Source organism: Glandiceps talaboti, chromosome 20, assembly GCF_964340395.1.
Source record: "Glandiceps talaboti chromosome 20, keGlaTala1.1, whole genome shotgun sequence".
Classification (NCBI taxonomy): domain Eukaryota; kingdom Metazoa; phylum Hemichordata; class Enteropneusta; family Spengelidae; genus Glandiceps; species Glandiceps talaboti.
This window is the reverse complement of record NC_135568.1, coordinates 18,825,925-18,970,103: the sequence shown is the minus strand read 5'-3', so window position 1 is coordinate 18,970,103 and position 144,179 is coordinate 18,825,925. Positions and strand designations below refer to the sequence as shown.

The 144,179-nt window shown below is 35.7% G+C and overlaps 1 protein-coding gene across 1 annotated transcript; it reads right to left on the bottom strand.

Annotated features, from left to right (window-relative positions):
- Positions 1 to 38,232: 38,232 nt before the first annotated feature.
- On the bottom strand, positions 38,233 to 93,267 carry LOC144450853 (spermatogenesis-associated serine-rich protein 2-like). The gene is made up of 12 exons (XM_078141594.1): positions 93,247 to 93,267; positions 79,677 to 79,759; positions 66,505 to 66,613; positions 60,325 to 60,377; positions 55,978 to 56,233; positions 53,834 to 54,115; positions 49,241 to 49,376; positions 46,103 to 46,161; positions 43,986 to 44,095; positions 41,337 to 41,417; positions 39,849 to 40,109; positions 38,233 to 39,240 (listed from the first exon to the last, which is right to left on the bottom strand). Exons 2-12 carry the CDS (start codon positions 79,716 to 79,718, stop codon positions 38,440 to 38,442), a joined length of 2,190 nt encoding a protein of 729 aa, XP_077997720.1. The 5' UTR covers positions 79,719 to 79,759; positions 93,247 to 93,267; the 3' UTR covers positions 38,233 to 38,439.
- Between the last annotated feature and the right edge of the window lie 50,912 nt (positions 93,268 to 144,179).

The following is a 144,179-nucleotide window of genomic DNA, read 5'->3' as shown; positions in this document are numbered from 1 at the left end:
CCAACGTTGACGCTTACTCATAGCTGGAAATAGTGTGGATATTTCCTGTGATTTAAAAAAAAAATATTTTATCCAAAAAATACCATTAAACAGTGTAGATCAATACCAAGAGAAATATTATATTGTTGGGTACACATAAGTGAAGTTTTGTTAAAAAATAACCATACTTTAGTAAAAAAAAAAATATGGTTCAACTTTTGCAACTCAAGAACCAATAATTTTTTTAAATCTTGATTCCTGCATTAAATTTGCTACATTTCAGCAAAATTAATATAAATCAATTGATACAGAAGATTTCAGTCTTCAAGAGGGTGAAGAGCGTGGGTGTGGCTTATTTTGTAGTTCGCAATGATTGGCTATTCATATTGTGACGTTTTACATCAATAATGTCGAGCTCCTTTTGAAGTAAACAATGCACATGCAGAATAGACATCCAAGGTGGCGGTTTTTTATGGTCTAGACTTTATGAATGTACACTAGACACTAGTACTGCATATAGACACTAGTACTGCATATAGACACTAGTACTGCATATAGACACTAGTACTGCATATAGACACTAGTGCTGCATATAGACACTAGTGCTGCATATAGACACTAGTGCTGCATATAGACACTAGTGCTGCATATAGACACTAGTGCTGCATATAGACACTAGTGCTGCATATAGACACTAGTACTGCATATAGACACTAGTTCTGCATATATACACTAGTGCTGCATATAGACACTAGTACTGCATATATACACTAGTACTGCATGTAGACACTAGTGCTGCATGTATACACTAGTACTGCATATAGACACTAGTACTGCATATAGACACTAGTGCTGCATATAGACACTAGTGCTGCATATAAACACTAGTACTGCATATAGACACTAGTACTGTATATAGACACTAGTACTGCATATAGACACTAGTGGTGGATATAGACACTAGTACTGCATATAGACACTAGTACTGCATATAGAGACTAGTGCTGCATATAGACACTAGTGCTGCATATAGACACTAGTGCTGCATATAGACACTAGTACTGCATATAGACACTAGTACTGTATATAGACACTAGTACTGCATATAGACACTAGTGGTGGATATAGACACTAGTGGTGGATATAGACACTAGTACTGCATATAGACACTAGTACTGCATATAGACACTAGTGGTGGATATAGACACTAGTACTGCATATAGACACTAGTGGTGGATATAGACACTAGTGGTGCATATAGACACTAGTACTGCATATAGACATTAGTACTGCATGTAGACACTAGTACTGCATGTAGACACTAGTACTGCATATATACACTAGTACTGCATATATACACTAGTACTGCATATAGACACTAGTACTGCATGTAGACACTAGTACTGCATGTAGACACTAGTACTGCATATAGACACTAGTACTGCATATAGACACTAGTACTGCATATATACACTAGTGCTGCATATAGACACTAGTACTGCATATAGACACTAGTACTGCATATAGACACTAGTGCTGCATATAGACACTAGTACTGCATATAGACACTAGTACTGCATATAGACACTAGTACTGCATGTAGACACTAGTGCTGCATATAGACACTAGTACTGCATATAGACACTAGTACTGCATATAGACACGACACTAGTACTGCATATAGACACTAGTACTGCATATAGACACTAGTACTGCATATAGACACTAGTACTGCATATAGACACTAGTGCTGCATATAGACACTAGTACTGCATATAGACACTAGTACTGCATATAGACACTAGTGCTGCATATAGACACTAGTACTGCATATAGACACTAGTACTGCATATAGACACTAGTACTGCATGTAGACACTAGTGCTGCATATAGACACTAGTACTGCATATAGACACTAGTACTGCATATAGACACGACACTAGTACTGCATATAGACACTAGTACTGCATATAGACACTAGTACTGCATATATACACTAGTGCTGCATATAGACACTAGTACTGCATATAGACACTAGTACTGCATATAGACACTAGTGCTGCATATAGACACTAGTACTGCATATAGACACTAGTACTGCATATAGACACTAGTACTGCATGTAGACACTAGTGCTGCATATAGACACTAGTACTGCATATAGACACTAGTACTGCATATAGACACTAGTACTGCATATAGACACTAGTACTGCATATAGACACTAGTAATGCATGTAGACACTAGTACTGCATATAGACACTAGTACTGCATATAGACACTAGTACTGCATATAGACACTAGTGCTGCATATAGACACTAGTACTGCATATAGACACTAGTACTGCATATAGACACTAGTGCTGCATATAGACACTAGTACTGCATATAGACACTAGTACTGCATATAGACACTAGTGCTGCATATAGACACTAGTACTGCATATAGACACTAGTACTGCATATAGACACTAGTACTGCATGTAGACACTAGTGCTGCATATAGACACTAGTACTGCATATAGACACGACACTAGTACTGCATATAGACACTAGTACTGCATATAGACACTAGTACTGCATATAGACACTAGTAATGCATGTAGACACTAGTACTGCATATAGACACTAGTACTGCATATAGACACTAGTACTGCATATAGACACTAGTACTGCATATAGACACTAGTACTGCATATAGACACTAGTGCTGCATATAGACACTAGTACTGCATATAGACACTAGTACTGCATATAGACACTAGTGCTGCATATAGACACTAGTACTGCATATAGACACTAGTACTGCATATAGACACTAGTACTGCAAGTAGACACTAGTACTGCATATAGACACTAGTAATGCATGTAGACACTAGTACTGCATATAGACACTAGTACTGCATATAGACACTAGTACTGCATATAGACACTAGTACTGCATATAGACACTAGTACTGCATATAGACACTAGTACTGCATATAGACACTAGTAATGCATGTAGACACTAGTACTGCATATAGACACTAGTACTGCATATAGACACGACACTAGTACTGCATATAGACACTAGTACTGCATATAGACACTAGTACTGCATATAGACACTAGTAATGCATGTAGACACTAGTACTGCATATAGACACTAGTACTGCATATAGACACTAGTACTGCATATAGACACTAGTAATGCATGTAGACACTAGTACTGCATATAGACACTAGTAATGCATATAGACACTAGTACTGCATATAGACACTAGTGGTGGATATAGACACTAGTACTGCATATAGACACTAGTACTGCATATAGACACTAGTACTGCATATAGACACTAGTAATGCATATCGACACTAGTACTGCATGTAGACACTAGTACTGCATGTAGACACTAGTACTGCATGTAGACACTAGTACTGCATATAGACACTAGTACTGCATGTAGACACTAGTACTGCATGTAGACACTAGTACTGCATGTAGACACTAGTACTGCATGTAGACACTAGTACTGCATATAGACACTAGTACTGCATGTAGACACTAGTACTGCATGTAGACACTAGTACTGCATATAGACACTAGTGCTGCATATAGACACTAGTACTGCATATAGACACTAGTGCTGCATATAGACACTAGTACTGCATGTAGACACTAGTGCTGCATGTGGACACTAGTACTGCATATAGACACTAGTGCTGCATATAGGCACTAGTACTGCATATAGACACTAGTACTGCATATAGACACTAGTGCTGCATATAGACACTAGTACTGCATATAGACACTAGTGCTGCATATAGACACTAGTACTGCATATAGACACTAGTACTGCATATAGGCACTAGTACTGCATGTAGACACTAGTACTGCATGTAGACACTAGTACTGCATATAGACACTAGTACTGCATATAGACACTAGTACTGCATATAGACACTAGTGCTGCATATAGACACTAGTACTGCATATAGACACTAGTGCTGCATATAGACACTAGTACTGCATATAGACACTAGTACTGCATATAGACACTAGTACTGCATATAGACACTAGTACTGCATATAGACACTAGTGCTGCATATAGACACTAGTACTGCATATAGACACTAGTGCTGCATATAGACACTAGTACTGCATATAGACACTAGTACTGCATATAGACACTAGTACTGCATATAGACACTAGTACTGCATATAGACACTAGTACTGCATATAGACACTAGTACTGCATATAGACACTAGTGCTGCATATAGACACTAGTACTGCATATAGACACTAGTACTGCATATAGACACTAGTACTGCATGTAGACACTAGTACTGCATGTAAACACTAGTTCTGAATATATACACTAGTACGGCATGTATTGACGTATATTATTACATTTAATTAAAGTATAGAGTAGAAACGTGTTCGTTCCAATCACAGGCACTTGTTTTCCCCAAGATACGTATAAGAATACAATAAGAAATATCAACAATATTGAGATACTTAGCAAATAATATATGAAAGGGGTAAAATAACACTACTTTCTGTGATAGCGTAAGTCCACACACCGCGAAATATATATTTATATTTCGCGATGTGATGACTTAGGCAATCCTAGAAATCCGTTGTACTCAGGAACATATATCGGGAAACAAGTGCCTGTTGTTCCAAAATAGTGAATATTTGAACATTCACCATCATGAATGTCCAATTGCAGCTGGATACAAAGAATTTTTTTGATATAAGTTATTGACCTGTCCAGTTTTTAGTGGCTATATCTTTGGTTATTTCATGAAAAAATGCCCCAGTTGCAGTTATGGAATATTTAAAGTGCTACAAACCCCAGATGAAAATACTTTCATAAAACGTCACTATTACACTATTCTAGTAATATATTAATGTCAATGTATGCCTTTTATGACGTTACAATTGTACTATTGTATTATTAGTACAGTTGATTGCAAGGTTGTATTTACTTTAGATCATGTTGATGTAGCTTTTAGTTTTAATGAATAATTTGCATAATTATTGATTTTCAGTAATTAGACTTATCTTAAGAAAGCAAACTTCAAATTTCATTTAACCTGGTACATCCATCAACCATAACAAATCATACATGTTTGATGTAGTTGTTTATGTCCTTTTTATGTGATCTGTAATTTGCATAAATAATCTTTTTAATAATTAGGCAATATCTTTAGAATACAGACTGTAAAAGTCAGATAATTTAGTAATTTAGTAGTAGCTTGTTCGTGTAGCTTATAATCATGATGGTTCATTTGCATAATAAAAGATTTTTCGAGGCAATATTATGTATGCTATTTCACATAGTTTGATGTAATTATTTCCAATTAAGGGGTACATGTATGATAGCTGTTGTTCAGAATTTTGCATTCAAATATATAAGGAACACATATGTGGTTTTGCCTGACAGGAGGAATTCAGTTTAAATCTGGTTTTAGAAAAGTTTATTAACAAAGACAAATAAAAATTGAGAAGTAAAGTAACGTAATAAGACTGACTAGAGGCAATAGAGACCGATCATCATCATCATCATCATCATCATCATCATCATCATCATCATCATCATTATCATTATCACATCATCATCATCATCATCATCATCATCATCATCATCATCATCATCATCATCATCATCATCATCAATATCACATCATCATCATCATCATCATCATCATCATCATCATCATCATCATCATCATCATTATCAGTATCATCATCATCATCATCATCATTATTATCATCATCATCTTTTTTTTTTTACAGGAATATTTATTCATGTTCAAACCTGGTACAAATAAAAACCCTTTTAAAAGCGTACATGGGTAATTCTCGCTACCTGCAATACAATTCTACACATCACTGTGGAGTCAAATGGAACGAGGTCGCGTGACAACGCGTTCTAATGTCGACAACTACACTTCCGGTCGGCTATGTTAATACACAGGAATATTTCTTTCCCATTTTCAGTTCTTGACATCTCTTGTAATTTTGCTCTGGAAAGATACTGTACATATTTAAATTTCCCACCTCCATAATTATATGAGCTTAAAACTTGCGTTTATCTTATTTGTCACAAATTAAACTGTTTGGAAGAAACATTCACGTGTATTGACATAGGCGACCAGAAGTGTAGGTGTCGACAAATGCAAGTGCGGTCGCGAGACTGCGTTCCATTTGACTCCTTAGTGATGCATAGAATTGTATTGCAGATAGCGAGAATAGGGTGAGGACACGATGCACTCAGTGATGCTATGAAAATGTTTTGTATAAAATGTAGAAAGATTCTGTAGAATCAGGTTTTGCATTGAGACTTACAAATTATGGTTATATTTGGTGAAAGAGAGTTGTTGTCAAAAAAACGGTGAAAAGGGCGATAAATGTGTTAATAATGTCTGCAAAATATCAAAAGTGAAAACAACGTATACAAAATTAGATGTCTCGGTCTAGTACCAGTAACTAGATTAGATGTGATGTCTAAATATTTATAATTGGGTGATTACAAATCTAATTGGAGTTGACCGTTGGTGACCTTGCAAATTGCATCGTTGGTAGCCCGTGTTGATAAAGATTATCATCATCATCACTACCACCACCACCACCACCACCACCACTTTAGTCCGGCAAAATTTGGCACACAAATATCGTATATCCCTAAATACGACATACATTAAAGTGTCAAAAATGAGATTTATAGTTGACCTGACAAAAATTACGACGTTTTTTATCAGCTGAATGTAAAAAGCTCAGAAAGTCAATCCATGCAGCAAACGTGAAAATATTGCATCCAAACTATCCAAAAAGCAATTCCATGTAGGTGTAGCAACAAATTACAACTCAGAACATAACTTTGCAAAGAAACTTGAGCAGCTCTCTCCTTAGCAGATATCTACTGTTGTGTGAGCAACATTGAGGGCGTCCTCACCATTTTAGAATTATGCGTGTATAGAAGCTTGCAACACATGAAGTCCGGCACGTACATACACCTCGGACAAAATAATGGAGCTTTACCCAAAATAGTTCTGGACTGAGTGTTCCAAGTTGAAGTGCAATCCTACTCGTATGTGAAAGGTCATGGGTAACTACGTCGCATACATCGTATGACTGTGGCCCTAAAGAATTAACAACAATCATGATTAAAGTCATCATCATCATCATCATCATCATCATCATCATCATCATCATCATCATCATCATCATCATCATCATCATCATCATCAATGCAAATATTGCAAGATTTCCATGCTAATTTTAACAAAAAATGGTGAGATTGCATCAAAGTTTTTTTATAGTGAGAAAATAGCATTCACTAAACACAAATGTAAAGATTAATAAATTTCACCATGACTCGGTAAACTGTGACTTATCCTCATCATAAAGTGTGCCACCAAACAACAATTCTAAATGTCTTACCGTAACTTTGATTTTAAAGTGGCCATTTACACTTCTTTTTGCTTGTACTCTTTTGATTGGTTTAACAGCCCCTGTCTCTGACACACTGATGTACCTACATGGATTGTGTACACATTCAAACGTCATGTATTCTCCACCAATCACACTGAACCGAAATCGACATGTGTTCTCACCACGGCCCTGGAAGAGAAATTATACTTAGTTGAATGTGAGCACTAATGAAATTGGCTCTCGGGGAGGGTCATGTTTTAGAAAATGGGATTAGGGGAGGGTCACATTTTACTTTGACTAATTGAGGTGTTTTGAAATATGTTTCCCGTCGCTACCATCTGTTCTATGCCATTGCTGCCACTTGCATGGGTTCAATTCCCATACCAATGAAATCACTGCTGACAACCATGTAGTCCGGTTGTCATATGAGGAGAGAGGTGCGTGTTTAACACAGAATGTAAAACGGGAACACTTGGGTTTATATAGGTGCTGGGGATAATGTTGTTGTGATGTTGACTTCGGTCCCAATGATATTGGGTGTGTGCCATTTCTAATCTTTGGGAAATAAGTTGCCTTCTGTTCAGCCAATGAGTTCCAAACACTGGTATTGATTTTATGCAGTACCTTCACATACTTGGTGGTAGTATTGGGAAATAACCAATGCCGTTAAAACTTTCAACATGGTGGCAGCGGTGGGATTAGGTCCTTATCATTGATTCTGGGACTCACATCTTTTTCCATTTCTGACAGATTTAAAACCCATGTTTTTAGAACTACTTTAACAGGAGGATCAAGGGATATGTTTTACAAAAACAAAGTTGAAGGAGGGCCAATTTCTAGCACAACAGAATTGAGGTCATACTTGACACATGAGCCCGGGCCGATTTATCCCCGGCCCTCCCCCTTTACTTGTATTACTGAAGACTCGCTCAGTGTGTATATAGGTGCAAATGATGTAGATAACACAGTACATACAAATTAGTCAAACTTTAGCGTTGACGCTTTGAATAACTACACTTTTATTCAATTGTATACCACTAGTATCTGACTAGTATAGTCTAAATCATTACAGCTGTATGTGCTGAATATTTGTCCGTACTTGGAAGATGTAAGCTGTTCAAAAAATCAAGTCAATTCATTGTTCCTACTTACACTTGAATAGATATGTCCACTTTTCAACGTTAGATAGTTGACAGGATTAGAAAAACATCTCAATGTGATAATATTGTCACCAGTATCTCCAACCTTCTGAACAATGAACTTTGCTACAAAATTAAATTGCAAAGATTTATATTAATGAATTATTGGTGCAAACAACTAAAGCAACAATAAAGTAAGAAAAACTATGGTTGTAAAGGCAGAAGAAGAAAAAACAAAATGTGAGTGCGTATTTAACCTGAGAAGTCAATATGGAAATGACGGTAGGTAGGTTGGTAGACAGACAGGCAGGCAGGCAGGCAGGCAGGCAGGCAGGCAGGCAGGCAGGCAGGCAGGCAGGCAGGCAGGCAGGTAGGTAGGTAGGTAGGTAGGTAGGTAGGTAGGTAGGTAGGTAGGTAAACAGGCAGGTATGCAGGCAGGTAGGTAGGTTGGTAAACAGGCAGGCAGGCAGGCAGGCAGGTAGGTTGGTAGGCAGATAGGTAGGTAGGTAGGTTGGTAGACAGGTAGGTAGGCAGGTAGGTAGGTAGGTAGGTTGGTAGACAGGCAGGTACGCAGGCAGGCTGGCAGGCAGGTAGGTAGGTAGGCAGGCAGGTTGGTAGACAGGCAGGCAGGCAGGCAGGCAGGTAGGTTGGTAGACAGGCAGGCAGGCAGGTAGGTAGGTAGGTTGGTAGGCAGGCAGGCAGGTAGGTTGGTAGACAGGCAGGCAGGCTGGCAGGTGGGTAGGTAGACAGGCAGGTAGGCAGGGAGGCTGGCAGGCAGGTAGGTAGGTAGGTAGGTTGGTAGACAGGCAGGCAGGCAGGCAGGTAGGTAGGTAGACAGGCAGGTAGGCAGGCAGGCTGGCAGGTAGGTAGGTTGGTAGACAGGCAGGCAGGCATGTAGGTAGGCAGGTTGGTAGGCAGGTAGGTAGGTAGGTTGGTAGGCAGGTAGGCAGGTAGGTAGGTAGGTTGGTAGGCAGGTAGGCAGGCTGGCAGACAAGTTGGTAGGCAGGTAGGCAGACAGGCAGGCAGACAGGCAGGTAGGCAGATAGGTTGGTAGGTACGTATGTATGCATGCACACATGTATATATGAAGTCTAGTTACTATACATGAAGTCGTTTTCTACGACCACTCTCTCACTCCATGTATAGTCAAACGAACAAATTCTACTACTGACTAGCTAAATTTCCTGCTGGCCAAAATATGAACAACGCATGTCAGTAATTATCCATCACATCACTTCCTTGTCTGTGATCACTCATTGACATGTGACTGTAATTGGTTACTTCATTCAGTTGACTACAAACACAATCTCCAGTTTGAAAGTAAGTCAGGATGCGATAACTTCATCACATTTATATCAAATGACAAAAAACATTAAACTAATGCTGTTGGTTTTAGAAGGGAATGCTGTGCTAGAAAAATCCATTTGACTATAGGGGGAGATGATCGTAGCTCGTACAGTAACTAGACTGTATGTACGTGTTTACGCATGTGAATGTATGTATGTATGTATATGTATGTATGTATGTATGTATGTATGTATGTATGTATGTATGTATGTATGTATGTATGTATGCATGTATGTAATCTATGTATGTATGTTTTTTGTTTGTGAAAGTTATAAATCAAATAGGGTATGTTGTTATAAACAAATGAATTCTTTACCTTGATCTCCAGGTGTCGCTGAGCTATCGATCTTGCCCGTCCTTGAATGTACTCTGACATATTTGCCATTAACCCGTGAAATCATTTGTATAATGTTTCCAGTTTCTAATGTTTTAGGCTATCAAAACAACCAGAACGTTGTTAGTCAGAATCTAAAGAAAAACACAGCTTGATCGTTCTCATTAGAGCTCACATGAACTAGCTTCTACATAAATGTGAAACAACTTGAAAACTAGGTTGATTATTCTTTTCTACAGTATAAAGCTTGTTGTGGGTGTTGAACCTACAATTTACCACAAAGGCTATGAGACCATTATCTTGTTTCTAATAGAGTACAATTCTCAACGTGTAATATATGTGACGTCACAGACTTCATATTTTGTTTCTAATAGAGTACAATTCTCAACGTGTAATATATGTGACGTCACAGACTTCATATTTTGTTTCTAATAGAGTACAATTCTCAACGTGTAATATATGTGACGTCACAGACTTCATATTTTGTTTCTAATAGAGTACAATTCTCAACGTGTAATATATGTGACGTCACAGACTTCATATTTTGTTTCTAATAGAGTACAATTCTCAACGTGTAATATATGTGACGTCACAGACTTCATATTTTGTTTCTAATAGAGTACAATTCTCAACATGTAATATATGTGACGTCACAGACATCCTTGTCTGTATACGTGGAACATGACAGAGATAGGGAAGGATCTCCGGGAAGGATCTCCGGGAAGGATCTCCGTGTTGTAATATCCTTTGAAGTAATTATTGAGTGATCTATCTTGAATTACAAAGTGGCAGCAGCACTAAGAACAACAACGACAACAATAACGACAACGAAGATGACAACAACAACAACAAAACAACAACAACAACAACAACAACAGCAACAACAACAACAACAACAACAATAAAACAGTAAAACTCGACCTACCGGTAAACCCTCCGTGTGACCCCTACACACATAGTTTTCGTGTTCATATGTGATACCCTGTAAATAAGAACACAGGAGAAGAAAATATACACCATCTTAAGATAAAACCAATCTGATATAGGAATATGGTTATTTCCTTTATTTAAATATGCCATCTTGAGAAAGCGCTCCAAGATTATACTCCATATAGTTTATACTACCTAAGTCCTAGCACTCACTAAATCATATCCATATTATTACACAGAAATGGTTAACAAAATACAGAGCTGGATTTATCTCAAATTATATATTAGAGTAAACTGTTTACGGCGCTTACGGTATATTCCGTGAGGAACTTAGAGATTAAACGGAATAATACAGGCTTAGATATAATCAATAAATTGGGAATATGAACTACTCCACTATATTGGAGTACTATATACCATTATTTAATAATAATCATTTTATTTCCTAAGAAAGCACCACTACACTGCGTCTCAGAGCTCGTTACAGTACTCGAAAATGAAGAAAATGGACAAAAATAACTCATGTGGTTGTTAAAAATGCAAAACACAACATTGCAAAGTAAACAAGGCTAAAGTGACAACAATAACTGGGAAATTACGTTCCTAAAATGATACAATTACATCAAAAATCACACCTGGTAATGTTGCTTAAAAAGATGAGTTTTAAGATTACGATTTAAAGATTCAATTGTACTATCCGATAAGGAGAATTGGAGTCGTAATTAAAAAAGCATGGAAACCATAATTTTTTTGAAGTATTAGTTGCATCATGGAAGAAAACAAGTCGAAGAAGCTGATAGGTGGAACTGATAGGTAAGTATTGTGCTGATAAAATGACTCATTTACTACACCTCTCCTGTTTTAAAGTTATTATCAGCAAAACGAGACTGTAAGATACGTCGTGTCACTCGCCCTCGATGTGTGAGGGCGCCCCGTCATGGAGTACCTCACAGACTACATCAAAACATGTGTTTTTAGTATCGCCTCAGACCACTATAAACTATAGTGGTCTGAGGTAAAGCAAAGGTTTGTACACCCATGCTATGTGCTTAGTAGGTTGCCATGACTGTCAATGACGTTAACTTATCCGCCATATTGAACAAAACCCACCATGTTTGACACAATTTTAACACTTTCTTGCTATCGTATTATTTATTGTCTGCTTCCTATATGCTTTGACAACTAAACATTCAGTTCAATAACTCCTCCATTTATGGTTCAGTTCAATAACTCCTCCATTTATGGTTCAGTTGATACATGATCTAACCTATTTAACTTTTTTCATTAGAAAAGCATGACAGACATGAACGGCATGATAAAATGACTGACTAACTCTTCATCATAGCATTGCCGAGGAATTCTAAACAAGCACTTCGTTCGCTGCTCCACTCACTTCTTCAAATTGTGGGAGTATTAACAACATGTGACTGCTCCACTTATTCTGTGAGTGTGAACAGGTACAGTTATTTTGGGAAAGTTTTTTCATGCTATGGGGCAGAAAATTAGAATTGCACTGTAGACCAAAAGACAGGCAAATAATCCTTTGAGATTCAACTTTATCGTGTTTTGTAAATTTTCTTATACTGCTTGGCAAGTGATATATCTACATCTGTCGATGTAAAAAAGAGACATTGGACTTTAGAGCATATAAGAACTATGTACAATCAATACAGAAAATTGAGTATAATATTGCAAATAGGAGGCATAAGCTCAACTCACACATAAAGAAATGGGGAAGTTATCTAAAGTACATTGTCCAAGACCCAGCATTAGGTAGGGAATAGAAAACTAAGTTTGAATTCTGTAAAGAAATCATTTTGTGTTTTATCCAGATACTGTAAAAACCTGCTATGTATAACTTCTTTTTTACTCCAATAAAAAAATCTTTTAAATACAAAAAAAAACCAACATGTGTCGATCATAATTTTGCCACCAACTTTTGCTGAACAGTTAGAAATATATTGATTCTTTTCTACTCTCTTGTTGCTGTAAATATTGATTGTTTTATTTAAATCGCGTTTTGAAAGTTTTTGAATTATGTACGGTAATCATTATTTGAATTCCGTAGGGTAAGCATTTTTTGAATTCCGTAGGGTAAGCATTTTTTGAATTATGTACGGTAAGCATTTTTTGAATTCCGTAGGGTAAGCATTTTTTGAATTGTGTAGGGACAGCATTTTTTGAATTGTGTATGGTAAGCAGTATTTGAATTGTGTACAGTAAGCATTTTTTGAATTTGCTGTGCCATTATAAACTCAATACTAAATGGTGGCAGCAGTACATAACTCTCACTTGGTAGCCATGGTGACAGCAGGACATAACTCTCACTTGGTAGCCATGGTAACAGCAGGACATAACTCTCACTTGGTAGCCATGGTAACAGCAGTGCATAGCTCTCACTTGGTAGCCATGGTGACAGCAGTGCATAGCTCTCACTTGGTAGCCATGGTGACAGCAGTACATAACTCTCACTTGGTAGCCATGGTGACAGCAGTACATAACTCTCACTTGGTAGCCATGGTGACACCAGTACATAGTTAGTTCTCACATTGGTAATCAAATTTACATTTGGTAAATATTGCAGTGATAGACATATTCAACCACATATTAAATAACATTTTCTAAAATGGTCTTGAGTTACAGCAAACAACAACACCAGCGCCAACAATAATAATAACAACAACAACAACAACAACAACAACAACAACAACATAGTGAACCAATCAAACAAAAAAGACAGTCAGTCATTTTTTCCCCAATCTTAGGGCCGGGCATTTATATACCGACAGGGGAGGGGGGAGGGGCGATGTTTTTGAGTTGAACATGGGTTTTCTCAAACTGACCCTCCTAGCTCCGATGGCCAAAGCCAAAGTGACCACCCCATTTTCCAAAATGACCTCCCCCATACAAACACACATACATCTTTATATTTTAACATCATGTCATAGGTCTTACGATGGGGTGTTACTATAATACTATATAAATATACTGAATATTTCTATTTATTAAGAGAACACCGAACACATTACTTTTGTACAATCTTTATTTTCTTTGTACATGTTTATCTAGAATCTATGGAACATGTAATTTCGTGAGGGTATCTCAGCATGAACCCATGGGAGACTATAATTATTTGCAATTAATACAACTCTTTCCATTAAAATTAGTCTTTACAAATGTAACAAATGTCGGCAGAAAGCAGCATAAAGTGATTCCTGATAATGCTAGCTATGGTATATATACATGTTTATGGTATTATACACTGCAGTATAACATGATGTAATAAAATACAACTCTCTGTACAGTGTATTCAATTGTACTTTATTTTCAATGTTTTATGGCTTCCGTTAATACATTCAGATATAGCCAATACCATGAAGCTACAATTTCATCCAGAACAAATTTTTATCTTGAGAATGACAAATTGATTGAAATACAAATGGCAAGTTCAATCACCAGTTAAAACTACCATCGGCTAACCCTAACCATATAATCTAATACATAACTAGCATCGGCTAACCCTAACCATATAATCTAATACATAACTAGCATCGGCTAACCCTAACCATATAATCGAATACATAACTACCATCGGCTAACCCTAACCATATAATCTAATACATAACTACCATCGGCTAAAACGTAGATGGGGGAGGGTGCGGAAGGGGTAGCCCCCTCCTGCCATAGGAAATTTTGACAAATTACAGTTGTTCAGGAGCCATTTCACGGCACCAAAATGACACTTATTTTGTCATTTTCCAATGTGACCCCCCACTTGTTATTGTTTTCAAAATAACCCCTCCCCCACCAAAATAACCACCCCTCCCCAGTCGGTTAAAATGCCGGGCCTCTTATAACATGCTGCTTTCATATATTTCTACACACAATACATTTATATGGTGATTTTACGAACTGAAAGTAATCAATGCAGTCGTCCATATATAATGCATTTTGATGGCACTACATTGTTGGTTGGTTTTGTTGTAACCATAGTAACAGATGAAATGATGTAATGAATGACATACTTTATTGATAGGCATGTGTTATCTGTAGTCACATACAACTTTACATCAATAAATTCCTAATGTTCATGGTTACAACCTGAGTTATCATCATTGCCATGGTTACAACCTGAGTTATCACCGTTCCCATGGTTACAACCTGAGTTATCATCGTTCTCAATGGTGATTCGGGACTGGAATGCTTGGGCAAGTATAAAGAAAGTTTTGTTTATATTCGTATTTATATTCTGACCTCTGGTATTTGTTCGTGTTCCTCTTTCTTTAGTTCACCTGGAGTGGCGCTCAAACGTAACTTCACATATACATATACATATACATGTATTATCTAACTCACAAGTTAGAGAACATGTCAATCGGCTGTTTCACGATCAATGACCAATATGCTTCACATATGTTGCACTCTGGGGCAAAAGTTGAAAGTTCCGTAATCGTAATCTTCCTAGATAGTTTATAAAAGAAGTTATTTTTAATCTCAATTGTTCTACTCTTCAGTATGAAGGGATCAATACACTTTATATACTGTCTATTTCGAACACTATATACTATTGATACTACAAATCACCACATCTCATCAGATTCAGTTTGTATTATACATAGTAGGTATGACCACCATAAGTTCTCTAACATACTAACTTTTTAAGGAACATATTTCAACCCTATTCATAAAGAATAGTTTCTACTACTTGATTGTGTTATCTTGTAAAGCTTGGAAGTTACTGCCTGAATGGGTCTTAAAAGCCTAAAAAATGGTTTTAAGAGTAAAAACCTCCAGAACTTCTAGGGGGAAACCCTGTAGGACCCCTCAGGTGCACATATCCTCATCTCAAATTCTTCCCCTTAGGCTACCTTTTACTGTGTAGATGCTTTTAATTTTAAAAAAATATTTCCACCCTATGCAGTTGCTTTTTACATGTTGGTGCTGTCATGTAAAGTTTGGAAATTATTGCCGAAAAGGGTCTGAATAACCAAAAAATTGGCTTAAGTGTCAAAAACACAGCCCTAGGACTACCCCCCTTGCCATGAGAGGTGGTGTACACATTCCAATCCCAAGCCTTACTGTCAAGATGCTATATATATTAAACTCCTTTGTGAATATATCTACGCTGTGTCGTCACTACTTTAGTATGTGTTATCTTATAAAAGAGACATAACCAAGCAGTCCACACTGAGTCACGACTAAATACCTTTCATGTAAATGGTGGGGTCATCATGTTTTAGAATTAAGTGATGGGGGATGAGCCTGTGACTTTTCGTACTAGGCCCGATAGAAAAATCCACCGACCCCCTCCGACCAGAGAAACTTCTCATGCACAGACTACAGGGTTGAAGTTTAATCAAAAAGAGGACATATCTGCCAGACTAAACATTTCTAAGTTAATCGGGATACTTGTAGCATTTTGTTCATAAACTGTTGAATTCGTTTTATTGTAATTTAATCCCGGCTGAAAGTCTACTCGTTGAAACTTTCCTTGTATCACATTGCTGATATTAAATGTGCCATTTAACAGTTGGTTTAAATTCCACTGATAAAATCTATGAAAAATCAAATAAGAGTGTACAAATGCACATCTTGCTTAGTGAATGTTGTCTTCGACAGAATTGAAGGAATTTGCATATATAGGTATGAACATGTGCAGAGTCCACTGTTGACTTTCAGTTGTACCTTTGTCTGCAAAGAAGAACCTATGTTTTTAAACTGATTTCTCTAATCAATGTCCTGTTCTTGTTTGAAATTTATTTGGAAAGTTTTCGTCCGGCAAAATCTGATTTTGCACAAACAGAGCAATTATGTCATAATATTGAAATATAACCAGCATATCATGCAGTTGGAATGGGAAAATACCCTTGGACAAAACTTCCGTTTAGTATTATATACATGGCATAACCACAACTCGAATATAGACTGTCAAATCGCTTCCTATGGGTAGCGCTTGACTATAGACTGTCAAATCACTTCCTATGAGTAGCGCTTGACTATAGACTGTCAAATCGCTTCCTATGAGTAGCGCTTGACTATAGACTGTCAAATCGCTTCCTATGAGTAGCGCTTGACTATAGACTGTCAAATCGCTTCCTATGAGTAGCGCTTGACTATAGACTGTCAAATCGCTTCCTATGAGTAGCGCTTGACTATAGACTGTCAAATCGCTTCCTATGAGTAGCGCTTGACTATAGACTGTCAAATCGCTTCCTATGAGTAGCGCTTGACAGGCATCACTGGCAGTGATAAATCCCACAAATTTCATGTTGAACTGTTTTGTGAACATAACTCCGCTAAGGTTTTTTTCTAATCCATTCAGCCGAATCGGAAAATACACCCGGACAAAACTCCCGCCTAGTATTACAAATGGATGGATGGATAGGTGGGTGGGTGGGTGGATGGGTGCAAAAATCTCAGTTTTGGTCAAAAAGTTATATCTCGAAAACTGCATGGGATTGAATGGGACTGAAATTTGGTGAGGATGTTTCTGGAGGTAATATTCTGCAGTTATTGTTGAAAACATTTTGAAAAACTGGCCCTAGCAACCATGACCATGCCCAAAGCAACAGTGAAATGATTTATATTACAAAGATAATAACAGGGATTTATAGGCAAGTGAATAAACATTAAAAAAAATGTATGGACATAAGCTAGCAACAAGACCACGTCCATAGCAACAACCAAATGATGGTGGTGTATATTGAAAAGATAACATGGATTAATGGACAAGAGGATAGATAATCCAAAACTGGACATATATATATATATATATATATATATATATATATATATATATATATATATATATATATATATATATATATATATATATATATATATATATATATATATATATATATACCTAATAACAAGACCATGTCCATTGTAACAGCCAAATGACAGTGTATATTGCAAAGATAAAAATAGAGATGGTTAGGCAAATGGATAAACTTTCAAGAAATTGACATAACTGACCCAACAACGAAGATACAGCCTATACCAACAGTGCAATTATAGTGTACACAAACATTTTCTTATCTAAATTAGAACTTTTGGAAAACCTTTGAGTTGAGTTTTGCTCAGACCATCCAACTCTCATTTGCATATGAAGTATATAGTTGTGCTACAATGCCAGGGCCAATATTTTCAGATGTAGTTTTGTGCTATCTGTACAGTACATGTACTGTACTGTATTAGTACAGCACTACACTACACTACACTACACTACACTGCACTACACTACACTACACTACACCACACTACACTACACTACACTACACTACACTACACTGCACTGCACTACACTACACTACACCACACTACACTACACTACACTACACCACACTACACTACACTACACTACACTGCACTACACTACACTGCACTACACTACACTACACTACACCACACTACACTACACTGCACCACACTACACTACACTACACTACACTACACTACACTACACCACACTACACCACACTACACTACACCACACTACACTATACTTTATACAACCATCAAAGAAAGAAAGAAACATATTTTCGATGGATACATGTATTGGACTGGGGTTGTCAGAAATGTGCTACATGGCGCAACATGACATGAAGAGATTCAACACGACTTGGATATGGCGTGATGTAAATACAAAGGTCAAATTAAAAATATATCCCAGATAATTACTTTACCTCATGTCGCTTTGGTTTCATCGGCGCTGGAACCCATCCATACAATGTTGACATATAAATCTGAAAATAAAGATGATGTTCAATGAGAAGGTCGTGGTTTTGTTTCAATTAATTTTTGTCTTCCTTAGTCGTCCTATACGAATAGTATTATATATATTTACAGGTAAGTACAACCTTACTATTACAGGTAAGTACAACCTTACTATTACAGGCAAGTACAGCCTTACCATTACAGGTAAGTACAGCCTTACTATTACAGGTAAGTACAACATTACTATTACAGGTAAGTACAGCCTTACCATTACAGGTAAGTACAACGTACCTTACTATGACAGGTAAGTACAGCCTTACCATTACAGGTAAGTACAACCTTACTATTACAGGTAAGTACAACCTTACTATCACAGGTAAGTACAGCCTTACTATTACAGGTAAGTACAGCCTTACCATTACAGGTAAGTACAGCCTTACTATTACAGGTAAGTACAGCCTTACTATTACAGGTAAGTACAGCCTTACCATTACAGGTAAGTACAACCTTACTATTACAGGTAAGTACAACCTTACTATTACAGGTAAGTACAGCCTTACTATTACAGGTAAGTACAAGGTCACTATTACAGGTAAGTACAAGGTCACTATTACAGGTAAGTACGACCTTACTATTACTGGTAAGTACAGCCTTACTATTACAGGTAAGTACAACCTTACTTTGGCAGGTAAGTACAACCTTACTATGACAGGTAAGTACAACCTCACTATTACAGGTAAGTACGACCTTACTATTACAGGTAAGTACAACCTTACTTTGGCAGGTAAGTACAACCTTACTATGACAGGTAAGTACAACCTCACTATTACAGGTAAGTACGACCTTACTATTACAGGTAAGTACAACCTTACTTTGGCAGGTAAGTACAACCTTACTATGACAGGTAAGTACAGCCTTACTATTACAGGTAAGTACGACCTTACTATTACAGGTAAGTACAACCTTACTATGACAGGTAAGTACAGCCTTACTATTACAGGTAAGTACAACCTTACTATTACAGGTAAGTACAACCTTACTATTACAGGTAAGTACAACCTTACTATTGCAGGTAAGTACAACCTTACTATTACAGGTAAGTACAACCTTACTATTACAGGTAAGTACAACCTTACTATTACAGGTAAGTACAACCTTACTATTACAGGTAAGTACAGCCTTACCATTACAGGTAATTACAACCTCACTATTACAGGTAAGTACAACCTTACTATTACAGGTATGTACAACCTTACTATTACAGGTAAGTACAACCTCACTATTACAGGTAAGTACAACCTTACTATTACAGGTAAGTACAGCCTTACCATTACAGGTAATTACAACCTCACTATTACAGGTAAGTACAACCTTACTATTACAGGTAAGTACAACCTCACTATTACAGGTAAGTACAAACTTACTATTACAGGTATGTACAACCTTACTATTACAGGTAAGTACAACCTTACCATTACAGGTAAGTACAACCTTACTTTGGCAGGTAAGTACAACCTTACTATGACAGGTAAGTACAACCTTACTATTACAGGTATGTACAACCTTACTATTACAGGTAAGTACAACCTTACCATTACAGGTAAGTACAACTTTACTATTGCGAACATCAAATAAATAAAAGAATCAAACAAAGGAATAAAACACGTAACGAAAACCTGCTTTACGTAAAACGGACATTCGTTGTCGTTGTCGTCGTTGATGTTGTTGTTGTTGTTGTTGTTGTTGTTGTAAAGTTTCGTTTAAGCAAGTTCTAGAAAAACAATTCATAAATACAAATGGACACACGAAGTGTTGTCGGCGATACAAAACTTTTAGTGCGACATTTGTCACACCGTTTTCATGTTTTTGATTTGTGCACGTGCTATAATTGTTAGACTTGGTTTGTATTGTATATGATAGTGATACACATATTTATATTTTAGTGAAGATGGGCTTGCTCAAGGATAAGCCAAATGTTCTAGTTTAATGTTTACAATAAAGTTAAACGGGGCGTGACGTAAGTTTCTTAAAAAAAAACTTGAGCCTTGGTTCGATTTATTTTTATTTATTTATTTATTTATTTTTTGGGGTGGGGGGGCAGTCTTCGTTTTCTATTTTGTACCATAGCGTCAGTTGCATTGTGGAAAGATTTCCATTCACTGTGGATCATTTTCTTCAAAGCCACTTTTCCCTGTGCGGTTTTCAATGACAAACATTGAATCCCACAGACCACCGATTCAGTCTACGTCCATTGTTAATAGAGGCGTCTATCGCTCTACCTAAATCCTATAGATTAGTTCTTTATAAGTAACGTGGAGTTACCTCAAGGGGATAAACGAGTGACAATAACAACACAATAGCCGTTAGACCTGTCACAAACCTAATGATAAACCATCGCTTATTAAACTCCCTCGATGTCTGTGTATTGACTGCTACTGTCGCCTGGCCATTGTACGATTTGTACACTTCAACTATTTGGGTCACTTTTAAATGGCAATAGCATTAATTTGAAGTCAGTCACATTACAGAATGACTTTAATACTGAAAAGTGTGAACTGTCGACGTCTTCATCTCACAATGATGAATTTTGGAACCATCACACCCTGGGTGGGTCATACTTTCATGATATATCAGACTTCAGATTTTGTGCGAGATTGAGTCTTTTCTTGTCTATAATTTGGTAAAATCAAAGCGACTATAGTTACAGGTCAACAGGTCTAAATTGTATTGTTGACAGATTAATCAACCTTCGTGTTTATACCCCCTCGTAGTCAGAGTGTGACCTACCGTGACTCTACAGTTCACGGCTCGGTGACCCCCAATGTCCAGCCTAATACATCAACAGGTGGATTTACGGCATTTCTCACGTAGCTGCGTAACAATGTCGGTATGTGAGTAACAAGTGTTACATACTCAAAGGGTAGTTTAATAGACCCGAGTCTACAAATAAAGTGTGTCAATTTTTATGTTGTATTCTTCTGAAAGGATTCAGTGCGATAAAATGCTTCAAGTTTTGGGTTAATAAAAGTGAATGTTTATACCATGCAGTGAACATTTGATGTGATAGTTTGAGTAGACACATTGGTCCTGGTTTGATTTAATATCAGGGGATTCAGGAGTTATGGCGGCTAAGATAATTAAACAGAGTAATTATACTTACATTGAAGTCCATGAAACTGTCTTTCACCACTGATTCCGGTTCCATTCAAGAAAACAAAAGAAAATACACTAATTTAGTGTCTTGGAATACGACATCGAACGCTAGAAGTTTTCTGTGTTGTGAACTGTGATATGGTAACTTAGCAGCGCTATAGGGCGGTCGCCGCCTCCGTTGGCGATATCTAATAGGTGCCGGCTCATTGCCATACTCTGGTTACTTTTTGACACCTAAACTCTGTGATATACGAGCTAAATCGACATAATGATACGCTGGTGGGTTAAATTTACAATGTGTACACGCGACTTTGTAAAGGTTACCTTTAATTAGCAAACAATTGTGTCGGCTTAACTTACTCAGTTGCACGCATTGCTTGTATTACGTAAAAAAAAAAACAGGAGAAATTAAAATACCAATTTTATTACTTTCAACGATTTACATTGTTTACCTTCAGAAGATTGCGTACCTACCATAGGATAAATAATCTGACCTAAATGTACAAATATTTGGTCTATAGGCTAAAGATCTAGAGTACCTGTTACACAGCAATTATTTACGCTTCTGTTTAACTAGACGATTTGTTGATGAATTGAAAGGGGTAAAGAAAACAAATGATGAAGAAGAAGAAGAAGAAGAAGAAGAAGAAGAAGAAGAAGAAGAAGAAGAAGAAGAAGAAGAAGAAGAAGAAGAAGAAGAAGAAGAAGAAGAAGAAGAAGAAGAAGAAGAAGATGATGATGATGATGATGATGATGATGATGATGATGATGATGATGATGATGATGATGATGATGATGATGATGATGATGATGAAATATCACGAACAAACACAAAAGGGCGAGGGAGAACTGAACAAATAGACCGGCGAGGGAGAACTGAACACAGCGAAAAAAAGAAGCACTATATATGTTCATGCTTGAATAATGAAGTAAATTGCATTTGTATCTATAGCACTGGTGGTTTAATATAGAAATCAGGTGGAGATACGAAATGAGAATCGATGTTGTCTATCACATTGAATAAACATTAGGACTTCAGAGTTCTATAGTGGTCTGAGTTGGGACTTCAGAGTTCTATAGTGGTCTGAGTTGGGACCTCAGAGTTCTATAGTGGTCTGAGTTGGGACTTCAGAGTTCTATAGTGGTCTGAGTTAGGACGGATATTGAGATTAATCAACTTTCACTTGAGGATATTTAGCCGTCCCAACTAAGAAATAACTGAAAATAATGGAAGACAAAAAGGTATAGTAAATACATACCAACAGCTACGAACCTGTAAACATATAACACCAGATCCAATGGATACAACTAGTAATCTATGTAAACATGCAGTCGTTTTGTACTCATGTATTGCAAATAGTAGTCGTTACTAATATAAAACTATTTCAGGTTCTCTTCATTTGTCCGACTGAAGTAGTGGTCGTTTCAAACCAAACTTCAACGTCTTGGACTATTGACTACACTCTGAAACATTACCCATCAAATTACACCCAATACTCCATAATGAACAATCGTAGTTGTTACAACGTTGCCATGGTTATTGTAACTAGAAACGATACACTATTTATAGAATGAGGTTTTGACCATGGAAAAGTTGATACAACTACAGTTTCGAGTGTGAACGAATGTTATTGTTACTTGTAGCTGCACGCAGTGTCTACTCGAGTCGTTATGGAGTAGTGGTAAATGTGGAACAACGACAGTCATCGATTGATAGATGGGTGATACTAGCAACGGCTTGTAAACCAACCCACTCAGTGCATGTAAAACAACGAAATATAAGACAAACCTTTTCCTAAAATTCAAAGTCGTCCTTGTAACTTCAAAGACATCCGCAAAATTAAATCGACTCAATAAAATATATGATTGTTTGAATATCGAGAGAGACTGGACAGTATCTATGGTACTCCGTAACTAACAAAGTGAGTATAGCAAACTAACGACAGAAAATATCAAACACAAATCGACGATCAAAGTCCATGGCATGATTTTTAATTTTTCCTTTCCCAAATAAAGAAAAAAAAAACAATTATTTAGGTAATAATCACCAGACATCAACATTAGTAACAGATAACTCACCGTCTGTGCAATATTTTTCCACACATTTGTTATTTTCCCATTTACTCTGCTTGGCGTAGGAGATCAATTTGGCAGGCATGTTGTACTTATCAATTTTGTACACCCAGTACCTCTCAGATAAATCCATCATTTCAGGCATCCCGTAGAACTCCCTTACGTCCTTCATATACCCCGCTAGTGCCGGTGAGGTGGGCGAAATCGCGCTGTTTATGTTCATTCTTGACATAACAAGGTGTTTATATACTCGTAACACTCAAATGCTAAAGAAACCGTCTTTGATCACCGTCACAGAGACTCTTGTTTACTAATCCAACTAATCGATAATCTTTTTTCTCTCCTTTGTTGGCATTAATTTTGAAGTAGTATTTGCACAAGCGTGCTACTATTCACCAGTCGTTTCAGGTCAAAGGTCAGACATAAATATTTTGGACTAGTTAAGAATCATGTACGGCATAATAGGTAGAAGGCACCCCTGGGGAAGACACTCTTCGTTTGTCTAAAAGCCTGCTTATCATAAGAAGAATTTTATGAATAGTAAGCTTATAAAATAAGATTTTAGGGATAAAAGGAACACAACTAAACACCATACTAGTTTATGAATAGTACTAAACACCACACTAGTTATTCTCGAAAACCAGAGCTGTTATTTCTTACACGAAATAAATGGAGGTGCGTCTTGGACGGTGCCGTCAAAGAGGCTGTAGTTTATGATATTGACCACTGTACTAGTGTATGATCAATCTTTAGTGCGTAACATCATGCTTTAGCGAGCATGGTAAAGCATACAAAAATAAGTAAATAAAATACAATCATTTAGCCAACTGCTATATTTTTTACATTAACAAGAAAGTTTCCAAGAGAAAGTTTATCATCTGCAGACAAATATGTAAAAATTTACTTTTGTTATCTAAGGAATGAAAATTGTAGTTACTTAATGAAAAAGAAGAAAAAAGTTTCTTTCTCTCATTTATGCAATGAGAACAAATAATTAAATGATGAAATTCATCTTCTACCATATTTTGACAAAATTTACAGAATCTTTCATCCGCAGGAATCTTAGGAGTACAACGCCTTCCTAATTCTATTTGAATGTTATAATCTGAAATTCTAAATTTAGTCACTAGTGTTCTATGAACAGGATTTTTAATATGAACAAGGTATTTCTCAAAAACAAAATCTGTTTTAAACAATCTATATTTTCTCAATTTGTTTTTATCAGTACTATTTCTTCTAATGTCATTATGTAATTCCCTGAACCAAGATTTACAAAATTCTTTACATAAATTATCATGAACTTTTTTGATTGTATTATTGAATTTGCAAAGATTTGACCAAATGCTGTTCTCACTATATTTATCAAGTAAATTAACATTTTGTTCCACTTCGAGGACTGTGAGAGAGTCTCTAAGTCCACCCCTAACCTCGTAGATAGAAACGTATATACATTTCAAACTGCACGTTATAGAATAGAGGAACAATCTATATATACCAATTGCATATTACCTTTTGAAAACAGAATACTCAAGAAACGAACACTAATTTAGTAGTAAAGAATTTTAAAGAACTTTTAATATAATTCGAAAAGACATATCGTTACAAACTCTGACACCTCAAGACTCATTCAGAAAAGTACATCAAAGTTAGGAGAGATGTAGTACCTACAAATAAACATTCAACCATCAAGTGGTCCAAATGACTTTAACATCCACAAACCACCTCCTCATCAAAGTGTAACTGATCCATATCTGTACATACGTGAATAAAGTATTCATACCGTAGTAAGCATTCAAGTAGTAAATACTGTCTTCTGTGTCTGTCTATATCAACCCACTCACATAACTACATACACATCCATCTAAACGACTTTACAATGTGGATACCAATATGTATATCATAGGGACACATATACACAGATTACTGTTATGGAATATTAAATACATGGTATGTGGGTATAGTATATCTTATTTGACATGAAATAATGTAAAAAAAACAAAAAAACATTATCTAGAGTCAAAAAACAACATATAGAAACAACAAAAACTAAAATAATAGATAATATTAATTTTCGATAATAATAAATCAGTAAACTACAGATACAAAGATAATAATAAATCAGTAAACTACAGATACAAAGATAATAATAAATCAGTAAACTACAGATACAAAGATAATAATAAATCAGTAAACTACAGATACAAAGATAATAATAAATCAGTAAACTACAGATACAAAGATAATAATAAATCAGTAAACTACAGATACAAAGATAATAATAAATCAGTAAACTACAGATACAAAGATAATAATAAATCAGTAAACTACAGATACAAAGATAATAATAAATCAGTAAACTACAGATACAATGATAATAAATGAATTAGAGAATTTTCCAAAGCTATTAGTGATAAAATTATAGTTGGAACTCATTATTCTTTTGAAAAATTCATTTTTGGTGTAATTCTGAAAAACTTCGATCATAAATTTCGATAGTTCATTGAAATTGGTTTCTAGTTTCAATTACAGATGTATTGCTGCAATCCATTATAGCATGGATCTCATCATCAATAGCTTTAGTATTACATAAATGACATAATTATTTCATCCGGGGGAATCCCTTGCAGGTATATCGTAGTCTTTCGATTCAATTTGGTAAATTGTGTGCTGAGATCCTGAGCTTTGTTATGCTGACTTTGTGCCAAACATTATTTACTTGTTCTTGATATAGTTCAAATTCATAATGTGTTTTAGATTTGTTATCGGTACGTAATTTGTTGTCAGTTTTTTGAATCGTTATTATCCAAATACTATCGATATCAATCTTTTTCAATTGACTACTAAGATTTGTTACATCAGCATCACCATTAAACCGTCTCGGGACACCCAAGTCTACATTTGATTCGTGTATGTGGAGCAGTTCACAGTTATCCACGTAACAGTTGTACAGAGTTTGGTTTGTCCGACGTCGTTTTTAGTACGGGTTGACTAAATTTGGAAAGAACTCTGTTTCTAGACACATTGTTTACTTAATTGTTGTTATATCTACGTTAACCAAGGTTTTTTTTTTTACAATGTCGTGTACGTTCAGCCTGGGACCAATGTCTTGTGTTGAAACCAGAGCCTCTTGTGAGCTAATATGGTGTAATCTATTCAAGTTTGATCATTATACAAAATAATGACGTTATTAGGTATGAATGTTGCAGAGCCGTTCGTGAAATTACGTCGTCCTAGAAACCGTCTTATTTTTATCCCTTTCATTCTGAAAAACTTATCTCGAGTCACAAGTGTGTCTGTTATGACGCCGCCAGCGACAGCAAGGAGAATTCAAGTATCAAATTAATAATTACTTTGAGTGTACATCTCACCACTACACTACACTACACTACACTACACTACACTACACTACACTACACTACACTACGCTACGCTACTCTACGCTACTCAACTCGTTCTGAATAAGCTAGTACGCGTACAGTGGCTTTGAATTTCTGACGTTTTCATTCCTGAATTTCTTGGTTGATTTTCAAAGTTCAAAACTGAACATGTGTAATATGCAAAATCAAAAAGAAACAAAGTGAAAAATGTTGATAATCCAAAATACTACAACTAAGCAAAGACGATAAAGCTGACATAGTGAACAAGGTAAACAAATGTATGTCATGATGAGAATATTGACTATCACACCTCTGAGTACATTAAAACACAATTTAGCTAAGCAGAATACCCAAATTGTAATTACTACCAAATTTAGCTAAGGTCAGAATACCCAAATTGTAGTTACTACCAAATTTAGCTAAGGTCAGAATACCTAAATTGTAGTTACTACCAAATTTAGCTAAGGTCAGAATACTTAAATTGTAGTTACTACCAAATTTAGCTAAGGTCAGAATACTTAAATTGTAGTTACTACCAAATTTAGCTAAGGTCAGAATACTTAAATTGTAGTTACTACCAAATTTAGCTAAGGTCAGAATACCCAAATTGTAGTTACTACCAAATTTAGCTAAGGTCAGAATACTTAAATTGTAGTTACTACCAAATTTAGCTAAGGTCAGACAACCCAAATTGTAGTTACTACCAAATTTAGCTAAGGTCAGAATACTTAAATTGTAGTTACTACCAAATTTAGCTAAGGTCAGAATACCCAAATTGTAGTTACTACCAAATTTAGCTAAAGTCAGAATACTTAAATTGTAGTTACTACCAAATTTAGCTAAGGTCAGACTACCCAAATTGTAGTTACTACCAAATTTAGGTAAGGTCAGAATACCCAAATTGTAGTTACTACCAAATTTAGCTATGGTCAGAATACCCAAATTGTAGTTACTACCAAATTTAGCTAAGGTCAGAATACCCAAATTGTAGTTACTACCAAATTTAGATAAGTTCAGAATACCCAAATTGTAGTTACTACCAAATTTAGCTAAGGTCAGAATACCCAAATTGTAGTTACTACCAAATTTAGCTAAGGTCAGAATACTTAAATTGTAGTTACTACCAAATTTAGCTAAGGTCAGAATACCCAAATTGTAGTTACTACCAAATTTAGCTAAGGTCAGAATACTTAAATTGTAGTTACTACCAAATTTAGCTAAGGTCAGAATACCCAAATTGTAGTTACTACCAAATTTAGCTAAGGTCAGAATACTTAAATTGTAGTTACTACCAAATTTAGCTAAGGTCAGAATACCCAAATTGTAGTTACTACCAAATTTAGCTAAGGTCAGAATACTTAAATTGTAGTTACTACCAAATTTAGCTAAGGTCAGAATACCCAAATTGTAGTTACTACCAAATTTAGCTAAGGTCAGAATACTTAAATTGTAGTTACTACCAAATTTATCTAAGGTCAGAATACTTAAATTGTAGTTACTACCAAATTTAGCTAAGGTCAGAATACCCAAATTGTAGTTACTACCAAATTTAGCTAAGGTCAGAATACTTAAATTGTAGTTACTACCAAATTTAGCTAAGGTCAGAATACCCAAATTGTAGTTACTACCAAATTTAGCTAAGGTCAGAATACTTAAATTGTAGTTACTACCAAATTTAGCTAAGGTCAGAATACCCAAATTGTAGTTACTACCAAATTTAGCTAAGGTCAGAATACCCAAATTGTAGTTACTACCAAATTTAGCTAAGGTCAGAATACTTAAATTGTAGTTACTACCAAATTTAGCTAAGGTCAGAATACCCAAATTGTAGTTACTACCAAATTTAGCTAAGGTCAGAATACTTAAATTGTAGTTACTACCAAATTTAGCTAAGGTCAGAATACCCAAATTGTAGTTACTACCAAATTTAGCTAAGGTCAGAATACTTAAATTGTAGTTACTACCAAATTTAGCTAAGGTCAGAATACCCAAATTGTAGTTACTACCAAATTTAGCTAAGGTCAGACTACCCAAATTGTAGTTACTACCAAATTTAGCTAAGGTCAGAATACCCAAATTGTAGTTACTACCAAATTTAGCTAAGGTCAGAATACCCAAATTGTAGTTACTACCAAATTTAGCTAAGGTCAGAATACCCAAATTGTAGTTACTACCAAATTTAGATAAGTTCAGAATACCCAAATTGTAGTTACTACCAAATTTAGCTAAGGTCAGAATACCCAAATTGTAGTTACTACCAAATTTAGCTAAGGTCAGAATACTTAAATTGTAGTTACTACCAAATTTAGCTAAGGTCAGAATACCCAAATTGTAGTTACTACCAAATTTAGCTAAGGTCAGAATACTTAAATTGTAGTTACTACCAAATTTAGCTAAGGTCAGACTACCCAAATTGTAGTTACTACCAAATTTAGCTAAGGTCAGAATACTTAAATTGTAGTTACTACCAAATTTAGCTAAGGTCAGACTACCCAAATTGTAGTTACTACCAAATTTAGCTAAGTTCAGAATACCCAAATTGTAGTTACTACCAAATTTAGCTAAGGTCAGAATACCCAAATTGTAGTTACTACCAAAATTTAGCTAAGGTCAGAATACTTAAATTGTAGTTACTACCAAATTTAGCTAAGGTCAGAATACCCAAATTGTAGTTACTACCAAATTTAACTAAGGTCAGAATACTTAAATTGTAGTTACTACCAAATTTAGCTAAGGTCAGAATACCCAAATTGTAGTTACTACCAAATTTAGCTAAGGTCAGAATACTTAAATTGTAGTTACTACCAAATTTAGCTAAGGTCAGAATACCCAAATTGTAGTTACTACCAAATTTAGCTAAGGTCAGAATACTTAAATTGTAGTTACTACCAAATTTAGCTAAGGTCAGAATACCCAAATTGTAGTTACTACCAAATTTAGCTAAGGTCAGAATACTTAAATTGTAGTTACTACCAAATTTAGCTAAGGTCAGAATACCCAAATTGTAGTTACTACCAAATTTAGCTAAGGTCAGAATACTTAAATTGTAGTTACTACCAAATTTAGCTAAGGTCAGAATACTTAAATTGTAGTTACTACCAAATTTAGCTAAGGTCAGAATACCCAAATTGTAGTTACTACCAAATTTAGCTAAGGTCAGAATACCCAAATTGTAGTTACTACCAAATTTAGCTAAGGTCAGAATACTTAAATTGTAGTTACTACCAAATTTAGCTAAGGTCAGAATACCCAAATTGTAGTTACTACCAAATTTAGCTAAGGTCAGAATACTTAAATTGTAGTTACTACCAAATTTAGCTAAGGTCAGAATACCCAAATTGTAGTTACTACCAAATTTAGCTAAGGTCAGAATACTTAAATTGTAGTTACTACCAAATTTAGCTAAGGTCAGAATACCCAAATTGTAGTTACTACCAAATTTAGCTAAGGTCAGAATACTTAAATTGTAGTTACTACCAAATTTAGCTAAGGTCAGAATACCCAAATTGTAGTTACTACCAAATATAGCTAAGGTCAGAATACTTAAATTGTAGTTACTACCAAATTTAGCTAAGGTCAGAATACCCAAATTGTAGTTACTACCAAATTTAGCTAAGGTCAGAATACTTAAATTGTAGTTACTACCAAATTTATCTAAGGTCAGAATACTTAAATTGTAGTTACTACCAAATTTAGCTAAGGTCAGAATACCCAAATTGTAGTTACTACCAAATTTAGCTAAGGTCAGAATACCCAAATTGTAGTTACTACCAAATTTAGCTAAGGTCAGAATACCCAAATTGTAGTTACTACCAAATTTAGCTAAGGTCAGAATACTTAAATTGTAGTTACTACCAAATTTAGCTAAGGTCAGAATACCCAAATTGTAGTTACTACCAAATTTAGCTAAGGTCAGAATACCCAAATTGTAGTTACTACCAAATTTAGCTAAGGTCAGAATACCCAAATTGTAGTTACTACCAAATTTAGCTAAGGTCAGAATACCCAAATTGTAGTTACTACCAAATTTAGCTAAGGTCAGAATACTTAAATTGTAGTTACTACCAAATTTAGCTAAGGTCAGAATACCCAAATTGTAGTTACTACCAAATTTAGCTAAGGTCAGAATATCCAAATTGTAGTTACTACCAAATTTAGCGAAGGTCAGAATACTTAAATTGTAGTTACTACCAAATTTAGCTAAGGTCAGAATACCCAAATTGTAGTTACTACCAAATTTAGCTAAGGTCAGAATACTTAAATTGTAGTTACTACCAAATTTAGCTAAGGTCAGAATACCCAAATTGTTGTTACTACCAAATTTAGCTAAGGTCAGAATACCCAAATTGTAGTTACTACCAAATTTAGCGAAGGTCAGAATACTTAAATTGTAGTTACTACCAAATTTAGCTAAGGTCAGAATACCCAAATTGTAGTTACTACCAAATTTAGCTAAGGTCAGAATACCCAAATTGTAGTTACTACCAAATTTAGCTAAGGTCAGAATACCCAAATTGTAGTTACTACCAAATTTAGCTAAGGTCAGAATACCCAAATTGTAGTTACTACCAAATTTAGCTAAGGTCAGAATACTTAAATTGTAGTTACTACCAAATTTAGCTAAGGTCAGAATACCCAAATTGTAGTTACTACCAAATTTAGCTAAGGTCAGAATATCCAAATTGTAGTTACTACCAAATTTAGCGAAGGTCAGAATACTTAAATTGTAGTTACTACCAAATTTAGCTAAGGTCAGAATACCCAAATTGTAGTTACTACCAAATTTAGCTAAGGTCAGAATACTTAAATTGTAGTTACTACCAAATTTAGCTAAGGTCAGAATACCCAAATTGTTGTTACTACCAAATTTAGCTAAGGTCAGACTACCCAAATTGTAGTTACTACCAAATTTAAAAGTACACAAATCACCTACACCTTGCTAAAAAAAACAGACCAATAATCAGTGGTTGCTCATGTCCATCAGTCTGGAAGAATTGTTGGAATATATTGACTATTTCCTTATACAAATAGTAAAAAAAAAACGATATATATTAGGGACTGGTCAGTTTCTTCGGGCTGGAGGGAGGTGGGAGCGGTGGATTGGTGTGTGTGTGTGTTGGGGGGGGGGGGTCACCCTGTTTTGAAAATTGTGGATGGGGGGGAGGGGTCATTGTGTTTTGGATTGTGATGGAATCAAACAAAATCCCTTTCTATAATGGTATATAGCCTTGTCTGAAATGTGGTACATGTAAATATTTGTTCTTGTACCTGTTTCTTACATCAAATCTTTCATATTACTTCATGTAACAGTTCAAACATACCTCTACTCAATACATATACATGTATTATCTAGGTACCACACTAGTTACAAAACATGTCATGTAAATGCTTGGCTGTTTCACAATCAGTGCTTCACTTATATTGCACTTTGGGCCAAAGGTGAACTTGAAGGTTTCGTAATGGTAATCTTCATAGTTACTTTATAAAAGAATTAATCTAAATTGTTCTACTCTTCAGTATGAACTTGTCAGAAGGGATTAATACACTTTCTATTTGGACAATACATGTTATTGACACTACAAATCACCACATCTCATCAGATTCCAGTTTCTATTATACACTAGGTATGACCACCTAAAGTTCTCTAACATACCAGTGACTTTACTATACATGCAATGTTAATGCCCCTATACCAATGTTACAGGCCCATTTTTATGTGACATGGGAAACTCATTTAAAACTTACATTTACGTTAGCTTTTCGAAGCTTGGCAATATTAGCTCAAAGGCTATGAATAACCTAAAGTTGCCTTAATAGAAGCAAAAAAACTCTAGATCTACCAGGGGAAAACCCCAAGGACTACCTCACCCCCAGAGGTCACTCATGCATTCAACCAATAATCAGATGCACCAACAACCTTTTTACTGTCATAATGGTATTAACTTTCCTTAAATATTTTCACCCTATGCTAATTTGAGATGATAGTGTCTTTGAAAGATGTGAAATGTTGCCAAGATAGTCTAAAATTGCCTTAAAACTCCAAATCTCCCCTACCAATGATACTTAGTAACCAGTAGATGTCCTGACATTTACTACATATAATGATGACATTTAACTTTTTATGAACATATTTCAACCCTATGTAAGTTATAAAGAATAGTTTCTGATACTTGATGGTGCTGTCTAGTAAAGCATGGATTGAGTTATTGCTTGAAAGGGTCTGAATAGCCTAAAATTGGCTTTAAGAGTAAACAAGTCATTGAAAAAAATGACATAGTCCCCGCTATAATTGGGTTACAACTTACAAGGAATTATCACTACTCTGATCACGCAACAACATTTGTGAACCTAAAACAAACAGACTTAGATATGTTGTGTGTGCTTGTTGGACATGGAATATGCCTCCAACAATAAAGGATTGGGTGGGTATGGGGGATCATATCACGATGAAAATGGAGTCTGAGTTATGGCTTTGGACATGGAAAATTCACAAACAAAATGGCTGCCAGGCAGCCATATTGGATCGTATCACGATGAAAATGGATATGCACATGTATGTCATAGAACGCTGTCCTAATACCAACTTTGAATGAGATCTGTTCAAGCATGTCTTAGTAATGGCTTTGGACATGGAAAATTCACAAACAAAATGGCTGCCAGGCAGCCATATTGGATCGTATCACGACGAAAATGGATATGCAGATGTATGTCATAGAACACTGTCCTAATACCAACTTTGAATGAGATCTGTTTAAGCATGTCTGAGTTATGGCTTTGGACATGGAAAATTCACAAACAAAATGGCTGCCAGGCAGCCATATTGGATCATATCACGACGAAAATGGATATGCACATGTATGTCATAGAAAACTGTCCTAATACCAACTTTGAATGAGATCTGTTCAAGCATGTCTGAGTTATGGCTTGGGACATGAAAATTCGCAAACAAAATGGCTACCAGGCAGCCATATTGGATCGTATCACAATGAAAATGGATATGCACATGTATGTCATAGAACACTGTCCTAATACCAACTTTGAATGAGATCTGTGCAAGCATATCTGAGTTATGGCTTTGGACATGAAAATTCACAAACAAAATGGCTGCTAGGCAGCCATATTGGATCGTATCATGACAACAATGAATATGCACATGTATGTCATAGAACACTGTCCTAATGCAAACTTTGAATGAGATCTGTTAAAGCATGTCTGAGTTATGGCTTTAGACAGGGAAAATTCGCAAACAAAATGGTTGCTAGGCGGCCATGTTGGATCGTATCATAAAACAAATTGACGTGCATATGTATGCCATAGTATGTTGCCCCTGTACCAAATTTTAAAAAAATCGGTCCAGGCATCTCCAAGAAACGGCTGCGGACGGACGGACGGACGGACGGACAGACGGAATCCAATCCATAAGTCCCCGTTTCGGACTTCGTCCGCGGGGACTAAAAACCTCCAGGGCTTATAGGGGAGACCCCATACGACCCCCCCCTCCACATGAGGTGGACACATCCCAGTCTCAAGCTGTTCCCCTACCTCTTACTGTGAAGATGCTATCAAACTATATTTTTAGTTCAAACCTCTGTAGTTGCTTTTTACATGTTGGTGCTGTCTTGTAAAGCTTGGAAATTATTGTCTGAAAATGTACTTTTTAGATGTTGGTGTTGTAAATATAGTAAAAATCCTTCAGGGCTTCTAGGGGGAGACCCCTAGGATTCCCCATGAGAGGTGTATATATTCCCTTCTCAAGCTTTCCCCCCACCCTTCACTGTCAAGATGTTATTAAACTCCTTTTGGAATATATTTACCCTGGTAGTCAATAATTATATGATAGTGCTATCCCAGGATCTTATGAAGTAAAACATCAGGGATTCACACACATGCACATGCACGTGCACGAGCACACACACACACACACACACACACACACACACACACACACACACACACACACACAGTATGAGACTCAATACACATACTTATAAATTGTCTCACTGACAACTTGCTATTTGTATGTTTATCTCTTGTGTGGAAATGACTTCAAATGAATTTCAATTCAATTTAATTTATTATTCATTTACTTGCAGAATATTATAATCTCTACATGTAAACCTGCATTAGCTACAACTCACACATTTTTTCATCAAATAACCAAACTATGACTAAAAATAGCGCCAATGGCATTGTAGCACAACTGTACAGTTTTTAAAAATGTTTATCCACATGCTAATCCATGCTAAGTATAGGTGTTCATTTGCTGAACGATTACCTATCCAACCTTGTTGTTATCTTTGCATTATACACGATCATTTGGCTATTGATATGGGCATGGTCATGTTGTTACACATATCTGCATACATTTTTTGAATATTCGTTCACTGTCTATGAATCCCTGATGTTACCTTTGCGATGTACATCATTATTTGCTGCTGTTGCTATGGGAGTGGTCTGTTGCTAGGGATATTTGCATGATTTTTTTGAATGTTTACTCACTTGCCTACAAAATATATTGGTATTTGGTTGTTGCTATTGGCGTGGTCATGGTTGCTAGGTCAATTGTGTCAAAAAATATTTAAACAACATATGTAGAATAACCTTTCTAGAAACATCTCATCAAAATTCAGCCCCATCGACCAAGTACTTTTTTTAGATACAAGGTTTAGACCAAAATCCATATTTTTACACCTAATTTGCATATTGCTGATAAGATCCATAGTTTACACCTAATTTGCATATTGCTGATAAGATCATTACATACTTAATAGTTCTATATCTACACATCTCCAAATGCATCCGCATTAACTTTTAGCCCAATCTGCTCTTTAGTTTTGGAATTTAAGATTTTTGACCAAAACGACACACATTTTAGCTCTAATTTGCATAGTATTTATGGAATCATGTCATGAACAAATCTTAACCTATATACCCATAAGAACGTTCCCACCAATCTGCCCAGTAGTTTTTGAGTTTTTTGACCAAAATTGACATTTTTTGACCCAAATCACACACCAGTGATGCGTTCACTTTGCTTTGAACAATTTTCTGACTAGACACCAAAGTACTGTTTGTTGAAATCAGTGGGTGTATGCCAGATATGAGGGTGAATGTGTATACAACAAAATATATGGCCTCCATTCAACCATATTGGATTTGGTTATAATACAAAGTGACATACATGTGGCTCACACAGTATGTTGTCATTGTACCAGGTGTGGTTGAAATCAGTTGGTGCATGCCAGAGAACAGACAGACAGACAGACAGACAGACAGACAGAAAGACAGACAGACAGAAAGACAAACAGACAGACAGAAGGATGGATGGATGGATGGATGGATGGACAGGTGCAAGGATAGAACCCAATGTAATACATGTAGCTCCCTTCGGGCAGTGCCCTTTGGGGGCTAGAAATTACCATACTTCGACATTGCACATGTTAGTCAGTGGTTCATCTTATCTGTAATTAGTGCAGTAACATATTGAAATTATGTAGTCGTTGAGGGCACCGATAGTTGGGTACAGACCCAAAATCAATTTGATTTGATTTATTCTTCTATATCATGTATACAGCTCCAAAAATATGTTCACTCACAGGCGATACAATACTATTCAGAGTTTACAATATTATGAGTAAGTTATTTTATCTACAAAATATTTTTATAAAATAGTGACAATGGCATTGTAGCACAACTGTATAGTTTATGCTAAAAATGTTAACATACAGTCACCATAATTTTACTGTTCATATAGGTAGTATACTTGCTGCTAGGTCAATCATGTCAAGTTTTTGAAAGTTTAACACTTGCCAAAACAATCTAGGTTCTTATTTTTTGCATTATACATTACCATTTCACTGTAACAGTTGTTATGGGCGTGGTCTTTTTGCTAGGCATATATGAATTCACTTTTTGGATAATTATTGACTTGCCTACCCATCCCTGGTGTTATCTTTGCAATATACATCATTTGGCTGTTGATGTGGGCATGGTCTTGTTACCAGGTGTATTTGCAGACATTATCAAAATCTTTCATTCACTTGCCTACCCATCCCTGGTGTTAGCTTTGCAATATCATGACTGTTGCTAAGGGCATGGTCATGGTTGCTAGGGCCAGTTGTGTCAATATGTTTTGAACAGTGTCTACAGAATAACACTTCCAGAAACATCCCCACCAAATTTCACCCCATTCACTTTGTAGTTTTCGAGATTGACCAAAATTGAGATTTGTAGACCTAATTTGCATATCACTTGGATGCAATCATTTTGCTTTGAATTTCTGCACTTGACATCAAAAGAAATGTTCCCACCAATTATCATGACAATTGTTAGAGCTGTTCTTGATTTTAAGCTGTTTACACACAGACAGACAGACAGACAGACAGACAGACAGACAGACAGACAGACAGACAGACAGACAGACAGACAGACAGATGCTTTACCATGCCTATAGAACTACTGAACCAAAGTCATTTCTACTAAAAATGTTTCAGTTAAAGCTGTATTAGGTATTCACCATATTTAGGCTCATTTAATCTTCTTGCATATGTGATAATACAAAACCAATCTGTCAAAGTTGATATACTACATATATTGCAATTCCCTTGCATAGGAATACTCTTAAATTGTTTTCCTTAATGTCAGAAAAATAGAAGAATTTATATCCATTCAAAAAGTCTGTCTTGGTAAATGTAAAAGACAGCTGTGTAAGTTATTCTACATTCTACTGAATAATGTTAATTATATATGAAGCCTCAATTTCAAAATATTTCAAAGGTTTAAGTCCACAAGTATCTCAGAGTTTGTAATATTTTGTGATACCTTAAAATAGATACAGGCCACTGAAAATATCTCTTTGTAATATTTAAGTATTCAAGTGCTGTCTATAGATTGGAACTTTCTATTTTAATCAGAAATGATATATGTTTCCATAAAGTACATTTATATATCAATAATGTTCTCTATTATATATGGGCAGTTTTGGTTTTGTCAACACTGTTGACAGCATCATGTGTTTGTTTTTTACGATGAGCTCGCTGCTGTGGTTTGCGTTGTGGTAAGGCATTGGTACGTTCGTCAGTGATTTTATCATTCTTGTTTTCATCTTTGTCAGGTATATGCCCATTTACTTCTATACCTCCATTCATTTGTTGGGTAGGTACATCCTTTGGGGGGACATTTTTTTCCAAATCTTTGTTATTCAAGTCCATTTGTTTCTCATTTTGCAACATCTTAGTGACTCCATCAGTTGCTTTTATATTGATGTGTTCATTTATCTCATCTCCTTTGCCTTGTTCTGCATTTCGTGGACCACTTTCTTGATGTGATTTTTGTCTTCTTTTTTCACCATCATCATCACTATTCTCTCTATTTTGTCTTTGTCTCTTGTAATAAGTTCTTGGGTGACCTCTGTCAGACCACTGACCTTGTCGTTGTATCCTCTGACCTTTGTTTGGTGAATATTGCCTACGTTGATTGCTTTGTTGTCCTGAGTGTTGTGGTGATCCCGATGTACCACTAGCTCTGTCAGCAGACTCCTGAGGGCATGGACTAATATTTGGGCGACTGCCACCATTTGCATCTTGTTTTACACTTTCATTTGTTTCATCATTTCCATTTTGTTGTTGGTTGTTGTGCATTTTTTGCCTGTATCTTTCACGTCTGCGGCTATTGCGACCCCTTCTACCATTACTATCTCCACCCTCAGATTTTTGGTTAGGTCTTTGTTGTCTTTTGCTTTGAGGTCTATCTCTTGATGGAAGACCCTGTTGATATAAATATGAGATTGGTGACTTGCAGAACAACACAATACCAGAATATCATAAAGTCTTACAACAACAAAATTGTGTGTGTGTGTGTGTGTGTGTGTGTGTGTGTGTGTGTGTGTGTGTGTGTGTGTGTGTTTGGGGGAGGGGGTGGGGTGATTTTAGATGTGACTTGACCAGGACATTTTGGTATGATATTAAGAAAATTTTAAATACCCACAGTTGAATATTAAATGTTTTTTATTGATAATTATTCATTTCATTGTAAAAGGAAGAATCGTCCCTTAAAGTTTCAAATATTTCTATTTATAAATGACAGTGAAGGTCAAGGTCAATGTCAAATATCAAGGTGTTAAAAGAATGCTTACATCTGATAATATGGTGGTAGACACTTGAATGCAGTCTCTGTATACAGCTTTTGAGTAGCATGGTAACACCATTCGGTCAAATTGCACAATGTCACAAAACAGAATGGGGTTTGAAAGAATAATGAATTGTAGAATATGGAGGTGTACAGACACACACATGTACAGATGCATGGATGGAGGAGTGTAATAGCCCTCCTTGGGCACCGCCCAAAGGGAGGCTAAATGTCAATTATTTCCTACCTGTTGGAAATTCAGAGATTTTTGTAACTTGGCAGCTAGCTGTGCTACGGCTGTTGCCGTGATGTCTGGTGATTTATCAGATTCTGGTTCACTGTCAGTTTTCTTGTCAGGTGGTATAAATGAAGCAGTAGGGCTGGTGGGAGTTGGTAGAGGTGTCAAATCATCATGACTTATTAAACTACTGGTCACTGATGAGGCTGAAGGACGTCGTTGGGAGTGGTGACTCTTTATTGGAGCCACTTCACCAAACTCTCTGATTGTCTACAGACATTAAAATATGGAAAATATTCAAGTATTTTATCGACTAAAGGATGTTATCTTTCCAATACGGTATATTACAAATTTTTCTAATATGGTGTATTACATACAAAATATGTTATTTTTCTAATATGGTGTATTACATACAAAATATGTTATTTTTCTAATATGGTGTATTACATACAAAATGTGTTATTTTTCTAATATGGTATATTACATACAAAATGTGTTATTTTTCTAATATGGTGTATTACATACAAAATATGTTATTTTTCTAATATGGTGTATTACATACAAAATATGTTATTTTTCTAATATGGTGTATTACATACAAAATATGTTATTTTTCTAATATGGTGTATTACATACAAAATATGTTATTTTTCTAATATGGTGTATTACATACAAAATGTGTTATTTTTCTAATATGGTATATTACATAAAAAATGTTATTTTTCTAATATGGTATATTACATACAAAATATGTTATTTTTCTAATATGGTATATTACATACAAAATATGTTATTTTTCTAATATGGTATATTACATACAAAATATGTTATTTTTCTAATATGGTATATTACATACAAAATATGTTATTTTTCTAATATGGTGTATTACATACAAAATATGTTATTTTTCTAATATGGTATATTACATACAAAATGTGTTATTTTTCTAATATGGTATATTACATACAAAATATGTTATTTTTCTAATATGGTATATTACATACAAAATATGTTATTTTTCTAATATGGTATATTACATACAAAATATGTTATTTTTCTAATATGGTATATTACATACAAAATATGTTATTTTTCTAATATGGTGTATTACATACAAAATATGTTATTTTTCTAATATGGTATATTACATACAAAATGTGTTATTTTTCTAATATGGTGTATTACATACAAAATGTGTTATTTTTCTGATATGGTATATTACATACAAAATATGTTATTTTTCTAATATGGTATATTACATACAAAATATGTTATTTTTCTAATATGGTATATTACATACAAAATGTGTTATTTTTCTAATATGGTGTATTACATACAAAATATGTTATTTTTCTAATATGGTGTATTACATACAAAATATGTTATTTTTCTAATATGGTATATTACATACAAAATATGTTATTTTTCTAATATGGTATATTACATACAAAATGTGTTATTTTTCTTATATGGTATATTACATACAAAATATATTACCTTTATAAGAGTCTCATCTTCCCATTGAAATCGCAGTGTTTTGCCAATTTCTTCATCAACTTTTCTCTCACCTACGAAGTGCTGCAAATCAAAATATCAAACAGATTTGAATGTAAGTTCCTTTCACCAAAGTAAGCTTCTTTTGATGCATTTTTATACAATTACAGTAAACTGTTATTTATACAGTTACGGTGCCTCATCATTCTCAAACAAGATGTAAACTGAACGTGTTCCCTTGGGTTAGTTCTTCAAGCAACTCTATAGGTTGACCTACAGAACTCTATGGGTTGTCTATATGTTGACCTACAGAACTCTATGGGTTGTCTATAGTTTGGCCTGCAGAACTCTATGGGTTGTCTATAGGTTGACCTACAGAACTCTATGGGTTGTCTATAGGTTGACCTACAGAACTCTATGGGTTGTCTATATGTTGACCTACAGAACTCTATGGGTTGTCTATAGTTTGACCTACAGAACTCTATGGGTTGTCTATAGGTTGACCTACAGAACTCTATGGGTTGTCTATATGTTGACCTACAGAACTCTATGGGTTGTCTATAGTTTGGCCTACAGAACTCTATGGGTTGTCTATAGGTTGACCTACAGAACTCTATGGGTTGTCTATAGTTTGACCTACAGAACTCTATGGGTTGTCTATAGGTTGACCTACAGAACTCTATGGGTTGTCTATAGGTTGACCTACAGAACTCTATGGGTTGTCTATAGTTTGACCTACAGAACTCTATGGGTTGTCTATAGGTTGACCTACAGAACTCTATGGGTTGTCTATAGGTTGACCTACAGAACTCTATGGGTTGTCTATATGTTGACCTACAGAACTCTATGGGTTGTCTATAGTTTGACCTACAGAACTCTATGGGTTGTCTATAGGTTGACCTACAGAACTCTATGGGTTGTCTATAGGTTGATCTACAGAACTCTATGGGTTGTCTATAGGTTGACCTACAGAACTCTATGGGTTGTCTACAGGTTGATAATTTTTCTGGACTGTTGAGATTTTTATTTCATGAAAGATTTTGATGTTACAGCTCAAGTCAGTCAGTTTGTTTGGTTGAGTTTACCTGACCCCACCTAGATATTCATGTAAAGTGTAAACTTTTTTTTATGTATTTGAGAAAAAAATAACAAAATACCGCCAATGGTGTTGTAGCACAACTGTACAGTTTTTAAAAATGTTTATCCATATGCTAGTCCATGCTAACAATAAGTGTTCATTTGTTGAATGACTATCCAGTTGCCTATCCAACCATGTTCCTATCTTAACGATATATGCTATCATTTGGCTGTTGCTGGAAAACAATGGAAAACATAACTACACTCAAATATGAAAAACAAATTATGAAATATAAACAAACTCTGACTCATCCGAGAACACCTCAGCTCGTCTTATTACCAGAACAAAGAAACATGACCACATCACCGACATATTACTCCATTGGCTTCCAATAACCGAACGAATCAAATTCAAGATCCTACTCCTGACCTATCGCGTCCCCAACGGTACCGCCCCATCATATCTGTGTGATCTTCTCACTGTGTATAAACCAGCCCGCTGCCTTCATTCTAATAATCAACAACAACTAGTAGTACCAAGAGTTGCATCAAAGTCGTTTGGAAATTGCACTTTCTACTCTGCTGCACCGAAGCTTTGGAACAATCTCCCATGTCACATCAGACAATACACATCAATTGACACTTTCACACACAAGTTGAAATCTCACCTTTTCACTCAGGTCTACGTAATCTAAACTGAATTACTCTTACAAACATTTCTTGAGATTTGTTTTACATGTCTATCTTTGTGGAAACCCACATTTTTAAATCATTGTTATTGTTATTTATTCTTTTAAATGTTGAGACAATGTTTCTGCACTGCTTTTGTTTTTACCTTTTTCAGACATATTTTTAATTTTTTTATCATGTAGTATTTTTTTGTTTTATTTCATTTTTTCTTCTGTGAAGCACCTACGAGCTGTCATGGATATATGGTACTATGTAAATGTTTTATTATTATTATTATTATATCATTTTCAACCCACCTTGTGTTGTATTGCAGATAATATTACTAAATGACTCATTCATCCATAACATCGCTATCTCTCTGTATTTGTATGAATACTTCAAATAACTGGCACATGAATGACAAAGTTAGGCTGCTACATTATACAGATTCAACAAGTGTATTTTCCATAGGGTTTGTTCCGATAATCTTTCAAATTTCCTGGATTTACATAACTTCTTTTGTCGTTATAGCAGTAAAGTACAATAATAGGTGATATCAGGCCATTCAAACACAAATAGATTATTATTTTTGATGAAATAAATAAATTTGGATATTCAACTACTCTGTACTCTATTTTATTTTATTTCAGCAAACAGCAATGTGCATAGCGAAGTTCAAATTCCTTGGCTCTCTATAGGGTGGGGGGGGGGGGAGGGGGAGTTGTCAATACAGGTCATAAACTGTATCTAGTGAGGACCAGCAGTTTCCCCTAAGGACCAACAACTTTTGCTACATATTGGGGGTCCTTATAACCAACAGTCATTTTCACACACAGGTTAAGTTGTGCTATAAAATATTGGATCAACATTGTTATAAATGTAGTGCAAACAAATGAACAATATTACCTTAATTTCAGCTTTGAGATCAGCTATTTCAGATTCTTTCATACCATGGGCTCTGTCACACATCATTTTCAGATCTCCTCCTTTCTTTTGTCTATCATCCAATAACTCATCTGATTAAAAAAAAAAAGATTTTTAATACTCCAATCACTACATAACCATATCTAAAGGGACGGTGGGTCAAAGTTCATTGACATACTAAGGTAGAGGTGCAATATGTATAGTGTACAGTCTACTTAGAACAAGTCATTGAGAATGACATAGTCCCTGCTATGATTGGGTTTTAAGGAACTGGCAGTTTATGTTGTCATTTTCTTGATATCACTACTCTGATCACGCAACAACACTTGTGAACCTAAATCAAACAGACTTAGATATGTTGTGTCTGCTCGTTGGACATGGAACATGCCTACTCATGTTGTGTCTCCTCGTTGGACATGTGACATGCCTACTCTTCAAGATGACGTCATGGAATAAACCATTCAACAATAAAGGATGGGTCGGATACAGGGGGGGAGGGGGGGGGGGGCTGTTCAAGCATTGGCTTTGGACATGGAAAATTCACAAACAAAATGGCTGCCAGGCAGCCATATTGGATCGTATCACGATGAAAATGGATATGCACATGTATGTCATAGAACACTGTCCTAATACCAACTCTGAATGAGATCTGTTCAAGCATGTCTGAGTTATGGCTTTGGACATGGAAAATTCGCAAACAAAATGGTTGCTAGGCGGCCATATTGGATCGTATCACGACAACAATGAATATGTACATGTATGTCATAGAACACTGTCCTAATACCAACTTTTAATGAGATCTGTTGAAGCATGTCTGAGTTATGGCTTTGGACAGGGAAAATTTGCAAACAAAATGGCTGCTAGGCGGCCATATTGGATCGTATCATGAAACAAATTGACGTACATATGTATGCCATTGTATGTTGCCCCTGTACCAAGTTTGAACAAGTCATTGAGAATGACATAGTCCCCGCTATGATTGGGTTTTAAGGAATTATCACTACTCTGCCATCACGCAACAACACTTGTGAACCTAAATCAAACAGACTTAGATATGTTGTGTCTGCTTGTTGGACATGGAACATGCCTACAACAATAAAGGATGGGTCGGGTATGGGGGATCGTATCACGAAGAAAATGGATATGCACATGTATGTCATAGAACACTGTCCTAATACCAACTTTGAATGAGATCTGTTCAAGCATGTCTGAGTTATGGCTTTGGACATGGAAAATTCGCAAACAAAATGGCTGCCAGGCAGGCACATTGGATCGTATCACCATGAAAATGGATATGCACATGTATGTCATAGAACACTGTCCTAATACCAACATTGAATGAGATCTGTTCAAGCATGTCTGAGTTATGGCTTTGGACATGGAAAATTCACAAACAAAATGGCTGCTAGGCGGCCATATTGGATCGTACCATGACAACAATGAATATACACATGTATGTCATAGAACACTGTCCTAATACCAACTTTGAATGAGATCTGTTCAAGCATGTCTGAGTTATGGCTTTAGACAGGGAAAATTTGCAAACAAAATGGCTGCTAGGCGGCCATATTGGATCGTATCATCAAACAAATTGACGTGCATATGTATGCCATTGTATGTTGCCCCTGTATCAAGTTTGAAAAAAATCAGTCCAGGCATCTCCAAGAAACGGCTGCGGACGGACGGACGCACGCACGGACAGACGGAACCCAATTCATAAGTCCCCGTCCCGGACTTCGTCCAGCGGGGACTAAAAAAAATCGGTCCAGGCATCTCCAAGAAACGGCTCTGGACGGACGGACGAACAGATGGACAGACGGACGGAACCCAATCCATAAGTCCTCGTCCCGGACTTCGTCCGACGGGGACTAATAAAGACAACACTGCTTCAATGTACCATAAATCATTTTAGATAAGAAAATTGTAACATTAGGATTTGATCACGATGATAAAATCCCTTTTAGTCTTTTTTTAACATCAATGTGAAATAGTCACCACTTGTGTGTGGATGTGTGACAGGTTGTTGTCACTAAAAGTAGGACAACTTCTGTACTACTACTAGTGTCCTTTAGGTTATGCACATGTTGGATATTACTTACTTCCTTGAAGTTTGACATCATACATTTGTTTTGTCATTTCATTTTCTCTTTCTTCAAGGCTAGAAGAAGAAAATAGAAACAATGGTGTAACAGTTGTAGCTTAATTATTAAACTAATCATCACTGGTCACCTTTGAAAAACATGCGTTCACCAAACACGTACACCAACATTTCAACTAGACAAATATGTCCACCAATTAGTTATTAAAGTGAGGGGATCATTAAACAAAGCGATATGTATGAATGTCTATGGTTGATCTAAAAGTCATGATATAGCAGTCTCCTTATACCTGTGTACCCTGCCATTCTACACATATTTATCATGTATCACAGTACCATGACAGAACTTATGATATCTTTGGGAATTAATTGCATTGTCTTCATGTTGTTTTTTGTCTTTTATTGATGTTATTCCACTGTTGACATACACAAGAATTGTTCCCTGGTGCCCTTGTTCAGAGTTGTGGATATACACTCTAATGATTTTTGGCTATCTGACTTTGAATAGATGTAAAGGTCAAAGGTCAATGTCTCATTAGAAAGCTATGGTGTAAATATGGCCAACACTAGACCATTAACACTACCATCATGACACAAAACACAGTGAACTTATGTTTCTGATATTTGTGCTCAGTTTGGTTGAAATCGGCCCAAATATAGGTACAGATATTCAATTTGAATGCTTTTTAGCTCAGACTAGCAACACATATAGTATTAGGTGTGAATGGGGCTCTTAATCCCCTCTTCCTACTGTCATGATCATCCTTCAAGCACACCAAAGACTCAAACATTTTGCAAAACGATATTTCGGGTCTTTACAATGTTTTTGCAATTGACTCGGAAAGAATTCATCAGAAAAGGTCAAAGGTTAGATAAAGTGTCTCAGTTCTATGACCAAAAAGGAAGAGAGTCCCCAGCCAGAATCAAAATCATTGCAGCTGCAGTTTCAGATGAGTTATGCTCTGTTATAGTTGCTTGTTCCTAGCAACCTTTCTTTATGAATATATAGTAAGTGATTTTTAAAAGGATTTTGACACAGAAATTTAAACATTGTGCAATTATTGGTAATATTCCTCAGGTAAGTCAGAACGTGAATTATCAAATTGTACATTGCTACTTTTTGCTGAAAGTTCAGTTGAAAAATGGATACTACTGTAGGCCAGGGATAAGAATAAACAATACTTCAACTTTATTACACTTGCTTGTAGCCTGCTAGTTTTTTTGTTCGCTGCTTGATTGGTCATGCATCTTTGATATGGATCATATCATCAATAATAATGGTCGTCCTTGTTCTCGGAGTTATAAAAGTCAGTTCCTAAAATTTCATTCCATTCACAGTCAAAATCTATCATTTCATTGTTGAAATCAATGTCAATAAACATGTTTGGTAACCTGATACAACTACAAGTACACACCATATACTATAGTACATGTACACCCTTAAGTTTTGAGATGTCTGACAAACTGTCAACATCTGGTTGGGACGTATCTCGGGCTCCTGACAGTGGCGCTAATAATACAGAACAGAATTGAAGACACGGAGCTAATATTATAATAATGCAGAACAACAGAATTGAAGACACAGAGCTAATAATGCAGAACAACAGAATTGAAGACACAGAGCTAATAATGCAGAACAACAGAATTGAAGACACAGAGCTAATAATGCAGAACAACAGAATTGAAGACACAGAGCTAATAATGCAGAACAACAGAATTGAAGACACGGAGCTAATAATGCAGAACAACAGAATTGAAGACACAGAGCTAATAATGCAGAACAACAGAATTGAAGACACAGAGCTAATAATGCAGAACAACAGAATTGAAGACACGGAGCTAATAATGCAGAACAACAGAATTGAAGACACGGAGCTAATAATGCAGAACAACAGAATTGAAGACACAGAGCTAATAATGCAGAACAACAGAATTGAAGACACAGAGCTAATAATGCAGAACAACAGAATTGAAGACACAGAGCTAATAATGCAGAACAACAGAATTGAAGACACGGAGCTAATAATGCAGAACAACAGAATTGAAGACACGGAGCTAATAATGCAGAACAACAGAATTGAAGACACAGAGCTAATAATGCAGAACAACAGAATTGAAGACACAGAGCTAATAATGCAGAACAACAGAATTGAAGACACGGAGCTAATAATGCAGAACAACAGAATTGAAGACACAGAGCTAATAATGCAGAACAACAGAATTGAAGACACAGAGCTAATAATGCAGAACAACAGAATTGAAGACACGGAGCTAATAATGCAGAACAACAGAATTGAAGACACAGAGCTAATAATGCAGAACAACAGAATTGAAGACACGGAGCTAATAATGCAGAACAACAGAATTGAAGACACGGAGCTAATAATGCAGAACAACAGAATTGAAGACACAGAGCTAATAATGCAGAACAGCAGAATTGAAGACACAGAGCTAATAATGCAGAACAACAGAATTGAAGACACGGAGCTAATAATGCAGAACAGCAGAATTGAAGACACAGAGCTAATAATGCAGAACAACAGAATTGAAGACAGAGCTAATAATGCAGAACAACAGAATTGAAGACAGAGCTAATAATGCAGAACAACAGAATTGAAGACACAGAGCTAATAATGCAGAACAACAGAATTGAAGACACAGAGCTAATAATGCAGAACAACAGAATTGAAGACACAGAGCTAATAATGCAGAACAACAGAATTGAAGACACGGAGCTAATAATGCAGAACAACAGAATTGAAGACACAGAGCTAATAATGCAGAACAACAGAATTGAAGACACAGAGCTAATAATGCAGAACAACAGAATTGAAGACACAGAGCTAATAATGCAGAACAACAGAATTGAAGACACAGAGCTAATAATGCAGAACAACAGAATTGAAGACACAGCTAATAATGCAGAACAACAGAATTGAAGACACAGAGCTAATAATGCAGAACAACAGAATTGAAGACACAGAGCTAATAATGCAGAACAACAGAATTGAAGACACAAACACATATTTTCATAATGTAGAATCTTCTGTAAAACAAATTTTGTAATTACTTGAACTTTCAAAAACTGACTTGCATCTAGCACAAAGTATGTTCGATTTGTTGCTGAAAGCATACTTACTGTTTGTGCATTTCTTCAAATGTTTTCTTTATCCTCTTGCAGGATCTTTCAAACTCCTCATTGAGTAGATTCCTATAACGCGTTAGTGGTACAGTGGTTCTCTGTAGATCCTTGACTGGTCTTTCTAATATTGCAACTATTGGACAGAAGTGACAACATTTTCATTTAATCTACATTCACTTCTATTTGGTAGACAAATTAAATACTTTCTCACAACTTGAACGCAGTTTGAATGGAAGAAAGTCTTAAGAAATAGATGATATCATTTTTACCTTTCATAAAGGAATTTTAAGGTACGTTATGTTTTTGTCTCTGTCTATGTGTATATGTGTGAGTGTGTGTCTGTCTGTGTACATCAATACCTTAAGAATGCAAGCTTAAAATTTCATATAATTGCTATATACAGCAAACATCACAAAGCATGTATTTCCTAAAAAGTTTGTTGTAATTTTTAGTTTAATTGGGAATTTGCATAATTAATGATTTTCAGTAATTAGGCTATATTTAAAAAAATACACACTTCAAATTCCAAATAATATGGTACATGCATTAATGATACCAAAGTGCATGTGTTGAGTGCATAGTTGTTGATGTTACTAGCTAACAAGTCCTTGTAGAAGACACAGGTCCACTCAAGTACGTAACTTCTAGCTATGTGACTGAACTGGGGCAGATGAGGTAGGGTAGTGTATTGAGGTTGAGATAGAAGGCAGTGTATTGAGGCAGTTGAGATAAAAGTATATGTTATTTCCTCACCAATCATGTACATGTACATTTATTCTTGGTGAAATAAACTTATTATTATTATTATTATTATTATTATTATTATTATTATTATTTGCCAAATACCGTTCCATATCTTGCTGCGAGAGGTAATTTTTCTGGTATAACGGAGAGCCGGAGGCGAGTCGTTATACCAGAAAAATTACCTCGAGCAGTAAGATGTGGAACAGTATTTGGCAAATAACATACTTATACGTCACCTGCGACTATGAATTCATTTTTGAATGTCTAAAAATGCTGTTTCATTTAAAAATAAAATCACTTCCGCGTTATACTGTTGAGCGTAGTATCATGCACCTCTCTGATAACTGCAATGCGGTTGTTTACATGTCAGCCTTAACTTTATCATCCAATCAGAGTGCGCGTTTGCTCAGTAGTATGACGTAATGTTTATTATTTGCATATCACTCAGCGATATATTCAAACTTATAACCATCATCTGAAAAATGAGTGCGTCTTTGTTTTGCGTACTGTATTCCATTAAATGTACAAAAATGTTCGTGATATGCTTTGTTGTTCTAGTTAAGCAAAAATTACACCCTCTGTGGTGGTAATTTTGATATCCTTCATAAATCTAGGAATTCACGTTTACGATCGCGTGACGACCGTGCGTTCGCCGTCACTGGACTTTCACGGTTGTGTGTGGCTATTTCCCTGTGACATGAAAAGTACAGTTCAAAGACTTGTTACAATGTATACAACGGTGATATTTTGTTCGATTGACCACAAATTTGGCATTGGAAATGCTGGTTATAGCTCGATCTCTAGTTGTCTGCTAGATTTGTTTACAAGGGGACGTGCAGTGATCACGTGATACAGCAAGCAAAAATATGGCTGTTGGTGAAAAATACGCCTGTGTATCTGCAGGGCTCTCGACCAATCAGAATGCAAGATTGGTGACAGGTGACGTATAAGGTAGTGTATTGAGGCAGTTGAGATAGATGGCAGTGTATTCAGAGGCAGTTGAGATAGAAGGCAGTGTATTGAGGCAGTTGAGATGGAAGGCAGTGTATTGAGGCAGTTGAGATGGAAGGCAGTGTATTGAGACAGTTGAGATGGAAGGCAGTGTATTGAGGCAGTTGAGATAGAAGGTAGTGTATTGAGGCAGTTGAGATAGAAGGTAGTGTATTGAGGCAGTTGAGATAGATGGCAGTGTATTGAGGCAGTTGAGATAGAATTAAGGCAGTGTATTGAGGCAGTTGAGATAGATGGCAGTGTATTGAGGCAGTTGAGATAGAAGGTAGTGTATTGAGGTAGTTGAGATAGAAGGTAGTGTATTGAGGCAGTTGAGATGGAAGGCAGTGTATTGAGGCAGTTGAGATAGAAGGTAGTGTATTGAGGCAGTTGAGATAGAAGGTAGTGTATTGAGGCAGTTGAGATAGAAGGTAGTGTATTGAGGCAGTTGGGATAGAAGGTAGTGTATTGAGGCAGTTGAGATGGAAGGCAGTGTATTGAGACAGTTGAGATAGAAGGTAGTGTATTGAGGCAGTTGAGATAGATGGCAGTGTATTGAGGCAGTTGAGATAGATGGCAGTGTATTGAGGCAGTTGAGATAGAATTAAGGCAGTGTATTGAGGTAGTTGAGATAGAAGGTAGTGTATTGAGGCAGTTGAGATAGAAGGTAGTGTATTGAGGCAGTTGAGATAGATGGCAGTGTATTGAGGCAGTTGAGATAGATGGCAGTGTATTGAGGCAGTTGAGATAGATGGCAGTGTATTGAGGCAGTTGAGACAGATGGCAACATATTGAGGCAGTTGAGATGGAAGGTAGTGTATTGAGGCAGTTGAGATAGATGGCAACATATTGAGGCAGTTGAGATGGAAGGCAATGTATTGCGGCAGTTGAGGTAGAAGGCAGTGTATTCAGAGGCAGTTGAGATAGATGGCAGTGTATTGAGGCAGTTGCATGTAACAAAGAATTCAAAATCGCAACAGTTGCGGGGCAAAGTGCTAGATCTAGCACTTCGCCACTTTTTGACAAAGTGCTAGATCTAGCACTTTGTCAAAAAGTGGCGAAGTGCTAGGTCATCGGTAAATATGTCATTGTTATACCGGTAATGGACATGTTATTACTCTCAGTGTAAAATGTTACTTCCCGTGTTAACGACCTTAGAGTTTGATTTTCCGTATGTTTTGCCAATGCACAAACAAGTTTCTACTTCGTAATTTTTAGTAACGTTCAGTTTTGTATTTTTTCGATGTTCTATGCGGCAAAAAATACAGCACGTGGTCGTTTCCCTTCCACCCTTACAACGGCTTGACACCACTACCAACAACTGCAGACCGCCATTTTGACAGCCGTTCACGTCAAATAACACTCTCCCATATACAGTTGAAACTTCGAAGATTTCAGGAAGTAGAAACATTTAGTTCGGCGTACGTCACAGACTTCATACTGCAGATTTAATGGCAGTGACATTTGTAACATTGCATGACAAAGAAATAATATAAAGGAAAACTGAATTTCTTGGTGTGTGTGTGTGTGTGTGTGTGGGGGGGAGGGGTAGTGTGTGTCTAGATGCGAGAGCGAAGATTTTTCTTGATCGTTGAACACGAAAATAAAGTCTGGGTGTAAGTTTATATCATGTTCACTATATTTCTATTGAATAGATTCACTTCTTTCAGTATTATCAGATCGTTTATAGATGACAAAAAATATTGCTATCGAAAACATAAGTGCGAAAACATATTCGTGTGAACAATTTTAATTTCAGCCCTTCATCGCTGTTAATATTTTGATAGAAATCTATAAATAACCCGTTACTACTGTTTTGTAAATTCCATATACTTGGTACTGCCAACTTCTTGACTGAAAACAACGACAATAAATAATCCATGACTTCGCCAGATCTCAAGTAAACCATCACGACATTACTGTTTACTTAATTTTTTTGCATTCCTAGACAATCACCAACTTCAATATCGTCCCTTATGTAATTCCTGGTCGCTCAGAAATTATATCCAATGTGGGATAAAGATTTCAGTGATTTTCAAATTTATTTCAAGACCTTATGATTGATATATCTTTCCCGCTCTAAAATAGACATGGTATACAAGAAATACTGAGTGGCTAGTCCTTGTTTACAGAGTAGATTGCAGATTCTGAAGTACAGTCCCGCCCACAGGCACTAGTTTCCCCGAGATATGTATAAGAATGTTTCTATCATAATACAATAAAGTGTCGATAATATCGATGATATTGACGTGTTTTAGCCAATTGTATATGAAAGGGGTAAAATAATAACACTTGTTTCTGTGATCGCGCAAGTCCATCCACCGCGAGGTATTGACAAGGCATGTTTGTAACAGAACACACAACCCCCGGGACACAACCGTACGTACGGCAACGTGAAGTTTCAACCGGCCGTTTTACTCGGCAAACATTTAACAAACTTCAGATAAATCGTGTCGCTGTTACAATCGGCCAAAGATAACTTTTTGGAGTCGATCGTGCGCCACACGACCATGTACATGGACTACTGACATGACGCATGTATGTGACATTTATCAACCACGTTATACCAAGCCGTTGGAGGCGCTTCGTTGTTTACAGTCCCGCACTTTGTTGTTTTCTGGTGAAGTGCTAGATCTAGCACTTCGGCGAAAACTGATGAAGTGCTAGATCTAGCACTTTGTCAAAAAGTGGCAAAGTGCTAGATCTAGCACTTTGCCCCGCAACTGTTCAATTTTGGACCATTTAGCTACCTCGCAGGTGAGATGGAAGGCAGTGTATTCAGAGGCAGTTAGGAGTGAGGGCTGATGACCTGTTAGGTAGTGCATTCTGGGATTTGTGATATACAGATCAACTTACTGGGCTTCTTTTTATTCCTAGTTTCAGGATTGGATACTTGACTTGATTCACTGACAGTACGATTCCTATTGGATAGATCCTTGTTCTCTGAACTTAGACGTGACCTGTTGCCATAACTATGACTTCTGCTACCACCATGATGTGTAGGCAGTGATAATGCTACCTGAGCTTTTGTTAATGGTTCTGATTTCCTTGACTGTGGTCTTGATTCTTTGTTGGTTTCATTTTTCTGAGGTTGGTCTGGTTGTACTTTCTTAGGCAGTTGTTTACTGCTTGGTTTCTCTGAAATAACACATAGAATTTCATTAAAATATTGTATCTTAATACATTCATCTGAATAGTTGTGGACACTACCCGCACCAAACATCAGTTAATTTAACTTTCCAAAGGGCGCTCTGTTGGTTGGTCTTTATAAGTCAATCATAAGCAATCAGACAACTATGCCATCAGACTGAACAACTACGCCATCAGACTGAACAACTACGCCATCAGACTGAACAACTATGCCATCAGACTGAACAACTACGCCATCAGACTGAACAACTACGCCATCAGACTGAAAGCCCTCACAAACACTTTAACTGACTTTGCAGGTCAGTAGTTGGTTGAAAAAAGCTTCCAAAAATAGTGGGGAAAGTTGAATAAAAGTACCAATGGTTTTGTAGCACAACTGTTGAGGGTAAACTTTAATTTTCTCCTATGATTATGAGGTCTTGTTGCTTGGCATATTTGCATATATTTTTTTGAGATTTTAAGATTTCTTCCCATGTCTACCCATCCATGGTGTTATCTGCAATGTACACCATTATTTAACTGTAGTTATGGACATGGTCTTGTTGCTATACATATAGGCATATCTGTGCACACTTTTGGAATCTTTATTCACTTGCCAACCCTTCCCTGTTTTCATCTTTGCAATATAAACCATCATTTAGCTGTTGCTATGGGTGTGGTATTGTTGCTATGCATATTTACATACATTTTTTATTCTGTATTCACTTGCCTACCCATCCCTGTTGTTATCTTTGTAATATGCATCATCATTTCACTGTTGCTAAGGGTGTGGCCATGTTTGCTTGGGTCAGTTGAGTCAAAATGTTTTGCGCAATGACTGCAGAATAACACATTTCCAAAAACATCCCCACCAAGTTTTAGTCCCCTTCATCATGTAGTTTTCAAGTCATTATGAGTTTTTGCCCAAAATTTAGATTTTTAGACCTATGTTTCAGGGGGGGGGGGGGGGGGGGGGTAGTTGTCCTGTTACCCATTAGTGCAGTTGTGCTAACTACAGATTGAAATCAACATCCCTATCAAATATTAAAATATTCTTCCCAGTTGTTTTTGACTTTTAAGTTTCTTTAAGTTGAAGTCAACTACAGATAGGCAGACAGAGACAGACAGATGGACAAGACTATTTATCATGTCTGTAGCTTGAATGAACCTATTTTAATCATAGACAGTGTGTATGATTTAATTCAGCTGTTAAAAACAACATTTCCAAGCAATCTCAAACAGAGGTTAATCTTGATCCTATTCACATACATATACATGTAGAGGTGTGAAGTAGCCCATAAAAGATTTAAATGATTTCATGGCATCAATAAAACAATAACCTTTCATTTCAAAGTATTTTCTCACACCAAGAATAATGTTTTTCGACCTACATGTAAAACGCACATCTCTGAGGCAATCATTTTTATTTGAACAATTTTCCATCTTCACACCATACATGTAATTAATGTCCCCACCAAATACAAAAGCAATTACTCTGGCAGTTTTTGAGTTCTAAGTCATGCATGCATGCATGCATGCATGCACGCACACATGCATGCACGCACACACACACACACACACACATTTCATCATGGCTATAGCACTACTGAACCTCAGTTCAGTTGTGCTTAAAATCACCATCATTAGACCATTATCCTGAAGGTCATAAATTGTAATGTGCATATGCTGACTATAGCCCCTGATACATGTATTTGTTGAAGATTTGGTTGAAATTGCCCTATGAGGTAAGGTCGACTTTCATGGATGTAGACATGCACGGACAGACAAATGCAGCTCACCCTTGACTTCGTAGATTGGGGCTAAAAATCCCTAGATTAGATGTGTATAGTGATAATTGTATACCAACTCACCAATTGATCTCAATACATCAGATTTGCCATCTTGTTTATTATTTTCATCTCTAGCAGTACCTGAAGATACATCTATTTTTGGATGCGTAATTTCTGGAGTTTTTTGCTGTGATGATACATTTGTATGAGTCTTTTCAGACTTGAGTTGTGTAGTATCTAGTTGTTGACCTTGCTGAGAGACAGGCTGCTCAGCTGGTTGTTTCTGTTGGCCGCCTCCTGCAACACCACCTCGCTTTTTACTTTTCTTTTTATTATTCTGTAAAGTAATACAAAATGATGTCAATGACTTTGAGTGGAGAATATGCCAGATCAACTTTAAGGAAATCATCCATGTTGCATCTTACAAATCATACATACATACATACATGTACATGAACTGTTGACAGGAAGACATTTGATTGACATTATATACTCCATTACTGGAAATTGAAACAGCAGTTGTATTTTCAATGAAATTAGCGCACAGCTACATGTACTTGTATGAAAATAATAATGAGCATAAAATTCAAAGCATGGCTCAAAATAATGGCCTTTAACTTGTCCTGAACAAGTGATTTGAGGGCTAGGGCAAGTTCTTTTGAAAAGGAGAATTTCTCATGATTATTGATCAGGGATATGTTTATGCTGTTATGCCATAGATGCTGCACAGGTACATTGTGATGATAAAGAGTATTTATTGGTTGGTTCTTAAACCACCTGTCTTATTTGTTATGCATTATTTTAATGACCAGTGCCACATCGGCTGTTCTACAATTGGTGGGAGTTGAGGCAGTCCACGGCTCGTTCCTGAAGTTTTCTAAGTGGTTTCGTCAAGGGAGGCCTGTCTTCACTGTAGCTGTCCGGAGAAGTGTCGTTCTCCTGTAAAGTTGGACATTGCATTGCTGAGAGTAAGCGGACCCTGACGTGTGGTATAAATGGTGCAGACATTGATGTCAAAGTCTGGAGAAATACTTCGAGGACCATTCGGTACAACGGAGGAACCGTGAGTAGAAGTTTGTCCCGCGTAGCCGCCGCCAACACTCAATGAACTCACCATCCTCGGCTCTGTACTCTGTGAAAGTTTGTGTGCACCACCGGTAAGACTAAAAGTCACGATATTCGACAGTCAAGTCGCCAGTCAAGTTTGAGAACTGAACATTTTGATATTTAGAACATTTGGAACCACTTTAGTTTATAAGTTTGTAAACCCTGTAATATATGTACACTTTCAAGACTTATTATTATAGTATATATTGTTTCATTATAACTGAATTAAATAAGATAATTGTTAAGTGTAATGCTGTGTAGTGTCCTGTGTTTGACCGTATGTTGTTTCGACTGGAAGTTGTGGGGAAAGTATTTAATTGTGCACTATTTGGCTTCTTTTAATTTTTGGTTCATGACAACATGTATGTCTGATATAAATTTTGTTATATTATATAAACATAGCACAACAAGTCTCTCAAAATAGCACCAATGGCATTGTAACACAACTGTACAGTTTTTAAAAAATGTTTACCCACATTCTGATCCATGCTAGGTATAGGTGTTCATTTGCTGAATGATTATCCAGTTGCCTATCCAACCCTGTCGTTACCTTTGCAATATACGCGATCATTTGGCTGTTGCTATGGGTGTGATCATGTTGCTAGACATATTTGCATATATTTTCTGAATATTCATTCACTTGTCTATGAATCCCTGATATTATCTTTGAAATATATATCATCATGTCTGTTGCTCTGGGCGTGGTTTTATTGCTAGGCAAATTTACATATATATTTTTAGAATATTCACTAGTCTCTGAATTCCTGATGTTTGCTTTGTAATATACATCATCATATGGCTGTTGCTACGGGCATGGTCTTGTTGCTACATAATATGCATACATTTTTTGAACATTTGCCTAATCATCCCTGTTGTTATCTTTGCAATAAATGCAATCATTTACTGTTGCTATGGGTGTGATATGCATCTCCATTAAATTTCAGCCCAATCTGCTCAGTAGTTTGGGATTAAAGATTTTTGACCAAAAAGACACATTTTTATACCTAATTTGTATATCACTGATGGGATCATCGTGTCATGAATACATTCTTACTATAAACACCCCTAAAATGTTCCCACCAAATTTTAGACCAATCTGCCCAGTACTTTTTGAGTTTAATTTTTTTTACCAAAAAAGCACATTTTTTTACCAAAATCACACACCTGTGAGGCAATCATTTCCCCCAAAAACAATTTCCCAAAATTAGCGCAAATGGCATAAAAGCACAACTATATTTGGCTGTTGCTACATGTATGGGCATGGCCTTGTTGCTAGGCAATATGGTTACATTTTTGGAATCATTATTCACTTCCTTACCCATCCCAGGTTTTATCTTCACAACATACATCATCATTTCATTGTTATTAAGGGTGTGGTTATGGTTGCTAGGGCCAGTTGTGTCCAAATGGTTTGAACAACAACTGCAGAATAACACCTCCAGAAACATTCCCACCAAACTTCAGCCCCATTCACTATGTAGTTTTGAAGATTTAAGTTTATGACCAAACTTCAGATTTTTAGACCTAGCTTGCATATTGCTAAATGGAATCATCATGTTGCGAATACAGCTTCATCTACGTATCTCTAGATGCATCCCCAGTCAATTTCAGCCCATCTGCTCTGTAGTTTTGGAATTAAAGATTTTTAACTAAAAAAGACACATCCTTAGCCCTAATTTGCATATCACTGATTGGGTAATAATGTCATCAGCAATTCTTAACACAAACACCTCTAAGATGGTTCCCAATAAAGTTTTTTTGACAAAAAATCAATTTTTTTTACCCAAAACGCACATCTCTGATGTGATAATTTTCATTTGAACAATTTCCCAACTAAACTCTAATGTCCCCATCAAATAAAGTAATGTCTCCATCAAATACCATCATGGTAATCGGTTGAGTAGTTTTTGAGTTTAAGTCATCCACAGACAGACAGACAGACCAACAAATGGACAGACACCCGGACACCGCACCATGTCTATAGCACTTGAACTTCATTAGTACAGTTGTGCTAACTAGAGACTGAAATCAACATCCCTACCAAATATCACAATATTATTCCCAGTGGTTTTTGATTATTAAGTTTTCTGTAAGTTTAAGTCAGCCACAGATAGGCAGACAGAGACGGACAGATGGACAAGACTCTATCATGTCTGTAGCATGAATGAACCTGTTTTAATTACAGACAGTGTCTATGTTTTAATTCAGCTGTGCTAAAAACAATGTTCTCCAACCCTCCTGGTTTCTTCTAGTGGCTACTTGGGAGTTCAAGTCTCCAACCCTCTTGGTTTCTAGTGGCTACTCAGGACTTCAAATCTCCAACCCTCCTGGTTTCTGATGGCTACTCAGGAGTTCAAGTCTCCAACCCTCCTGGTTTGTAATGGCTACTCAGGAGTTCAAGTCTCCAACCCTCCTGGTTTCTAGTGGCTACTCAGGAGTTCAAGTCTCCAACCCTCCTGGTTTGTAATGGCTACTCAGGAGTTCAAGTCTCCAACCCTCCTGGTTTCTAGTGGCTACTCAGGAGTTCAAGTCTCCAACCCTCCTGTTTTCTAATTGCTACTCAGGACTTCCAAGTCTCCAACCCTCCTGGTTTCTAATGGCTACTCAGGAGTTCAAGTCTCCAACCCTCTTGGTTTCTAATGGCTACTCAGGAGTTCAAGTCTCCAACCCTCCTGGTTTCTAGTGTCTACTCAGGAGTTCAAGTCTCCAACCCTCTTGGTTTCTAGTGGCTACTCAGGAGTTCAAGTCTCCAACCCTCCTGGTTTCTAAAGGCTAATCAGGAGTTCAAGTCTCCAACCCTCCTCGTTCCATTTGTCACTGTACTGTCATTTATGGGAGAACTAAATATTGTACATACATTGTATGCTTAGTATGACATTTTACTCAGTTTTGACCAATTGATATCAGAGATACAAGTACAAATGTAAGAAGCACAGGCAGACATAACCCAATATAGGGTATAGTTGTTTGGCATGATCCAAATGCTTACAAGACACATTTTTTACCTAATTTGCATATCACTGATGGCATTACATTCCCAAGAATATCCCCATCAAATATCAGATCAGTCTCACCAGTGCTGTTTGAGTACAAGTTTGTGTTGTGGTTTTTTACAAACCTCACATTTTTAAAACCAAATCTCACATCTCTGCTCAGTTCTGCTAAAAAGCTTACCTGTGCAATCATGGTTTGTAATCAATATAAATGTGTGTGTGTGTGTGTGTGTGTGTGTGTGTGTGTGTGTGTGTGTGTGTGTGTGTGTGTGTGTGTGTGTTGGGGGGTTTACAGAAAAAGGACAAATGTAAGTAGATCAATACTTACCTTTGGTTTCTTGCCTGTAAAATTCCATTCTTTGAGAACGTCTGCTGCACCATCTGAGAAAAAAAGGATGGATTGAAAATTATTTATGTGTCTAACTCTAAAATTAATAAAATAGTGCCAATGGTGTTGTAGCACAACTGGTTTTTTTTAAAATGTTTACCCACATACTGAGTCATGGTAAGTATAGGGATTTATTTTTATCTTTGCAATATACAAAAATGTACGTGAACAAGTGGCTGTTGCTATGGGCATGGTCTTGACGCTAGACATATTTGCATACATTTTTAATGTTTGTTCACATGCCTTTGAATCCATGTTGGTATGTTTGCAATATACACCATCATTTGGCTGTTGCTATGGACAAGGTCTCATTGCATGGTCTTGTTGCTAGACATAATTGCGTACATTTTTTAAAAATGTTTCTTCACAAGCCCATGAATCTCTGTTGGGCATGGTCTTGTTGCTATACATGTAGGCATATCTGTGCACACTTTTGGAATCTTTATTCACTTGCCAACCATTCCCAGTTTTCATCTTTGTGATATACACCTCCATTATTTGGCTGTTGCTATGGGCAGGGTCTCATTGCTAGACATATTTGCATGTATTTTTAAGTTGAATGATAAGTCGCTTGTCTATTAATCCCTCTTGTTATCTTTGCAATATATATTCATCATCTAGCTGTTGGACATGGTCTCCTTCGTAGGCATACTTGAATACATATTTTGAATGCTTATTCACCTGTCTATTAATCACTGTTGTTATCTTTGCAATATACATCATCATATGGCTGTTGCTATGGGTGTGGTCTTGTTGCTAGGGATATTTACATATATTTTTTGAATGTTTATTCACTGGTCTATTAATCCATGTTATCTTTGCAATATATGTCATCATATAGCTGTTACTATGGGTGTGGTCTTGTTGCTAGGGATATATGCATAAGTTTTTTTAATGTTTACACACTTGCCAAACAGATATTGTTAATTTACCTAAATAAACTGGCATTTGGTTGTTGTTAACGGCATGATCATTGCTGCTGGGGCCAATTGTGTCAAAAAAAATTATCGTCTGCAGAATAGCATGTCCAGAAACGTCTCACCAAATTTCAGCCCAATTGACGACATATTTTTGAGATATAAGTTTCTGACCAAAATTAACATCTGTACACCTAAAATTTGCATATCACTGATGAGGTCATTACATGCTTAACAGTTCTTCATCTACACATCCCCAAATGTGTCCCATTAAATTTCAGCCAAATCTGCTCAGTAGTTTTGAAATTAAAGATTTTTGACCAAAACAACCCATTTTTAGCCCGAATCTGCATAATACTAATGGGGTCATCATGTCATGAACAAATCCTACTCTACACACTTCTAAGAAAGTTCTCACCAAATTTCAGACCAGTACTTTTGTAGTTAAAGTTTTGTTGACAGAAAATGACATTATTGACCCAAATCACATTCCTGTGATGCACTCATTTTGCTTTTAACGATTTCACAACTACAGTCAAACCTGTGTATAGTGGTCAGCCAAGGGACTAACAAAATGTGGCCACTATAGAGAGGTGGCCTTTCTGTAGAGGGTTGGTTGTTTTTGTAATCGGGTGGCCAAAACATTTAAGAGAAGTGGTGACACAAACTAAATACAACATAATATTAAGGGTTTCAAAACTAATTATTTAATCTCACATCAAAAATACATGTACATGTATTTACAATTCAATGACAACTCTGCTTTACATACATTCTAGAAGTAATTTTGCAGTTTCTGTGAAAAATATCAATCATGAATACAGTCTAGTCCTATTACAAATTTATGTATTAACACAGTTTATCCATGACATGTACTTCTTGTTAAAAAAGTTCACACTCTGGTGCGTTGCTTTCTAACTCCTCCAAAAATTCAGACTTGCGTTTCAGTATGTTCTGTATCTGGGTACGCCCAACACCATACTTCTCAGCCAGTTTGCGTGAGCCCACAGAACAATCACTCGCTTTGTACAGACTGATAATCTCGACCTTCTCGTTCAAAGTCAACGTCTTCTGTACAGTCTTTGCCATGATTTTGATGATAAACAGTAAGTAATGCTGCGATACAATTTGTTACGACGTGATAGCTATGATGCAAAAGCATAGAATGGTACATGTACGAAGCTCTTGCTCCGATTATAAACACAGTCGCCACCATTGATGTTTTGTTACGTTCACGCACAGAGGGACTGTGGTTCACGTGTTAATGTGATGACGCACTTTGACCTATGACCTGTCAATTGTACTTTGATGTTTCTTTGTACGGTAAATTTTTTGACTCCTTTCGGCACTGCAGCAAGTGTTAAATGGGTATCGTTGACATTACTGTGGGTCTATTGGCGGTACGGTCACCCTGTTTGATGTTACCGGGTGATGCCCCCAGTGTGGCCGTAGTGAATAACATGAACGAACTACGTCATTGTCTTGTTTCCGTAGTGCAGTGCCTATTGTTAACCAAAGGAGGTGTGTGTTTTCACACCGATACGGCGATAAAACAAAACATCGGACAACCTCTGACAACTTTCTAATTTCAATTGAGAGTTTCAACTCAAAGATACCGACCGTTATACACGGTATAATTACCAAATTGGGCCGGTAATAGGTGGCCGCTGACCGCGTTAAAGAGGTGGCAGTTCTATCAAGTGTCATTAACATGTAAAATTGCACGGGACTGCCACAAAGTGACCGCTTAGAGAAGGTGGCCACTCTGTCAGGGTGACCGCTAAGACAGGTTTGACTGTAGATACTAAAAGAAACATTCCTACCAAAACAATCAGAACAGCAGTTTTTGAGGCTAAGCCATGCAGGCATACACACACATACATACTGTACACACACACACACACACACACACACACACAGACACAGACATACACACACCACGATATGCCTATAGCACTACTGAACCCCTTATTGGTTCAGTTGTGCTAAAAATTGAGACAGGGCTCACACTACCTATTTGCAAAGTTGCCAAATGCAAATAACAAGCGACCTATCGGTCAGAATAGCTCCGCTGTTATTTTTATTTTTTATTTTGGTAACATGTAGAAGTGGTTCAATTGTTCAGCTTTTCACTATGTAGCTTTGTTTGATGTAATAAAGTGGTTAGTGGTTTCTCACTATAAAACACATTTTACACAGAAAGTTGGTAAAATATATTGTACTTTTATACCATAGTCACCATTTTATAAAAAAATCTACTGTTATGAAAATTACACAAAATCTCCGAAAAATAATGACTGGGAAATGCACACACACACACAAAGGATTTTTGAGGTTGGCTATAAATAATTCCAGTGTCTTACAGCTTTAACCCTGGACAATTTTAATGATGAATGAAATAAACTAGGGATCTAAAATAATTTTGAGGCAATTCGAATTTCAATTTTCTAACAAATTTCCAAAAATACTGTCCATAATTGTCAACAACATTCAACTTGTACTAGTTGTAGTAGACATAACATCGTCTAATATTTTAATTTATGGAGTGTCTCGTGACTGGCACCTGTCATCTGATACGGCCAATTTTATTTCATCATTCCATTGTATTTAAACCTTGTACTTGACATTTTGCAATATTTATAATTCTCAACAAAATACCTCAACATGCCTCGCTCGTACTCAAAGCAGTCCCGGTATGATCACTGACATGACCAGATAGAACCTTTTCAGATTTACATATAAAACGAGGAAAGATACGCAAAACATAGTGCAAAGTCTGAAGCCAAATTAAAGTTGTAATTATTTTAATTATTTTTACTTGCCAAATATTTGCATTTTGGAAATGGCAAGACATGTTCATGTCTTTTACATGTAAACTGTCAGCCAATACACAAAGTTTGGTCAATTCACAGTACGCAGTGTACACAGAGTCTCGGAGACTGCTCTTGCATAACTTCAACCGCATGCCTAGGCATGCCTTGCTTATGCGAGTTATCTTCATTCTGGTTCACTGTCACTCCAAATTGCACGACAATATTGAATTAATCACAAGTTACATGTTATCTGAAAACATCAAACTTTTATAGTGGGTCTGAAGTGTGATTTTAGTGAGTACCAAGAACTCTCGCATTGCTGCTTGCTGTGGAAAATCGCCTGGACTGAAAATCATCAGAGGACTAAAAATCATCAAAAATAGAAAAGAAGACGTGCTGACTTGAAATTAACAAATCTGAGTAAGCTACCCTCTGTGCATCAACACACCAGATATCAAAGCAATCTGACAAGTAGTATTTGAGGAGATGATGAAAATATCATTTTTGAAAAAAAAATCATAAAAAATTGAAAATGGCACAGATCAACTTGGCATGAACAAATCTGAATACCCCCCCCCCCCCCCCCCCCATGCACACCAAATATTGAAGTATTTGACTGTCACTTTCGGAGAAGAAGATGAAAATTAAAAAAAGTTGACGGACACCTATGATTCACATACCTCTATACCCTCCTATACCTTAAGCTACACTTTCAGCTTTCGCTGACAGCGGAGCTAAAAAGTCTACCTGGCTACACAAAATTTGTTTTGGCGAAACTGTTGGTAAAACATTTTTCACTGTCATAATTTACATGAGATGATTGATACAATCTAAAAATCTGCCAACATGCCCTAAACTTTTGAATGATCACATTGTATCTGGTTGATTTGATCACCGCTGGCTGTTTCACCACAACACTAAGTAAAATTGATTTGAATAATATGTATGTTAATATATGTACGAAGTTAGTTTTGAAAATAGCTCGGATCACTTACATGTACAGAATATACAATTTGATTCCTATTGGCACGAATGGAGCCATTCATAAAATACACATGTTGCCATGTATTTGCATATGAATACAGAGTACATCAATAAACAATGCACTGCACAACCATTAGATTGAAGCTCACAGATGACTAACAAAGCTAATGTGAAATGCTACAAAATCATGAAGCAGCTAGTTCTTATACATCAGAAGATCATGTTATCAGACAATTTTGAAAATCATGGGAAAATCTTGTGACATTTCAACAGAATATAAAATCCTTCGGAAGAGCAAATTGACGCTATGTCATGGCTGTGAATGAGGATGTTTGACTTCAACTTCTGGAAGTCAAAACTTGAAGGTTGAACTATGTCATTATGGTAGAGTACAGAAACTATGTATGACTTGCACAAAGTCAGCTGTCAACCAAGTGCTACCGGGTACTGATTTTTTAAAACATGATTAAACATAAATACATTTGTGACCCATCAATTTGTAATGTTGGTTGGATGGCCCAGCCATTCGACCTCCCCTACTCACATCAATTTGTAATGTTGGTTGGATGGCCCAGCCATTCGACCTCATATTCCCCTACTTGCATCAAGAATATATTCACAGTTTCACAATTTATTGCTTTTTTTCAGGTTTCAATTGCCACAGAAAGTTCTTATAGATTTCTTTTGTACTTTTCCTCTTGTCTTTACTCCCAATGATATATAGCCACTTATGAGGACCATAATTGTTATCCTAGCATCCATGTAATAAAGTTTACTTCCGGCCCTCCACAAGAGCCTCCAGCCTCGTTTTTGAGTCACAATGTTGGTGACCATAGAAAGTGACATATTCACAACTTTTATCATGTTTTTTACTAAAGAGTATGATTACCATTGCAATAATTATATTATCAACAAAGTTTAACAAATTTTTCTACAGTGCAAACCCTTTGGTGTGTATAAATTCAGTATACCTTTAAATTTCCTTTGCCATATGTACATGTACTACTTGTTTGTTATTATGATGTACTTTGATTTTACCATTAAATTACTCAGGAATATAATTATTTTGTCATGTAAATTTATGCTAATTTATGCCAGACCTTTCCTATCAACAAAGCTTGGGGAGAACACTGATGCACGCACATATGTACACACGTGCACTTGCACTTACATACATACATACATACATACACACATACACACACACATGTACACACATGTACACACACACACACACACACACACATGTACACACATGTGTACACACACACACACACACACACACACACACACACACACACACACACACGCATGCACACACATACATACACACTTTGTGATGCCTAAAACAGGACTGATTTACCTCCGGACTCGGTTAGTTGGGCTAGTAAAAACGTGAGACTTACCTTCAACAAATGCTTGTATCGTTTTATCTACGTCGTTATCAAAATGCTGCAGGACTAAAAGTATATCATCATTACTACATCTGGGTACTACTTCACGTACAGCTGCTATCTATCAAAAACAAAAAAACCCACAAAAATGTTGTCAAAGATAGCACTAAGAATAGAAAGGATTTCTGATATGCATGATTACAGAGAAACTGTAATAATAGTACAGGATTATGCATGATTACAGAGAAACTGTAATAATAGTACAGGTTTATCAACACACTGCACACAAATAATATCCCATATTTATACTTTGTAATAATGGGTTGAAACCAGGGGTCCACTGTACATGTACTTGTTTCCAGGGTAAACATTTATATAAAAAGGTTGTCAAAACTCATAAATTTTGTTTACTCAAACCATATTGTAACAAGTATTCAGTGGCCAACATTCAGCTCCAACATTTCAACTTCCTAATTCATAATCTGAATTTTATAACAAATAGGGTGGCCATTCAGTTTAACCATCATGAAAGTGAAATAAAGTGCAATACATATTGAACTACAGTATCTGACATTTGTGCCAGGTTTGGTTGAAATCAGCATGTGTCACCCTGCATAAAATAGTGTTTTAGTAGATCCTACCGCAGGTTTGTAACTGCCCTAATTACTTAGTGTTAAAGTCATTTTGTTATGTCTTCTAGCAGCAAAATGGTAACAAAGGGCAAAGAGCCATAGCATTTTAAAACTGATGCACAAGGAACGTAATTTCATCATTTTCTTTAAACACCCTCCCCCCCCCCCCAACAAAATTTCTCAATGCGAAATGGGAAAATGACCGACCTGTCCTATGTACAGTAGCTACATGTACATCGTGTACCATGACACTGATAAAGACAACAATCTCATATTGTACCATAACATTGATAAAGACAACAAACTCATATTGTACCATAACATTGATAAAGACAACAAACTCATATTGTACCATAACCTTGATAAAGACAACAAACTCATATTGTATCATAACATTGATAAAGACAACAAACTCATATTGTATCATAACATTGATAAAGACAACAAACTCATATTGTACCATAACATTGATAAAGACAACAAACTCATAGTGTACCATAACATTGATAAAGACAACAATCTCATAGTGTACCATAACATTGATAAAGACAACAAACTCATATTGTACCATAACATTGATAAAGACAACAAACTCATATTGTACCATAACATTGATAAAGACAACAAACTCATATTGTATCATAACATTGATAAAGACAACAAACTCATAGTGTACCATAACATTGATAAAGACAACAAACTCATATTGTACCATAACATTGATAAAGACAACAAACTCATATTGTACCATGACACTGATAAAGACAACAAACTCATAGTGTACCATGACACTGATAAAGACAACAAACTCATATTGTACCATGACACTGATAAAGACAACAAACTCATAGTGTACCATAACATTGATAAAGACAACAAACTCATATTGTACCATAACAAACAATAAAGACAACAAACTCATAGTGTACCATAACATTGATAAAGACAACAAACTCATATTGTACCATAACATTGATAAAGACAACAAACTCATATTGTACCATAACACTGATAAAGACATCAAACTCATATTGTACCGTAACACTGATAAAGACAACAAACTCATAGTGTACCATAACATTGATAAAGACAACAAACTCATATTGTACCATAACAAACAATAAAGACAACAAACTCATAGTGTACCATAACATTGATAAAGACAACAAACTCATATTGTACCATAACATTGATAAAGACAACAAACTCATATTGTACCATAACACTGATAAAGACATCAAACTCATATTGTACCGTAACACTGATAAAGACAACAAACTCATAGTGTACCATAACATTGATAAAGACAACAAACTCATATTGTACCGTAACATTGATAAAGACAACAAACTCATATTGTACCATAACATTGATAAAGACAACAAACTCATATTGTACCATGACACTGATAAAGACAACAAACTCATATTGTACCATAACATTGATAAAGACAACAAACTCATAGTGTACCATAACACTGATAAAGACAACAAACTCATATTGTACCATAACATTGATAAAGACAACAAACTCATATTGTACCATAACACTGATAAAGACAACAAACTCATATTGTACCATAACACTGATAAAGACAACAAACTCATATTGTACCATAACACTGATAAAGACAACAAACTCATATTGTACCATAACATTGATAAAGACAACAAACTCATATTGTACCATAACACTGATAAAGACAACAAACTCATATTGTACCATAACATTGATAAAGACAACAAACTCATATTGTACCATGACACTGATAAAGACAACAAACTCATTGTGTACCATGACACTGATAAAGACAACAAACTCATATTGTACCATAACATTGATAAAGACAACAAACTCATATTGTACCATAACACTGATAAAGACAACAAACTCATATTGTACCATAACATTGATAAAGACAACAAACTCATATTGTACCATAACACTGATAAAGACAACAAACTCATATTGTACCATAACACTGATAAAGACAACAAACTCATATTGTACCATAACACTGATAAAGACAACAAACTCATATTGTACCATAACATTGATAAAGACAACAAACTCATAGTGTACCATAACATTGATAAAGACAACAAACTCATATTGTACCATAACATTGATAAAGACAACAAACTCATAGTGTACCATAACACTGATAAAGAAAACAAACTCATATTGTACCATAACGTTGATAAAGACAACAAACTCATAGTGTACCATAACATTGATAAAGAAAACAAACTCATATTGTACCATAACAAACGATAAAGACAACAAACTCATAGTGTACCATGACACTGATAAAGACAACAAACTCATATTGTACCATAACATTGATAAAGACAACAAACTCATATTGTACCATAACATTGATAAAGACAACAAACTCATATTGTACCATAACATTGATAAAGACAACAAACTCATATTGTACCATAACATTGATAAAGACAACAAACTCATATTGTACCATAACATTGATAAAGACAACAAACTCATATTGTACCATAACATTGATAAAGACAACAAACTCATATTGTACCATAACACTGATAAAGACAACAAACTCATATTGTACTATAACATTGATAAAGACAACAAACTCATATTGTACCATAACACTGATAAAGACAACAAACTCATATTGTACCATAACACTGATAAAGACAACAAACTCATATTGTACCATAACACTGATAAAGACAACAAACTCATATTGTACCATAACACTGATAAAGACAACAAACTCATATTGTACCATAACATTGATAAAGACAACAAACTCATATTGTACCATAACACTGATAAAGACAACAAACTCATATTGTACCATAACATTGATAAAGACAACAAACTCATATTGTACCATGACACTGATAAAGACAACAAACTCATAGTGTACCATGACACTGATAAAGACAACAAACTCATATTGTACCATAACATTGATAAAGACAACAAACTCATATTGTACCATAACACTGATAAAGACAACAAACTCATATTGTACCATAACATTGATAAAGACAACAAACTCATATTGTACCATAACACTGATAAAGACAACAAACTCATATTGTACCATAACACTGATAAAGACAACAAACTCATATTGTACCATAACACTGATAAAGACAACAAACTCATATTGTACCATAACATTGATAAAGACAACAAACTCATAGTGTACCATAACATTGATAAAGACAACAAACTCATATTGTACCATAACATTGATAAAGACAACAAACTCATAGTGTACCATAACACTGATAAAGAAAACAAACTCATATTGTACCATAACGTTGATAAAGACAACAAACTCATAGTGTACCATAACATTGATAAAGAAAACAAACTCATATTGTACCATAACAAACGATAAAGACAACAAACTCATAGTGTACCATGACACTGATAAAGACAACAAACTCATATTGTACCATAACATTGATAAAGACAACAAACTCATATTGTACTATAACATTGATAAAGACAACAAACTCATATTGTACCATAACATTGATAAAGACAACAAACTCATATTGTACCATAACATTGATAAAGACAACAAACTCATATTGTACCATAACATTGATAAAGACAACAAACTCATATTGTACCATAACATTGATAAAGACAACAAACTCATATTGTACCATAACATTGATAAAGACAACAAACTCATATTGTACCATAACACTGATAAAGACAACAAACTCATAGTGTACCATAACACTGATAAAGACAACAAACTCATATTGTACCATAACATTGATAAAGACAACAAACTCATATTGTACCATAACATTGATAAAGACAACAAACTCATATTGTACCATAACACTGATAAAGACAACAAACTCATAGTGTACCATAACATTGATAAAGACAACAAACTCATATTGTACCGTAACACTGATAAAGACAACAAACTCATAGTGTACCATAACATTGATAAAGACAACAAACTCATATTGTACCATAACATTGATAAAGACAACAAACTCATATTGTACCGTAACATTGATAAAGACAACAAACTCATATTGTACCATAACACTGATAAAGACAACAAACTCATATTGTACCATAACATTGATAAAGACAACAAACTCATATTGTACCATAACACTGATAAAGACAACAAACTCATATTGTACCATAACATTGATAAAGACAACAAACTCATATTGTACCATGACACTGATAAAGACAACAAACTCATAGTGTACCATGACACTGATAAAGACAACAAACTCATATTGTACCATAACATTGATAAAGACAACAAACTCATATTGTACCATAACACTGATAAAGACAACAAACTCATATTGTACCATAACATTGATAAAGACAACAAACTCATATTGTACCATAACACTGATAAAGACAACAAACTCATATTGTACCATAACACTGATAAAGACAACAAACTCATATTGTACCATAACACTGATAAAGACAACAAACTCATATTGTACCATAACATTGATAAAGACAACAAACTCATAGTGTACCATAACATTGATAAAGACAACAAACTCATATTGTACCATAACATTGATAAAGACAACAAACTCATAGTGTACCATAACACTGATAAAGAAAACAAACTCATATTGTACCATAACGTTGATAAAGACAACAAACTCATAGTGTACCATAACATTGATAAAGAAAACAAACTCATATTGTACCATAACAAACGATAAAGACAACAAACTCATAGTGTACCATGACACTGATAAAGACAACAAACTCATATTGTACCATAACATTGATAAAGACAACAAACTCATATTGTACCATAACATTGATAAAGACAACAAACTCATATTGTACCATAACATTGATAAAGACAACAAACTCATATTGTACCATAACATTGATAAAGACAACAAACTCATATTGTACCATAACATTGATAAAGACAACAAACTCATATTGTACCATAACATTGATAAAGACAACAAACTCATATTGTACCATAACACTGATAAAGACAACAAACTCATATTGTACTATAACATTGATAAAGACAACAAACTCATATTGTACCATAACACTGATAAAGACAACAAACTCATATTGTACCATAACACTGATAAAGACAACAAACTCATATTGTACCATAACACTGATAAAGACAACAAACTCATATTGTACCATAACACTGATAAAGACAACAAACTCATATTGTACCATAACATTGATAAAGACAACAAACTCATATTGTACCATAACACTGATAAAGACAACAAACTCATATTGTACCATAACATTGATAAAGACAACAAACTCATATTGTACCATGACACTGATAAAGACAACAAACTCATAGTGTACCATGACACTGATAAAGACAACAAACTCATATTGTACCATAACATTGATAAAGACAACAAACTCATATTGTACCATAACACTGATAAAGACAACAAACTCATATTGTACCATAACATTGATAAAGACAACAAACTCATATTGTACCATAACACTGATAAAGACAACAAACTCATATTGTACCATAACACTGATAAAGACAACAAACTCATATTGTACCATAACACTGATAAAGACAACAAACTCATATTGTACCATAACATTGATAAAGACAACAAACTCATAGTGTACCATAACATTGATAAAGACAACAAACTCATATTGTACCATAACATTGATAAAGACAACAAACTCATAGTGTACCATAACACTGATAAAGAAAACAAACTCATATTGTACCATAACGTTGATAAAGACAACAAACTCATAGTGTACCATAACATTGATAAAGAAAACAAACTCATATTGTACCATAACAAACGATAAAGACAACAAACTCATAGTGTACCATGACACTGATAAAGACAACAAACTCATATTGTACCATAACATTGATAAAGACAACAAACTCATATTGTACTATAACATTGATAAAGACAACAAACTCATATTGTACCATAACATTGATAAAGACAACAAACTCATATTGTACCATAACATTGATAAAGACAACAAACTCATATTGTACCATAACATTGATAAAGACAACAAACTCATATTGTACCATAACATTGATAAAGACAACAAACTCATATTGTACCATAACATTGATAAAGACAACAAACTCATATTGTACCATAACACTGATAAAGACAACAAACTCATAGTGTACCATAACACTGATAAAGACAACAAACTCATATTGTACCATAACATTGATAAAGACAACAAACTCATATTGTACCATAACATTGATAAAGACAACAAACTCATATTGTACCATAACACTGATAAAGACAACAAACTCATAGTGTACCATAACATTGATAAAGACAACAAACTCATATTGTACCGTAACACTGATAAAGACAACAAACTCATAGTGTACCATAACATTGATAAAGACAACAAACTCATATTGTACCATAACATTGATAAAGACAACAAACTCATATTGTACCGTAACATTGATAAAGACAACAAACTCATATTGTACCATAACACTGATAAAGACAACAAACTCATATTGTACCATAACATTGATAAAGACAACAAACTCATAGTGTACCATAACACTGATAAAGACATCAAACTCATATTGTACCATAACACTGATAAAGACAACAAACTCATATTGTATCATAACATTGATAAAGACAACAAACTCATAGTGTACCATAACACTGATAAAGACATCAAACTCATATTGTACCATAACACTGATAAAGACAACAAACTCATATTGTACCATAACACTGATAAAGACATCAAACTCATATTGTACCGTAACACTGATAAAGACAACAAACTCATAGTGTACCATAACATTGATAAAGACAACAAACTCATATTGTACCGTAACACTGATAAAGACAACAAACTCATATTGTACCATAACACTGATAAAGACAACAAACTCATATATTGTACCATAACATTGATAAAGACATCAAACTCATAGTGTACCATAACATTGATAAAGACAACAAACTCATATTGTACCATGACACTGATAAAGACAACAAACTCATAGTGTACCATAACATTGATAAAGACAACAAACTCATATTGTACCATAACAAACAATAAAGACAACAAACTCATATTGTACCATAACATTGATAAAGACAACAAACTCATATTGTACCATAACACTGATAAAGACATCAAACTCATAGTGTACCATAACATTGATAAAGACAACAAACTCATATTGTACCATAACACTGATAAAGACAACAAACTCATATTGTACCATAACACTGATAAAGACAACAAACTCATATTGTACCATAACATTGATAAAGACAACAAACTCATAGTGTACCATAACACTGATAAAGACAACAAACTCATATTGTACCATAACATTGATAAAGACAACAAACTCATAGTATACCATAACACTGATAAAGACAACAAACTCATATTGTATCATAACATTGATAAAGACAACAAACTCATAGTGTACCATAACATTGATAAAGACAACAAACTCATAGTGTACCATAACATTAATAAAGACAACAAACTCATATTGTACCATAACATTGATAAAGACAACAAACTCATATTGTACCATAACATTGATAAAGACAACAAACTCATATTGTACCATAACACTGATAAAGACATCAAACTCATATTGTACCATAACACTGATAAAGACAACAAACTCATAGTGTACCATAACATTAATAAAGACAACAAACTCATATTGTACCATAACAAACGATAAAGACAACAAACTCATAGTGTACCATGACACTGATAAAGACAACAAACTCATAGTGTACCATAACATTGATAAAGACAACAAACTCATATTGTACCATAACATTAATAAAGACAACAAACTCATAGTGTACCATAACATTAATAAAGACAACAAACTCATATTGTACCATAACATTGATAAAGACAACAAACTCATAGTGTACCATAACATTAATAAAGACAACAAACTCATATTGTACCATAACATTGATAAAGACAACAAACTCATATTGTACCATAACACTGATAAAGACAACAAACTCATATTGTACCATAACATTGATAAAGACAACAAACTCATATTGTACCGTAACACTGATAAAGACAACAAACTCATATTGTACCATAACACTGATAAAGACAACAAACTCATAGTGTACCATAACATTGATAAAGACAACAAACTCATAGTGTACCATGACACTGATAAAGACAACAAACTCATAGTGTACCATAACATTAATAAAGACAACAAACTCATATTGTACCATAACATTGATAAAGACAACAAACTCATAGTGTACCATGACACTGATAAAGACAACAAACTCATATTGTACCATAACATTGATAAAGACAACAAACTCATATTGTACCATAACATTGATAAAGACAACAAACTCATAGTGTACCATAACATTGATAAAGACAACAAACTCATATTGTACCACAACACTGATAAAGACAACAAACTCATATTGTACCATAACATTGATAAAGACAACAAACTCATATTGTACCATAACATTGATAAAGACAACAAACTCATATTGTACCATAACATTGATAAAGACAACAAACTCATATTGCAATTCAAATTGTACAACATTTTACTGTCTCTGCAAAACATACTTTCATGGGGGAATTGTATTTACCAATTCTCATGTTTTCTAGTCTTCATGTTGTTTCTGTCATTCTTATTTGCACTTTTTTGTAATTTATACACATTGATTTTGACAGCTCAGACAGACATGCACCACACCATGGCACATGTGATGAAAGTTGAAACACATTGACAGTGGCTTTCACATGTTTCAGTTATCATGTGAAAACATCTACAAACAAGTCATTGAGAATGACATGATTAGGTTTTACAGATTGGCAGTTTATGTTGTCATTTTCTCGATATCACTACTCTGATCACGCAACAACACTTGTGAACCTAAATCAAACAGACTTAGATATGTTGTGTCTGCTCGTTGGACATGGAACATGCCTACTCATGTTGTGTCTCCTCACTGGACATGGGACATGCCTACTCTTCAAGATGACGTGATGGAATAAACCATTCAACAATAAAGGATGGGTCGGATATGGGGACCTGTTCAAGCATGTCTGAGTTATGGCTTTGGACATGGAAAATTTGCAAACAAAATGGCTGCAAGTCAGCCATATTGGATTGTATCACGACGAAAATGGATATGCACATGTATGTCATAGAACACTGTCCTAATACCAACTTTAAATGAGATCTGTTCACACATGTCTGAGTTATGGCTTTGGACATGGAAAATTTGCAAACAAAATGGCTGCAAGTCAGCCATATTGGATTGTATCACGACGAAAATGGATATGCACATGTATGTCATAGAACACTGTCCTAATACCAACTTTGAATGAGATCTGTTCACACATGTCTGACACATACTTTGGACATAGAAAATTCGCAAACAAAATGGCTGCCAGGCAGCCATATTGGAGCGTATCATAAAACAAATTGACGTGCATATGTATGCCATTGTATGTTGCCCCTGTACCAAGTTTGAAAAAAATCGGTCCAGGCATCTTCAAGAAACGGCTCTAGACGGACGAACGGACAGACGGAACCCAATCCATAAGTCCCCGTCGAGTAATTACTAAAACTATTGCTGAGTAATTATTTTTAGACAATCCAACGTTTGATTTTCTGATTAATACAAGGATTTATTCAACATCAGTCGATTGATCAACTTTTTACGAGTGTTGAATAATTATTTTAGATAATCAACTTTTTGATTTTCATGTTAATAGAACAGTTTAACAACATCAGTCGAATAGGTCAACTTGTTGTGAGTGTCGAAAATAAAAATAATCGTTCACAATAAACCATGCTAGCTACAACATTTTAGAGTTCACGTCAAATGCATGACATCTCATTGGTAATTTCTGGATTTACATTCGTATTAGTTTCACGTTATACACCAACTTGGCCTACAAATGTACCTTAGAACCTATGCGAAGGTGAACTTTGGCAATGGTTTCCCAGTTTTCATCTTTGAAATATAAACTATCATGTGGCTGTTGCTATGGGCATGGTCTAGTTGCTAGGAATATTTGTATACATTTTTCGAATCTTTATTCACGTACATTTTGTACCTACCCATCCCTGTTATCTTTGCAATATGCATCAGCATTTCACTGTTGCAAAAAGGCATGGTCATGGTCATGGTTGCTAGGGTCAGTTGTGTCAAAATGTTTTCAACAATAACTGCAGAATAATACCTCTAGAAACATTCCCACCAAGTTTCAACGCCATTCACCATGCATTTTCAAGATACAACTTTTCGACCAAAATTGAGAGATTTTTAGACCTCATTTGCATATCACTGATGGGGTCACCATGTTGTGAATACAGCTTCATTTACACATCCCCAGATACATTCCCATTAAACTCCTGCCCAATGTGCTCACTAGTTTTGGAATTATAAATTTTGGACCAAAAAGACACATTTTTCGACCTAATTTGCATATCGTGGATAGGACCATGTTATGAACAATTCTTGATCTAAACACCCCTAAGAATGTTACTATCAAATTCAAACAAAATCTGTTCAGTAGTTTTGGAATCATACATTTTTGACCAAAAGGACACATTTTAGTCCTAATTTGCACATCACTGATGGTACATGTATCATCATGTAATGAACAATTTTGAAGCTAAACATCTCTAAGATTGTTCCCACTAAATTTCAGACTGATCTGCCCAATAGCTTTTGAGTTTAAGTTTTTTGACCAAGTGTCACGTATGTGAGGTGATATGATGTTGTTTAATCAGGTCAAATTAACGCACCTAGCAATTTCATGAATTATGCAAGAAAATTAGCTCTAAATGTACATCTGTGATAACATGAGAACTGATAACATGGTGATAACTTTCTATATCACTTATCAGACAATGAGAACTGATAACATGGTGATAACTTTCTATATCACTTATCAGACAATGAGAACTGATAACATGGTGATAACTTTCTATATCACTTATCAGACAATGAGAACTGATAACATGGTGATAACTTTCTATATCACTTATCAGACAATGAGAACTAATAACATGGTGATAACTTTCTATATCACTTATTAGACAATGAGAACTGATAACATGGTGATAACTTTCTATATCACTTATTAGACAATGAGAACTAATAACATGGTGATAACTTTCTATATCACTTATTGGACAATGAGAACTGATAACATGGTGATAACTTTCTATATCACTTATCAGACAATGAGAACTAATAACATGGTGATAACTTTCTATATCACTTATTGGACAATGAGAACTAATAACATGGTGATAACTTTCTACATCACTTATCAGACAATGAGAACTAATAACGTGGTGATAACTTTCTATATCACTTATCAGACAATGAGAACTAATAACATGGTGATAACTTTCTATATCATCTATCAGACAATGAGAACTAATAACGTGGTGATAACTTTCTATATCACTTATCAGACAATGAGAACTAATAACATGGTGATAACTTTCTATATCACTTATTGGACAATGAGAACTGATAACATGGTGATAACTTTCTATATCACTTATCAGACAATGAGAACTAATAACATGGTGATAACTTTCTATATCACTTATTGGACAATGAGAACTGATAACATGGTGATAACTTTCTATATCACTTATCAGACAATGAGAACTAATAACATGGTGATAACTTTCTATATCACTTATCGGACAATGAGAACTCATAACATGGTGATAACTTTCTACATCACTTATCAGACAATGAGAACTGATAACATGGTGATAACTTTCTATATCACTTATTAGACAATGAGAACTGATAACATGGTGATAACTTTCTATATCACTTATTAGACAATGAGAACTGATAACATGGTGATAACTTTCTACATCACTTATCAGACAATGAGAACTAATAACGTGGTGATAACTTTCTATATCACTTATCAGACAATGAGAACTAATAACATGGTGATAACTTTCTATATCATCTATCAGACAATGAGAACTAATAACGTGGTGATAACTTTCTATATCACTTATCAGACAATGAGAACTAATAACATGGTGATAACTTTCTATATCACTTATTGGACAATGAGAACTGATAACATGGTGATAACTTTCTATATCACTTATCAGACAATGAGAACTAATAACATGGTGATAACTTTCTATATCACTTATTGGACAATGAGAACTGATAACATGGTGATAACTTTCTATATCACTTATCAGACAATGAGAACTAATAACATGGTGATAACTTTCTATATCACTTATCGGACAATGAGAACTCATAACATGGTGATAACTTTCTACATCACTTATCAGACAATGAGAACTGATAACATGGTGATAACTTTCTATATCACTTATCGGACAATGAGAACTAATAACATGGTGATAACTTTCTATATCACTTATCGGACAATGAGAACTGATAACATGGTGATAATTTGCAACTTTATACCATAAATCAAACTTTCAATTTCACTTACCTTTACTTTGAGGTTTTCTTGGGAATGTGTTGTTTGGGCCATTACTGCTTTGGTCTTGGTATCAAAATATACTTCTGAAGAATCTGGAACAAGAAAACAGACAAGTCACAGTACTGCTGCCTAAGATTGTCATCAAGTACTACATTTAAACTTTATCTCCATACTTACTGTTGTATTTGGCTGGCGTTACTGTTTACATTACATGTATGGCATGACTTAATTGGATAGCGTGTTAGAGTAAGTGTTTACATTACCTGCAAGTCATGATTTGGATAGTGTTAGAGTTAGTGTTTACAAAAATACATTACATGTAAGTCATGATTTGAATTGACTGATCTATCTGTGATGTTTTTTTAATGATTTACAAATAACAAGTCATTGAGAATGACATAGTCCCCGCTATGATTGGGTTTTAAGGAATTATCACTACTCTGATCACGCAACAACACTTGTGAACCTAAATCAAGCAGACTTAGATATGTTGTGTCTGCTTGTTGGACATGGAACATGCCTACAACAATAAAGGATGGGTCGGGTATGGGGGATCGTATCACGACAAAAATAGATATGCACAGGTATGTCATAGAACACTGTCCTAATACCAACTTTGAATGAGATCTGTTCAAGCATGTCTGAGTTACGGCTTTAGACAGGGAAAATTTGCGAACAAAATGGCTGTCAGGCGGCCATATTGGATCGTATCACAACAACAATGAATATGCACATGCATGTCATAGAACACTGTCCTAATACCAACTTTGAATGAGATCTGTTCAAGCATGTCTGAGTTATGGCTTTGGACATGGAAAATTTCGCAAACAAAATGGCTGCCAGGCAGCCATATTGGATCGTATCACAATGAAAATGGATATGCACATGTATGTCATAGTACACTGTCCTAATACCAACTTTGAATGATATCTGTTCAAGCATGTCTGAGTTATGGCTTTGGACATGGAAAATTCACAAACAAAATGGCTGCCAGGCAGCCATATTGGATTGTATCACAACAACAATGAATATGCACATGTATGTTATAGAACACTGTGCTAATGCTAACTTTGAATGAGATCTGTTCAAGCATGTCTGAGTTATGGCTTTGGACATGGAAAATTTCGCAAACAAAATGGCTGCCAGGCGGCCATATTGTATCGTATCATGAAACAAATTGACGTGCATATGTATGCCATTGTATGTTGCCCCTGTACCAAGTTTGAAAAAAATCGCTCCATGCATCTCCAAGAAACGGCTGCGGACAGACGGACGGATGGACACACGGACGCACGGAACCCAATCCATAAGTCCCCGTCCCGGACTTCGTCCGGCGGGGGACTAAAAAGACTGGAATCTCATGTGACTACGAAACCTCGTGTCTGCATAACATCTTTTAAACAGTCATAACTACATGAAGGGCCTTCTGCTTTCAACAGGGCAAATTCATCTCTGTGTATGAGTGATAGTCCGGTGGAAAAACTAATCATGACAAAGCATCATGTTTAACATAAGGGACCGGTCAGTTTCTCCAGCCTGGGGGGGGGGGGGAAAGGGCGGTGGATTCTTAAATCGGGCCGACAAAAAGTCACTGACCCCCCCTATCTGTAAAACCAAAAACAGGCTGACCCCCCCTATCACTTAATTCTAAAACATGATGACCCCCCCCCCCCTCCCCCCATATATAATATTCGCATGACAGGTATTTTATCGTGACTCAGTGTAGACTGCTTGACTGTCTTGCATCTACTTATAAGATCCCGGGTTAGCACTATCATATTATAATTATTGACTACACAGGGTAAATATATTCGAAAAGGAGTTTAATAGCATCTTGGCAGTGAAAGGTAGGAAAGCTTGAGAAGGGAATATGTACATCTCTTATGGGGGTCCTAGGGGGTCTCCCCCTAGAAGCCCTGGAGGTTTTTAACTCTGAAAAGTCAATTTTGAGACTATTCAGACCCTTTCAGACAATAATTTCCAAGCCTTACAAGACAACACCAACATGTTAAAAGCAACTACATAGGGTTGAAATACTTTTGAAATATACTTTGATAGCATCTTGACAGTAAGAGGGGAAGAGCTTGAGACTGGGATATGTCCACCTCATGTGGGGGGTCTGAGGGGGGTCTCCCTCTAGAAACCCTGGAGGATTTTTACTCTTAAAGCCAATATTTAGGCTATTCAGACCCTTTCAAGCAATAACTTAATCCATGGCGCTTTACAAGACAGCAAGTATCAGAAACTATTCTTTATAACTTACACTAAGGGTTGAAATATGTTCTTAAAAAGTTTAAATGGCCTCATTATATACATGTAGTAAAGGTCAGCACATCTATAATGGTAGTATCATTGGTAGGGGAGATTTGGAGTTTAAGGCAATTTTAGACTATCTTGGCAAACGTTTCAGATCTTGAAAAGACAATATCATATTAGAATAGGGTGAAAATATTTAAGAAAAGTTTAATACCATTATGACAGTAAAAAGGTTGTTGGTGCATCTGATTGTTGGTTGAATGTATGAGTGACCTCTGTGGGTGAGGGAGACCTTGGGGTTTTCCCCCTGGCAGATCTGGCGTTTTTTGCTTGAGATACTAAGGCAATGTTTAGGTTATTCATAACCTTTGAGGTAATATTTCTAAGCTTCGAAAAGCTAACGTAAAACGTTTTTAAATGAGTTTCTCATATCACATAAAATGGACACGTAACATTAGTATATAGGGGCATTAATATTGCATGTATAATAAAGTCACCGGTATGTTAGAGAACTTTAGGTGGTCATACCTAGTGTATAAGAGTAACTGGAATCTGATGAGATGTGGTGATTTGTAGTGTCAATAGCATGACGAGTAGAACAATTTAGATTAACTTCATTTATAAACTATCTATGAAAATTACCATTACGAAACCTTCAAGTTCACTTTTGCCCCATATAAGCGAAGCATTGATTGTGAAACAGCCAAGCATTTACATGACATGTTCTGTAACTAGTGTGGTAGGTAGGTAATACCGGTACATGTATATGAATATGTATAGTTAGGTTTGAACTAATAAGTAATGTTAAAGAATTCATGTAAGAAACAGGGACAAGAACAAATATTGACATGTACCACATTTCAGACAAGGCTATATGCCATTGTAGAAAGGATTTTTTTCTTCCATCACAATCTAAAACACAATGACCCCCCCTATCCACAATTTTCAAAACAGCATGACCCCCCCCCCCCCCCCCTACTGCCAATTTCAAAAACAGGGTGACCCCCCCTACCAATCCACCCCCCCCCCCCAGGCCGAAGAAACTGACCGGTCCCTAATGTGAACTTTCACCTTTTACATTAATTGCCTGGCATTTACGACAATGGATGACACCATCAACTTTGGACTCCACAAGTTTAAAATTTTAGTCACAATTAGCCAGTCAAAAAGATAATTATCCAAGGCTACTTCCCTGGTTGGGAGTGAGGACTAATAAAAACCTACATGTATGTTATACATTATCATCATATCAGTCTCTAGCAACTGGTACAATGTAGAGGACATTTTATATGAGTCAGGTGACCTTTTGAATAAGGTGACGGTATCAAGTCTTCATAGAAAACATGCATGTAGACCACCACCCCCATACTTACATGTACTTCTGTAACTATAGATAAAATATATTTTTTGTTAGATTTGGACTCATTAGGTGTTGTTCAAAGGTCAAATAGATACTTAAATAACCCAGCCAGTGTGCCCTCTAAGCCAATTTGACGCACCACTGACGCACACAATTTCTAGTGTACACCAAAATTTAGTGTTTTCTTATCTCTTACTATGTGCTGACTCACAAGAAATGTCAATTTTTCTCATTTTGACTTGCAACAACAAAATTTGGCTAAAGGGCGTACTGAACCCAGACTGAGTGTATTTTTTTTAGTTCTTGAACTACTGTACAAATGGTGGATTTTCACTAATATGGCCCAAATTCAGTTGATCAAAGCAGTAATATGATGTGTGTGTATGAATGTGTATGCGTGAGTGTGTGTGTGTGTGTGTGTGTGTGCATGTGCGTGTGAGTGTTTGTGTGTTTGTCTCCTAGTTCTGTGTCACCTTTGGACATGATTTGAAAGAAATTAATAACACAAAGTACGTACAAACAACACAATATACATAAAATGGTTTGATTTTGCTCACTGGCACTGAAGCTTAAGCTCAAGATCCTAAAAGAAAAATAGTGCCAATGGCATTGTAGCACAACTGTACAGTTGTTAAAAATGTTTAACCCATACAATGTATGCTGATCCATACTCATGGTATAGGTGTTCATTTGCTGAATGATTATCCATCTGTGTACTTATCCCTGTTATCTTTGCAATATATGTGATCACTTGGCTGTTGCTATGGACGTGGTCTTGTTGTTAGGCACATTTGCATACATTTTTTGAATGTGTCTGTGATATCTACAAAATGTGTGATCATTTGGCTGTTACTATGGGCATGGTCATGTTGCTAGGCATATTTGCATACATTTCTTAAATTGTTATTCATGTCTATCAATTCTATTATCTTTGCAATATATGTGATTATTTGGTTGTTGCTATGGGTGTGGTCTTGTTGCCAAGCAAATAACATACATTTTTTGAATGTTTCTTCAATTGTCTATTCATCCCCATGGTTATCTTTGTGAAATACACCACCGATTGGCTGTTGCTATGGATGTGCTCTTGTTGCTATGCAAATCTACATACTTTCCCCATAAAATGTGACTTCTTATTCTTTGTACAAACTGGTTGTTATTTTGAATGCCTAAGGATTGTGCATTTATATGAACCTGTTTTAATCATAGTGTCTAAGATTTAATTCAGACATGCTAAAAACAGGCCTAGGTTGCCAAGCAACCTTAAACAGATGTTAATCTTTACACCATTGACACAAATATGTGAAGTAGCCCATAAAAGATTTAATGATTTCATTGCATCAATAAAACAAAAATCTTTCATTTCCTGAAGTCAAAGCATTTTGTAATACAACAAATCAAATTTTGAAACGTAAAATGCACATTTCTGATGCGATCATTTTCATTTGAACAATTTCCCAACTAGACACCCAGTCACTGGCTCACAGCTAAATGACAACAAACATTTGTCAGGACATAATAATAAACAGCTAGATAATTTGGGACTCAATAACAACCTAATAATTACTGTTAAATACATCGGGACTTATCAATGGTGACGATATGGTGACGTACTAACTGCTTGAGCTTCAGGACTTACTCAAGGCCTAGTCTTGTCCTAATGGCAATTATTTCATTATGCAATACCTACATGTAGCAGTACCTTGAGTGCTTTGATTAAAATTAGTGCCAATGGCATTGTAGCACAACTCTATTTGCCTGTTGCTATGGGCATGGGCTTGTTACTAGGCATAATTACATACATTTTGGAATCTTTATTAACTCACCTGCCCTTCCCACTTTTCATCTTTGCAATATAAACCATCATTTAGCTATGGATGCTATGGATGTGGTCTTGTTGCTTGGCATATTTGCAACATGTTTTGAATCTGTATGTCCTTACCGGTTCCTACATGTACCAATTCCTATTTTTATCTTTGTAATAATCATATCACTGTTGCTAAGGGCATTGTCATGGTTAAGAGGGCAAACAGTGTCAAAATGTTTTCAACAAGAACTGCAGAATAACACCGCCAGTGTCAAGATACAAGTTTTTCACCAAAGTTTACATTTTTAGATCTAATTTGCATATTACTGATCAGATCATCACGTTGTGAATATAGCTTCATTTATAAATGCCCAGACGCATCCTCATCAAATTTCAGCCTAATCTGCTTAGTAGTTTTGGGATTAAACATTTTCCCAAAAAACCCCACATTTTTATAACTAGTTTGCATATCACTAATGGGATCATCATGTCATGAATAATTATTAATCTAAACACCCTTAAGAATGTCCCCACCAAATATCAGACCAATCTGCTCGGTAGTTTTTGAGTATAGGCTTTTTTACCAAAACTGACCCAAATCACACACCATTTGCAAGATCATTTTAATTTGAACATTTCCATACTAAACACCCAAGGTAATACACCCACCAAATATCATGGCAATTGGTTCAGCAGTTTATGACTTTAAGTTGTTTACACACACACACACACACATTGATACAGACAGACAGGCAGACAGACAGACAGACAGACAGACAGACAGACACTTTGTCATGCCTATAGCACTACTGAACCTTATCAGTAAATCAAAACGACACACACAATGTAAACTCAAAGGTTTATACATGTATTAATGAAATACTCTATATGTACAATGTAACACAGTGCAAAAACATCCCCTTTTTATCCAACAAGATCATGCAGCTCCTACAATGTAAAGAGTTGTCTACTAAAACCATAGAGTTTGAACAGATATCACAATAGCTTGAAAAACAACTTCTTACAAGCTTGTAAAACTTACCACTGTCAGTACCATACATGTATCCAATAGAAAAACTGAATCAATTACTTAAAGTAGAAAAATGAAAAGACTGAAGCAAACAATGGTACTCAGTACATGTACATATCTCTTATCAAATGATTTGCTGTGATCAAAGGTTAGAGATGCCATCACTCATCAGCTGACCATACGCTAAACAATGGATACTAGATGTAGATAAAACACTTATTGTGATAGTAAACACTAACAGATATACATTGTACCTATCAGTAAGTACCACCTAGCTCCGACATGCAAACACTATTGTCATAAAAAAGTCGACCTCCTCTACTTCCAGTCCAACTTCTTGAATCAACTCTATACTGGGTGCATTCAGTATGTGGGAACCATATTGGATTTTGTTGTAAAACAACCGCGTTCAAATACTAATTTAATAAACAGTATCTAAGGACAGATTTGTTCATTAAAACAATGCAAGTAGGAATTACTATTGTTGTTTTGTGAAATTTCTTTATCTATAGAACAATTATTTGGAAGATACATGTATGTAAATGAATGGTGGTCACTACAGTTGACATACAACATGTACAACTACATGTACTAACTTTGTATACACTAGGTGTTTGGTGGAATTATGTATGTTTCAGAATTGGGCCAGTCTATTTTATCAATGAATTAATTATTGTTAACACAATGAAAAATTTATACTAACTTGTCTTCACTGAAGAATGTTCCAACAAAATTTCAGACTGATCTGCCCAGTAATTATCGAGTTTAAGTTTTTTGATCAAAAATAAAATATTTTGACCCAAAATGCACATCTCTGATGTGATCATCTTCATTTGAACAAATTTCCTATTGGGTATACATGTACGTATATGCGTCCCCCCCCCCCCCCCCTTTGGAGTAGGGTTTTTCACAAATTGGTTTAAAATGGGTACCGTATTTTTAGAGCTAATCATCCACTTTTCAAAATTTATATTTTGCTTGGTCTAAATGTGGTCTTAGAACTTACGAACTCCTTAATAAATTCTTGACTAGTTCGAAATTTCCGGGAATTTACTCGGAAAATTTCCCCAGGAATTTTCCCCTGCTATTCACTGGCTGACATTTTCATATCAGTGACTATGAGATAGCATACACACCCCCTGAAATGTTTGTTCTTAGGTATCACCCCATAATGCATTGTTACATTAACTGTGCAACATGTACAATACTGCAGCCATCATTCAACCATGCATTCAACACTGCAGCCATCATTCAACCATGCATTCAACACTGCAGCCATCATTCAACCATGCATTCAACACTGCAGCCATCATTCAACCATGCATTCAACACTGCAGCCATCATTCAACCATGCATTCAACACTGCAGCCATCATTCAACCATGCATTCAACACTGCAGCCATCATTCAACCATGCATTCAACACTGCAGCCATCATTCAACCATGCATTCAACACTGGTTAAAATGGGGTCTTCTAAAAAGTTGAACAGTCTAAAGTGGGGTATTGGTTTTGGGTCAAAATTGATCTGGTCTGGGGTTGACAGCATTGGCAACACCTGTACGATTTTGTCTCACTTGATTCTTGCGAGAATCTCACTTGATTCTATTAGAATCATGAAAATAAGGATTTCTAATGAGAATCTGATCAAAATTCAATAGAATATAGTAGATTCTTACAAGAATCTATCAGAAGATCTTGCTGACAGTCGGTGAGAAAAATTCTAATAGACTTTCTTACTCACTCCATACCACATTTTTCTCACTAGAATCTCACAAGATTCTATTAGAATCATGAAATTTGGGATTTCTAATGAGAATCTTGCAAGAATCTATTGGATACTTGTCACACCCCTGCATCCAGACAGTGACAGAACAATTCTAATAGATTATTCTTCTAGCTATTTCAACAGCATTATATTTCCTGTGAGATCCTGGCAAGAAAGGTTAAAATGGTCCAGAAAGCCGCATGAACTTTAGGGGGAAACCCAGATCTTGTTATTTCCTATGTTATAAAAAGTATACTGTCATAGTAGTAACTTGTGAGTGAATACCAATACACATATAAACATGTACCTAACGTGGTTACATCGTTAGGAAATACTGTAATACAGCGTTATTAACAAAAGCAACAACAAGTCATTGAAAATGACATAGTCCCCGCTATGATTGGGTTTTAAGGAACTGGCAGTTTATGTTGTCATTTTCAAACCTGGTTAATGCTGTTTGGCCTCATATGGTTGTTTTTGATATCACTCAGTGTTCTCCACGAGGGGTTTTTGAGGGGCGCACCGCCCCTCTGTTTTCATGGACCACCCCTCTGTTTACAGAACCGCCCCTCTGTTTGCGTTCAGCGCCCCTTTGTTTTGGTGTGAACGTCTTCAAGAGATTCTATTCAATGCCGTTAATGAAGGAAGTGAACAGCGACACTGTGTCTATCATCATTTATGAACTTATGTATCGCCTTGATTATAACAATGGTAGCCGAAACAAAAACAGTAAATGTAGTACCATCGTAAAGTAGAAGACGGTACTTTGGTAGTTTCTATGGCCGGGTATATCAAGCCGGTAATTTCCAAGCCTTCCCGTATACGCAATACAGTACGCATACGATGTACGATGTCACGACAATTTTCGCATTGTATCGATAAATACGAACAAAATCCTAAAATTTATACATGTTCTTTAGAAATAACTACTCCGGTACGGTTCCATGGTAAAATTTATGTCCTAAATGATCACGTTTGGATGTGAATCGCGATCGTAGTACCACGAGGTAGCTCCGATGTGGCAGCCATGTTTGTTACTGTACATTTGCACTGAACGTATTTGGTTATTCTTAGCCCAAATTCGTCACATTAAAAATGTATTTCCGGCAAATTTGGATGAAAAATCATTTTCCATTCATGAAAATTAAAAGGATATCAAATTTTAGAGAAATAAAGGGAAATGAATTGTTTTCAATTAATTTTTATGAATGACATGCACATTTACAAGGTGAAAACAACAACTCAAAACTAAGTGATAGCTAGCCCAGAGGTGCATACATGTACATCAACAATGCCATGTGTTGTCACTCCTGTGTGTAAAACATGCTTGCCAACATTACTATAACATCGTTTGTGTAACTGTCAACCTCCTTCCTGAAATTTTTACATTGTCAATTATGTTAAAGGTTTGGAAATTGGTGATCTCAACACATTTCAGTGCATTTTAGTTTGCTGAATGAATAAAATAGGAGTTTTTGATTTTGGAAACTTTTTTCACTTCCTAATATTATGAACTGGAAATATGCTAATGGTATGCAAATAAATATGCAAATTAGGGCGCCCCTGTATTTATCAAAATTGTGGAGAACCCTGTCACTACTCTGTTCAAGCATGTCTGAGTTATGGTTTTGGACATGAAAACTGCGCCAACAAAATCGCTGCCAGGCAGCCATATCGGATTGTATCACAACGAAAATGGATATGCACATGTATGTCATAGAACACTGTGCTAATACCAACTTTGAATGAGATCTTTTTAAGCATGTCTGAGTTATGGCTTTGGACATGGAAAATTCGCAAACAAAATGGATTGTATCACGACAACAATGAATATGCACATGCATATCATAGAACATTGTCCTAATACCAACTTTAAATGAGATCTGTTCAAGCATGTCTGAGTTATGACTTTGGACATGAAAATTCGCAAACAAAATGGCTACCAGGCAGCCATATTGGATCGTATCACAATGAAAATGGATATGCACATGTATGTCATAGAACACTGTCCTAATACCAACTTTAAATGAGATCTGTTCAAGCATGTCTGAGTTATGGCTTTGGACATGAAAATTCACAAACAAAATGGCTGCTAGGCGGCCATATTGGATTGTATCATGACAACAATGAATATGCCCATGTATGTCATAGAACACTGTCCTAATACCAACTTTGAATGAGATCTGTTAAAGCGTGTCTGAGTTATGGCTTTAGACGGGAAAAATTCGCAAACAAAATGGTTGCTAGGCGGCCATATTGGATCGTATCATAAAACAAATTGACGTGCATATGTATGCCATAGTATGTTGCCCCTGTACCAAGTTTGAAAAAAATCGGTCCAGGCTTCTCCAAGAAACAGCTGCGGACAGACGGACGGACGGACGCACGCACGCACGGACAGACGGAACCCAATCCATAAGTCCCCGTTCCGGACTTTGTTTTCAACGGGAAATTGTATTTACCAGTCCTCGTGCTTTATATAGAATCTTCATGCTGTCTCTGTGTTTTTATTCTTCCATTTCCGCATATCGACACTCAGTCATTAAAACAGGCACTGCACAATGACGACGATGAGCATTGACCTTGAAGGCTTTCACTTGATTCAAGTATCACATGAAAAAATGTACAAATTGCTGAATAATTATTTTTGACAATCGGTCTTTTTGTTTTCAATAAACAGATCTAATCATTATACAAGGCTGTCATCGAGACTTGAGAGTTGACCTCAAATGCGTGACATCGCATCGGTAATTTCTGGATTGTCATTTGTGTATTAGTTTCATGATGTCGGGCCTATCCCAATGTGATATGCAGCACGGCCTAGCTTTGAACCTTTTTGACAACGTCTTTTCCACATAAATTCTGTTAAAATCAATTAGGGTGACAACCATATAAAATGTGGCTGGTACAATCGAATAATCGGCTCTTCCCGTTAACTTTGTTAACAAGAGTCACATGACATGTCGTACACACAGTATTGTTTATCTCTCTGTTGTTCGAATTATGTCCCAAGAGCGAACCCATCTTGAAATTGAATTCAAATGATCCTAAAAACTGTATCGGATGTTATAAACCCGAGAAATTGTAGGTAGATGCAAGTAATTTTAGCAATGTAACAAGTAGAAAGTTGTGCCCAGGCCATGGGGCTAAACATAATTGATGCCAGTTTGTCAAATACTACACGATCATATCTGGTTGTGACAATGACCTCCAAATGGGAAAGAAGTCTCTATCAATTTGAGAAATTTTGTGATCGGCAAAAAGACTTCTTTTTAGGTGTTGGTGAATCCATAATAAAATAAAAAGGTTTTTATAGCAATCAAGTGGTTGTTTTTGTCACTCATTTACTGTTGAACATTCCATGCTCTGGCGATGCCATCTCATGCTGGATAATACTTTACATACTCCAGTTGTGTTCCAAAGTGAAGGTGTCGGCCTACAAAGCATGTAACTTGACATAATCCAGTTGTGTTCCAAAGGCAAAGTGAAGGTGTTGGCGTACAAAGCATGTAACTTGCAAAATTTAACCTGGAAGTCAGGATTCAAGTGTGCACCTGTGGGTAATGGACATTGAACTGGTTCAAGTTAAATCGGTTCTACGTCGTTTTTTCCTGTCGTAACTACAGCAAGTTAACCTGTTCCGAAAAGATTTACTTCAAGCCGAATTGAAAACCACCCCCTGAGGTAGTTTCGAAGCGGTTCAGCTAAATTGGTTCACAACCGATGTAAGGGTATATGGGGACAGGAGAACTAAATTTGATTTGGATCAAAACTGGTTCAGAATTTAGATGGGGACAGGGTTACAATGTACATTGTTTATATGAACTCCACCTCATTCCTTGAGCAACCTAATTAGCAAATGAACTGGTGTTATTTCTAGGGTTGTATTTTTCAACCAGACACTGCACCAAATACCAAAGAAGTTGATCTGGCAGTCTTTACATGCACATATTGACATATGCATGCACACACACTTCACTATTCCAGAACATTTGTTCAGTAAGGTACAAGTACACATCATTCCTTGATATTAATGATACCCTTTGATCAAGAAATGAAATACTTCACATAATGTATAAAAATGTAGGATGACTACTAGATGAAGGTGTTGATAAATTTCACAACATTAGCGAGAGTGGGTAAAGTACTAATGATAATACATCCTACCATCCATTCAGCTTGTTCTCTCAGGTGAAACCATATATTTACATATGAATGAAGGGTGGTTCCCATTTTACCAAACACATGGTTGCTCTATTACTAACTGTTACACCCATCATGTACTCATACAGTGATACTATGGTAATGTACAACTGTTATATACACGCGTGAATCTCAAATCATAGCATATAGCCAAAAACTGATAGTGTCAGTGAATAAGTGCAATAGTTCACACATTTCTGCAATACAACTTTGACGCATTTTAGACCCAATGGGCCAATACTGAACAGAAGCCAACTTGATATACTCAGTACACTGTTACTCAGACAGTACTACTACTAGGATGTCCGTAATATCTGGCTATGCAAATACTTGTACTATGGAATTCCCATCAAACAGTTGTAAACCGATCTCTCTATGTGACGTGAAAGGTCAACCATTCTCAGTGTAGACACATTATTCAGTCGTCTGATCGTTTACAGTAAACTTGGCATCATTATCCACGTAACGGTCAGGGTTTGAGACCAGACTGTCTGCGTGGCAAAATTCCCATGCGCCAGTGAAAGGAAATAAACAAACGACTCCTAACTGCCAACGTACTCAACTGAGTACGCCACGACTACTTAAATGGAAAGTCTGCCTCTCACATTATTCTCTTCAGATAATAATGTAGCATGGTCGCCTTTTGGAAGAAAATGCGTATCATTTAAATATGGGTTTTAATACTTTAATTTATTTCCAGCATAACTTCTAGGAACAATCACACGCCCCTTGTCAATACATGTAAATTGTAAGGTACGTGGACGTAAATGAACTGTTCACCGTTCACGTTCGTTCTACCGACGTTCGCTACCTGTACACGGTGTTGATACGAAAGCCCCGTTCAGTTTTCTCAACAAAACCACCTCATTTCTGCTCATGGCGAACATTACTAAGTCGATGATTTACAGTATTTTAAAGCTTTGTGTATTTTTAAACTTTCGTAACTGTGAATTTTCGAGACGCCGGCAAACCTGAGGTCGGTCAAACCCATCACGAAGGGTCAACGCCGCGTTGCTCATTCATACGAATCACTCCAAGCGACGCAGCGCACTCTGCAATAGTGTCAAATTCTTTGCGGAAAAAAATCGCTAAATAGAATAGGACACCGTTTGTTGGTAAAAATTATGAATTCCAGACAAGAAACGCAATTTATTTACCTTTTTGAGCCTGTTTCTTCGCCATAGCTGCTGCAGCGCAATTACCCGGAAATGCTACTCAGTGTGTCTGTCAGAATGAGTCCGAATTTTGCCGAAGACAATAACGAACGGGTTCGGGGATAGTCGACCACTGAGAACGGACGCGGGTGCGCCGACTACGCTCCGATCACCCATTCAATGCAAATTTCAATTGTTCGAACAAGGTCACTGTGACATTCCATCAGTCCAGCGATAAAAAAACTTCGACTTCGCGCACTTGTCCCTGACGTCACAATCGGAATTAATTACTGCAAATTCAACAAAAGTCTGTCGCCCAGATATTTGAAAACAACAATTTTACTGTCACAACAATGTCAAAGCGGTCGATTTAAAAAGCCATAACGCGGTGTCTTCGCGATCGCTTTCTGGAACATCTCCGTATAAGGCGTGAAAAAAATTGTGTAGTTCCGATTGCATTCAATTTTAAAATAGGTGGAGTGGGTTATTTCTTCCTATCAGATGTACAGCCATTACAGATTGGAAGAAGTGTTTTATATTGTATTTTTAAGTTGATATCAGTTTCCGCACCCAATATTTCTTGTGAGACTTCACGATTTTCGTGATTTTATTATCATTTTTCTCGAATGCGTAAAAAACAAAGTTTAGGGTCGAGGTGGGGTCGGGTAACCGGAACCAAACAACTTGTTTTATTTAGCCTATCAAGAAACAAATCGGAACTATATCCTGTATCTGTGCACTTCATTACTAACGATCACAGTGTATCAGATACATGTATGTCTATTCATTCATTTATTTATTTGTTGCATCCCTTTTGTATCAGGGGCCCACTAAGCATGTTAAGAGCAGCACTAACATTAAAATACATACACTAGTCACTATTAAAATAATTAGAGAAAATATGACGAGTATACATACATACATACACACATACATACATACATACATACACACACACACACACACACACACACACACACACACACACACACCATGGATGTATTTCTCACTAATACATCCATGCATACACACACACACCTATCCACCACGTGCGTGCTCAGTGTCACCCTCATTAATATGCCAATAAATTAACTTTTGTAGAGTATTGGTAATCACGTGACAAAATTAACACCTTTCAGTCGAAAGAGAAAATTTAGCCGAGTGGATGCAATTGCAGAACGACAAGGTAACTTTTACTGCTTGTGATAAAATAACTTTTACATATAAAAAAAAATAGACGTGTATGGGGTTTTTCATACTACTCTATACATTCGCCAAGTCACCAAATGCGAAAAAATACCTTGCTTTTTCATGTTTTTACAAAAAATTGATTCGTGTTGGAGACACTTTGTTTCACCATGGAAGTACAACCCGCGGTTTCACTGTCACAATTTATATGAGATGAAACAACATGCCCTAAAATTAGGAACAATGACATCATATCTAGTTCATTTGATCACCGTTAGCTCTTTTTCACCACAATACTGACCAAAATTGACGTGAATATTAGGTATGTTCATTTATAATTTGTTTTGCAAATGTGAATAGTGACTTCGAATGCGTCATGCCTGCAGTAAGCTTAGTGTTCGGCAGGTGAACCATCTGTCAGAGGTATTCGGAAAATATTGCAATAACATATATTTGCATATTCATGAATTACATCACGATTAGGCCAAACAAATGGTTCTTTTTACTGTCAGACCACTAATTTTTAGTGTTCTGAGGTTTACCCGACCCCAGCCCGTTTTTCACTGCTGACTCTAAACATTTACGTTTTCGAGAGAAAAAAATAGTAAAAATTGTGAAGTCTCACGAGAAATAGTGGTTGCGGATATACTGACATCACAATATAAACTGTTTTTCCACTCTATAATGCTAATGGCTGTACATCTGATAGGAAGAAATTTAAATAAATAACACAAACGAAAGTGTTCACCAGCCGTGTTTTTGGGTCCTTTCAACTCGCCGTAACTTTCACAAGTTTTAGATACAATAAACGCGAAAATCTCGACTGACATTTTCTCCGTGATACATTTATCAATTTTGGAATTATTGATAGGAATGATGATTTTTTCTGACGCTTATGTAGTAAATTTCGGCCGGTTTTTCGCTAAAAATTTACAAAATAGATGGAATCTTGTTTTTTAAATGGCTGTCGTAAGAAAAGGACAACGTTCAAATGTTTTCGGTAGAGCGAGAGTGATTTGACCCAAGTTTGAAAGTAAACTCGTTTGACAAGCGATATGACAAGGCGAGCTGCAATAATTGTAGCTCAGGATGTATAGGCGTACACGGTATTTCGACACGTCTTCTCGCCGGAGGGAGAAACCTCTTATCCAGAGCATTTGTAGCGTTTGCTGCGATTTTTAGGGATATTTCTTCTGTTTTGTTATTTTTTTCGTTCCGATGTTTAACAATGGACATAATAAAGCTAATATTATGGATATTTATTAATCTAAAAACAAGAACAAAGAAAATGAAAAAAATAGTACTGTTCTGTATGTGATACAAATAAGTATGCAATGCATTTATATTGCTTGCGCACGCGTAAACAACATATCCATGACCATGTGAAGTTGAAGGGTGAGAAGTGAGAGGACGATCATACTACATATTTTTTGTAATATAGCTTACAGATGATGTGTATTTCAATATTTATTTTCCCCTTGTATGTATTTGTCTTCAGATTCAATGAAAATATCAATGCAAACACTTGAAACCCCAGTCTTTCTTTATACTGTAGTACATCATGCATGTAACCTGTAGCATACACTGCAGCCCACAGAATCTGATTAAAATCTGATATGATAGATCCAGCTCCGCACCGTCCCATTCTCGAACTACAGAAGTGAGCCACCAACATTCATGTTGGCACAGTCTCTTTCTTGAACTCACACATCTTAATACATGGTCATCACACGTAAATGATATATGTGAAAATATGAAAAGACTGGGTTTAAATGTCTCGTGACATGTTTTTGTTATGTAGATATATTCACAATCTTAGCTTGACTGTGCCATGATGTCCGCGCCTCGGCAGAGGCAGTCCCTGGATGGATGGGTGGGTATACCCGTACCCATATGTACCCGTATGCTTGTTAGCGAAATTTCAAACTTACCCCTTTTCGTGTGGAATATTTCAATGAACATCCCCTTTTTTATTGAATCTTGGAGAAAATCACTGCAAAAAATACCCCCTTATTTACCGAAATGTATGGTCCTGGATTACGGGACCATCGTCCCCGGCATAGGGGCGTGTCATATTGAAATTGAAATTGATTTATTATTTAAAAAAAATTAAAATTAAAATCACAATTATATGAAAAGGGGAAAATAATGAATTCGGATAACAAGAGTCAGAAAATAGCTAGGGTAGTCCGGTCTGACCCCTGGAAGGAATAGATAATTCCGCAGTGATGTAATAAAATGTCGTCTCGTAGTTTCTTTTTTGGTGTCGTGTTTTATTCCATTCCATATGGTCGCACCTGTGTAAGTCATCGATTGTTTTCCACGTGTTTTAACAGAAGGTACACATAAATTATCTTGGGCTGTTTGTCGTGTATTGTAGTCATAATCTAATCTTGCAGTAATCAGAAATGGAATGTGGTAAATTGTTGTGTAACAAATCATAAACAAAAGTACTCACTACGAACTTATGTAATTTATACATAGAATTTCTAATATATTGAAAAGTGGCGCAGAATGACTTCTAAACTGGCTATGTGAAATTGCACGTACAGTCATTTTTGAGACAACAGTATACAATTTAAGTAATATTGAAAGGTGTTACCCCAAGCTTCCAATCCATACAAGATGTGTGGCTGAATCCTACCCCTATTTTCGGATTGGAGGGTGATCTGAAAAAAGGACTCCCCTTTTCCGTAAAACTTCTAACAAGCATGAGTGCGACCCGCTTCGTCCGTAACTGCCACCACGTCACCCACGTGGATGTCACTGTGAGCAAACGCATGCTACATACATGTATGTTATCAAATTTTGGCAAGTTTGATTGACCCTGAGAGTGACTATGTCGTGCGTGTGATGCCATTCAAAAAGTTTATTTTATCCTGAAAGACAAATTAGTCTAATTAGAGGTGACAGCAGTGCAAAAAAATTGTTTCTTTGTCCTTTTACCACCATGATATTGACTTGCAATATCAATCGTCATATTGTATGAAAATGATGTCAGGAGAAGCTGACTTAGGTCTCAACATAAAATTTCTTGTACCCGGCATTGTGGCCTGATGACATCGAAAATCTCAGTAGCTTTTCCATGCCCACGTGCATCTTTTATTTAGCATTTCTCCTCCAGAACTAAACTATCCTACATCACTAGATTTCATCATTTTAAAGCCCTAACATAATGGCTAATTTATTCACTGAAAGAATCTAAATTAAACATTTTCTGAGATTCACTAATTCAGTGTTTGAATGTTTGAATTTGCTGCAATAGTAGTACATGTGTATAAATATTGTCATTTATTTATTTCTACACAGATATGTTGATAATGAAAATAATAAAGTTTTTAATGAATCTAAGAAAAAAGAAGGAGAAAGGTAAGTATCATGCTGCGCAATATTTAACTCACTTTTAGAATTAGAACAACTGAACTTCTTATGTTCATTAGTGCTATAGGCATGGAAAAGTGTCTGTGTGTGTAAATGCAATATGCTTTTCTGTTATTTTCAAGTGGAAATCGTACTCTATTTTCGGTGTTTCAGATAACTTTTCAAATTTGGCTGACATGCTGACTAGTACTTCGCATAATGTACAAAAACAACGTTTTTCAATAGGCTGCAGAGTAGCACTCTACTATAGTGGTTTGGAGTATTTGTTGCCATTTTGAACAGAAAATGAATTTATTTGCGTACTTGAATACCAGTAGTGAATTTTGATATTAAAGCGAGGGAATTGACTATTTTTTTATGAGCAAACCATAGAAGTAATTGTTGAAAGATTTTAGATTGGCCAGGGTTGTTAATAGAACTTTGCAAACCCTGTAAGAAAATAAACAGTAAAACGAACAATGTTGTGTCACACAAAAAACAATATACACATAATAATATACACATGATATGTACAGGTATAAATGCGTTCAGGTTTTATGATCAAATATGTTTGATAAAGCAGCATTTACTAGTAATCAAGTAACATCAACAACAAGTGAGAAAATACCGTCTGTCCAACTAGTGCGCTACCATGGGTGGGCACACCCACAGAGATAAGTATATACTATAAAATAGTGAGCGCCAAATTCAAACCACTCATTTGCCCCCCCCCCCCCCCTCGTCATTGTCCACCAATGAATCCTGTACATGTGTTCAACTAGTCCTGCTTGCATACGGAGTAATCCGGGACTCGATTCTGACAATTGTCCTTCCTACCTCCAACTTAGAGTCAAGGTGTTTTGAGTCAAGTCAGTAATATAGACTCTAGTCTGTAAGGTACGCCGTGACGGGGCGCCCTCAAACATCGGCTAACCCCTAACACCGTGTGGAGGAGGCCGGTGAGGGCGAAACGTCACGACGTATCTTACAGTCTATATAGACTCGTGCACCGTACGTCTGTAAGCAGGACTAGTGTTCAACCTGATAGTGTACATGTACTTGCATACGCAGTAAGACGTCCCTTCGTTCTCCGAACGCGTGCACAGTGACAAACAGATTGACAAAATACTGTATACAATTTATATGTCTGTACAACTTGATCAGAATGAATACATGTATCAATTCATTGGAAAGATGGTATTCATCTATACGTACATGTATTAAAACAAGTGAGTATTTCTAAAGGTTCACTCATCATTGTGGATATTGAAGCAAACGAGGAAAACGTACATACTAGGGTCGTACAATCATTGTAAACCACAGGCCTCTTTACGGCACTGTCCAAAACGTTGTGTCGGCAGAAATAATTGCTCTGGCTTGCAAGAATGACTGGAATCACTTTTTAGACAAAATACAAACAAAGTACACGTATACCGTCACGGTATGCATATTGACACCAATAATTTTCATTACAAAACACTTGTAAGTATATATGACATCATTGGATCTTTACACAATGAAAGAAAGGCGGCGACAAATTACATGTATAAATGAACCAATCTCATGCTCACATCAATACAATGTGAAATCAGTCAATCATTCAAATCATTGAGTTGACATATACTTGTAGCTTGTGAAAATAGAGCGTTGCGTTTGTTTTGCTTGCTTGTGGCAGTGAAGAATGAGACAAGTTTGAGGCGAAGACAATACAATTAGCGCCGGTGACTTTTCACCATGGGATCCCACATCCAATGACTCTTGTTTACTGATTAGAAATAATAATGAAACCTGGAAACTATCACATGTAATTCGTATGATTTGTTGTGTCACCCAGCACCCCTTTTACAAAACGAAGTCATCCGTCTGAAAATAGTTCATGTTTACTAGTTTATGCTCTAAAGTTATATATGAGAATTTGGAAAAATTACACGATATGCGACAGTTTCTAGTTTTCATCATAATTTCAAACTCAACTGCTTGTACGACATAAATCGGTGACTTTGCCTACCTTCTGTATGATCTCTCCTTCCATCGCTCATTCCATTTTGGCTGTGTGCTGTGTCAGACAGATAATACAAATATACCTGTATCTGAGTATTCATGCTGTTTCTTGCCAATTATGTTGTGATAGACTGCACAATCTACATTCAAATATATACACCACTTACTTTCATTTTCATCAAAATTAAGATATAACAATTCAAAATTCAAAGACCATCCCTACAGAGAAAATGGTATGTGCTACAGTGCGTCTTGCACAATCTTATGTTATCAGTACAGGAACAAAAATCACTGTTGACATGTTGAGATTAGCGAGGTATTTCACTGCAGTCAAATACGACAATGTACCCAGACTATACTCATACCATACGAAGAACTGAGTGTAAGGCGGTGCCATTGTCGTCAGTTTACGAAGAACATCCGAGGTCTAGCAGATAGACTAGGCAAGAGATTGACTAACGTCCTCTCAATATAGTCAACAACATGTAGCAATCCAGTGATGGCTTCAAACTACTTTTTAAATCGCTCGCCCATCGAATTTTCGAAATTTCAAAGTGTGTTCCCAACTTTCCACATATGGTTTTGCATGTAAGGAATGCTATCTCGATCTCATAGCGTGCTTCCCTCTAACGTGTATGTCGTCAACATTGACTTTTGTCAGCCAAAATATTTTATGGTACAACTTGTAAAACATTTCGATCATTTCATGCGATGAAACTGAAAAGTTCTAGGACAGTACTACTACAACATCATGCATTTTTCTCTGTATAAATGATGAATTACATTTGAATGAGTATTCAAGGCAGTCAAGTTTGCTAACTAAATTACATTTTGTACATGTACTGTATGAGTCGGGTTGTTTGAATTTCCCGCTCACTGTTTACAGTATGAGTCTGCATGGTTGGGCCCACCCATTGTGGATAGATGGTACTTATCTCTGTTTTTGTTGACGTTACTTGTTTGAATGTGGCTATTTTCAAACATGTTCGACCATAAAACCTGAACGGATTTTATGCAAAAAAAAAAAATGGAAAAGTATTGTAGATAAAAACAGAATTAAAATTATTGCAGCTAGCAAAATCATAAAGTTGAAATATCTTGCTTTCATTTATTTCCACTTTTTTATTAACAAAATTATTACAATTTTATATTAATGTATTAAAACATATTCATATCATGTGCTGAAATACTATGTTTTGAAATTTAGTACATTTAAAATTGCCTACAAACTTATTTCAATAGGTATGCAAATCGTATGCATGGAATACATAAAAATACTGTCACTAGAGGGCGTTATACTCCAAAATTAGTGTGGGACACTGAATATTTTTGTCATGTTTTGATTTTTCAAGTCTTTGATTACACCTGTACAATTTTGGGAGAACCTGTAGTGTAATTTGATAATTAATAGTGAGCCTCCTTAAAGCAAAAAAACGTAGGACCCCATATTTGGTGATTGTGTGTGATTTTGGCAAAAAAATGTGGTTTTTGGTTAAAAAATTAAGTTGTGCTACAATGCCATTGGTGTTCTTTTTTAAGAAACTTCCTGAAATTTGTGAAAAGGTAGCCAGAAAAATATTGCCACCTGACTGAATTTCCTGTGGTCATAGATAATTTGAATGACACACAAATGTATGGTTATTATGATTTATAAGTGTTATCATGTGTATAATGTTGAATGTTCCATTTCTTTACAGTAGTATATCCAGAATGGATAGAAATGACAGAACTCAAACTGAAAAAGGTAATTAGAAATTAAGTTGATTCAAATGTCTCCATTTAAATAATTAACTGTTACAGTGGACAATGTGACATAAATGGAAAAAACAACATATTACAACATATCGTATCAATAGAAGACTAATTACTGAAAGATATACTTAGATTATTGATTTTGATTAATCTTTGACCTCAAGTTGATGTGACCTCAATTAACATCACCAGCAGGAAGGGAACTATCAGTTTTTATGCTTTGTCCTTTGCCAAATTGTGATTAATTGATTAATTGACCCATTAATTGCCCCAAAATGTTGCCCCTAAGGAAAATGCATTTTGTCTAAACTTTATGCAAAAAACCTGCAAATTAATGGTCTAAAATGGGATAGTGATTTTTGGTCAATTGAATTTCTTGATGAGTAGACACACCAGATGCACTGTTGATGGTTTCTTTGTTCTTATAAAACAGAAATATAGAATGTCCGATATTGATCCACAGTCAATCAGTCTTGAATGAGTATCAATTAATTCATGTTATCATATATTTATAGGATAATACATACAGGATATAGGATATAATACATGTGTAACTCATAAAGTACACATGATAATTGTAATATTGAATTGAATTGAATCATGTTGTGTAGTCCAGTCATTGCTCTCCATGTATCCAATGACAGTCTTTGTTTTGGTCATTGTAGTTAACAAAATCAGCATGTACATGTATACTGCAGCTTTGGTTCTCCATACAGCTGTACAATATCAGCATGTACATGTATACTGCAGCTTTGGTTCTCCATACAGCTGTACAATATCAGCATGTACATGTATACTGCAGCTTTGGTTCTCCATACAGCTGTACAATATCAGCATGTACATGTATACTGCAGCTTTGGTTCTCCATACAGCTGTACAATATCAGCATGTACATGTATACTGCAGCTTTGGTTCTCCATACAGCTGTACAATATCAGCATGTACATGTATACTGCAGCTTTGGTTCTCCATACAGCTGAACAATATCAGCATGTACATGTATACTGCAGCTTTGGTTCTCCATACAGCTGTACACAGTACAGATCAAAATGATGAAGACAGGAAACAAGTGTATTTTGAAACATTTTAGTCAAATTGAAACTTTATTGTCTTTATTTTTAATGTAACGATTAGAAATGATAGAAACACAGTTTAAAAAAACAGACTTTGTGAACTGTAATGAATAAAAAGATGTAGTGTCAGACTCCAACAATATTAGCAGGGGTGAACAAATCCACTGGTCCCGGGCCCGGGACTAGTGATTCTTTGGGGCGGACCACACACATTTTACCTTGTCTGGTCTGTTGGACCAGTACCTTACTGTTAATATCTATGTTAAAAAATTGTCCTAACATACAATTTTTGGACCTGACCCACAATTTTGGAAGGGACGGGTCATAGATGACCCACACTAAAATTGTATGCAAATATGTTTAGCAACATGACCACACCTATAGCAATAGCCAAATGATCATGTATATTGCATAGATAACAACAGGGTTGAATAGGCAACTGCATAATCATTCAGCAAATATCTACCATGGATCAGCATATGGGTAAATATTTTGAAAAACTGTACAGTTGTGCTATAACGCTATTGGCGCTTTTTTTTATGTCCCCCAAAAATTGTATGATGACCCAGAAAACTGAAAGTTTCGGGACACTATGTCCCACTCTTAGAAAAGGCTGGCTGCAACACTGTGATAGTAGATATTGGTTCCCAAGTTACTACATCAACTGTGATGGTAGATATTGGTTCCCAAGTTACTACATCAACCTTGATAGTAGATACTGGCTCCCGAGTTACTACATCAACTGTGATAGTAGACATTGGTTCCCAAGTTACTACATCAACTGTGATAGTAGACATTGGTTCCCAAGTTACTACATCAACCTGGATAGTAGATATTGGTTCCCAAGTTATTACATCAACCTGGATAGTAGATATTGGTTCCCAAGTTATTACATCAACCTGGATAGTAGACATTGGTTCCCAAGTTATTACATCAACCTCGATAGTACTATAGTAGACATTATATTGTTAGAATGACACTGAGACTTTGAGAATATCAACAATAAACATTAGAGTGTACAATGTACATGTTTAATTGTTTAGTGAGGAAATAAAAAATGTATAGTGACTTTTAACTCTGGTGACATTCTGAATATTTGATAAGATCATGTGACTGAACTTAGCATATTTTTGAAAACATGAGTTTGTTTTAAATAGCAATATATGTGGTTATGATTGTTTTGCCATTTTCACTTTCTTAACCCCTCTCCCCCGGCCCGGTGACCAATGTAGAGAGTTCAGAGTTAGTTGCACATAAATATCCAACACCAGCACAAGGTGTAGCTATTCTGTTGTCATGGCAATAAAAAGAATGTTGCTATGGTGACATTAAATTTTATCTTACCTCAGTGAAGGCCAGTCATGTATACTTGATATTATATCAGAATGTTGATGTTTGATGAATTTTTATCTACAGTAGAAGTACATAACCTAGTGCAATATTTAGAATTAGGTAATATTGTAATGGATATAACCATGGCAACAACAACTTTTAATCATATGTATATTTGTAAATCACAGCATTGTACATAATAAAGTTAATGTATATTTTAATGAGTATTACTTATAAATGTGTTATAAGTTGTTTTCAAACTAACTCACCTCTATAAATGTGTAGTATTAGATCATTGACAAGAATCACTAAAAGATCGGTGCCATGGCAACAACCACCTTTTGGTTGTCATACCAATGCCTTAAATGTTTGCTTAGTGGCAATTGTTCTTTGTGTTTCTTGGCTTATTTAATACACATGCATACACAATTCCAACCACTCAACATGATACTACTGGTATTCCTATGTGCATATATGCAAATTAGTACTAATTATTAACCCTAACATTGATGAATGACACCACTCACATGAAAGCTGAGATGGTCAAGTATCTCAATCCAGTAAAAACTCAAAATTGAAAATTTGACCCTTAAAATCTTATTTGTGAGGCTAGCTAGCCACTTTGCTATACAACACTGTGAGTAATCATAGACTGTACTGTGACGACACATGATATATCAAAGGTGGACCTAGCGTTCGATACTGACGTGGCCATGGAAAATCAGACTGTCGTATTTTTCTTAAAAGAAACAAATCAAAAAGATAAAGTGACTTTGACATCCATAAATTTTGGAGTGCATACACCCAGACAAACACTGGCATTTCCGCCCATCCATGATCAGTGGTCTCGGAGTATGAAAATTTCAGATCATTTTCGATTAGAATTCAATAATTGGGAATTAGAATGTTCCATTTTGTTCATTTCAGTGACATTTTATATTTGGTGTGCTGTAGGTCGTCAACACAAGACAGGGTGTGTTTACATGTATACATGGCTCTGAATTCATATGCCAAGAGGTTCCACCAGGGACATACAAACTTTATCCTAATATTTTTTTATTGTCATTATATTATAATATTAAACTCCTTCACTTTTTTATTCTCCTGACATGTAATTTTGAAATTACTTTTATTATAGTTTAGACTCTCACAAATTGAATGCAATATGTAGAGATAAAGTTCTGAAAGGGCGCCCTCAAACATCAGCCAGCATAGCAAAAATGAGCCGGCATAGCAAATATATGCTCAAACGGATACATTTTATTGACAATAGGACCAAAAGGCACTATTTGTGCACTGATTAGCTGGCAAACATCGATAGTTTGCTGTCCGGGAAATTAGTGCAATGACTGAAATACACCGATTGAGGGTGCTTACACCGGCATAAAGCGTTCACACCTACAACTTAGTACAAGCTAATCCTTTCCTCCGGAGGATCTGCGGAGCTGAATCGACCAAAAACTCCACAGTAAAATAATCCACAGATTCTCCGGGGGTCAACCATTCACACACGCAAATTACCTCCAGAGTTAATTTAAGTCACTGATTCTGCAGAGGATATGTCCTAGTGTGAACAGACTATTAGATATTGATGTGTTATATTATAGTACTTTGCTTTATCACATTTGTAAATATTGCCAACAAACATTGTTCAGTGATAAGAAAGATAAGAAACCCCTCTTCCTTAGTTAATGGCTCGATTCTGTAATGTTCACCAGGGTACATATGTACCCATTATCCACCCGAATATCTCACCCCCCCCCCCCCCCACTCTCCCCTGGGAATTCTTGCCATCAGCTAATTGTGAGTGATCGACTTGTGACACTTCTAGATGCCAAAACACAAACTGCTACAAACTAAACTGAATGAGAGGGTTATTCCCATATAGAGAGGTCTACAGTGTTTGCTGTCCAAATGAGTCATTTTCACGAAAGAATCCCTAGACACTTGGGTCAATTTACGAATCACCAGTCTATAACTTTGGCAACAACCTCATGCTTTAGAAAAATTCCCATGCAGCAGCAGAAAAAGGTGACTAAGTGGAAGATTTTCCTCAAGAATTCCCTAACAATGGGTTTTCGTTTTGCCTTATACATGGGCCGATGTTTTCAGTGTGGGCGGCACACCCATGTCTAAAATTTGTTGAAATACCCATAAATTTGGAAATTACCCTTATATAATTTCTAATTCCTTTATTGCAGTGTATATTAGAAAATGACTTGGCCACTTGATGTCATGCATTCACTTGTTTGGTCATAATTCTGCACATAAATGTTAAGTTTGATAATGGCACTGACTCAAACTCCCGTCTCTTCATTGAGCACACTGGTAATTTTAATGAAAATGTTTTTGAACAGGTTTGAATAATGAAATGTGATGAATGGCCTTGATTTCAAAAGAGAAATTAAAAAATGTCATCAAAAGGTTTTCTGTACTCCAATTGTTTCAGAATTAGATACTAGTAATTCAATTCACTTACTACTGGCTATGCTGTCTAGTATATTGCTGACAACATGATAGCCTTGAAAAATGAATACGTTTTAATACCAAGGAAATGTAACCTTCTGATTTGCTGAAAAAATTTTACTCACAGTACAGTCACTCAATGAGGATACTCAATGTAATCCTGACTTTCTACCAAGTGATAATTGTTTGTACACAAGTAAATACTGTTTGGGAAAAACAGGATTCCATATGACTTGGGGGAGATGTAAAATCTAATTTTGCTCATAACATTGCACACACTGTGTCCGTACTACAAAAGTCCTAGCTTTAGTAAGTAGCCCTTTAGTAGATTATCATCAAACAAGTGTGTGTTTCGAATTTAGCTTATCAATCATTCATATAATATATTCTCCAAGAATCCCAAGTGATATTGTGTTCACCTTGGAATATATTTCCTTCTTGGTAGTTTATGGCGTAAAACAAAAATTTAGCAAGACAAAAGGGGGTTTCACATGTAATCTGGTAACATGCATTAAACTTGGTGAATGTCTCAGGTATCAGAGAAAAAGTGAAAGACAAACACAGAAAGGTTATTTTTGATAAGAAGACATATAGTTCATACCAAACTATAGTCCAGTCAAAATAATTGCAACAGAAATTATTTTTAGTGCATCTTCCACAGAATTTTATGCTGAACAACATATCAAAAGTCTAGAAACATGTAAGCGGTGGAACATGAGGAAAATAAGGTTTTTATTAATTCCCAATCTTTTTCTTTTTTCTTCATTCAGCCAGAAAATACTCGTGACCAAAGGGTTGTCACTACCCGTCTAGCTACTCGAAGTGACAAAGCCCCTTAGGTCATTGTTATTTTCCTTGACTGAAGAAAGAAAAATAGTGGGGAATGACATTATAAGTACATATAATAATGACACTTTTCCTTGGTATTTATTTCTCTAATCAGAAACATATTGATCATTTTGTTTTTCAGTCAGAAGTGGTGGTCAGAAGTCAACCAATGAACCAGGAAGAAATTGCTGCAGGACCTGAAGGAGTGATTGAAATGGACATTAACATTGGAAAACCACTCAGGTAAAAAAATTATGTTTGCAACCCCATCAATTTAATGTTTGAATTAGACCAATTCATATATACTCAGACAATATAACAACCTTATGATAATATGCATATCAGTCATTTACCCATTTATGGCCAAACAAATCTCTTATGTCAACAGTGCTCAAACTGAAGATACATAACCACAACTTCACCTGGGACTACTTTGCATCTAAAGCCTTCAAACATCTTTATAAAATGAGTTGTAATCATTTGTATTGGAAAAACAGTTCACAGAGATTTATTAGACCCATACTTTAACTCTGGCAATATATTTAAGTTTTATTTGCCAGCAGTTGAGTATAACATTTACAAATTACTAGGAAGTTTGGTTTCTATGAAGGAACACTACATCTTGTGTGCCTCATGTCTATAATTAATGTTTGTATACATCATGACTATCTAGTAACTACCCCTTGCTGTCTATGAATCTGTGAGTTTCAGGGACAATGAGTGCTCCATACAATAGATAATCACAGAATATGTGCAATGTTTTGGCATAAAACCACCATCACTAAGGGGTTTATGTATGAATTCAATTGTTTCTCTGCCATTGAAGAGCTAAACGTTTCTGTTTATATTTATATGAGCAATCAGTAATGTACATGTACATGACAAATATGAGCTTCATTAAACAACAATTTATGAAATATCACTTTAAAAATGCCAACAAGTTCTGAAAATACCAGTACAATAAATGAATGATTTACAGAAAATAGAATTATAGTAAAATTCACCAATGGTTAGTTGCATCTCATCTCTTATGGTGTCAATAATTTCCATTGTGACTTCTTCCCCATGTAAAGAAAAGAATCATCACATATCAGCTGTGGTGACCTACAGCATTAAGTACCAAATATACCACATGTAAAGATGAACATAATCAGTGTTTTTAAAGGCCAGTAAACCGGTAAAAGTTCTGAGGTTCCCGATCAATTATCAGATTTTCCCACGTGTGTCCATGGTCAACGTGAAACAACAGAAAACATGTACAAATGTAAAATGCTTTGAAAATCATGTTTTAACTAATAAAGAAGGCAAGTTAGGTTATTTGTTGCCATCGTTGTGTCTACCTAGAGAATCACTACATCATGCATGCCAAACACAGGTACACATGGACACAGCACGGTAGTGAACTTCATGCAAAAAAAAAAAATCGTACTGTAGGACATTGTCTAACCGTAGTTAGCTTCAGCATGTTCAGATTTTTTTCTACAAAACAAAAATAGTCAGTGACGGTACCGCACACTGCTGAACTGAGGCCAGCCACTAATCAGAACTAATTTTACCACTGTTGATTATATGCACAAACTTGCCCTTGGCTACATGTACCATCATTTTAATTTGATAGTTATACATGTACATACCTGAATCATTTCTCTATTTTAATGAATTTTTCAGCTTTATACAAAGAGGATTGTACGACGAGAGATTCCGTGTTCTAGTTGGCTCTGTACTAGAGGACTTTAATGGTACAATATTTTCATACGGACAAATTGGTACGGGCAAGATGTTTACTATGGAAGGTAAGTTAATAAACATAAGAATTAGTTGTTGAATTAGATGATGGGGACGTCTTTGCTTATGTCAGGACCTTTCAGGAGAATATCAATCCATATGCTAATATTTTGACTTAAACTTGTACGACAGTGGAAATTGAACTTTCAGTTAAGATAGATGCAGACTAAAATTATTTTTGTGAAATGTTTGTACGGTGCTCATGGTAGAGTGGCGTTTCTAATGACTTCCATTATCTTGCAATGCACATTATTGAGAACTTGCAACTTGTTTACACTATCCGACAACAAAAGCATCTTATCACACACTTTGTAATCTAGCACAGTCGTCAAACAATAATGGTTTTGACTTGTGTCTTTCCTAGTAAGTTGAATGGTTGCTGTACAGTGTACAGTGGTACGTACTTCACACAAAGCAAATACTATGTACATGTACATTTATGTAAAGTCTGTATACTATGTAATGCTCCAATTCCTAGTACTTAACTTAGTTTTGTGAGTTTTTGCTTCAATCAGTTTTTATTAATAAATAACTAATTGTAAAGAGGTAACTCTATTAATCAGAATGATTGAATAAATTTATGTGTTAAACTCCTCAAGTTTAACTTGTATTTGTCAAAATAGTTAATTGTCTAATATAATATTGAGAACGAATACAAAATGCTCAAAATTATCTGAGCAATGGTAATTGTAAACTACATGTATGCTATCATGTTTCAGGTGTATGGAGTGATCCAGACCTCCAAGATTTGATTCCAGATTCCTTTGACTACATATGTACATACATATCCCATTCAGAAAATCGACAGTATTTAGTGAGAGCATCATACTTGGAGATCTATCAGGAGAAGATCAGTGATTTGCTTTCCAAAGTCCAGGAGGAACGGTTAGAATTGATAAAACGACCAGATACTGGTGTTTATGTTATGGTGAGTATTTAGAGTAAAATAGTTTAACTTTTCAACTTGCAAACTGCACTAGCTGCAAGTGGGACATTATTGTTTGATATCAGGATCATGTTTGTTGATTGATTTTAGGGTACAGACCCAAACATCAGTTTGATGGGATTCATTTTACTATCATAAATGTATACATCTACGTTACCCATAGTTTGTTCAATATTGTTGAAAGTGTATGTTACGAGTATGAAAGTCATTACTTCCGGCAAAACATCTTTAGAAAAACATTTCCTGTTTCAGCTAGTGTAGATTTAACATTGGTATTATCATGGCGTTCAAAGGTGTAAAACCAAAGTATATGTAGCTATAGTCATATTTATGTGTATTATTACATTATTCTTTTTAAAAAGACTTAAATTAATTGAAAAATCACAAACTTAATATTTGATGGATTTATGTAATGTTATTTGTTCTCACTGTTTTTTTTTCATTTATTTACAGGATCTCCTCTCATTTGTTACAAAAAGTGTGACAGAAATTGAACATGTGATGAATGTAGGTAATCAGAACAGAGCTGTTGGGTAAGCAAGCTTCTTGTTATTCTCATTGAATTACAAGCATGAACTTGGTCTTTGTTGTTTCGCATTGTATTGGCTAGAAAAATAATAATGAAGTAGTTTTTGTTAGTTGTCAAATAATAGTAATGATCTGGGCCCATAACCTGTTGCCATCTTGTATAAGTACAAGGATAAAGTATATGAATCGAGGCGATAGTATATTCAATGAGTAGCTCCTTTTATTCCTTAACAAAGGAAGCACAAGTAAAGATGCGCTAAGGGTTGTGGTACATAATAAACATGCACATAAATTACGTTTACATACCAATCATACTACAAGTTAAGTTCATAAGTTCAGTTTACTGTAACATGTTTATTAGTATGTGTTTAGCACAACTGAACTGATAAGGTTCAGTAGTGCAAGAGGCATGGCTAAGTGTCTGTCTGTCAGTGTGGATGTGTGTAAACAACTTAAAGTCAAATACTGCTGAACAGATGAAGTTCACTAGTGCTATAGGCTTCAGTAAGTGTCTGGCTTTCTGTGTGGATGTGTGTGTAAACAACTTTAAATCAAATTGCCATATAATATTTGGTGAGTGCATTACCTTGAGAAATTGATACCCAAGATAATGCACCTACCAAATATTGTGGCAATAAGTTGAGCAGTTTTTGACTTTAACTTGTTTACACACACACACACACACGCACACACACACACACACCCACACACACATGAAAAGGTCCTATAGGAATCATATATGAATAAATCCTATATGAATCATATATGAATAAATCCTATAGGATTCCTATAGGAATTTCTATAAATTCCTATGGTGTTTTGGCCCCTTTTCCTATAGGATTCCTATAGGAATTTCTATGGGATTCCCAGGGTGTTTTCAATCCTTTTCTATTGGATTCCTATAGGAATTTCTATGGGATTCCCAGAGTGTTTTCAATCCTTTTCTATTGGATTCCTATAGGAATTTCTATGGGATTCCCAGGGTGTTTTCAATCCTTTTCTATTGGATTCCTATAGGAATTTCTATGGGATTCCCAGGGTGTTTTGGCCCCTTTTCCTATTGGATTCCTATAGGAATTCCCTTACAATCCTAGAGGATTCTAAATCCTAATCAAAGGATCCTAAATCCTAAAGGATTTCTATGGGAATTTCAATAGGATTCCTATGGGAATTCCATACAAATTCAATAGGATTCCTATGGGAATTCCATACAAATCCAACAGGATTCCTATGGGAATTCCATACAAATCCAACAGGATTCCTATGGGAATTCCATACAAATTCAATAGGATTCCTATGGGAATTCTATACAAATCCAATAGGATTCCTATGGGAATTCCATACAAATCCAACAGGATTCCTATGGGAATTCCATACAAATCCAATAGGATTCCCTTTTGGAAACCCTTAGGATGCCATTAAGAATCTATTAGAGTAATATAAGAATCCCTGCATAATTGTTAATGGAAATCTATTGGATATCTATGCAAAATCCCCTAGAACATAAACCACACATAAGACCACCACACTAAACACCATTCAACATAAAACAAATAGATAAACAACAAGTTTTTTTAAATAATCAGTTTAATTAAGTTATAAAGAAGAAATCTGTTACACACACACACACACACACACACACACACACACAGATACACACACACACACACACACACACACACACACAGATACACACATACACACACACACACACACACACACACACACACACACAGATACACACATATACACACAGATACAGACAGACACACACACACACACATACACACACACACACACACACACACAGATACACAGATACACACACACACACACACACACACACACACACACACAGACACACACACACACACACACACACACACAGATACAGACAGACAGACAGACAAACAGACACTTTGCCATGCCTATAGCACTTCTGAAGATCATCCCCTAATTTGAGGGAAAAATTTGGTCCCATAGTTTTACCCACATTCCACCAAATAGCCGGTGTGCACATGTTGTACACAGGGATCAGCGAGCATGTAATCGATTTATTGATTGATTTGTCATTTGGTTGAATGATTGATTGATTGATTGATTGAAAGAATGATTGATCCAGACAGACAGACAGACAGACACTTTGCCAATTTCCTATAGCATTTCTGAACTTTATCAGTTCAGTTGTGCTAAAAACAGTTGTCTGGCAGGCAGAGCTATATTAAAAGTTAGTCCTGCACCAAGAGCATAATCATGTTTAGTACCTGTAAATCCCTGTAGCTCCACTGATAACATAAAGTAATTGTAATCCAACAATGTTTGCATTAGCCATTATGGTTAAAAGAGATATAAAGACAATATAATAATTTAAAATGAACGTTCATTTCTTTTCAGTGCAACTAACATGAATGAGCACCTTTCTCATTCTCATGCTGTATTCCTTACATTAGAATGTAGAGAGGTAAGTACTATGTTTTCACTTTAAATTTGTCTTCCTTTTTACAGCCAATTTAACAAATTAAACAACAATAATGTTTACATAGATATTGCATGTTGATAGATTAGTAGTATTGGTTTCCAAGTTTACAATGTACTTCACTTGTGGAAGTGTACAGTAAAGTACTTGAAAATTTTAGGACCTTATCACAGTTGGATACTGATAATAAGCTGTCAATGGTTTGTCCAGTGAATAAACAACTTTATATATAAAGAGTTTTGTGCTTTTCCTAATGACTAAGTCTTGCTATCTTTTCAGAGATACATGCTCAACAATTTTGTGTTTAAATGAATCCTTGTAAATACCTGCAAATTATAACTATAACAAAACATGTTTAAAGTAGAATTATCTACAATCGTTTTAGTTTTTTAGTCCAAGCCTCCCTTACACCATTGATACATTGAAATAAAATAATTGATTCACATCTTATATCCCAAATGACACAAGCAGTGATAAGTTGTGTGTACCCATTCTTTCATTGGTTATTGTATCTTAATTTTCAGGAAGAACATTCAAAAGAAGCAACAAAAGTTAATTTGTCTTTGGCAGCGTTGGATAACGTTACCTCTGCTCTAGTTGATGGCAAGAATACACATATACCATATCTTGATTCCAAATTGACCAGACTTCTGCAAGATTCTTTAGGTGGTAATGCCAAGAAAGTGATGGTAGCTAATATTGGTCCTGCTAGCTACAACTATGATGAATCTCTGACAACATTGAGGTATGTGATAGTTTTCTAAGATTACTCAGTTGGCTTCTCACCTGGCATGAGGAGAGAGGTACACTTCAAGTTAGTCTGGAAGCTAATGTGGTCTTTAACTAAATCATGTAAGGCCAAAGTCTCTTAATCAGCATAATAGGTTCTTCATACACCCTGAACAGTATTGGATCACCCACCTGTTGGTAAACATATTTGTGTCACTGTACATGAAAATACAGTCCAATGATTCAATCAAATTAATTTTTGGGTCCACACCATAAAATCAACATCCCCAATGTGATGACAGTTCCAACCTTTTACAGTACCAATTATGGCTAAAATCAACTTCTTATCAAGATATACAAATTGATACACATTCAAAAAATGTATGCAAATATGCCTAGCAACAATACCACGCCCATATATAGCAAAAGCCAAATGATGACTTATATTGCAATGATAATATCAGGAATGCATACACAAGTGAACAAAAACATTCAAAAATGTATGCAAATATATCTAGCAACATGACCACACCCATAGCAAGAGCCAAATGATCACGTATATTGCAAAGATAGCAACATGGTTGGATAGGCAACTGGATAGACATTCAGCAAATGAACACCTATTGTTAGCATTGACTCTCATATGGATAAACATTTTTTTTTTAAATTGACAGTTGTGCTACAACACCATTGGCGGTATTTTTTGTATTTTAAATGGCTCTGATCACTGCCACTATGGATTTCAGCCGTTATATAAATTTTTGGTTTTATATAATATTGTAATTATTTTAACAATTATCAGTGAATATATTGGTATTGATATATAAAAAAATGTAATACTTTAATTCCAGGGAGGACAGTTTATACATCGCATAGCAATTAGCCGATATATATTTTGAAAGTTTGCTTGTTTCAGAACTTTTTCCATTTCTGTATATCTTTAACTAAATGTTGACCATTCAGTATACCAGGTAGGTCTGTTATGGTAAAGAAAAACATATTATATAGAATTGACTTGGAGGCCGCTGTCACATGTATAGTGATGTCTAATAAATGGATATGTGTTTTTTTACAGAGGGTACTGGCATGGTGATATGGCTGTTGAGTTATTTAATGCAGATACTGATAACAATTTACAATTACTACCATTTAAACAAGAGGTGGGTGTACATTTGCTATTATTTTGTACATCATCTTGCTTTATTGTTAATATTGGTAACATCTAAGATATTGGGATGACCTTTGTCCAGTCAACATTTTATAATGTACATTTTATTGAAGGAATGGTTGGTGGTGGTGGGGGGGGGGGGGGGGGGGGGTAAGTGCAGTGTTCACACACAGCTAATCTGATGCTTCAAGCCCAGTGTAAAAGCTGTTGTTGAGCTCTACTGGTGGAGTGGCTATTATTAGTTATTTTTCCTGCTCAGTGTGACAAGGGGAAACTTTTAAAGTCTTAGTTTTTTAGTCCAAGCTTCCCTTACACCATTGATACATTGAAATAAAATAATTGATTCACATCTTATATCCCAAATGACACAAGCAGTGATATGTTGTGTGTACCCATTCTTTCATTGGTTATTGTATCTTAATTTTCAGGGAGAATGTTCGAAAGAAGCAACGCAAATTAATTTGTCTTTGGCAGCATTGGATAATGTTACCTCTGCTCCAGTTGATGGCAAGAGTACACACATTCCATATCGTGATTCCAAATTGACCAGACTTTTGCAAGATTCTTTAGGTGGTAATGCCAAGAAAGTGATGGTAGCTAATATTGGTCCTGCTAGCTCCAACTATGATGAATCTCTGACAACATTGAGGTATGTGATAGTTTTCTAAGATTAATCAGTTGGCTTCTCACCTGGCATGAGGAGAGAGAGGTACACTTCAAGTTAGTCTGGAAGCTAATGTGGTCTTTAACTAAATCATGTCTGGCCAAAGTCTCTCAATCAGCATAATAGGTTCTTCATACACCCTGAACAGTATTGGATCACCCACCTGTTGGTAAACATATTTGTGTCACTGTACATGAAAATACAGTCCAATGATTCAATCAAATTAATTTTGGGGTCCGCACCATAAAATCAACATCCCCAATGTGATGACAGTTCCAACCTTGTACAGTACCAATTATGGCTAAAATCAACTTCTTATCAAGATATACAAATTGATACACATTCAAAAAATGTATGCAAATATGCCTAGCAACAAGACCACGCCCATATATAGCAAAAGCCAAATGATGACTTATATTGCAATGATAATATCAGGAATGCATACACAAGTGAACAAAAACATTCAAAAATGTATGCAAATATATCTAGCAACATGACCACACCCATAGCAAGAGCCAAATGATCACGTATATTGCAAAGATAGCAACATGGTTGGATAGGCAACTGGATAGACATTCAGCAAATGAACACCTATTGTTAGCATTGACTCTCATATGGATAAACATTTTTTTTAAATTGACAGTTGTGCTACAACACCATTGGCGGTATTTTTTGTATTTTAAATGGCTCTGATCACTGCCACTATGGATTTCAGCCGTTATATAAATTTTTGGTTTTATATAATATTGTAATTATTTTAACAATTATCAGTGAATATATTGGTATTGATATATAAAAAAATGTAATACTTTAATTCCAGGGAGGACAGTTTATACATTGTATAGCAATTAGCCGATATATATTTTGAAAGTTTGCTTGTTTCAGAACTTTTTCCATTTCTGTATATCTTTAACTAAATATTGACCATTCAGTATACCAGGTAGGTCTGTTATGGTAAAGAAAAACATATTATATAGAATTGACTTGGAGGCCGCTGTCACATGTATAGTGATGTCTAATAAATGGATATGTGTTTTTTTACAGAGGGTACTGGCATGGTGATATGGCTGTTGAGTTATTTAATGCAGATACTGATAACAATTTACAATTACTACCATTTAAACAAGAGGTGGGTGTACATTTGCTATTATTTTGTACATCATCTTGCTTTATTGTTAATATTGATAACATCTAAGATATTGGGATGACCTTTGTCCAGTCAACATTTTATAATGTACATTTTATTGAAGGAATGGTTGGTGGGGGGGGGGGGGGGTAAGTGCAGTGTTCACACACAGCTAATCTGATGCTTCAAGCCCGGTGTAAAAGCTGTTGTTGAGCTCTACTGGTGGAGTGGCTATTATTAGTTATTTTTCCTGCTCAGTATGACAAGGGGAAACTTTTAAAGTCTTAGTATTTTAGTCCAAGCTTCCCTTACACCATTGATACATTGAAATAAAATAATTGATTCACATCTTATATCCCAAATGACACAAGCAGTGATATGTTGTGTGTACCCATTCTTTCATTGGTTATTGTATCTTAATTTTCAGGGAGAATGTTCGAAAGAAGCAACGCAAATTAATTTGTCTTTGGCAGCGTTGGATAATGTTACCTCTGCTCCAGTTGATGGCAAGAGTACACACATTCCATATCGTGATTCCAAATTGACCAGACTTTTGCAAGATTCTTTAGGTGGTAATGCCAAGAAAGTGATGGTAGCTAATATTGGTCCTGCTAGCTACAACTATGATGAATCTCTGACAACATTGAGGTATGTGATAGTTTTCTAAGATTAATCAGTTGGCTTCTCACCTGGCATGAGGAAAGAGAGGTACACTTCAAGTTAGTCTGGAAGCTAATGTGGTCTTTAACTAAATCATGTCTGGCCAAAGTCTCTCAATCAGCATAATAGGTTCTTCATACACCCTGAACAGTATTGGATCACCCACCTGTTGGTAAACATATTTGTGTCACTGTACATGAAAATACAGTCCAATGATTCAATCAAATTAATTTTGGGGTCCGCACCATAAAATCAACATCCCCAATGTGATGACAGTTCCAACCTTGTACAGTACCAATTATGGCTAAAATCAACTTCTTATCAAGATATACAAATTGATACACATTCAAAAAATGTATGCAAATATGCCTAGCAACAAGACCACGCCCATATATAGCAAAAGCCAAATGATGACTTATATTGCAATGATAATATCAGGAATGCATACACAAGTGAACAAAAACATTCAAAAATGTATGCAAATATATCTAGCAACATGACCACACCCATAGCAAGAGCCAAATGATCACGTATATTGCAAAGATAGCAACATGGTTGGATAGGCAACTGGATAGACATTCAGCAAATGAACACCTATTGTTAGCATTGACTCGCATATGGATAAACATTTTTTTTAAAAATTGACAGTTGTGCTACAACACCATTGGCGGTATTTTTTGTATTTTAAATGGCTCTGATCACTGCCACTATGGATTTCAGCCGTTATATAAATTTTTGGTTTTATATAATATTGTAATTATTTTAACAATTATCAGTGAATATATTGGTATTGATATATAAAAAAATGTAATACTTTAATTCCAGGGAGGACAGTTTATACATCGTATAGCAATTAGCCGATATATATTTTGAAAGTTTGCTTGTTTCAGAACTTTTTCCATTTCTGTATATCTTTAACTAAATATTGACCATTCAGTATACCAGGTAGGTCTGTTATGGTAAAGAAAAACATATTATATAGAATTGACTTGGAGGCCGCTGTCACATGTATAGTGATGTCTAATAAATGGATATGTGTTTTTTTACAGAGGGTACTGGCATGGTGATATGGCTGTTGAGTTATTTAATGCAGATACTGATAACAATTTACAATTACTACCATTTAAACAAGAGGTGGGTGTACATTTGCTATTATTTTGTACATCATCTTGTTTTATTGTTAATATTGGTAACATCTAAGATATTGGGATGACCTTTGTCCAGTCAACATTTTATAATGTACATTTTATTGAAGGAATGGGTGGTGGGGGGGGGGGGGTAAGTGCAGTGTTCACACACAGATAATCTGATGCTTCAAGCCCAGTGTAAAAGCTGTTGTTGAGCTCTACTGGTGGAGTGGCTATTATTAGTTATTTTTCCTGCTCAGTATGACAAGGGGAAACTTTTAAAGTCTTAGTTTTTTAGTCCAAGCTTCCCTTACACCATTGATACATTGAAATAAAATAATTGATTCACATCTTATATCCCAAATGACACAAGCAGTGATATGTTGTGTGTACCCATTCTTTCATTGGTTATTGTATCTTAATTTTCAGGGAGAATGTTCGAAAGAAGCAACGCAAATTAATTTGTCTTTGGCAGCATTGGATAATGTTACCTCTGCTCCAGTTGATGGCAAGAGTACACACATTCCATATCGTGATTCCAAATTGACCAGACTTTTGCAAGATTCTTTAGGTGGTAATGCCAAGAAAGTGATGGTAGCTAATATTGGTCCTGCTAGCTACAACTATGATGAATCTCTGACAACATTGAGGTATGTGATAGTTTTCTAAGATTACTCAGTTGGCTTCTCACCTGGCATGAGGAGAGAGAGGTACACTTCAAGCTAGTCTGGAAGCTAATGTGGTCTTTAACTAAATCATGTAAGGCCAAAGTCTCTTAATCATCACAAAAGCTTCTTTATCCAATCAGTGAACCCCAGCTGCTGTAGTGATGTAAACAGTGTATAAGAGGCTGTGTCATTTTTTCTTCCGTAAGAAAGAGATATATTTATGGGTGGATGTCTGTGTGTCTGTATGTATGTGTGTGTGTCTGTCTGTGTCATCGCTTTCTCCATAACGGCTTGCTCAAATCAAACAAAATTTTCAAGACGTATTCCATAGGGTAATGGCACGCATCAAATTCATTATAACTTGGTACACACATTTGCGATACCAAAGCGCACCTGTCCTGAAAATATTACTAATGTAACTTTTAGTTTTAATAAGATAGTGGCATATTTTCGGTACATTGTACACACGATCGTCATGGACATTAAAGGATCTGTGTCATTGTTTTCTCCGTAACAGCTTGCTCAATTCAAACGAAATAGTGAAGACGTATTCTGTAGGGTAATGGCAAGACTTGATTAGGTTTTGGTAAACATCCCAAGAATATTAATGAGCACTTTACGTAATTAATGATTTTCAGCAATTAGGCTATATCTCAAGAATGCACTGAAAATATTATTAATGTAGCTTTTAGTTTTAATAAGTTACTGGCTTATTTTCGATTGGTCACAAAAAAGAAAAAAAATAGTTTCTCGTCAGGCAATGTCTAAAGTGGTGCGATTTTATCACCATTTTGTAAAACACGACTGGCTCAATTCAAACGACATTTATTGCATGTGTTTTGTAGGGTAGTGACAAGAACTGATTAGGTTTTGGTAAACATCCCAAGAATATTAACGAGAAATTACATAATTAATGGTTTTCAGTAATTAGGCTCTATCTCAAGAATGCACACTTCAAATCCAATATAATTTGATACATGCATTTGCAATACCAAAGCACACTTGTCCTGAAAATATTATTGATGTAGCTTTTAGTTTTAATAAATTATTGGCATATTTTTGTAGGCCACTAAAAAGGAAAAAAATAGTTTCTCACCAGGAAATGTTGTCTAAAGTGGTACGACGATGCGCTTATTATTTTTTTTTACATTCTCAACAAATGTCACAGTACATGTTGTGGTTGGCCAGGAGATCACTAACTGCAATGGGCAAATAGCAATCAATGAGAAAAAATAACTTATTACATATGTTCTGTTGTATTCCAACAATTGTCTGTAGGAACAACAATTTCAAAACTTTGCCCTTACGGAAGACATTCAGTTTACATCTGGTAAAGAAACGTAATTTCTTTGTTTTAGTTTAAACCCCCCCCCCCCTAAAAACGAAATGTCCTAATGCGAAATGGGAAAATGAATGACCTGTTCTACATATATATCATAGTACATGTATGTTTATGTCATATACCATGATATCGATAAACACAACAAACTCTAATTGCAATTCAAATTATAAAACATTTGCTGTCTCTGCAAAACATAGCTTCAACTGGTAATTGTATTTACCAGTTCTCATGCTCTTTAGCCTTCAAGTTGTTTCTGTCGATTCGTTTTTATTCAGACATATCCGTAATTTATACACATTGATTTTGACTGTTGCACTATCACAGTGGTAAACACGTTGACGATGGCCACGGCTTTCACAGTCATGCATGTTTCAACTATCACTCAAAAACTTCCACAAATCTGTTTGGAATTACTAAACTATTGCTGAATAATTATTTCAGGCGATCAAACTTTTTGATTTTCACGTTAATAGAATAGGATTGAGTCAACATCAGTCGAATGATCAACTTGTTGTGAATGCTGAAATAAACATTCGCAATACCTGCTATCTACGACAATCTAGTCCAAGTTTAGAGGTCATGTCAAACATGTGACATCTCATCGGTAATTTCTAGATTTACATTTAATATTAGTTTCACGTTATACCCCAACATGGCGAAACTTAGAACCTTCGCGTAGGTGGATTTTGGCAACATCCTCTCCATATAGTCAATTCAAATCAATTATCGTGAAGGTCCTTTAAAAGTTGCCACTACGTATACGATCGAATGATCAGCTTATCACTACCCACTTTGTTGACTTTCGGTGACAAGATCACATGTCATTACCTACATAGTACTGGAGTCAGTGTTCGCGGTCGACATTCTGACAATGCGTTTCACGTACGCAAAGGCTAAGCATAATAGCGTATCATCGTCATATGAATGCGTACAGGCTACTTCCGCATTCAACCATGGGCAAAAATGTCGTAATTAATTTTGTTGACACTCATAGTAAATGTTTACGATGAAGAGGACATTTTTAATAACATGAATTTTTGATGTACAGGTATTCATACTGATACAGAGAAATACATTTTAAATTAATGAAAAATATAAATTATACGAAACTGATCACAACTTGACAGATGATCACAACTTGATCACACTGACAGCATGCAGCTTGGCATGGTAACTAACATTGTAACCTAACAGTTGTAAAACTTCATAATCATAAAAAGTGTTACTGTGTCTCTAGAATTTAACTGGATTTCTCTTTGCACAAGAAGTGAAAATTTCCCTTGCTCGATCAAAACGAAACTCTACAATCGGTGGTCCTTCCATTGTAAGTAGCATCAGATCGTCAGCATGGTCGTCGCCAAGTCGATTACGTCGTGTCGTGAGTACGCGGTTTTGGCAACTGAATCCCCTTTCACAGGGCACGGAAGAAACCGGAATCACTAGAGCTATGCAGGCTAACAAACGGAACATTGGAAATAGCTCTGCATAGTCGGTAATCAGAATACGACAAGATTCACTGAAATTGGGTCGTCCGTGGGCACGCAAAGTCAGTTTCATTTGAGTAAACTCGGCTTGCAAATCGGGCCCATGTATTGGGGCTACCATTGGCACGCCATCTTCAACGCGATTAGCACCAAAGTGGGCTATCAGTGTTGCCAGAGACACTGTACCGTAATCACGGATCTCAACATCGCGATCTGGAAATTTGCTAGCATTTAGAACTTTATCGAGGCACGTTAGTAAATCGGTATATTCACTGGGAAATCGTGCTTGCAGTCGTTCGATTAGATGCGTTATGAAGCCACGCCTTACATTTGCATAACCTTGGATATGATTTGCAGCTGTGTAAGTCAGAGAATGACCACAATACACATTGTTATCAATTTCCCTCGTAAGCATGGTCTCATGTTCGCCTAAACTGTCCGGTTCTAATAAAAGCTGTAGGGATGCGATAGTTGATTGGACCATCGGTTCGATAGTAGCCAAGTTGACATCTTCTCGTTGGAATACATGAACTTGAACTAGATTCATCTTGCGATGCTTCCGATGTTTTTTTGCTAGAAGTACTAAAGCTGAAAGACAGCAACGAGGATTGCTTTGACATGATCTATGACCTATGGTGGCAACAGTTACAGGTAGCTACGCTGCTTTTCATCACACACGCTGTCGTGTCAGTGATAGACAGACACATGTACAAATCGCGCGAAATAATTTGCTCAAACTGTTACAATTTACAATTTCATGAAACACCACGGTGACGGAATAGCTAGTTGTTATTGGGTCGCAATCTCACAAAGCAAAAATCGCGTCAGAAAATTTGCCAACATGTTGCGATTTCAAGCTGTATCTGTGCGTTGGTTGGTTGGAGGGACTATTACATGTAAACGCCATTTCGTTATCAAAATTGCCATAATAATACTAATAGACGCCAGTATTTTACGTACAATCAAACGCATTGCCATCAAAAAAATGCGTACGAAAAATTTCAACTACGTATAATACGCACTTTTTTGCGTAACCGCGAACACTGTGGAGTGCAGTATTGTAATATATTTGTGTATGATGAATTTCTTCATGTCTAAACAGCTAACCCATCTAGAATTTGGCATTAGGTAATCCTAAAACGTAAAGCTATGTCGGTGGTTTCAAAAACTGAGAGTTGCAGGTACAGGTAAATGAGGTGATGTCTACATTAAGTGTAGGGCCTTGCTTGGGCTGTAACCTTATCTTCCCAGTCACAAGAAATTGGTTGACATGTGCATTCGTCACGTATATACCATCAATTATAGTTGTGATGTGACCCAACAAACAGAGAAAAAGTCTTTTGAATTCAAGAACTTCTGCTTTATAGGTGTTGGTGAATAATAAAACCATGTTTTCGCAGCCATCAAATGGTTGTTTTTGTCATTCATTTATTGTACATCACTCCCTGGCTAGGTGGAATACTTGGCCATGTGGATATTTTCTATGCATCTCTATACAATGCTGACAAAGTTCTGACTGTCATTTTTTCAAGACAAGAAAAATAGCATTGCCTCTTTTGATTCCATTTTTGAAGTGTAAATACTTATAGTGATTTTGATGCACACAAAATAAAATGAACCCTTACCCCTCCCCCTCTAAATGAAGGAATTATGTTTGCCGTGTGTCAGTTTTTAAATGACATATGGCCCCCTAAGTAGCCTGCTGAGCTGACAAATATACCATAGTTAGATATTACATAGCTGCCCCAATAAACACTATCTTTATGAGGGACTGTGGTATATTGGTTTGAATTTGGTGATTGATTAACAACGACGTGATGTTAATGACACTGTGGGTGGTTGTGGATGAATTTTAAATTGCATCTCATGAATCTCAGTACTTCTAGAGTAGCGACTTTGACTATACTGTGAGTGGAGGTGTAAATGGTAATGATACACTTTAGGAACTAGACTAGTGAGTGGAGGTATAAATGGTAATGATACACTTTAGGAACTAGACTATGTGAGTGGAGGTATAAATCGTAACAATACTGTATAGGTACTAGACAACACTTCAGTATAATTGCATAAAATGTACCAGTAGACGTTAACTGGTTACAGTACTTCAAGTGGAATTAAAGGGATGTAGGTTTGATAACTTTGATTGGGTAACACACTCACACAATTAACTTGCCAATGCCATGATACACTAAGCGATCCTATCTCTTAGCTAGCTTTCCTATCCTGTGAAGTGTTAGAGTCCTTAATACCCATCATTAGATTTATCTTGAATGCAAAGATATCAATTCAACTAGCTATCATTTCTTGTCTGTTTCTATAGATATAATGCCGATTATAGTACCAAAAACATGAAGAATAAACCAAAGATTAACGAGGATCCAAAGGATGCTTTACTTCAAGAATTCCAAGATGAGATTGTAAGACCAAAATCACAGCTGGATAAGAAGGGACTCGGAAGTTGTCAGAGGAAATTAAAGATGAGACAAAGAAGCATGACTTCAGGTATATGTATGTGTCTGCCAGCCAGTCGGGCTGCATGTGTGTCTGCATGTCTTTCTCTCTGTACTCAGTTATTTTTACAACATTTGTATTGTTGCTATGCCTAATTCAAATTTGTGTGATATTTTCTTAGCTCACTTTCATTAGCATTGAAGCAAATGCACTGATGTGTTTATGCTAACACGTCAGCTCATAGGGTACATATGAAACTACTATTTTACAGAGTGTTTCGGATTTTTATCTCCAAATGTTGGACTACAGTATTATCAATATACAGGAAAGAAATTGGTCACTTTATTTTTGAAATAGTTGTATATTAAGGAATGTTGGTTTGACACAAATTGGGAAGTGTCTGACTCAAGACACTGACCTGACACTGATTGAAAATTAGCCCTGTATGAAGCTCAGTTGAAAGCAGTACACCTACCTCGGCGTTATTTGGCTTACGTCACTATGGTCATTGTTATTTGGATGGTATTCAATATCCACAGTGGGTTGAAATTGGCCATATTAATTTACCAATAGTTGTTTTTGTTTATTGTTTACGTTCTTTCTTTACAAAAATTAATTTAAGGTTCAGCAGTGCTATAGGCATTGCTATGTGTGTGTGTGTGTGTGTGTATGTGTGTGTGTGTGAGAGAGAGAAAAACTTAGTCAAAAACTGCCAGACTAATTAATAAGGTAGTCAGTCAGTACAGTTAAAATCAGAGAATTATAGTTGTCTGAGAGTAATGGTGGTTTATTAAAATCAACAAAAGAACAAGTTAAAGTTGATTTAGAAAATAAACACAAGATTTTCAAATCATCACTTCATTGAATGACACCTTGTAGGAAAGAGATTCTATAAAGAGCAAAAATGGGCTAACAAAAAAACTATTTAAACAAAAACAACTATTTATAAATAAATATGGCTAATTTCAACCCACTGTGATTCATCTGTAAAGTGTCAAACAATTTCATCCATCCTGCTAACCTATCTACAGTGGGCCACTGTAAAAGACTCAACAAACACTTTTGATTTGTACTATTTCACTTGAATGTATATTCTAAACTTGAGACTTAACTGTACTTTACCATTGAGGATTCCTAAAACTTGCGATAGTTTGTGATGTCATTATCTACCATGTTGGAAAATACATGCATTTGACAGTTACTAGAAATTCAATATTTATGATGTCAAACTACTAACTAAAAGTGTTTTCAGGGTAAAATTGAACATAAAACTGATGATCACACAAAATATTGTGACCACTTCATCAAAAGGTATAGTAGTGTGATACTCTTTTGATGACAATGAAGAGTACACATGGAAAATGCAGGCAGCGTGCAGTATAGTGTTAAATCCCACGCGTTCTTGTCTTCATCTTTGTAAATAGTGGAGTATTTGTCATATTGTAATTAATGGTCATCATCTTTTCACATGGATTTTGTAGAGCATTGTCCATTGTCAACTTGTAACAGGAAATGCTTCTTTAAGAGGCTGAAATCTTGTATAGCTTAATATACAAAATTATCCTTGATTGGAAGCAAAAGTGTCTTATTTGTCTATCTGTCTGCCCATCTTTGAGAGACTTAAGTTAAAGTCAAAAACCACAGACAACATTATTTTGATATTTGGTTGGGATGTTGATTTCAGTCTCTAGTTAGGATAGTGGTCAAGAAAAACATTAAACATGTCTACCTAGGAGCAAAACACACCCATAGCAGCAGCCAAATTGTGTTGTATATATAGCAAATGTAACAACAGGAATGGGTACACAAATGAATAAACTTTTGCAAAAAAGTATGAAAATATGCCAAGTAACACAACCCCCACCAACAGCAACATTCGGATGCATGTATAACATAAAAATGATAATTCATTTCTTTAAAAGAAATTGTACTACCGTGTGTGTGTCTCAGTGCTCTTTTTAATACTCATCAATAAGGTAGAAAATGGATAACATGACAACAAAGTTAGTTAGAAAGATAAAATAAACAATACAAAGTAAACAGAGCTAAAACAACGGTGATAACGTAAAATTATGATTAGCCTGTTCAGACTTCGAATTTTGTGTAGGGCCAGGCCATGGCCAGGTCCTGGTCTGGGACAAAAAAACAGGTGTGAACGGTTTAGCCAGGGCCTGGCCCGGACAAGATTTGGTCCCAGACGAGAAGGTGGTTCAGGCCCTGGCCTGGGCCAGGCCTGGTCTTGTCCCAGAGCAAAAACGTCCGTGTGAATGCAGACCTTGTCCCAGATGACGCCCTCTCATGTTGACCTACAGTATATGTTGACCTTTTTACTATTGTCTAAGCGTCCCATGAATGTGTAATGTTATTATCAGTTGGAAAGTAAACAATTATCGAAGTCAGCCATATTTAACAATAGTAGCGTTGATGTGACTGAGGGCGCTGTTTTTGTCCTAGACTCGATGACGACAAATATGCAATCTGAACGCAGACCAAAAGTTAACACCTGATTAATTTGTTTACTGGGACCAGGCCGTGGCAAGGTTTTTTACATATGTGAACACCCTTGATGTCCCCAAAATGATAAATGGCATAGTCTTTGTTCCAAGAAAATCACACTTGTTATTATTACTTTAAAAAAGATTAGTTTTAAGATTACATTAAAAGATTCAATAGTAATATCCAAGTGAATGTTAAAAGGAAGCTAATTCCACAGAATTGGAATAAGATTTGAGTAAAAAAATGTCATTTTGGTCAAAAAGCTTATCATGCAGTTTGGTCTGGCATGTGATGGGAACGTTCTTATGGATGTGTAGATTAAGATTTGTTCATAACAAGATGATTTCATCATTAATATACAAATAAGGGCCAAAAATCTGACTTTTGGTCAAAAACATAAATGTGTATCTCAAAAAGTACTTGATCAATCAGACTGAAATTTGGTGAGATGTTTCTGGAAGGGTAATTATTCTGCACATTTTGTTCAACATTTTGACACGAATAACCACACCCTAGCAACAACCAAATACCAGACTATATTTTGCTAAAATAACATGATCTGGTAGGCAAGTGAAGAAACATTCAAAACATATGTATGTAAACATCCCTAGCAACAAGACCATGTCCATAGCAACAGCCAAATGGTCACATATAATACAAAGATAACAAAGTCATGGATTAATAGGCAAATGAATTTAAAAATGTATGCAAATATGATGCCTAGCAACAAGCCCACACCCATAGTAACCACCAATTGATAGTGTATATTGCAAATGTAATAACATGAACATTAGATTTGATTGAAAGTGATTAATGGCTCATTAATCATATCATAACACAACAGTTGCAGACTTTGCTGCACTTCTGATGCTCCTATCATTCCAATGACAGATTACCTGCATTCAACAATGTATTTCTGGTATAATTAAGTGAAAATTTCTTTAGGTAGTTGTCAAATTGCCATTGTAGATGTTATGAGAGTTGTTCATTTTTTCCATCATGTGAAAAATTGTATTTTGAAAAAGTTAGGTACAATCAAATTGGCTCACGCACACAACAAAGGGGTTTGCCATATAACAATACGCAGGGAATTCTACACGGTTTCCAAGACCTTGGGAAAATAGCCATACATTCTGTTTTGATAACATGAATATGGTGGTCATTTCCCTAATGCCTAAATACCTAATAGCAATTTACGCAATGCTTTCGCTGAAGGACAAATCAAAACTAGATCATCTGCATAGAATAAGTGGTTTATGACAGTGTTTACTAAGCAACATCCAGCGCATGCCAACTGAAGCTTCATACTAAGATCATCGGCATATACTGCTACAGCAAAAAGCTTAGGTGAAATAATGCTACCTTGTCGCACACCATTACTAACATTGAAGGGGTTTGACACTGCGGAAGCCCAACATACAAAAAATAATTGTTTGCTATACCAATAATGTCAAATGAGAACTATAAATGATGGAATGCCCCTATGAATCAATTTTCTCAATAATGTTGAATGATTTATCCCATCAAATGCCTTTGTAGCATCTATGAAACACAAATATACAGGTGTCTCTTGTAAAATCCATACTTTCTTTGAGTACAAAAATACACATATCTGTAGAGTGATTACTTTTAAATCCAAATTGTAGATTGCTGGTTTCAATTAAAGTTACAATACGTGATAAAATACACAATTCTAACAATTTCAAAATGGCCGTTACCAGTGCGATAGGCCTATAATTATCTGCTGATGAAAGGTCCTTTGACTTGTCTTTCACGGATGACAGTCACTCGTGCCTCTGGCTGATCAGTACGTGGTTATAGTATTGCTCTGGATCGGAGCGAGGCAACAACTTTAGGTTCAGATAAAATGTAGCAAAAAAGGCACAAACGACTGTCGACAGTCAACTATAACAGAATGGGTGGATGGCTCCAAAGCTTACTCACATCTGATAGCTGACCCCTCAGCAATGTCTTTAAAGTATGAGTTACATTAACCTGTTGTAAATAGCTTATGTTAGCATAATCTCATAGATATTACAGTCGAGTGGTGTCAAAAGGGTTAAATCTAACCTGTTGTAAATAGCTTATGTTAGCATAATCTCATGGATATTACAGTCGAGCAGTGTCAATATGGTTAAATCTAACCTGTTGTAAATAGCTTATGTTAGCATAATCTCATAGATATTACAGTCGAGTGGTGTCAAAAGGGTTAAATCTAACCTGTTGTAAATAGCTTATGTTAGCATAATCTCATGGATATTACAGTCGAGCAGTGTCAAAAGGGTTAAATCTAACCTGTTGTAAATAGCTTATGTTAGCATAATCTCATAGATATTACAGTCGAGCAGTGTCAATATGGTTAAATCTAACCTGTTGTAAATAGCTTATGTTAGCATAATCTCATGGATATTACAGTCGAGTGGTGTCAAAAGAGTTAAATCTAACCTGTTGTAAAAGTGCTTATGTTAGCATAATCTCATAGATATTACAGTCGAGCAGTGTCAAAAGGTTTAAATCTAACCTGTTGTAAATAGCTTATGTTAGCATAATCTCATAGATATTACAGTCGAGCAGTGTCAAAAGGGTTAAATCTAACCTGTTGTAAATAGCTTATGTTAGCATAATCTCATGGATATTACAGTCGAGTGGTGTCAAAAGGGTTAAATCTAACCTGTTGTAAATAGCTTATGTTAGCATAATCTCATGGATATTACAGTCGAGCAGTGTCAAAAGGGTTAAATCTAACCTGTTGTAAATAGATTATGTTAGCATAATCTCATGGATATTACAGTCGAGTGGTGTCAATATGGTTAAATCTAACCTGTTGTAAATAGCTTATGTTAGCATAATCTCATAGATATTACAGTCGAGCGGTGTCAAAAGGTTTAAATCCAAATTACAGATCACTGGTTTCAATTCAAATTACAATACGTGATAAAATACACAATTCCAACAATTTCGAAATGGCCGTTACCAATTAATGCATGCAATAGGCCTATAATTATCCACTGATGTAAGGTCCTTAGACTCTTTCACGGTGGGACAAATAACTGCATGCATAAAACTCTCTGGTAAGTAACCATGGATGAAAAAGCTAGTAAAACACATGCTAAAAATAACAGTAAGAATAGAGCCAGCATAATTCAGGTGCTCTGAGGCGATGCCATCATTACCACATGTTTTTCCTTTTTTCAAATTTGCTTGTTTACACACTCTTTAATCTCATTGGCAGTATAAACCACGATTGCATCATGAAAATCAACTCTGTCAAACAAGGACAAAACAAATGCCTTAACATGTAACTGTTTTTGACAGAATTAAGTAGACTCTCATAATGCTTTTTCCACATTTTAGCAATATTACCATGACCACTACTACAATCCACACTGGTTGGAAGAGTGGAGTGGCCACCCATCGTAATATGCACTTAATTTCAAAACTTTCATAAACCCCTTTTACCCTCATCTCTTTTACACGATGGTCTTAGGGCATATTTAGATTTAGCATGATTGGGTTTTCCACATGAGATCAAACAATTGGCCTGATTTAGGTCTGCCATTTACCACCCATATTTTAAAAGCATCCCAAGCAGCATTGTGAAAGTTACACATATGCTCATTCCATCCGGGAACAACATTGAAACCAGATTCATTGAACATTGAAAATAGAATACGATTGTTGGCAGCTGATTTAAGACATGTAATGATATTCGTGTAAAATGTCTGTAAGCCATACAGGTGGTCACCATTCTTACAATTCGGGTCATGACACACAAAACGTTCACTGGGCATTTCAAGATTGTGAAATAAATGGCCAGTTAGATTCTTATAGGTGCACAAATTATGTGGCAAAGCTTTACACCAATTAGAGGTTCAATTGGTGTTGCACATATTGTGCAGAATAGGTTCAGCTTGAACCAAACCACCTGTTTCGATATTAACCCAAAGAGGAAAATGATCAGAAGAAATAAAATGGTAAAGAATGTGAACATCAGAAATGGCATTGTGTACTGCACGGGTACTTACAATATGGTCTAACCAACATGTACAATTACCATGTGCTTCACTGATGTAAGTGAAATTATCAACACCTTTGTCAAGCTTTTCGACATCAGAAATATGCAAATTATTTTCATGATAAAAGATGTCAAGCTCATTGCCGAATAATGCACCAAACTTGAAGTTGAAATCTCCAATAATAACAACATTTGCAGTTTCTAAATCATCAACAATGTTTTTGATTTTTGCTAGATAAGACAAATAACTGTCATAATTGTCATTTGAACAAGTTGGAAGATAAACACATATAATAAACAGTTTTGCTGAAGACATGATGATTTATACACCAAATAGCCTAGTGTCAACTCGATACTTTATGGTGACATTGTGTCCCAATGACTTACACCACATGATAGCAACACCACCATATGGGCATCCTACGTGAAACCAGGACTGTCATCGATGACAGAAATTCCACAAATGTTGGAGTCCCTGTGAATCCTAGAAAGTAGTGAGAGTTCTGCCTTGGTCAACCAATGTTGTTGAATAAGTGTCACAAAGTGTTTTGACCGAGTCTAATGATGATTATATTGTGCTACAGTTGTAGGATGTAAACTGTAGTGTCATGGAAATTGTCAATAGAATTTATGAATTTGTATGCCATCTGGCCATAGTGCAGGATCACAAACTTTATCAGCTAAGTCCTGTGTTGTTTCAATCAGGAAAGATTACACATGTCATATTTTAAAGTGAGCTGTTTGCAATTTACAGAAATCTGACATCGACTTTTGATGTAATATTTGACGTCATCCGGAATCATTGTTGGAGCAAATCTGCTGATGAAAATTTAAATGGTTGGTTTGGGTGAACAACCTTAATTGAGCATTCTTCATCTAGCCTCTCTGCCCCAATGTTTATGATATTTGCATGATTAAGGCTAAGAAGAAAATAGTTCTGCTCTCTGATATTCATCAGCTTAGGGGTACCAGTGTTCCCCCTTGGCAACTTGAGCACAACTTAGGATGCATTATACAACACACAGGTGTATGTGACCCTTAATTGATACTATTTGTACAAGACTCTGAATGAATTCCTTTTTGGAGTTTGACGCCGAGCTTTCATGCTAGATGAAATGTCCAGGGATACGTCACAGCTATGCCATTAGAAGTAGAGAAAATGTTGGGGTGTGGGGATGGGGGTATGGGGTATAGGGGTTGGGGTCGTAGATGTGTGTGTGTGTATGTGTGTATGTGGGTGGATGTATGTGTGTGTGTGTGTGTGTGTGTGTGTGTGTGTATGTGTGTGTTTGTGTTCTCACAACAGTTTATAGTATATTTATATAGTGTATTACTTAGTTTCCCAAAGAACTATTTGAATGGGCCCTGTCCGTCATCCGTAATGTACCATTTGTCACTCATGCAATATCCAATTTCTTTCAATCCTAGGAACAAAGATGACTTAACTCAAAAACTGTTAGTAATAAATGACACTCCATTCAAGTGTCTACCCCCCTATTATGAGATACAACATTTCTTTTGCAACATTGACCTTTGACCTTGACCTTCAACGTCAATTATTAAAATCAGAGACACATCTTTATTTGTTGTTAATTTCTTGAAATAATGTTCACAATATAGAAGGAAATATACACAACGATTACTTTTTAAGTGTTCTTATCTTTATTGACTAAATCATGGCCATATCTGGAGTACGTAACAAATCAATGTAATATGCTACATAACTCAAACCTCAAGGAATAGACTCATTCAAGTGTTTAACCCCATATAATCACTTGCAAACACCTTGGGTAGGTGATTCTATGACTCAAAAAACCTATGCATTATAAGTGACTCCATTCAAATATATACTCCATGTTATCAGGATTTAAGCTCTCTTTAAAGATCTTGACCTTATAATTTCAGCCAGAGTCAATCGTGAAAATCAAGCTGTCTGATATTGCCTTGATGCTTTGTGGTATTTAGGTGTGATCAATATTTCATACATGTACTCATGTCATATATTTTGTTGCTGCTTATGTGTATCACTAAACGGCGGCTATATTTGTTGTGAACATCCACCATTTGTTCAATAATAATTCAAGAACAAAAAACAAAACAAAAAAAACAACACAATCAGATACTGTTGTCCGCATATGCAGATCACTTTAATTGAAATCTGGAAGAGATGTTCTACAATTCAACATCACATTTCATGACCTGTACAATGATATGACATTGATAGTCATGTTAATAAAATAATTACTCTGTTACATTGGGAGACTGCATTTGAGGGGTTATACCCATGCTGTTTCATTACTGCTTTCCAATAAGACTTTGACCTTGACCTTTATGTTCAATGTCAATTATTAAAAAAATGTTAGAATAATGGGTACACAAATGACATGCACAGGTCATTTTCAATCAAACCTGGTAAAAATGACAGCACTGGTATGGAATTCAATATATGCACAATACTTTGCTTTGTTACCTTCACAATAATGACCATTTGAGTGGCCATATTTGTCAGAGAAATAATGTTTTACTGCTTATGCTTGAAGCTTATTGGATAGAAATCTCATTTGAATGTGTACATGTACACCCATGATGAAAAATCTGTATGGACCTTGACATTTGGCCTTTACTCAATGTTACCCAAATTGTTTGTGTGCATGTCTGAATGCATTTTGACCAAACCTGCCACAATTTTCATATTCTATAGTACAAATATGTACACCACTTTACATGTAGCTCATCCCAATAATGACATATTTTTCAGCAAAACATCACAGCAGGAATAAAGAGAAACGTTTGGAGTGTGTTGGGATGAAGGCTTGTTATATAACAAACTAACCAACCAACTAACTTGCTAATGAAATAACTATCTAATTAACTAACTAACTTCACAAGTTTTCATCTCATAGACACATTTCCAACATATATCTTTATTCGTATTCTGAATATTTAAGACAAATGATGTTACTGCCTAAGGTCATTATTGTGTAGACAATTACCAGTAGACGACAATATCAGACAGTTGTGCCTGTATGTTTTGGTCAAAACTGGTCTATTCATCATTCAAAGATAAACATAAATACTGGATATTTTGAATCTGACATACCTTTCAAGCTCAAGTTTATTGTTTCATTGAAAGTTCATCATGGATAACACAGTTTCAGACACTCAAATGATGCCACTATCTATTAAGCTTAAAAAGTCAGTAGGGAAACATGTATTTTAATGATAATATGTCCACCCTTCAACCATTTTTGCCAAGGTAGGACAATTTGTCCTAAGTTAGGTTGGAATCAGCTATCCAGATCAGATGTGTTCGAGCACGTTTTTAGACTTACTTATCACTAAGAAGTGTATGAATATACATGTATATACAAATATTTACAAATTTGATAATGCACCCTTACAAAACACCAAGGAGTAAATCATATCAGGCAAAGCTAAGCTTACTTTTAAATGAGTTGTTATCAGTTTTATTGACCCATTATCAGTGACACATTGCAAATAGCTTTAGAGATGCAAACAATTTTTGTTATACCTGATCTGCTGGCTCACCAAGTTGGGCTTGTAGCACTTGAATGGCTAATAGGGGAAAATCATCATGAATCAGACCTCAATGAATAGACACATTCAAGGGTATAACCCCATATAATCACTTGACTGTAAACACCTTGTAAGAAAGTGACCTTTGACCTTGACATTGATACTCTAGGTCAATTATCAAAATCAAGCTATTTTTTTGCATATTTTGGTGCTCACATAACTTTTAATTGAATGGTGGTCATATTCGTGGTGAACAATGATAATTTTCTGCATAACTTAACATTTCTAGTATCTTAAGACTCCATTCAAGCGTCTAGCTCTATATTGTTAGGTTTAGATAACCTTTTGAGATAATGACCTTGACTTTGACATCCAGGGTTATTGAAGAGCCTAAACCTTTTTTTGTCAGTTTTCAAAATCAAGCTATTTGTGACACGTTCTTTTGAGTCATGTTTACAAGTAATAGAAAATAGTATCCACAAGCCTTATTATTTTGGTATTCATACCACTTTCACTGAATGGCAATCATATTTGTAGTAAAAAAATCTTGATTAACTGGATAAACTATAAAAGTTATAGTCTCCATTGAACTGTGTACTCCTTTATAGTGAGGTGTATGCTTTCTTTTCAGATATTGGCCTTTGACCTTGACATTGATCTTCAGGGTCAGTTATCACTTTACTTTCAAATCTGACATCACAGATATTTAAAACTGTTTACAGACAAAGGAAAAGTGTTGTATAGATATTATAAACATTAGAACTAAAGAAAATCAGACAGAAGTAAAGTATTGGAGTGTGTACTATGTCTTCAAGGAAGACTGTAGTTGCTTAGCTAGTTAGAGTGAGTTTCTTACCTTGTGCAGTGATTAGTATATTTAGTTTGATAGTTAGAGAGAATGAGTTAGTGAATGAATTGTGTAGGTAATTGTATAAATTGTATAGCTCAAAAAAGTCATGCATAGAGACTCATGATAATGCATATTTACATAATATTTGGTAAACAGTTGCAAATGCTACCATGGCTTAGAAAGGTTTAGCTTGTAGGTAGTAAATTTATACAGTAGGCATAGATATGTAGTACTATACAGTAGGTATTGATATATAGCCATAGATAGGTTTAGATTGGAGGTATATGTACAGTAGGGATTGATATATAGTCATAGACAGGTTTAGATTGGAGGTATATGTACAAATACAGTAGGTATTGATATATAACCATAGATAGGTTTAGATTGGAGGTATATGTACAAATACAGTAGGTATTGATATATAACCATAGATAGGTTTAGATTGGAGGTATATGTACAAATACAGTAGGTATTGATATATAGCCATAGATAGGTTTAGATTGAGGTATATGTACAAATACAGTAAGGATTGATAAAAAGCCATAGATAGGTTTAGATTGGAGGTATATGTACAAATACAGTAAGGATTGATAAAAAGCCATAGATAGGTTTAGATTGGAGGTATATGTACAAATACAGTAGGTACTGGTATATAGGCATAGATAGGTATATAGTTGATTGATGAAGGTATATACAAATGCATGATATGATAGCTGGGTTTATGTCAGTAGGGAATATGGTAGAGAGAGTGAATGTTTGTGTAGTTGGGGTAGGGTGTGGGGGTTTGGGTTTGGGGATGGGGGTGGGGAGGGTATTTTCTCTGCTTTTATTGGTCTAACCATGACATATTTCTGGGCTTCTCATTCAGCATGTTAAGCTTGGCTGCACTTACTCCAAAAATGGATTCATTTGGACTCCTGTGCAAATAGTGTCAGGGTCATTACATCTGTGTGAAAGATATGCATCCTAAGTGGTTGTTGGGCTATTGATGGCTGGTCTATTTAGCCGTGTGGAGTTCATGGAGTCATGATGGGCAATTGGTTAGAGTGGCCAGCTTGGAATCTGGAGGTTGCAGGTTCGAGCCCCATCGATGCCATTTGTTTCTGAGTGACTAAAGTTCTTGGGCAAGATTTGAACCATGACTGTGCATTAGTCAACCCAGCTGTATAATTGGGGACCTGGTAGGATAGAGGTTGCAATGTGAATGCTTTAATCCTATGCACTTATAAAGGCTGCAATGGATTGTATGCTCCCTAGGGAGTTGAGGAAGTATAGAGGGCTGCTGTGCTACTATAGATCCAGGAAGCCAGATAATAATTTGAGCACCGAGACTGGGTTGGAAAACACTATATAAGAATGAACATTATTATTACCTTCGGTGACTTATACAATATCATCTAGGGCTCAAACTTACTACCAAATCTAGGGCTCAAACTTACTACCAAACCTGAAAGACTATAGAGTTTGCAATTGTAATGCTAAATATGGTTTTTACAGTACAATGGGTGTTTTTACAACAAATCACAGGCACTGATATGACAAATAGGCATTTGCCATTTGCATGGCAAAACGTTTGTGTGTGCAGATGTCTGTTTGTCTGTATGTATGTCAATTTGTGTGTGTGTGAGTGTGTGTGTGTGTGTGTGTGTGCAAATTTAATCATGTGACTTCATTAAATATTCAAAATGGCCACCATTACAAAATTTTCACAAATTCTTAATTTTGTATTAGTGAACCTAAAAAAGTCTTTATTTTTCATTGGACTTTGTTGTTCAACGTCATAAATATGTGGAATTACTTGCAAATACGTTATAATATGTAAATATTTGGGCACAAAATGTTGGTTTTTAGATAATATATCTGTGTGACATGATGCAAAAAGTTTAAATACATGTATCATATTACAAGCATGCTTATGAGTCCAAACTGGCCAAGTGTCATCTGGTATAACCATATATTTGTGGAATCAAAATGCAACATGGATTCTAAATATATGCAAATTCTTGTCACATGACATCATTAAATATTCAACATGGCCTCCAATATACAGAAATCATAGTTTTCTTGATATATTTTTTTCTGTATTTTGAAGGTGGAGAAGACTTTCTTGACTTTTCATATCATTGATTCTATTGCTCATTATCACATGGTTGTCCCTTATTATGCAAATATACAAGAACAAACAATATTTATAACATCAAAATGATCTTTGATATATTCATCAAGTCCTGAATGTATGTGGTAAATCTGAGACGTCATCCCAAAATTCAGAAAGGAGGAGTATCATCATATCACTAGCTAAGGGCTCTAGGCCCAATGTGACTTCTCTTTGTCTAATGTTACTATACATTTCCCAACTCAGTGTGACACAGAGGACCCAAAACTAAATAATTTGGTCTCATAACTTCATTGCTCTTTCAATAGCCGACAGCCTCTAAAAATTAGCATTGGTAATAAAGGAAGAAAAAAATTAGAAATTAGAAGCGAACAATTGGGAGAAGTCAGGGAGTAGGTAAATGGCAAGGATATGGTAAATTGTCATTCCTACTTGTTACTAGTAGTGACAATGTACATGTATACGTACAGTCAATTGACAGTCCCCTATTTACATAATTTATACATGTATTATACTACATGTGTATTGCTGAACCTAATTTTGATATATGAAACATTTTCAGCATACTTCTAAATTCCCCAAACCCCAATGGCAGCATCTGGTATAAAATAGATGGATATTGTAATCTCAACAGTGTCATGTGCTATTCAAAATGATAAAGCATTTGTTTTGTACTTGTTTGACAGAGTTGATTTTCATGATGCAATGGTGGTTACTGCTTTTTGTAACTGTTTTTGACAGAATTAAGTAGACTTGCATAATGTTTTTTCAACAACATTGAAACCAGATTCATTGAACGTTGAAGATGGAATACAAAATTGTTGGCAGCTGATTTACGACATGTAACAATATTTGTGTACAATGTCTGTAACCCATGCAGGTGGTTACCATTCTTACAATTCGGATCACGACACAAAAACTTCACTGGGCATTTCTAGATTGTGAAATAAATGGCCATTTAGATTCTTATAGGTGCACAAATTATGTGGCAAAGCTTTACTCCAATTAGAGGTTCAATTGGGGTTGCACATATTGTGCAGAATAGGTTCAGCTTGAACTAAACCACTTTTTCTATATTAACCCAAAGAGGAAAATGATCAGAAGAAATAAAATGGTAAAGAATGCGAACATCAGAAATGTCATTAATAAAGGAAGAAAATAATTAGAAATTAGAAGCGAACAATTGGGAGAAGTCAGGGAGTAGGTAAATGGCAAGGATATGGTAAATTGTCATTCATACTTGTTACTAGTAGTGACAATGTACATGTATACGTACAGTCAATTGACAGTCCCCTATTTACATAATTTATACATGTATTATACTACATTTGTACTGCTGAATTTAATTTTCATATATGAAACATTTTCAGCATACTTCTAAAGATCCCAAACCCCAATGGCAGCATCTGGTATAAAATACACGGATATTGTAATCTCAACAATGTCATGTGACATCATTTGTTATTCAAAATGATAAAGCATTTGTTTTGTATTTGTTTGACAGAGTTGATTTTCATGATGCAATGGTGGTTACTGCTTTTTGTAACTGTTTTTGACAGAATTAAGTAGACTCGCATAATGTTTTTTCCACATGGTAGCAATATTACCATAACCACTACTACCATCCACACTGGTTGGGAGAGTGGAATGGCAACCCATCGTAATATGCACTGAATTCCAAAACTTACATATCAGCCCTAGTTTTACCCTCATCTCTTTTACATGATCTTAGGGCATATTTAGACTTAGCATTGGTTTTCCACATAAGATCAAGCAATTGGCCTGGTTTAGGTCTGCCAATTACCAACTATATTTTGAAAGCACTCCTTGCAGCGTTGTGAAAGTTATGCATATGCGCATGTTCATTCCATTCGGGAACAACATTGAAACCAGATTCATTGAACATTGAGGATGGAATACAAAATAGTTGGCAGCTGATTTACAACATGTAACAATATTTGTGTACAATGTCTGTAACCCCGCATGCCATTGGTTACCATTCTTACAATTGGGATCATGATCGACACACAAAAACTTCACTGGGCATTTCTAGATTGTGAAATAAATGGCCAGTTAGATTCTTATAGGTGCACAAATTATGTGGCAAAGCTTTACTCCAATTGAAGGTTCAATAGGGGTTGCACATATTGTGCAGAATAGGTTCAGCTTGAACTAAACCACTTTTTCCATATTAACCCAAAGAGGAAAATGATCAGAAGAAATAAAATGGTAAAGAATGCGAACGTCAGAAATGTCATTGTGTACTGCACGGGTACTTACAATATGGTCTAACCAACATGTACAATTACCATGTGCTTCACTGATGTAACTGAAATTATTAACACCCTTGTCAACCTTTTCGACATCAGAAATATGCAAATTATTTTCATGACAAAAGATGTCAAGCTCATTGCCGGATAATGTATCCAAGTAATAATAACAGCATTAGCAGTTTCTACATCATCAACGATGTTTAGGTTTTTGCTAGACAATAATTGTCATTTGAACAAGTTGGAAGATAAATACATATAATAAACAGTTTTACTGAAGACTTGATGATTTCTACACTGAAGAGCCTAGTGTCAACTCGATACTTTATAGTGACATTGTGTCCCAATGACTTACATCACAACATATTGTGTCTTTCGATACTATAAGCAAATGAAGTTCGCAGTGAGGGCTTGCCCAAACAGTCTAGCAAATGTCATTTTCAGACCGAACATTCCATTGAGATTACATAAAGCGGTGGGTTGGGCCATGTATGCATATATATACTTTAATATATTCAATCTCTGCATGCAGGTGTTGACAAACACACATGTCATTACTATGTCTTATCGGTTTATGCTAATTATGTTTGATGAGTGTGTAGATGTTGTCATTCACACATTTCAGTTAATGCATTGGTGGTTATTTTTACAAGCCCCTCCTTAAGATGAATATGCATGAAAAATTAGCTTTTGTCCTCTGTTTGTGCTTGTTGCTAATGTGGTTCTCTGATTGGGAGTTATTTACATCCTGATGACATTTGCTAGACCTTGGATGTTCCATCCTAGATAGTGATGTTTGGTCGTGTGTCTTTTTCTATCAGAAGAACATCCGAGGTCTAGCAGATAGACTACGGTGTACCAGTGTTCCCTCTTGACAACTTGAGCACAACTTAGGATGCATTATACAGCACACAGGTGTATGTGACCCTTAACTAATACTATTTGTGCAAGACTCTGAATGAATTCATTTTTGGAGTTGGACGCCAAGCTTTCATGCTAGATGATAAGTCCAGGGATATGTCACAGCTATGCCATTAGAAGTGGGGAAAACATGGGGGTGTGGGGGTGTGGTGGGTGGGGGTGGGGGGTGGTTAGATGTGTGTGTGTGCACGTGTGTGTGTGTGTGTGTGTGTGTGTGTGTGTGTGTGTGTGTGTGTGTGTGTGTGTGTGTGTTCCGACAACAGTTTATGGTATATTTATATAGTGTATACTTAGTTAGGTTCCCAAAGGGGACTATTTGAATGGGTCCTGTCCGTCATCCGTAATGTACCATTTGTCATTTCTTTCAATCCTAGGAACAAAGATGACTTAACTCAAAAACTGTAATAAATGACACTCCATTCAAGTGTCTACCCCCCCCCCCCCCCTATTATTAGATACAACATTTCTTTTGCAACATTGACCTTGACCTTCAAGGTCAATTATTAAAATCAGAGACACGTCTTTATTTGTTGCTAATTTCTTGAAATCATGTTCACATTATAGAAGGGAAATATACACAATTATTACTTTTAAGTGTTCTTATCTTTATTAACCAAATGATGACCATATTTGGAGTATGTAACAAATCAATATAAATGCAGTATTACATGATGGGATCAAGCCATAAGCCAAGCAAATGGGGTTTCAGTTCACTTATCACTAAGTAATGTTTGTTGCCAATATTTACAAATGTGATAATGCACTCTTGAAAAACACCAAGGAGTGAATCATATCAGGCAAAGCTAAGTTTACTTTCATATCAGTTGTTATCAGTTTTATTAACCCATTCATTATCAGTGACATTGCTGGCTCATCAAGTTGGGTTTGTAGCACTTGAACAGCTAATAGGGGGGAAAACCGCCATGACTCAGACCTCACTAATAGACACATTCAAGTGTCTAACCCCATATAATCACTTGTAAGAAAGTGACCTTTGACCTTGTCATTGGTCTAGGTCAATTATCAAAATTAAGCTATGTTTTGCATATTTTGGTTCTCACATAACTTAATTGAATGGTGGTCATGTTCATGGTGAACAATGACAATTTTCTGCATAACTTAAAATTTCTAGTATCTTAAGATTCCATTCAAGTGTTTAGCTCTATATTGTTAGGTGTAAATAAACTTTTGAGACTTTGACCTTGACTTTGACATCCAGGGTCACTCATCAGAATCCAGCTATTTCCTACATATCAGAGACACTTGTTAGTATTTTATTTGTTTTCTGAATCACTGCACCCTTGAGCAACAAACAAAACCAAAAAAATTGAAGGGCCTAAACCTTTTTTGTCAGTTTTCAAAATCAAGCTATTTGTGACACATTCTTTTGAGTCATGTTTATAAGTAATAGAAAATAGTATCCACAAGCGCTATTATTTTGGTATTCATACCACTTTCACTGAATGGCAATCATATTTGTGGTAATAAATCTTGATTAACTGGATAAACTATAAAAGTTATAGTCTCCATTGAACTGTGTACTCCTTTATAGTGAGGTGTATACTTTCTTTTCAGATATTGGCCTTTGACCTTGACATTGATCTTCAGGGTCAGTTATCACTTTACTTTCATATCTGACATCACAGATATTTAAATCACTTTACAGACAAAGGAAAAGTGTTGTATAGATATTATAAACATAACTAAAGAAAATCAGACAGAAGTAAAGTATTGGAGTGTGTACTATGTCTTCAAGGAAGATTGTAGTTGCTTAGCTAGTTAGAGTGAGTTTGTTAGCTTGTGGAGCGATTAGTATATTTAGTTTGATAGTTAGAGAGAATGAGTTAGTGAATGAATTGTGTAGGTAATTGTATAAATTGTATAGCTCAAAAAAGTCATGCATAGAGACTCTCATGAAAATGCATATTTTCATAAGATTTGGTAAACAGTTGTAAATGCTACCATGGCTTAGAAAGGTTTAGCTTGTAGGTAGTAAATTTATACAGTAGGTATTGATATGTAGTACTATACAGTAGGTATTGATATATAGCCACAGATAGGTTTAGATTGGAGGTATATGTACAAATACAGTAGGGATTGATATATAGCCATAGATAGGTTTAGATTGGAGGTATATGTACAAATACAGTAGGGATTGATATATAGCCATAGATAGGTTTAGATTGGAGGTATATGTACAAATACAGTAGGGATTGATATATAGCCATAGATAGGTTTAGATTGGAGGTATATGTACAAATACAGTAGGTATTGATATATAGCCATAGATAGGTTTAGATTGGAGGTATATGTACAAATACAGTAGGGATTGATATGTAGCCATAGATAGGTTTAGATTGGAGGTATATGATGTACAAATACAGTAGGGATTGATATATAGCCATAGATAGGTTTAGATTGGAGGTATATGTACAAATACAGTAGGGATTGATATATAGCCATAGATAGGTTTAGATTGGAGGTATATGATGTACAAATACAGTAGGGATTGATATATAGCCATAGATAGGTTTAGATTGGAGGTATATGTACAAATACAGTAAGGATTGATATATAGCCATAGATAGGTTTAGATTGGAGGTATATGTACAAATACAGGAGGTAATGATATATAGCCATAGATAGGTTTATATAGATTGGAGGTATATGTACAAATACAGTAGGGATTAATATATAGCCATGGCATAGATAGGTTTAGATTGGAGGTATATGATGTACAAATACAGTAGGGATTGATATATAGCCATAGATAGGTTTAGATTGGAGGTATATGTACAAATACAGTAGGGATTGATATATAGCCATAGATAGGTTTAGATTGGAGGTATATGTACAAATACAGTAGGGATTGATATATAGCCATAGATAGGTTTAGATTGGAGGTATATGTACAAATACAGTAGGTATTGATATATAGCCATAGATAGGTTTAGATTGGAGGTATATGATGTACAAATACAGTAGGGATTGATATATAGTCATAGATAGGCTTAGATTGGAGGTATATGTACAAATACAGTTGGTATTGATATATAGCCATAGATAGGTTTAGATTGGAGGTATATGATGTACAAATACAGTAGGTATTGATATATAGCCATAGATAGGTTTAGATTGGAGGTATATGTACAATAGGGATTGATATATAACCATAGATAGGTTTAGATTGGAGGTATATGTACAAATACAGTAGGTATTGATATATAGCCATAGATAGGTTTAGATTGGAGGTATATGTACAATAGGGATTGATATATAACCATAGATAGGTTTAGATTGGAGGTATATGTACAAATACAGTAGGGATTGATATATAACCATAGATAGGTTTAGATTGGAGGTATATGTACAAATACAGTAGGTATTGATATATAGCCATAGATAGGTTTAGATTGGAGGTATATGTACAATAGGGATTGATATATAACCATAGATAGGTTTAGATTGGAGGTATATGTACAAATACAGTAGGTATTGATATATAGCCATAGATAGGTTTAGATTGGAGGTATATGTACAAATACAGTAGGGATTGATATATAGCCATGGCATAGAT

Excerpts from the sequence above, each read along its gene's own strand:
- LOC144450853 (XM_078141594.1), bottom strand. The coding sequence starts at position 79,718 with ATGGCCCAAACAACACATTCCCAAGAAAACCTCAAAGTAAAG. Across the intron at positions 60,378-66,504 it reads GATACAAGCATTTGTTGAAG|ATGGTGCAGCAGACGTTCTC; the intron begins GTAAGTCTCACG and ends TTTTTTTCTCAG. Across the intron at positions 56,234-60,324 it reads TTACAGGCAAGAAACCAAAG|AATAATAAAAAGAAAAGTAA; the intron begins GTAAGTATTGAT and ends ATTACTTTACAG.